The sequence below is a fragment of the Gallinula chloropus genome (genome assembly GCF_964237585.1).
Source record: "Gallinula chloropus genome assembly, chromosome: 18".
NCBI lineage: Eukaryota > Metazoa > Chordata > Aves > Gruiformes > Rallidae > Gallinula > Gallinula chloropus.
Genome location: NC_140103.1, coordinates 409,992 through 552,427, shown reverse-complemented (window position 1 = coordinate 552,427; position 142,436 = coordinate 409,992). Strand labels below are relative to the sequence as shown.

The 142,436-nt window shown below is 49.7% G+C and overlaps 1 protein-coding gene across 2 annotated transcripts; it reads left to right on the top strand.

The window, feature by feature from the left end:
• Positions 1–35,342: 35,342 nt before the first annotated feature.
• Positions 35,343–126,838, top strand: LMX1B (LIM homeobox transcription factor 1 beta; the record flags this gene model as incomplete). 2 transcript variants are annotated; one of them, XM_084272576.1, is made up of 8 exons in its annotated part: positions 35,343–35,481; positions 35,796–35,982; positions 119,840–120,072; positions 122,403–122,581; positions 123,559–123,636; positions 124,039–124,105; positions 124,912–125,052; positions 126,681–126,838. In XM_084272576.1, the coding sequence occupies 8 exons, from the start codon at positions 35,343–35,345 to the stop codon at positions 126,836–126,838; spliced, it is 1,182 nt and encodes a 393-aa protein (XP_084128702.1). The 2 variants fall into 2 exon arrangements, with proteins under 2 accessions (XP_084128702.1, XP_084128701.1); XM_084272575.1 differs by having other exon boundaries at positions 124,912–125,073.
• Positions 126,839–142,436: the final 15,598 nt, after the last annotated feature.

The window sequence follows — 142,436 nt, the reverse complement described above, 5'->3', positions numbered from 1 at the left end:
GCGGAGCGGCCGCGTTTGGCCGGGCCCGGCCGAGAGGTGCGAGAGCGGGCGGGGACACCGGCACCCCCGGCACAGCCGCAGCCAGCCGGGAGCCGGGCAGGGCAGGAGCAGTGCGGCGGCTGTCGCGATAGTTCCTGCGACGGGCCGTGCGCCGCGGCCGTGGGGAGAGCAGAGCCCCGGCGGTCGGCACCCCCGATCCTGCACGGTGTGCGCTCCGCAGCGCCTGCAGGAGCTGGAAGATGTTTTGGCTGCGTTAGTACTCGGAGGAGCTTGTCTGGCATCGGGAACACAGACTTACGTTGCCGATGCTCCTATGATGCAAACCATCTGACAGCAATTGCAGCACAAGTCAGGTTTTGTCACCTGCCCAGTTAATGCCTTTATCCATGTGCTGGGATCCCCATTTCAGGCAGTGAGGCACTCGGTACTTCTGTTCCCTTCTGGAACTGCTGCGAGCTGTGCCAGGGCAGGTGATGCTGTCAGGTGGAGGATGCAGGTGAGAGGTGTGATGTTACCAAGTTGTAGTGGTCAGGCCCTTAACGACAGCCCAAGCATTTGCTTCTAAAGCTGCCTGTACAATAGCAGTGCAAGTATGCTTCAAAATCAGAAGTTATAATTAGCACCAGGGACAGACGTTCAGTTTGAATCATTGCTTCCTTGTGCAGCTCTCCCTGCAGCTGGAGAGGGCAAACAAATGTCCTGGGGCAGCCTTTCCAAGCTGTCTGTCTTCTGTGCACAGGGCTGTGTGCATCCCTCCTTGCCAGCCACATCTGTCCTGCGAAGTTTAACTGTGGCCCATTGTAGTACCAAGTGTGAACTCTGAGTGGGTCAGAGATACAGATGAAAAAATAAAGCCTGTTGCAGGGTTGCCTGTTTTCTTGAGCTGTGGGGCAGCGTGGTCTAGAGCAGCTGTCAGCACCAGAGGGTCTGTCCTCACTAAATTCTGTTTGTGTTTGTTATCCCCCATAGCAAAGAGCATACGAGGTCACAACATTGTTATTTACTGCTGCCATTGTGCTGTTCTAATATTCAGTGTATTTACTGGCAGAGCTGAATGCACGTGCTGGAGGCTCCCAGCAGACAGCACCTCTCTGTACCCGCTGCCTGCCTGGGATCGGCTTTGCTGCTGGAGGAGGGGAGGGAATGGACGCGGTGCGAGGCTCGGAAGGCTCATGGGTGGATTTATGCCGTTTTCAAATGTTTATGAATGAAATTCAGTGCTGCACTTTGCTAGACGTTCTGCAGACAGTCATGTCCTCGTGTTAATCAATACTGCTGAGGTCAGACGTGCTGTCTGGTATGCTGGCCTGGCAGCGGGCCTGCTGCTCCCCATGCGCGGCTGCTCTGCTGCCTGTTGGCTTCCAGGAGGGAACGGGCGGGTTCTGCAGAGCAGGACACTGGCACACGGCATCCCAGGAGCACGGCATTCTCAACAGAGATGAGCAGTCAGGCAAGGCCACCTTAGGGAGCACTAATCTGCTGGAAGTTACCTGTTTCCTGAGGCCCTTGCTCGCTGGCAGCCAGGTGCCCCGCTCTCTGCAGCAAGAGGGGGCTTGGGGTGCTCTGATCACAGAGGCCACTGACAGCAAGGTGGGGCGGGGGGCGGGCAGTAGAGGGGCAGCAGGGGAGAAGCAGCAGCCCCAAGGAAAAGTGCAAGGTAGCTGAATGGGAGAGCCCCTGTGAAGTGAATGCAGGCAGTGGAACGATTTGAAGGTGTGACATGCAGCACATGCTGCCCCACGCTGCCAGGAGCACAGCACCAGGCACACGGGATCTGCTCTGGCTTTAGCCCAGCGAGCACCGAGATGTGCCCGCTGCTGGTGCAGCCCCATCGCAGGGGCTGTGCCAGGGCTCACCCTGGCAGGGAGTGGCAGGCGGGACTGGGGTTCTCCTGCTTGTGGCTGTTTATCTCAGCAGCAGATGTAAAGATAACTTGGAGAGTACTGCAGGAGCCCAAAGAGTCCTGTGGCAGCACTGTGTGAGGAAAAAGCACTGAATGACAATTAGAGCTGATTATCATTTTTAGCCTCTCTGCAAGAATTGCACATTGCAGGCTGCGAGCATCATTATGAGGGATTACCAGTAATCCTCCCCCTCTTTCATGGCTGCTTCCTCTGATGACTTTTGGCAGACATTTTTATGGAGGCACGCGAAGCCCATGTTTTCTCCGATACTCTAATAATTAATTAACATTCTCAGCAGGTTTGGATGTGAAATCTCTCTCTGCAGGAAGGGAAGTTGTGTCCAACAGGCACCTACAATATATCTGGATGAATTGGAGCAGGATGTTGAAACTGTAACATCTCGTGACCCTAATGCTTTCATCTCTGGTGGCAGTGAAAGAGTTAATGCATTAGTTAAAAAGATTTTTAGCATGGGCCTGAGCTGAGGCTGACAATCCATTATTCATAACTCCTCAGAAACCTGTAGCCTAATTCTTTTCTCTTTCTTTTGTGATTTACAGAATATTACAACAACTGTAAGCACTTTGCAGTTGGATTTTTATTGCATACTCCAAAGTGAAGAATTATGATTTGGGATTCACAATGAGCAAATGTGTTCTGGTGTTTGTACATCCTTTTCATCTTCTCTGCCCCCATCCATAGCTTGCCCTGGCTCGGAGCAGGGAGCTCCCGCTGTCTGTAGGAGCGAGCGCTGCCGAGGCAGCTTTGCTGCTGTGCTTGTGCGAGGTGAAACACCACAGGCCCCTCTGCCGCGGGAGCTGCTGCCCTCCGCCCGGAGCAAGCCAGCTGTGGGCATGGGTGAAAGCCCCCTGCACCCCAGCGCACAGGCAGGCGGGCTCATGGGACCCCTCTGTGCTGGGATGGAGGGCAGCGCTGCAGCGGGCCCAGCACGGGGCTGAGACAGCTGTATGTGGTTTTGCCTTGCTCTGGACCCCCAAACACTCAGCCCTGAGCAGCCATGGCCGTTGAGCGTGGCCATGACTTGAGGTGTTCACAGTGCAGGTCTCCTTGGTGCAGGCTGTTGGGAGGAGCGAGTCTGGGGACTGGTTGGAGAGCAGAAGGCTCCCTCTCCTGTGGCGGCCTGCGCTGGGGTGTGCTGCCAGCACCCTGCCCCGTGCCCCGTGCCCCTGTCTGACAGAGCTGCAGCTCGCTTCCGCTCCCGTCGGCTCCTTCAAGAAGACAATTGGTGAGAAAGTTCTGCAGTTGGGATTCGGGAGCACCTTCCTCCAAGGGGGTTGCAGGCACGTTTCGAGGGCTGCTATGGCAAACGTAGTTAAGGGGTGGTCCACCGTCCAGAAAGCATTTGTGTGCCTTTGCTGCAGCTCTCCTTGGCTCTGGAAGGACAACTGCAAGGAGATAATTTTTCATTATGGACAAGAGAATTATGAGGTACAAACGAGTGTGCACAAGAAGATTAATAAATTACTCGGGATTAGCTGCACTGATGGGCAGATCTGCTGCGTGCAGCATTAGCCTGGCGGGAAAGACAGGATCCTGCGCAGTGTTTGTCACAGATCAGAAACACTAACCCTTTGACAGATGCCACGTAGATCTTCATTTCCAAATTCACCCATCTGAGAAACATCTGTGTGCTTAGGCTGGCAAATCTCAAGGAATGCTCTGCCAAGCAGCTCGCTTCCGCTTTTATAGCTCCGTAATCCTCGCCTGGGACTCCTCCTCCTCCAAGGAGAGCAGACGTGTGTGCAGCTCTTCAGGAAAGCTGCGTAGGGCCCGGAGAAGTCTGCGAGGAAAAGATTCATGGCATGATCAAAAAGCACCCAGGCCTTTTACAGACAGAACTCAATAGGAGCTTTAAGTAGTTATAAATAACAGGAAGGAGGAGGGGAGCAGATTAAAGAGCTGAGTGCTGAGGGCTGTGCTGCGCTAGGCTCAGCACCGCCACGACGGTTGCTCTTGGCTCTTGCACAGCAAGATGGCCCCAGTGTCTCAGCAGGGTCACACAGAAGCATCATGCAGTGCAGGGGCCCGATGCACAGCCAGCCCTGTTCCTCACACTGGGTCAGAGACCTTCAGGGCTTGTCTGAGGCACGTCATGTTCAGGGACTGCGGGATTTTCCCTGCGAATCTGCCCCAAAGTGAGCTCCCTCACTGATCCCAGGTATGACACAACTGCTCTGTAAACAGCTCTTAGTAAGTGTCTGACCCCCGGATTGTTAGCCTGCAAAAGTAAACACTCACCTCAGCTGCTGAAACCCTCAGGAGCTCTTACGTGTGTCAAGTCCTGGTCCCAGCCCAGTTTGTGAGATCCCATCCCGCTGTCAGGACTACTGGAGCTCTGAGGCTCCGCTGTGGGATCACTACACCACCATCTGTACTGCTTGCAGACTTCATTTTGGGGAGAAATGTTCCTGCTGCTTTTGATGATAGTAGAGGGGAAGGTAAGGGAGGGGAGAAGATGGGAGCCAAGGAACAGCATGAGAAGGTTACCCCCGCTCGGTACCAGGTTCGGTCTGTTCTGGGTGTCCTTGAGGAAGGTCTGTGTGGCTGTAACACGGATGCTTCTCTCATTGGTTTTGTGTCGATGTGGTTCAGTTTTCTTCAGCAATGTTTATGCTACCAAGAGGTGAGGCTTGGACAGCCCTTCCTGCTGACAGGATGACCGTATGCTCCCAAAAATGTCTCGGGGCATTAAGTGTCTAACACCGCTGTGCTCTGAATCTGTTTCGATGTTGTGTCTTCCCTACGTGCTTTCCTTTTGCCATTAATCTGCATCAAGGAGCCTGCTTCAGCTTTATACAGCATCCCCTGCTTGCGACCCTCCCCGGCAGGCAGACCCCCCGGCTGCAGCCTGGCTCTGCCCTGCGCCGTGCCAGGCAGTGCTCTGGCCAGAGCAGCGTTGGTTCCTGCCAGCGAGCACGCGCCTCGACGGCGCTGGGAGCCGCCAGCCTGGCTCTGCACCCGGCTTCTGTCCCGGCTGGCTCTGCTGCCACCGCCCTGGCTGCGTGCGGAGCCCGCGCAGCGATGCAGGGGGTGAATTCTCTCTGGCTGTGCCCAGTCTTGCCAAGGAATGGGCTGACTTAATCACAGGCACGTTTTCCAAGCTGCCACTGGTTTTGGCACATAGCATGTTGTGTTTCCAAATTATCTTCTTGGACCCTAATTGCCAGTGATGCCAGCAGCACCACAGCCATGGTGCGAGGGTGCTGAGGCAGCTGCCAGACCAGGGGCATTTGCTGCCTCCCAAGAGCAAGGGCAGCTCCTGACATTCGCCTCTCCAGCAGCAGCGGTGCTTGGCCCTCAGAAGGGACCTTGCCCTGTACCTGACCAGATCCTCCGGCTGCGGCGCAGGCACGAGCCATAGGGGAGGGGTGTGAGTGAAGGCACAGGTATCGCTTGCCATGTGCTTCAGAGCTGGTCTGTGATCATTCCCCGTGTCCCAGTGTTTGGCCATCCCCTCCACGCCTGTGGCTGAAGTCCCCCTGCACTGGGCTCTTTCCCCACCCGTCCTGGGGTCACCGGCTCCTGTCCTCCTTACAAAACAAGGCCCGTTATCCCAGGGAATGTTGAACTTGAAGCAATTCTGGGAAGTCTCTGAATTTTCCACCCACAATCTGCAGTGGTCACTAGGGTTGGTTTTTTTATGCTTTTGTGTTTTGTTTTATTTTGAAAGAAACCTTTGGAGAAGTATTAATAGCCTAGGGGCTGCCCCAATTTTTTCCATTTGTGCAGGCAAAAGAATATTGATGGGGAGGGGCAGAGACACCCACAGCACCCTCGGGGCTAAAGATCTTTCATAGGAAATTGTTGTTTTCAGGCAGATGAAAGCAGATCCCTTTCATTTTTCCTAAGTGCACGCAAGGGGGAAAAAACCCCTGACTGTTCAGGTGTGCCTATAGTGTCCCCTTGGATCCAGGCTGTCTCGGTGGAGCTTGCTCTCAACTAGACTGCAACAGGGCATTAAGAATAGAGAATACAGAAGTATCCCCTGAAAACGGGCCCCAGCACGTTGGCAGCACAGCAGGGCTTTCTGCTGTCTTGACAGGGAGAGGATGTGGCAGTGGGGTCTCCTGGGGTCTGGCACCTCTGAGGGACAGCGAGCGCGTGGCTCCGCTTCACCCGGTGCTGCCATGCGAAGCCGGTGGCACCACGGCCCCTCGCCCACCCAGCCTTTGGCCAGGGCTGCTTCGTCACAGCACCAGGGAAACTCTCTGAATCCTCTGCCCACATCTGCACATCTACTGTATGCGCTTTTCCCCTCCTGCCAATGAGGAAGGCAGTCTGTTTTCTTGATATTTGAGGGCATGGTTTATAAACAACCATTAATGCGCCTTTTAACCTCTTTTTTCATTGTTTAAATTTCACATTTTTTGGATGCGAACTCCTCAAATCAGTTCAATATGGTCTGCAGGGCTTTGCTAGAGTCTGAGTTGAATTGCTTCCAAATGGGAACACTTACAGCACAGAAACAAGCGCATCAGTGATTTTAATTGACTCTCCACTGTGCATGGACTCTTAAATAATTGAAGTGTTTCCAGTACTTATAGATGCCTCGATTTGGCAATGATTTGGGTGTAGGCATGAAAAAAAGGCACAATATAGAAGTATTATACCTGGGCCTTCACTAGGGATTCACTCCGGGTTTAACTGGGATGCCTGTAAAGCGACGCAGAGCTTATGAAACTGGAAACCAGGTGAGCCCTTGGTGAACCTGTGCCAGTTCTGCTACAGTCTGGCTGGTTGTGAGGTTTTGGACAGAAACCAGGCAAAATTCACATATTTCACCTGATCCATCTTTTCAGTTTTAGGGTTTCTTTATAGCTCGTTACACAAAACCAAACCCAAGGGCTCTGGATTTCCCTGTTTAGGGGCCTTTTTGAATGAGGCAGGTTGGAAATGGGTTGTTTGAGGATTGGGCTGTTCCCAATGGGGCAGACCTCATGGTGGTCTGTGGCTTCCTGACAAAGGGGAGCTTTTCACCCTCCGTTCATCCCGTGACATTGACAGGTGTGGGATTGCCAAGGACTTGAAGGGCTGTGCTGGTGCATGTGGAGGGCAACAGCGTTCAGAGACCATTGTGTTCGTAGTCACCCAGACAGGAGAGGATGCCCAGTAGCAGGGGATGCTCTGTGCTTGCAGTAACACCACTTTGACTGTTCAGCCAAACCCCCCCATCTGACCATGTGCTGTAATGAACAAAGCTGTTGGCTTTAAGGCCATCATGTTACATTCAAGTAATGTTATGTAGAAATGTCATTTTTGTGATAGGGCTTTATTACTATAACATTTGTATTAAGAATTAATCTCTGATTTTAAAATAAGTAGGAACAAAATAATTTTTCCACTGCATTTTTACTTGGATTCTTCTTTCTGAATTCTTAGTAGGGCAAGTGAGGAAGAGGAAGTGGAAGGAGGATTCTGTCTTCTGTCTTTCTGCTTTTCCTAAAGAAAAACTGGGGAGAGGAGGAATATCTGTTTGCTCACTTTTTAGAATTAAAGAAATAGCAGCTACTCTTGCACCTGTCTTGTCTTTAAAAGCTGTTTCATTGGGGTGCAAGGCGAACTGCAGGAGTGAGCCTGGGTGCAAGCCAGAGGTGACTGCAGCGTTTTCAGTCATGCTAGCTGTTTATCTCACTTACAGCAATGTTTTGTTAGAATCCGGATGTTTCCTTTCAGTAACTTTAAGATAATGATAGAGTGTTTTCAGAACCCAAACAAATGAGTACCCAAAGATTCAACAACTACCTGGCAGGCAGAGCTAGGAGACTGAATGCACTGGACAAGACTGGAGTAAGGTATTCAGCTTTAGTAATAAGGGTAATTAAGCTTTTCTGCAGACAACCAAAGACAGGGCAAGCGCTGCCATCTGGGGAGGTTTTCAGTCCATCTGAGGCGCGGGTTTGCCTTAACACAAGCATTATTATATCCAGATCAATGTGGAAATCGGCAGCAGCGGCTGCTCAGCCTTTTCTGAGGATGAAACTCAGGAAAGTGTCGTGGCTGAGGGTTTTCCTTCTGCTGAAAGTTCCTGCGTCAGGTTTTACCATGAGAGATTTCACAGTCTGAGCTTCACTGCTCCTGTTTGAACCCCAACTGAAACCGGTTACAACATCCACATCCTCCTGAGACAGGGCGGTTTGCGGGGCTGTCTCCGGGCTGATGGGGGCTGCAGGGTGGTCCTGCATGACATCAAGGGCTGTGGAAAAGGTCTGTTTCCAGCTGCATGTACCGGTGCTGAGCAGAGCTGGGCAGCTGTGGTGAGGTGGGGACGGTGCCAGGCAGCGCTCAGCCTTGCTCAGCAGCCACGCAGCTCCCAGAGCGACTGCCCAAGCTGCGCCCTCCCAGGGCTGCAGTGCTCTGCTGGGTCCCGCAGGCTGCGGAACGCAACTCGCTGTTCTCTGCTTGTGTTGATTAGATATTCCTCTGACCTTTCCTATTTTCCCCCAAGAAGGCAGCTGTGGTTTAGTAGTGCAAATACTGTGCACACACTAAAGAAATGCCAAAACCATTCAAAACACACATATGATCCCGTGTTAGCTGAGGCTCCGTTCGAAATGCGCCGGGACGCTGCTCAGCGCAGTATCTGGACCTGCACAGGATCGTCTACAGTTCTGCTCCTGAATCCAACAGAGAATTCTTTGGTGTGCTGTTCCTTCATTTTAAAAGGCTGCTTTTATTTTACTGTATCTGTTCCTTTGACTTTAAAAGCCTCAGGTGTGACATCCAGAGTCCAGGCCAAATTCTGCCTGTCTCAACTATTTAATATAACTTTTTTTTTTAATAGGTTTCTAATATGAGTAAAATAAGCAAAGTTTGGTTTCTAAAGCATGTTTACGACACAAAACCCTGTAGTCCTCAATGCCATAGTAATTTCCTTCTCATCTGATGCCTCTCTCAATCTGGGTTTAGCATCCCACAACTAGACTCTATGTTCAGATTTCAGACGGATTCACCGATGTCATCAGAACCCAAATGACCAGGCAGCAGGGGGACTTGGCCCACTGTAACAGACTAAAATGATTCTTTCTTGGCTACAAAAGTGTCTGTAATATTGATAGCATGTAATATCCATTTCTAAAGTGTGTGTTGTCTGCATAACAGCATGCATACTGCCCTGCACGGAACAGTGGCATCCTGTAGATCCTTCCATCATCGCTTGCTAGAAAGGAGATGACAGTAGGCGTGTTTTACCACAGCAAAACATACACATATGTATATTTTCCAGACTAAAATCCAAAACACCACCTGCTCCTGCAGCAATTAGTTCATTAGATGTCATGGTGCACTGGCACAAGTCATTTGATCTCTGATGGTTTGGTTTGCGAACACAAGGAGTGTGCAGGTGGAGAGCTCATCCCCTGCCATGCAAACTCTGTGTGCAGGGGGGGGGTGGGAAGGAAAAAGAAAAAGGCTGGAATTTCAGTGAGTGCAGCCCTGCTGCCTGGGGCACAGCTCACAGGGCAATGGCCCAGGGAGCACAGAGCACAGAGCCTGGCTTTCGGGGCTCGAGCAGCAACCCCGTCCTCGTACCCACGCACTGGCTGCACATCCTCATCTGAGGCTCCATCATCAGGGCACCCAAGGCAGAAAAAAGGGGGTGGGGTGTTGCTCTTTTATTCCCTGTTGTTCCTGTGACTTTGTGCATTTCCCCTCTCCCAGCCCCAAGGTCAGACCCTAACGAGGTCTGGGCTGGCTGAAGGGCACGCTTCAGACAGGCTGGGGCAGCTCCAGTCAAACCAGTTAAAGGTGCAGGCTGCTCTGCAGTCTGGCAAGACAAGCTGTGGACAAAGCAAGCTGATCTTTCTCTCCAGCCTCAGAAGGGAATCACATTTGAAGGCTGAGAACATCCTGCAGCCACATGCGTGGCAGGAGGCTGTGTTTTTGCGAGCCTCACACCCCCGCTGGAGGGACCCCCGTGGTCCTGAGCTGTCCCAGGCAGGGTGGGAAGCAGCAGAGGGGCAGCCCAAAGCCTTTGTGGTCCTGGCTGCTGGTCACGCCCTGATCCCTGTTACTGCCTGTTGTACCAAGTAGCTTTTCTACAGCTTAATCGTCCCTGTCCTTCCTCTGTGCCCTGAGCTGCAACAACAGAGGAACAGTCTGAATCTGGCCAGGAATTAATGCATGCTAAAGCATCTCTGCTCTAGCTGTTGACATGCTTCCAACCTGGAATAATTAGGAAGTATCAAGCATCTTGGAAAGTAGTTGACTCCCATTAGATTTCCAGCCTGAGCTCTGAGCCAAAGGAATCAGATAAGACGTGGTGATGTTGGGGAATGCTCATACAAACCAGACTCGCCCCTCTTGCATGTTGTGCACATGAGCGCATCACAAGCACCGATCCTTCCACAGACATCTCAATAAGTGGCCTCTGATGTACCAAACAATTAAATTTTCTCCATCTCCCCGTTAAATCCTTCCTGTTCTCTCCTTCATGCTAGTTACCTCTCCTCCTGAGCTGTCTTGCTGACACTGGTAGGACTTCTGTGGCAATGAGTCCCCCGTGCATGCGTGGCAGGGCTGGCTGCGTGCGTGCCATCGTCTGCTCCGTGCCTCCGTGTCACAGCCCTGCTCTGCCTCTGCTGGCACACTCTGGATGAGGGACCAAGGTGTGGGGGTACGAGCTCTGACCCTGAGCCCCCAGGACAGCGTGCTGGGTGCTGTATCTGTGTGCTGCGCCAGCTGTGTGGCTATGGTGGTGTCAGGAGGCTGCTAAGCTGTCACTGAGGTCATTTGCCAGGCTCTGGGTACGCCGGTGGCTAGCGCACATCCCTGATGCTCGGCTGCAAGAAGCCCCTTGCCTGGTTCTTGTTGGGTGGTGGGAACCATCACCCAGCCTGGGTGTGAGGCTGGGTACTCTGAGCAGGGTGCCGGTGGGTTACGAGCTACGGCTGAAGACCCCGAGCTCGAGACAGTTCCCTCTTCCTTCCTTGTGGCTCCGCAGCCCAGGACAGAAGTGTGGGGGCAGGTTTGCCCCCTCCCCTCACCCCAGGCCAGCTGCAGCAAACCTGGAGGCAGCCCATTGTGCTCTCACACCTTTCAGGTCGTGACAAGAAAAACAAGTGTTTTGAGGTTTCTCTCTGTGTCACCCTTATATAGAACATTCATTTCGTGTAATTAATTGCCCCCACGCTGCAGATACCAAGAGGAAATAACTAGTTTTGGAGGTGCACTGTGCCTGGGAAGCACATGCTGTCCTCTGAGTGCCAGGCAGCAGCTTGATTTCCTGGATGCATTTTCAACCTGCTGCTTCTGACAGGTCTTGATGTTTCTCCAAGCCGTTTGCCCATCAGTTACAGAACCCACTTCAAGCCCAAAATAAGGTTAAATTTTTTCATTAACCACTTCCACCATCTTGCAATTTAAATTTTCCTCCTGACCTACAAAATAACCCTGCATGATGCACACAACGAAACTAATGGCTTTTGGGTGGCGTTGTTGAAAACTAGCTTATGAAAAGTGAGTTGAAGGAACCACACTGCAGGAAATCCTTTTCATACCCCCTGGAAAACCAAGGTGGAACACCTTTCTGGTTCAGCCTACAGGGCTGAATTCTTGGACCCATTATCACTCAATTTGCACGTGAAAAATGAGGACTGTCCTGTGATTTCTTGTGGCTGGTGTCACTGTGCAGCCCTTCTTGGGGTGTTTTGCGAGACGTGCCAGAGTCTTTGCACGCCCAGGTGTGTGGCACAAGCAAGGGCACTTGCCCACGTAAGGCAGAGCCATGAGAGAGACGACCCGCTGCCTTTCGCTTCGCTCCCGCTTATTCTTCCAAACCCAGAGAGCTTTGGTTTGTTCCAAGGAGAAATGGGATTTTCTTCCAGCTGGAGTGAAAGCACCTCTGTGCTTCTCTGGTTCCCCCCTCGGTGCCTGCGAACCCTTAGGCACAAGCTGGGCGAGTTCTCTGGAAGGTGCCGGCAGCGCACGCTGAACGGCACATGGCCATGCTGCTCCAGGTGTCTGCAAGGAGGTTTCGGGGGCTGCTGAAGCTGGGGGTGCTGGGACACAGACAGGCCCAGGAGCCCTCTCTGTGGGGGTGCAGGGAGCACAGGGTAGCTGGCTGGCTGGGCGTGCTGCTGGCGCCTGGGCAGGAGGTCGGATCTGGCTCCCCCGGCAGCAGGAGTGGGTGGCCATGTCAGCCCTGGCCTGGCATAACAGGGCTCTGTGGGATGGCCTCTGGAAGGCCTGGCTGTGCCAGGAACTGCAGCCGGAGGTTGCCCAGAGTGCACAGAGTCATACAGATCAGGTGTATTCTGGCTCTTTTATTTTATACCCTTTCAAGAAACTTTCACAGGAGGTTCCTTTCCTTTATTCATGTTTTTCATAGGGAAAATTTGACACAGGGAGAAGCAGAGATTTTATTTCTTCCAATCCAGAGAAGTTTTACTTGGACACTCTGGAGAGTGCGCTGCTCGTCCTGTAGTGCCTGCTTGAAGGGCACAGCGAAAGCTGCTGAGAACTCTGAGCAGCGGCCCTGAGCCTCACCCTGCCTCAGGCAGCCGGCCGATGCCCTCGTGTGCGTTGCCAGAAGCCCCCATGCTCTGCTGTGCAACCCACCAGCCCCGATGGGTGCCCGCACGTTGCTTTGGGAGTCGGGCAATGCCAGTGCTTGATTTCCCTGGCAAGTCTGTCCCGTGGGCTTGCAGAGGCAGTGCTGGGTAATGTGTGTCCTATGAATGTCCACTGCCCACGAGCGAGCCCTGTAATAGTTCTGTTTGTGCGGATACCAGCTGGATCCCTTCCCCCTGGATCAGCCCTCCACAAGCTCAGGGATGGACCCTGGCAGAGCCTCATGCTGCTAGAAGGGCCGTGGCAGCTGGGACGGAAAGAAACCAGTCATATAAGACAGGGGACACTCTGGAGCCCTGGGTTTGGTTGTATATTTAGAAGCTATTCTTAGTAACAGTGTAGGATACCGCTACCCATAGTTAGTTACAGCTTGAGGTTGTGTGGTGCTCTGCGGTGGTGTCTGTAGATCATTAGTGACATCCACTTCTGAATTAAATGCAGCATAAAATACAGATGAATAAGCCAGACATCAAGGTGACCATACGCAGTGCTCCATGAAGGAAAGCAGATAGGGAGGGAAAAGCCTGGAAGAAAAACAATCGTAGTGAAAGTGCGGACACCACCCAAAATAGAGACCTCAAGCAAATTGTCACAAGCAAAGAGAGCTCCCAGGGGCACAAGGGATTAATACAGGGTAATGTTTGATGGGGTTTTCCTTTTAAGCAACGTCTTTGAATCTCTGGAGGCTCCAGCGCCAGCCTTGAAGTGCATCTCAGGCTCCCCAGCCAGCCGTGCATGCTGCCCCACAGCGCAATGGAGCAGACTCTGACACCCCAGAACTGACCACAGGGTCTGGCACCTGGGACAGGCACAGCCAGTTTCTGTGCTGTGTCCCTACAGAAATCTGGTCAGGCTTGGCAGAGCATCCTGTGCTCAGATGAAGCCCGATGCCAGAGACACCCGGCAGATGCCCACAGCCACAGCCGAAAGCAGGGAGTTCCTGGCTTTTCACAGAAAGCCACCTCTCCTGACAGCCCGTCAGGCATCGTTAGCTACATCCTGGCCAGGGCTTGCTACAGGCCTCTGAGGTTTGTCACAGGGAGTAAGGAAAAGATAGTTCAAGAGTTAGGTAATGATGTGCACTGAGAATTGGAGACTGCAGAGATAAAAGGCAACTAGTAGCAAAGCAAAAAGACTGACACCACTTAAAAGGGCAGGAGAAGTAAAATGGCTAGACACATCATAGTCTTAATAGGAAACATATGAGAGATGTTGATCAGAGAATGCTGGCAAACAGATGAGGGCTCTGAAAAAAGAAAAAAAAAGGAGGAAACAGAAAACAAGATGGAAAGATAAAATTTCAAAGCAAGCCCTAAATGGGTAGCAGTTCCAGCTAATAGGAAGACCTGTAGTGATTTTGCCAAGTAGTACACAGAGAAGCTGATGATCATTAACATCCTGATAAATTTATTATCAGGCGATTCAGGCCTGTCAATTTCAATTCCTTCCCAGAAGCCGGAGGTGGCTTTGGACCGCGAGTGCTGCCGGAACTACCGATCCTCGTTGTTTACATTGCCACACGCTGCGGGTTCGGGCGTTAGCAGGGTGACAGGCATGACAGCAACCCCTGACAGAGTTGGGGCCCAAAGCCACAGCACTGTCCCCCGCCTTCTCCCAGCTTCTCCCCGGTCCTGCCCCTGGGATCACCCACCAGCCCACGGCACAGCGAGGAACAGAGCAAGGCCCCACTCTGCGCCAGGCTTCCCACCTGCTGTGGGGCCTGGGGAAGAGCTCTACTTAACGCCCACCCTGTGCAAACACCAGAGGAGGCAGAGGGGCTCCAGCGGTGCCATGAGTCAGGGTCCATCTTTGGGTCCCACACCACTGCTGGGGGACGCTGTCGGGGCTCGGGCAGGTCCCGCTGGGCACAGGCAGGTCTGTGTGCCCGCTGCAGCTGGCAGGGAGCTGCATTGCTCCAGGGAGGACGGCACCAAGCCCTGGAGAGATGAAACACTCAATTCCAGCAGCCCTGCCCTGCTCCCCCCACCGCCTGGAGAGCCACTCTCGCGCTTCCCCGTCGCTTCCTGAGGGATTCACGGGCTCTGAGGCCATGCTGAAGTTGTTCACAGGGTGGGGAGTTGCTGACTCCGAACACGCTGCCAGTGGGACACAGGAACAGCATGGAAATGTCAGTGAGAGCCGAAGAGCTGAGTGCAGCACAGGAGCCACGGCTGCTGCACTGTGTTCTGCACACAGGAGATGTCACAGCAAAAGCAGCATCCGGGGAGGATTCACTCATTTGCTTTATGGAGCTTGATCTACCTTGGGTTCTTTAAATTAATTATTCATGCCTCGCACCATGTTTTGTAGCGAGGCTCTGCCACATTCTTAAACTAAAAATACTCTTCTTACATTTTTAATCAGGCTCCGTTATGAATGGCAGATGCTTGAAACTGAAGTGAAAATCATCATCAGTTGTACTTACTGGCTAAATTCCTGCTACACTCAAAGCTTGAGAAAAATCAAACACATTTGACAGCTGGTAGAATGAAAGGAAAGGATAAATCTTACCCCGACAACACACACCATATTTACCATGAGCTGTTAGAGAAGCACCAGCGTTCCCCAGAATACCATCACTGCTGTAACCAGGACCTTAAATTACTGTGCAGTTACCAGGGGAGGAGGGGTTTGCTCTGCTGTGCTGGGGTGTGCTTGTGGTCCTTGTCTGCACGGTGCCACCCCATCCAGAGCTGCAGTACTGCTGTGCCTGCCACGGCGGTGGGACAGGCGGGGGCTGGTGTCCCTCAGGTGCTGGGCCCAGCAGGGCTGCGGAGGGGCTGGGCGCTCCCCATCCCGCCTGCCTGCTCTGCAGCGACGCTGGGGCCCCTGCACCAGGGGCATGGAGGTGTTGGGGACGTGGAGAGCCCCTGAGCTGCTCGTAGCTTCACGTTTTCAGCAAGCTCCTCTTGTTGTCTGTAGATAAATGCCTAATATACACGATGGCCTAGACCAGAGCTGTGCTGCTGCGCTCACACCAGCTCCCACACGTGCGAGACAGAAACCCACGACGCTTCCCGGTTGCGGAGTGCGGGCGGCAGCGACAGGAGGGCGAGGGCAGCCAGGGCCCTGCCTGAGACGGCTGCAGCCCAGCAGTGCTGCAGGACAGGGTACGCTGTGGTGCCCGGGGAGAGCAGCGCCCGACCCCTGCAGCCCCTCTGTAAACAAGGGGTGATCGATATCTCTTCAGTCAGGGCACTGAGATGATTTCCCAGTGATTTAAGTACAGAAAGATAAAGTTTCAGCTAACTTGTTAACCTGATGGGTGAGCACTAACTCCAGTGTCACATTTCACCCCCAAATAATTGGGGAATTATGATTTGCATTCATTCCCCCTTCACCTGCGGGTCAGGGGTCTGCTGCATGTCCTACAGCATTTGAACAGCTGTTTTGAGGTAATGGGAATGTGTCGCGTACTTCACAGTTGCTTGGGTAGGTTACATCACAGTGAGCAAGCCAGGCAGGACGACCCCAACGTGTTTCTTTCTTATCAGAACTGGTGATGTGACTCTGTAAAGCATTCGCTGACTTTCTGCTGATATGTATTTTACAGGCTTGTATCGCTTGAAGACTGTGTGTCTGTGCAGTGCATCCCTAGAGGGAACACTGGATAGAAAAAACATGTCTGAAGCAGAAGTGCAGAGAAATCCCCTTTTACTACTAGAGGTTTGCAGATTATTATTTGAGTCTGTTTCCACTTGATTTCATGGTATGCAGATTTATTAGGCTACAATTAAATATTGAGGTAACCGAATTGTGCAAACAAGTGATGTTTTCTGTTTATAACACAGTGCTCTCTATCTATAGCAAGCAGGATGATACAGTTTAGGGATTATATTTGACTTTCCACTGAATGTAATCAAAGCCAAATCCAGCATCTTTCACAAAATAGAATCTGTCTATCAAGGGCAGTAGAAGTGGCTAACCTTATCTAATTCAAAAAGGAACTACACTCAAAAGAAGCAACCCCGGCTTTTCAAAGCAGAAAATATTTTATTTACCCAAACATGAGCACTTCTCAGCTTCAGACAGGATTAGAAGGCATTGTGCCACTAATAACCTAGGGAAGTGTGTCATGAAAGGGCATTATCCAGGTTTCCAGCCTGTGAGAGGCACCGTGCCCTGATGGATACGTGTGCTGTGGTCAATGTGCGTTTGGAAGAAGTTACAGCAGGAATGGGCATTCACCTTTGATTTCCCGTCTGCATCGTTAATCACCCTGGCCCAGTATCCTCCCTGCACCCCTCCTGCATCTCCCACCCTGACCCCCTCCCACTGACCTGTGCGACACCCCAAGTCCTTTGCCATGAGCCATTCCCCACCTGCTCTCCAGCTGGAGCTGCAGTGAGATGGCTCTCGCAGCCGTGGTACCTCTGTCCTGCCCGCTGTTCAATGCCAGCTAGGAAAACATCTCACCCCTGCTCCTGAGGAGCCCTTTGCTGTGCAACAGCATCGTCAGCAAAGCGGGGAGGAGAGCTGGTCGAGCAGCATGGAGCTCTGGTGTTTAGGTGTAAGGGTTAGCAGCCGGTCTTTGTGTCCTGACCGTGACCAGCAGCACTGAGCCCAGCAGCATCCTTCTTCCCAGGCTCACTTTCCTCTGGCTTCGGCACTTTGCATCTTTCTCTTACGGATTCCTCTACCAAATTAACTTTGGTCCCCCCATTTCCTTCCCTCCTCACTCGTACAGTGCAGAGGGAGCAACACTTAGTCTGCACTCTCCAGCCTGCTCTGTCAGACCCCAGGCTGGGGGTCGGGGGGCTGTGGAGCTGTGACAGGCTGCGCTATTGACTGTTCACTTACAACCACCAGAAGTTATCCAAAAGCTGGCAGCTTTCTGAAGTAATTTTCCCACATCTTAGTCTTCCCTGTCCCTCCTGTAGCTTCCCCTCCAGACCCATGCAGCTCGAGGCTGCAGCTGGAAGAGGCAGAGGCGGCTCTTTTTGGGCAGCGTGCAGGAAAGCTGCTGCCCCAGTTGCTGCGTTGGCCGGGGACAGGATCCGCCCTGTGGGAGCACAAGAAACAGCCCGTGCTGGAAACGGGTTTTTGCCAGGTGAAGGGAGATCAGATTGGCCGAGGGAAGAGTTGTGTTTTCAAACTTCAAAGTGCATTTGCTGATTATGAAACCTCTTCCAGGCAGCCCCTGGAAGCCAGCGCAGAGCGTTTGCCTGTGCCTCTGCCTGCGGAGCGGTGCTGAGCCTGGGTCCGCGTGGGCTGGGAGGGCCTGGAGCAGCCGTGTCTCCCTGCCAGTCTCCCTTTGTTTGCAGAGTGGTGCTTTACGCAGAGCCATAGTGTAGACAATGTGTAAACTGTTGGGAAAGAAGAAAATGATTTTGGGTTGAGCGCTTTGTCTGAACTTTGTCCTTTTCTCAAGCAAAAGAAAATATTATCTCACCCTTTAAAGAGCCACACATAATAAGAGGCAAAATGTCAAGACCAATGTTGATATAAACCCCCAAGGAAAACAAACATCTATGTGGCTTCTCCAAAAGGTCTCACTTCCTCACCCCTCTCCCCTGGTTTAAACAGATTTAGTAACTGAGGAGGAAGGGGGGAGGGGGAGGTCCTCTGGTCGCTGATGAAGGTCCTCTGCATGGACCCAGCGTGCAGCATCCTTGGTGTAAGGGTCCAGCCCACGTGCAGGGCCTGGTGAGATGTGTGTTCAGGACGGTGAAACCTCCACCTCTCCTGAGAAGAGCTGGGTGCAGGAGAGGGGAGCGTGGAGCAGGACAACCCCACGGACCCATTTTACCACACAGGGCAACACAGACTGGCAGCAAAGTGTGTCCTGTGCAGCTGGGGAGGACCAGTGCTTCCCGGTGTGCACAGCTCATGCAGTGCTGCAAGGTGCCCTCAGAGGGCACGGAGGGTCTGCTGAGCCAGAGCAGACGGGCACACTGAAGCACCCAGACTCTTCCCTGCTTGGATCTGCTGGCTTTTCCAAGGAGTTACGTGGGGTTAGAGCTGCTGGCAGCTGGCACCGAGGAATAAAAATTTGCTTCTATATGGAGTCATCCCAATCTTGTATTATCTTTAGTGAGAGGTGTAGCGAAGCCTGGGGCAACTGGGAAGGTGAGCTGCATGTTCACAGAGCAAGCTGCCCTTCTGCTCCCACCATGTATCTCTGTTGGTTTCATCCTTCCCAGAGCTCTGCACTTCTCAGCCTCCTGATGCTAGGAAGGGTCCAGCTTTAAATGACTTTTGTTCCCTTGCTGGGGACAGGTTCAAGCTGTTCCAAAGCCATTCAGCACTTCGCCTGAAATATGAAATTCCCAATGACAGTGCCTTTACCAGAAAGCACAGACACAGTAATTCCCACCCACAGCAGCAATAACTGTCACATGGTGCCACACAAAGTACAGAAATTAATAATTAAAAGCCTTGGGCAGGCTTTGGAAGAGCTGTGTTATTATGTGCATCAGAAATAGGATAAATCACAAGCAATTCAGAAGTATATTCCCAGGTTCACTCATAACCATCATGGTATTTGGAGTCCCTTTGGGAGCAATAAACGACAGAGAGTCCATATTATAAAAATAAACATGAACTTAAGTGGCAAGGATTCATTTAAACCAAAAGGGAAAAGACTTTGCTACTAACACTATCAGTTTAACATAAGTAGAGCAAGTTTTACCTTGGAGTATGTGCCTGGTGCTAGGAGGAGGGCACGGCAGTGCAGGGAGGTGGTTGATGATGTCTGCTGCTCCATGAAGCCGATTCCCCAGTAACAGCTGTGGTTTTTCTAACCAAATTCCACTGTCAGGGTTCTGTCACTGGGGGCTCAGCGCTGCCTGTGAAGGTCCAGCTCCAGCAGCCCCTGGGCTCTGTGGGACTTCCAGCGCTGACTTTAAATGTGGGATTAGGTGAGAGCTGACAGTGTGACTTGTGGTACTGCAAGAGCAGGAGGCAAACTCGACCACCCTTTATTGATCTGAAGGGTTTTAAGTACCTGAGTGGATTTTAAGAGCTGGATTTTGAAGCTTTTTTCTGAATGAGGAGCTCAGCATTTTGCCCCAAAATGCTTGTTCAAGTTTAAATGACTACAGGCTTTTCCAATCACATCACTTCCTTCTTTTCCCTTGGTAAAACAAGCTTAGAGCATCCTGTGGTGCAGACTGAGGAGATTATGATAAACAACTGACACCAGTAGAGCAAACGTGAAGCGCTGTCACCCCTCTGCTGCGCTGGCAGGCGGGTGCAGCAGCATGTCTCCCTGCTCAGCAAAATGGAGAAGGGCTTCAGCACAGCCAAGAGCAGACAGAGTGCCAGCACTTGTGAAAGCAGAGCTGCATCTCAGCCCGCGAAAATCACCCAGAGGCTTGAGCTAACAAGCCTTTCCCTGGCAGAACCACTGCGTGACTGCAGCCCATCCCATTCAGTGGGAGCTCTGCCTGGGTGAGGGCTACCAGGTTTGGCCCCATACACATTCTTTGCTGTTTCTGCCCACAAACACTGCCTGTTCTCAGATCTTAACTGCATCTTGCCTCTGATGTTGGCTCCTCCTTACAGGCTCCATTTCAATTAGCTCCCTAAATAAATACGATTCTGATGTGTGGTCTCGCGGTGGGTTACTGAACTGGTTCCAAAATGCTCTTCACCAAGAAGCAGCTAACTTTCCTCTGGGTTATTGTACCCTGTAATTCACTTCACACTTCTGATGTAAAAACCCCGCGGGGTAAACAAACACAAGCCCTTGTCTTTCGCTTGATAGCAGGTTTTTTCTAATCTCTTGAAGAATTAACCTTAAGATTATTATTGGTGGAAGCAGTGTGCCTGTTGTGTGTGGCTCAGCTCTGCAGCTACATGCAATCTGCTGCAGCATCAGTAGATGGAGCTCAGGGAGAAAAGAAGGATTTGAGAGTTGGAGCGTTTCTCCCACGGTGCAGGTTTAGCTCTCGATTTGACCTAGTTAGGAAAAAACCTCTCCTTTAGTTCGGATGCTTTGGGAGGGATGTAGGGAACAGTTATGTGTAGCTTACGTGTAGCTCTGCCAGCGTGATACTCAGTGGAAACAGTGACTTTTGGAACAGCAAAGACCTGGAGGAGGTTTAACCTGAGGGACCAAGTGTGCAGGGGGTGGGAAAGAGGGTTGTACGGTTTTCCTGAGAAGTGAGAGATGAGGAGAGTAATCTGTGAGGGTGGCGAGGGGGTTTTGAACCATTCATCCCCCTTCAGTGAGCCCTGGGCAGTTACTCAGCTGGGCATCAGTCACCCTCAGCACTTCAGAGCATGCACTCCTGATGTGACAGGCCTGGGAGGCAGACTCAGACAGTGCAGTGTCAGTACCATCATCCGCTGTCCCACAGCCCCCCTGGGGAAGGCACCTTCTCAGCTGCCATAGAAGGGGGTACATGGAAGGCAAGATGCATCCTCTGCAGGGGGCTTGCTTGAGCTTGCTGTGGGGACCTCCAGTTTGAACTCGCTGAGGGCGATGGACTGTAGTGCAGCACTGTCCCTCCGCGGGCTGAGAACTCACCCCTGCTGCAGGAGGCACATGCATCTGAAAACTCCCAGTGCAGCTTCCATGGGTGAAGATGCTCACGTGCAAACTTACACCCCAAAGTCACCGCTCCTTTTTCTCACATTTTATGATGTCTGATAATCTTCTTCAGCCTCATGACATTGTCTTTGCCTGTCCCTTCTCGACAGCACTGTTTTAACGTGCTGACCACCTGAAAACATCAGGCTGGAGCCCAGGAGGAGCCCATGATACAGCAAGCAGAAAGGCTGAAGGGCAGGACTGAGCTCCAGGAATTGTCAGCCCTTTTCTTTTGCTTCTTTCTGCTACAGTGCAGCAGGAGCAGTCTGTGAGGAGAAGGGATTATAATTGCTAGAAAAACAGAGGAACTTTGCTTTCTGTGCAGAGTAAACTTACATCAGTACCTGTTACATCAAAATGAAAGGTCATATCCACACTGACAGTCAGCTACTTCATTAAGAAAGATGTTGGAGTGGGTAACGTTTGGCCCAAGGCAAAGTGTGTGGTTTTGCTTACACCAAAGCATCTCCATGCTTGTGAAACACAAACGTTACTTACCAGGAGAGATGGAAAACCTGTGGAGAACCCTCAAGCACTCACAAAAGCATCTGTTTTCAGTGCAGGGTAGTTACTAAATGAATTGATGCCCTTGTGCCAGGCAGGACTTGTCTGAGCCTGGGGAACAGGAGGGTGGCAGAAGAGGGCAGAGACCCCCAGCACCTACGTGCCTCCCAGCAACTACAGCAGTTTGTTTAAGGTACCAGTTTTGGAGCTGAAATAGCAAAGGACAAAGGAGATAGTGATGAACCCTACCTGTGATTCAAATAAACTATTTCTTTAACATCTTTAATTATTTTTAGCTCTTGCAGAACGCTGCTCCACGCAGATGCTGTTTATTGTGGAAGCTGCTGCATTCTAGTGGTCAGCAAACATATCCCTGCATGTCTGCAAGTTCTGAATGCCCAGTTCTTTCTGGTCATTCGCTTTGTTTTCAGCATCCACAGTTTAAAACTTCACCAGGAAAGCATATAAAGAACAGAAAAAGGAGGATAGCTGGGCAGTGTTCCAAGCTTCTTCTGCTCTTACTTGACTTGTCCCTCCCTGATACTGCCCTGGGTAGGAGAAGGCCAGCATCGCTCTGCAGGATGGAAGTCTGAGGGCAGAGGTGGGCAGGGGTCTTAATTCTAACACCATACCCTCTACACCGTCAGTGTATGGAATATATATGACCAGGGGTACCGACACGTCTGAAAGCGATGAACCAGGCTGTTTGAGGGGCTGTAGAGAGTGTGTGTTCTACACAGTCCAGTGAATTATGAAAGCAGCATTCAGGGGGATACCTCGGGCCCTTCGGTTGCAGGGCTCTGGGGGAGGAGGAGTACGGCAGAGGGAGGATGCTGTCCCTTCACAGATTCCCTGGGGAGGGCCGAGGCAGGCGGCTGGGGAGGGGTGGCTGTGTCCCACTCTCCTCCATGCCTCTTCTCTGCACACAGAGATCGGTGCAGAGATGGGAATGGATAAGTACGATCTTTTCATGCAAACAGGTAGAAATTCTGAAGATGCTCTGCTTCTCTAACAGTATTCAGAAGGCAAACACGCAGAGTTAGAATGGTGGTTTCAGAAAGCCCTCTAAAACTCCAGCCTTTTTCACAGCCTGTCACTGCAAAGAAGCCATGCCCACAGTGCTCAAATAGAAGTCAGTCAACAGACTGGCAAACTAACTGATGCTTTACAATTGTAATTATCCAAATGTTCTACACTTAGCATATAAATATTAAATCCTCATAAATAATGCTGTCAGGTCTATTTGGTTTCAACTGTATTCTATTGTTGTTAAATGAAACAAACACTGTATTTAAATTTATTCCCCTCACAGTTCCATTGTTCAGCTTTATTTTGATTTCTTTTAAAAGACAAAGAGGAAAGCACATCCATCCTATGCAGCAGGCTACAGCCAAAATAAATGCACATCAAATAAGCTTATTTAAACAGACATGCTCATAAAATGTTAACAAGACACCAAATAATTACAGGAAAAGGATAAAGTCCAACTCTGTATGGAGTCCAAAGGTTTGAGTTGTATTTAAGAGAGAGATCAAATAAAATATGCATCGACAGTATAACACCAAGTCTTCTATCATCAGTGATGCATCCATTTTTTCAAGGCCAATAAACTTTAATGTGCTAGTGGAGTTGTTTCCAAATCACATAAAATGCCCTGCCATAGCACATGTAGAATAGACTAAATTTGGGTTTGCTGTTCAAAATATTACCCCTTTACATTTGTTGGGGCTTTATTCCCACTTCCATTCTGACACAGGGGCTCAGTTGCTTACTGTCTTACAGTGCTTTATGTGTTAGTGTTTCCACTAAAGAGGAAAACACACCCTTCTTATTTGCAAACTAATTATCTTCATTTACCCAAACCAGTCAGGTTGTGCTGATCACTTTGGGTCCCACGCAGGATTTCTCAACAGACAGCTGATGGACATTTGCTCCCTTGATGTGAGCTGTGAGGGTCTCTGTCCCACGGGATGCCATGCCCAGTACAAGTTGAGAGAGGGCTGAGGTGTTGAGGAATGGGTTACTGCAGGATTTAGGCTGATTGCGCTGCCTTTCATCCCAGCATGAGCATCGCTGGTGAGCATCACTGGTGGTTCGCACTGCTGTTTTCTTGTGCATAGGGTACCCCAACCTCAGCTTGGTGGAAGCTTAAGGGCCAAAGAGCTTTTTTGCACTTAAGGTCTCTGAGGTCTAAATAAAAGGCTTATCCTATCCTTATTTCCATCTCAACTTAAGGAAAGGGTTAAAGCACTCTTCCCTTAGTAGTGTCCTTCAGGTCTCCCCTTGGGTGCTCAGCCAGATGTGGGTGCTGGATGGATCCCAGCAGAACAGCATGTGCTCTTACCTGGTGCAGAAGGGAGAGGGACTGGGCATCTCCCTGCTCCTGGGTGCTCAGGGACAGGAGGTGCCCGGGGCTGGACGGGGACAGAGTCCCTGCTAAAGCCAGGAGCGCTCTGGTGTGCGCAGGCAGAAGCTGCCCTGGGAATGCAGGTGTTAACGTTGGCCCTGCCTCCTCTCTCTCAGTCGGTACCGAATCTTCATGGGATGCTCGGTGGGGAGACGTTTGTCTTTTCCCTGGGTCCAGGCACATCCCAAACAAAGCTTCACCTCTGAGGGTAAGAAAGTTCTTCCTTCTCCTGGCTGCAAAGAAAAACTTACAAATGTGACCAGAAGGTGCCCTCTGCTTCCGCCTCCAGCAGTCAAAACAAAGGGCAGTTTAAGATCCCATCCTCTCAAACTACTCTGAGGATATTTTTAAAACTCAGTGGTAGATTTTGAACACTTGGGCTTAGCCATACTGAAATCAGCTGTCCTTCGTTCTTGTTGTTGTCGTAGTCGTTGTTGTTATTACTATTACTATTATTATTATTACTACTATCATTACTGTTATTTACATGAAGGACGGCAGTGTTCTTGTCTCCACCTGCTGGAGACCTCCAGGTCTCGGCTGTGTCATGCCAGAGAAATTCAGATGCCATTTTAATTCTCGTTCCAAATTATGGAATGGATTATTTGCATCTGTAAATTTTCTGGGTGTATTGGGGTTGTAGGATGGTGACCAGAATGTGTATGTTGGCGGATGCTCCTTTTTAAGTATCTCACTGTAGTGAAACCAAGGCTGAAATTCAGGCGCTTTTTTCCCTTAATATGCCTGTATGATTCCGTATCATTTTAGAATATATAAACAGGCTTTAAATTGTTTTCCCTGGGCACTGACAGGATTAGAATAGCGGTTTCAGAGGTGAAAGGCCTGTAATTAATACAGCATGCCAATCAAATCCCATCAGCGAAACACATTTCATTAATATTTGTTTTTTTACTGTTAAGCCACGTTATAAACATTTTGGCGGTTCACATCTGTCTCTCATAGAACAATTGTAATTGAAATTAAAATTCTATTTTTTCCAAGGTAATTATGTTTTAGGAGCATGGTGGACACATGATGTTTTCGGCTCTGTGTCTCAAGGGCTGAAAAACTCTCTTCAGCCACCATTAACAACCGGTTTCTGTGTCTTTCACCTGCCAAAAGGAAACGAATCGGTACCCTGAGAACTCCTTTCCACCCTTACAGCGTTTGGCCCTTCACACGCGCTGTCATCCGCCTCTTCCCAGCCGTTTCAGGGTTCAGATCCCGGCAGTTCCAGGCCGGGCTGTGCGCCGGCCTCTCCGCCCCCTCCAGAGCCCGGGGCTGTCCCAGCCGTGCTTGCGGGAGGCAGAGATGCCCCCTCCTCCCCAGCACCCTCCGTGCCCCGGGTGATGGAGCCGGCGTACCCGAGCCTAACGGCAGCGCTCCGGCGCGCAGTGCCTGCTCTGGCAGCGGGATGATAAATGCGGCGTTTCTCCATCTTCGGCGAGTTGAGCTTGAAAATTCAGAGTCTGGCGGGCTCCACAACTGTCTTTTCCCATTTTAACAGCGGCATCCTAATACGATATTAAGGCGTCTTGTTTTAATATCATATTTTATTAATTAACCATGCTTTTTCTCAGCGCTTTTGATTTTAACTCATTCTTCCCACACAGAGGCAGGGGAAAGAATCTCTAGCATAAAAGCGTCAAACAACATTTTAAAACCGGTGCATGATGATGGCTCGGGATCGACTGATCGAGGTGTCGTGCTCTCCTTGTGTTCTGCCGTGAAATTCCTCCATGTGATAAAGGGACCCGAACGTGTGTGACCCCTAATCCTATCACTTCACCAACTTTCACAGCTGAGGAAAACAGGACGTGAGAGCCCCTTTAACGTGCTGTATTGGCCTCATGAGTAATCTTATAACCTGTCATATAAAACCCCGGTATAACAACACATCAACATGCGCGGTCTTCCCGCACTTTTATGAGCAATGGGTTTATTCCTTGACACTAGTAAAAATTAAGACCCGGGCATTCGTGTGCTGTTGGTATTTAAGAATCAGAGCCTGGGTGTCTGTCCCAGTAGATCCTGGTTCAGCAGCCGGTGAGAGGCTGAGCCCGGTTCCGCGGTTCCCCGGGGCTGCGCGGCTCGGGAGCGGCGTCGGGCGAACCCGCAGAACCCGCGCAGGGAGCGAGCGGAGCGGGGCGCGGGGGGCAGGGCGGGGAGCCCGGCTCTCTCCGGCCTCGCCTGCCGCCTTTCTCGTTTCCCCCGGGCTCTGCTCGGGGCCGGGCTGGTCGCCGAGCGCGCCGCGTTCAGCGCGGGGGGTCCGGAGCGGGGGCTGCGGGGTGCGGTGCTGGCCGGTAGCTGCGGGGCTCTCCCCTAACAGCCCGGCCGCTCGAACCCGACTGCTGCCGCCAAAGCCAGGAATCGAAATGCATTTATCGATTCGATCGTACGACGGGCTCCCGGCGCTGTGCGGGTGCTCTGGGTTTGGGGTTTAGTTTTTTAATTTCGTTTTGTTTTGAAGTGGGACTTGGTGCCACGGGCTGACCGGGTACCGCACTCTGCGAGGGCGAGTGGCTGAACGCACCAGAACTTAGGCTGTGAAACTCAGTGTACGATCATCACCCGGGGGTGGGGATGGCACGCGGTGCCCCGGGCTTCCCGGTGACCCAGACTGCGGCCGAACGCACTCCCGGCTGCCGGGATCCCGCCGAGAGTCAGAGGTGGAAGTTCTCCACCCGGTTACCCGCTCTGTAGCCCTTTTCTCCCTGCCCGAAAGGGTGCTCCGAGCCTGCGGTAAATGTAACCGTTTCGGCACAGGGTGATGGGGTAACCCGGCTGTTCTCGGGGAACACCTTTCCCCTGTATTACGCGAATATTCAACTAGGGAACTGCCCAGGGAATCTCTACGGGAAGAGCAAAGCCGGGGCTGGGGCGGACCCGTTCCGTCTGCCCGTGACCCCCCGTTTTCCGCCTGCTGCCAGACACCCACAGGGGCAGAACCCGGCAGATGGAAAATGCTGCCGATCCCTCATGCTGACCAAAACGAAAACGCTCAAATAAGCAAAGGAAGCAGATCTGTAGCGCGGGCTAGAGTGTCGAATTGGCTCATCTGTCATTGTCTCAATGAGGCTAAGGGTGAAAGTGTTTATTGTTCGTGATAACCTTTGAGCCCCGGGATCAGAGGGTTTCTTTTAGGAAAACACCTTTAGAAGGGATTCCTCTCCAGTGCGATGCCACAGCTGAGTTTACGTATATTTATACTGCGAGGTAACTAGCACTTTTAAAGTTTGTGCTTATTGATAATGGGGGAAAACTCTCCGTGCTCTTCCGTGCCTGCCGGTGTCCCACACCGAGACCGGGCTGCAAGCGGAGCGGGCAGCTGCGGAGAACACGGCGGGGGCGAGCGGGCCCCGGTGCGCGGCGATCCGAGACCTCCCGGCCTCGCCTTGCCAGCACCCAGCGTGTCAGATAAAAACGCAGGCGTGCGAGAGAGAGAGAGAGAGAGAGAGAGGACAAGAAAACGCTGCCAGAAGAGCCTGCAGCCTCGTGTGCATCTTCAGAGTGATCAGTTGGCATCAGGTGAGAACATGTCATGCTGGAGAATTACATCACGCAACCACTCTGCATGACAAGCTGCCAGGCATGTGTGTCACGGAGCGGGGAAGCAGAAGCCTGTAAGCAAGATGGATCTCAAGCGGAGAGAGGCAGCAGCAGCTCCGCGGGGCCGGAGGCTGTCGGCCGAGCAGGGAGCGCCGGCTCCCCCCGCCCAGGCTCTCCTCCTCTCGGGTACTCGTAGCGTTTGTTGAGCGTTATTCCGCGCTCCGTGCGGCACGCACGCTTCAGCGTTTTGCTTCTTTCGCGTTTTACCGCGTGTGCTTAGAGTCTCAAAGCAAATATTTCCACCCCTGCATTCCTTAATGACAGTGCAATAATCACTAATACAAACCAGAACGGAGCTCTGCGCTCCGCTCTTCAAGGGAGCGCTCAGACCAGCGCTATTTATTTGCACGGCTTCTGATATTTCCCCATTTTACGTGACCGTTTTCTATTTGCAAAGGCAGTTCCAGAGAGCCACAGCAGAAAAGCCCAATCCGATAATGTAACACAATTACCTACCGACTGCGTTTTCTGCTGACTATTAGTGTCTTCATAGAAAGAGCGATACCGTCCTGCAGGCCAAGCCTCTCCTCTTTCTCTCCAAACTCTTTGTTTTTAATTTCTCCCTTCAAGAAGCACCGGGCAGAGAAGCCGCGCCGGCGGGGAGCGGGGCTCGGTCCGTCCGCACCCGCTTGCCTCGGTGGAGGCTCCCGGCCGAAGCCCGCCCGGGGGTAGAGTGGCGCTGCGCGGGCGCGCAAAGGGTGCGCCAGAGGACTGGTGTCTGCGCGGCCCCGGGGAAAGGCCGCGGCCCCACCGGGCCCACGCACCTGCACCGGCCCCACGCGGGGACGGCCCGGAAGGGCAGAAGCGGGCTCGGCGGGTCGGGCCCCGGCTGCCGCGGAGAGCTGGACGCGAAGCGGGCTCAGCTGCGAGAGGCGCGGAAGGGCCGCGGGCACGGGCGGGGCTCGGACCGCGGGATGCGCGGAGCCGCGAGCGGCCGCTGCGGCCGGTTTCGACGGGGCCCGGCGCCGCCTGCCCGCTTACCGCCGGCCCCGGCGCTGCGGGGGAGGAAGGAGAGCGGCTGGGAGCGGCCGCCGTCCGCGCTCCCGTCGGCACCGCGGAGGCAAGTGTTAGTCGTAGCCGAGAGGCTGCCCGGCCCCGGGAGGGAACGATTTCTCCTTGTCGGAATCTTCGGATTATTTTTTTCCCCCGGAAATCGAATTTTATTTAAATTTCTCGAATTAACGTGTAGAAATGATCTCTCGCGTCGGACGAGTAGAGGAGCGGCCAGCTCCCTCCTCTCCGACGGGAACCGGCACCTCGCGGCCTCCCCGGCTCCACTGTCCGCAGCCGCTCGGCACGGGCAGCCCGCCCGCACCGGGAGCCAGGGATGCTGCTCGGGGTGCGGCCGGACCCGCGCTCCCCGTCGGCTGCCCCCGCGGGGGGCGGGGATCCCGCCGGACAGCCTGGCGCGGCCGTCCGCACCGGCGGAGCGGGGTTCCGGCGAGGTGCCTGGCGCCGTTCCGCAGCACCGCCTTCCCGGCGGCAGCGCCCGCGCCGAGCGTTCGCCGTGCCCGTGGGGGCGAGGGCCTGGCCCGGCCCCCGGTCAGCGCTGGCCCGGTGCCCCTGCCCGGGCCGCCCCACGCACCTGCCAGTTCGCGGGAGGAAAAGCGGAAGGTCCGGGTTTGCCTGGTCCTTTCCCGTCCCTCCGACGCACCGCCCCGTTCGCGCCTGTGCGGGAGAGGCGGCTCTGCGGAGCGGGTCTCTGCGGGCAGCGCGCTCCGGAGGCGGGAGCAGCCGTCGGGACGGGCAGCGCCGGCAGCTCCCTTCACGGCTAGCCAGGGCTCCCGGCCTCCGCCCGCGGCCCCGGGGCACCTGCCGTGTCGCGGCGCGGGGCGAGGCCACCGGACCCGGGCACAGCCTCCACCGCGCCGGCTCAGCCCGCTCCCGGTGCGACCCCGCCAGCGCTGCGAAACCCAGGGGCCATGGCGGAGGCCTCGAGGGACCGGGCGGGTGGGCGGGTGGGGAGCGCCGCCGCCCCCCCCCTCCCGCTGCCGGCCGGCGGGGCCGGTGCGGCGGCCCCGCAGATGAAAGGCCGCGCTCGCAGGCGCGCCCCGCGCCGGCAGGTTCCCCTCCTCACCCCCCCGGGTGCACATGTCAGAGTTCACAGACCTGGCTGCTGCCTTTACAACACTGAGCTGTAAAAGAGCGGATATTAAACCCGTATAATGGATCCAACTCCAAGGAGAGGTTAAATTTCCCAGTGAAACGAAGGTATTTGCCCTGAACTGGGAAAGAACCCCCCCACCCTCCCCCCGGCTGGGAAACCCGCGGAGCCGTCAGAGCCTGGCGGTAAACTCTGCCCCCAGCGCTGCACCTGGCAGCGGCCGCCGCGGGGACACATGTGCGCGCCACGCCGCTGCCAGCCGCGGGCTCGGCCTGCCCGCCCGCCCCGTCGGGACCCTGACGGGTTCGTGGGGCAGGCGAGCCGGTCGGGAGCGAGAGCCGCTCCGGTTCGGTCCGTCCCGGACCGCGAAGCAGACACCCGACTCTGGCTTCCGCCGCCGCTGCCCCTGGGCCGCAGCCGGCTGCCCGAGGCGTGCTGGCGGGCCGAGCCAGGCTGTGCGCCGCGAAGCAGGAGGCCGGGGTCGGAGAGGGACGGAGGGGCGAGGGCCGCACCGGGCGGCCGGGCAGCGGGCGACGGGGCGGCCGGTACGCCCAAGCCAGCGAAGCCCCTCTCCGCGGGCGCGGCCCTTTGCGCGTCGTGTCCGGCGCCGGGCGAGCCGCTGGCCCGCGGCGAGAGGGAGGGCAGTGCGGAGCCGCCGATGGTGCCGCAGGAGGGACCGGGCGGCGGAGCGGCACCGCTCGGGGGCAGCGCGGCCCCGACGGGGCTCAGGTACCGAGACCCGTCCCGCGGCTCCCGCGGGCGGGTGAGGCCCTCCGGTTCCCGGGCCCGCACGGCCAGGCGCTCCGCCGGCGGAGGGGGACGCGGAGCCCAAGTCTGTCTGCCACGCTGCCCTCAAAAATCCACTTAGGAAAGATGAAGGCGCATGCAAATGCGTGGCGCCTCCTTGCTTGTGCCTTTAATCATGGTAAATTGACTCTAGTTCCTCCAGGCCCCCCGAAAATGCACACAGCGCGCACCGCACCGAGCAGAGCTGGAACTCCCAGCGCGCCGCGCATTCACACGCGCTCCCGCCGCCTTCCCCGGGGCTTTCTGGCGCTGCTCGGAGCGGCTCCGGCACTCCGTGTGATCCAGCTTTCTCAGCAATTTTCCTACCCAAAAGCTGCCGTGAAGGGAACAGCGCGCAGAGATAGCATCAGGCTGCCTGTATCAAAGAGACCCTGCTTAATTAAAACACCGGCTTGGTGCTCGCCGCCTTCCACGCGGCGCGGCCTCCGACCGCGGTCTGCCGGCCCGCTCCCCTCGGAACGGCGCGGGGGTTCCCCGGCTCCCCGGGCGAGATTCGGGCCCTTTGAAGGGCCGCGCCGGCACCGAACGCGGCGGGCCCGGAGCTCGGACCCCGCCGGCTCTAGCCCGCCCACCCACGGCCGCGCCCAGCCGACTGGCGCGTCCCGGTCACCCGCCCCGTGAGGCTGCCGGGCGAGCGGGGACGGCGAGCGGCCGGTGCGGCGGGCAGGCCGGTCCCCGGGGGGCGGCTGCGAGATGCGGGGAGGCTCCGCGTGGTTCACGGCGAGCGTTCGTTTGCGCCACTGAGCAACAGCCGATAATTTATTGTTATTGTTATTAGTAACTACACTTTGCAGCTCGCTTACATTTATCCTTCGGAGGGAGGGAAAGCGGTCTGAATCAGTCACCGCCGAGCGCACTCGGCGGCAGCTCTTCCCGGGAGGGCAGGGGGCTGCTATCGCCGAGGCTCCCGGTCCGGCGGGGCCGGGAGGTGTGACTGCCCCGCACGGCGGCCCGGCCCGGCCCGAAGGGCTGGCGCGGCAGCCGGGACGGCCCGGCGCGGGGGCCGTCGGCGGGAAGGCATTTGCACGGCGGGAGCCGGCGGCTCGGTGGGAGCCGCGGGCTGCAGAGCCGTTCTGGGCACCGCCTGGTGCACGGGGGGAACTCGGCGTGTCACCGGCAGCGAGGCCGCGCGAAGCCGCTCTTCTCCGTCCCGGCGGCTGCACCTGGGGCAATCTCGGCCCCCGTCCGCGGGGCAGCTGGGCCGGTGCCCCCGTGCTCCCCGAGCGCCGGCCGCCGCCGGTGGGTTCCCGGGCAGCTTTGCTTCGGCGTCCGTCGCCGGCGGGCGAGGAAGGCCGCGGTTCCGCGGGGCAGCGAGGCGGAGAGTCCAGCTGTGGGTGGAGAAAACGGGACAAAGTGAGCTGCAGCCCCCGTAGCTGCCCCGTGGGGCTCCCCCCGCTCCTCGCCGCCGCAGGCGGATCCGGGGCCCGGCCGCCGTGCACGGCAAGGCGGGAGGCCGGTCCGCCCCGTCCAGGGGCGGGCAGCGCCGCCGGCTCCCGATGGCGCAGCCCCGGGGTCGGACGTCTCTGCTCCTGCCCGCCCCGAGCCGCCCGGTCCCGCGGGCGCTGCTCGCCCCGGCTGACCCCGGCCCGCTCCCGGCCCGGCCCCGCCGCGCCCACGGGAGCCCCGGCCGTGCCGCCGCGCGCCGGCAGGGGGCAGGCTGCGCCCGAGGCCCCGCCGCACCGGGCCGCCGGATCGGGCCGAACCGGGACGGGCGCGCTGCGCGGTCACCGCCTCCCTCGGCCCCGGGGCACCCGCGCGCCCGCGGATCCGGCCGTGCAGCCCGGGGGCTGCTCGCACTGCACGGCTGGGCCGCACGCCCCGCACCGGCGCAGCGAACACCGCAGCATGCGGAGCACCCCGGCACCCCGCGGGGCGCGGGCACGGAGTCCAGGGCAGCACCCGCGGCACCACACGGGGACGCGCCCGTGCTCGGCGGGGCTGCCCGCATGCAGCAGCCGGGAATCCACACGCGTGGGAAGAGATGGGGCAGCCACGCACCCCGACCGCGGACGGCTTACGCAGAGAAAGCGGGGAGTTCCTCTCTCTATCCTCGCTGTCGGGCAGCCCGGGGCCCCTCGCCATCCCGAGCAGGCACACGCGCGAGCACTGGGCAAGGCAGTTTTGTCACGCACACGTCTGCGGACCCACGGGTCGGGGTGGGGGGGGAAGTTCTCGCCGCGCATCCTCAGCTGGGTCTCCGCAGCGCGCCCCGGAGCCCCGGGCAGGACCGACGGACGAGGGAAAGGGACCGGGGCAGCTCGTCCCGACGGGGCGGCACCGCCGCTGGAAGGGTTGGTGCGAGCGCACAGCCCGCTGCAGCGGCTCTGCCCTCCGTCATTTATTCCGGTGCTTCATTCTTCCCTGCCTTGTTTTGGAAACGCGGAATTGTGACTGGCTGCATCCCTTGTTCGACTCTCAAAATTAAAACAAAACACCTCAAAACAAAAAGATTTGTCTTGCAAATAAATAGAGAATTAGAACCAAGCCACGGGGAGGTGGGGTTGCGTTAGTCTTGGTTTGGTTTTATTTCTGTGATGGTTTTGCGCGTGGGTGTTTTAATTGTATTTTGTTTTTCGTTAAAAGCACTATATAAACCCAGCGTAACACCTCATCGAATTGTTCTCGGGGAAAGAGGCTGGGATAATAATTATCCGGTACAGTGTTCGTACACACACGGCAAGAAGCAACAAAGCTTGTGCGATATTTGTGAGTAAAAGCCCACGAACAAAGATTGAATTATTGCTGCGGGTGCGAGTTTGGGAGGGTTCCTGCTCCACTCGCAACTGTCCCGCCTCAGAGCGTTGCGGTTTGTTTACTTTATTTTATTTTATTTTATTTTATTTTATTTTATTTTATTTTATTTTATTTCTTTTTTCTTTCTTTGAAATTTACTTTTTAATGAGAAGTTACGAAAACTACCGCGGAAAGAGTGGCTCTAATTTTTCTCGCAATTGTAGAAGTTAATTGGACGGAAGCCCTGCTTGATGGAGAACACTGAATCCTTACGCAAAAGTAGGAAGGGAACATAAAACATTAATGTAAACGAGAAGCTTTTTCTCCATTGATTGAACTCTGAAATCTAAGCGGCTTTTATCTTGATCTCAGAATTAAATAATCATATATTATTTTTTCAGCATTAGCTACAAAGGTTTTCAGATTTGTACCGTCCAGAACAAAAAAACCCCAAATAAGCTCTACTACTGAAAACCCTTTCCAAAATATTTAACTAAAACATAATCACGAATTTCTTTCAGAGGTGTTTCTGTACGAAAACGGCATAAAAAGAAGGCTTTATCTTAAGACCCAGAAAAAGAAGCATTAAGTAATTCAAGTTAACACTTGTCCTGCTTATTAAATATCAATATTTTGGGAGCATTACAAAATAAACTCCTTTCCTTCGGCAAGGTCACGGCATATCACGGGTCACATTAAGGAACTCCGCACGGAATCCTTTCCGGATTTTTATTTCCTCGGGTTTAGATTTTAACGGTATCGGCAGAAAACCAAAATCGAAAGGAAAGCCCAAGACGCGGGTTTCGGGCGCTCCCCAGCACGGCGAGAGCGCTGCGCATCGCTTGCCTGCTCCGCTTCGCTCCGCGGGACGGAGTCAAACCGCGCAGCGTGCCCAAAGGCGGTCGTCCCCGCACACGCACCGGGCGCGCACACGCCCGCTCCGCGCTCTCGAACGGAGCCCGCCCGGTCAGAAGCCTCGGCACGCCCGCGGCCCTCGCCGTGAGCGCTACTCAGGGCGCGGGGCCGCCGCCGCCGCCCGGTCCCGGGCCGCCGCCGCGGGAGGGTCCCCCAGCCCTCGGGCCGCCGGTCAGCCCGGGCGGGAGGGCGCGGGGCCGCCACCCGCCAAGCGTCGCCGGCCGCCGGGCCCCGCCGCGACGGTGCGGAGCCGCCCGGCAGCGAAGGAAGGGCGGGCGCGGCGCGACCCCCCGCGCCCCGTCTCGCGTCCCCGCGGCTGAGTCCCGCGCCCCCGACGTCGTCGGCTGCCCTGAGGGCCGGTCCCGCCGCCACCTGCCCGCGGCCCGGCGGGGGACGCGCGCTGCTACCTACCCCGGGCAGGGCAGGGGCCGAGACCCGCCGTCGGGCCGGGAGCGGAGCAGCCGGGGCCCCGCTCTGCCGCGATCCTCGGCGGCCGCCGCTCGCTCTAACCGCCCGGCCCCCGGCCCGCAGGGGCGCGCCCCGCCGCCCGCGCTGCCCGCGCCCGCTCTGCCGCGCCGGCCGCCCCGAGGTGCGCGGAGCCCGCCCGCCCTGCGCCCCGGGCGTCGCCGCGCTTCGGGGGCCGCGGGGGCCCGGCGGGGCCGGGGCACTATTTGACGTCGAGGAGACGGATCACCGCGGCGCAGCGATACGGCGCGCACCAATGGAGTTCAAATGTCAGCAAGTTTGAGGAGGGGTGAGGCGCCGGGGGGTGTGTTCCTCCGCCGCGGCCCCTGCTCTAAACGGCGCGGCTCCTCGGGACGCCGCATGGCACATGGGCTGCGGAGCCCGGGGAAGCCCCGCCGCCCCGCCCGGCCCCGCCGCTCCGCCCGGCCCGGCCCCGGGAGGGCCCTCCGCGGAGGGCGTGGGGCTCCGGCGCTGCCGGCGAGCAGGTGACACCGCGGGCTGCCCTGCGCCGTGTGCGCGGCATGTGCGCGCCCGTGTAGCGCGGGCTGCCCCCATGGGCAGCGGCGCCGGCTCTTCCCTCTGCCCCCCGTCTCTGGAAGTCCGGGCAGGAAACGCTCCTCATGTCTCCCAGATAAAAATAAAAGCGACTCCCTCCTCCCGGCCGCAGAGTGTCCCCGAGCTCGGCCAGACGCGAGGCTGAGCCGGCCCCGCCGCCCGGCAGCGCCTCTCCCCCGCCGCCCCGGAGCGCCGGGCAGCGCCGCCGCCCGCCCTATGGATATCGCAACAGGTCCCGAGTCCTTGGAAAGGTGCTTTACGCGGGGCCAGTCGGACTGCTCAAAGATGCTGGACGGTATTAAAATGGAAGACCACCCTCTGCGCTCGGGTCCGGCCACGTTAGGAGTGCTGCTGGGTGAGTTGCTGCTCGCTTCTCGGCTGCGCCAAAAGCCGCCCCCGTGCTCCGCTCGGTGCCCGCGGCTGCGCCCCGGCGTGGCCCGGCCGGGCTGCGGCCGCCTCGCCCCGGGCGGCCGGCGGGCGCGGAACTTTCGCACCGACGTTCGCGGGGCGCGGGGCTCGGCGGCGGGCGTCGAGCCCGATGACTCTGAGCTGCGGGGCCGGCCGGGCCGAGTCGCCCGCGCCGCGGCCGGGAGAACGGGGCCGGGGTCGGGTCGGGTCGGGGGAGCGGGGCCGGGGCAGGCGCTTCACGCTGCTGTCTGCCGTTCGCAGGGTCGGACTGCCAGCACCAGGCCGTGTGCGAGGGCTGCCAGCGGCCCATCTCGGACCGGTTTCTGATGCGGGTGAACGAGTCCTCCTGGCACGAGGAGTGCCTGCAGTGCGCGGCGTGTCAGCAAGCCCTCACCACCAGCTGCTACTTCCGGGACCGAAAGCTCTACTGCAAGCAGGACTACCAACAGTAAGGGCGCGCCGCGGCCGGCGGGGCTCGGCGGGGCCCGGCGCGGTGCCGCCGCCGGCGGGGGAGCCCTGGCGGGACGGCCTGGCCCGGCCCGGCGGCGCGCCGCGGGCTCGGAGCGTGTTTCCGAGCGGGCCGCCGTCCGGACCCTGGCGCGGCGGTGAAACGCCCCGCCGGGGCCCGCAGCGGAGCGGGTGGTGGCCCCGGCGAGCGGGGACCCCGGCGCCGGGTGGCAGCGGGCGGGACCGGAGAAACTCGGAGCCGCGGCGCCGTCCCGAGCGGGGAGCCGCCCGCCGCGCTGCGCGGCGCTCGGACCCGCCGCGGACCGGGACGACCCCGCGGCGCCGATGGAGCGGGGCAGCGGCGGGGCGGCCCGTTTCGGTTCGGCCCGGCTCTTGCCCCGCTCGGCCCGGCGCGCTGCGCCTCTCGCCGCCCGGGCAGCGCCGGCGGCGCCGCGCTCCGAGCCGCTCCGCGCCGCGCCGGGAGCCCCGGGGAGCGCCGCGCCGCCTGTCCTGGGCGCTGACCCGCCCGCAGAGCGCGGCGGCAGCCGCGGGATGCTCTCGGCGGGGCCGGGCCGGGGCGGCCCGAGCGGGGCTCGGCGGGGCCGTCGATGCGCTCCGGTACCGGGCGCTGGGCCGCCGCCGTCCCGCCGGGCCGCCGTCGGGCTCGGAGGGGGCGCGGGCGGCCGCGGCGATGCCCGCGGGGCCCAGCCGCAGGGACTGGCGCCGGCCGTGCCTCCGCGGCCGGCCGCGGCAGGAGGAGCGCGGCGCTGGCTCCGTCCCTCCCGGGCCGGGCGCTGCCCGCGCTTTATCCCGCTTAGGCTTTATCCCCAAATGTCAGGCTTTGTCGGGAGGCGGCCCCCCGCCGCGCCGCGTCCCTGCGCGGAGACAGAGCCCCTGCCCCGCGCCGTGTTTGTCCTCCCCTGCAGAAGCCCACTTCATGCTTGTCACCGAAATTGAGGATCCTTTTTGTGCCGGGAGGGGGGCGAACACGGGCACTTCAATCACTGGGACATAATATGGCTCTGCTAGAAGTCTGGCAACAAACAAAGAACAACAACTATTGGTTTGCATCAACTTTTGTCAGGCATTCAGCAGGCTTCCAGAAAGGCCTGAAGTGGCTTAGTGGCAACAATGTGCATTTCATAGCTACAGCATGAAAATCCATCTCCATGGAAACTGGTAGTAAATGCTAACATGACATGCTGAGTATAAATATTGTTAGGGTTATAACTCTTGTATAAATGGCCCAGATAAATGTCCCCCTGTTTAGGAATTACAACAAAACGTGTTATTTCATACCACAGCCATCACCAGCACGCTACCAAAGAGTCTGCCACGGGCCCGGGCACTTCACATGAAAGTTGCACAGTGCTTCCCTCGCTGGGCCGCCACGATCCAGCTGTCCTGGGGGCCGGGGCTGCTGCTCGGCCTCTCCTTTCTCAGACCCCTCTGTGGGGAGCGTGTCCGCCGACTTTGTCTTTTACTTCTGCACAAAATAAAACGGCCCCTGGCAGCCACAGTTACCGGTCGGTGGAAGTTCTGCCTCTCCAGCTTGTCTCACCTTAGTTATTTTTTTTTTTGATCAGGGAATAATTTAGAACAGAATTTCTGCTACCCAAAAAAAGCATTATTTGGCGATGTAAATATTTACATTAATTACAAAGAAACATGCCCTCTAAGTCCCATCTTTGGATTCTGTAGAGCAAACGATCCCTCTTGGAGACTTAGGGAGGAAGATCTGGGACCTCGGCTTTGTAAAACCAGGGATCCTCTCCCGAGCCAGAATAGAAATGTCACCGCGTCACAACTTCCCGCAGTATCAAAGGTGCCCGATTGTATAGGGGGGAAATGGGGTAACCAGGCTGACGAGCAATAAAAAGATATCAACATGTTAGCCTTTGTTGAATCCCAGCACCTAGTGTGACATTACATGGTAACCTGCTGTGTGTGCCCCCAAGGACTGACAGCAGCAGCAGCTCCTGGGGAGGGGGGGAGGCACGCCGAGGCAAAATTTGTTTTCTCTGAAATTTTATTAGCTCCAAAGAGCAAAGATGTGAAACTACTCTGAGCTCGTTGCGTGCCTCCCTTCTGCTGCCGCTTACACTCTGAGAAATAGTCTTTTGTGGCAGCTGAAGGATGGAAATAGCTGTTTGTACACACAGGGTTCTGATGGCTGCGCGGGACTGGTGGTGGGTTTTATCGGTAACGGAGAGAGGGAGCAGGGAGCAAGTTGTGCAGGTCACCTCGGCGTGCCGGTACAGCCGCCATCCTGCTGTAACAATCCGGGACCTGAAATGCCTCTACGCTGCTTCTGAGCAGCGAGGTGGAACAGTATCAGGACAGAGGAGGGACAGTATCAGGAGAATCAGACGCTTTTCGTTATCCCCACTCCTAATTTCTCTGGGGAAAAAAAAAAAAAAAGAGAATAAAGATTACTTAAATATCTTAGTTACTGAAATTTGCTTTAAATAGATTTTTCTGTACATAGTAATGTAATTTAAAGGTCAGATTTCTCCAGAACTCCCAGGACTATAATCAAGTGCTGTGTGTATATCTTTGGAAAACTGGTGTCTCGTCTTTCTAATGAAAGCAAGCTTCTGATGGGTCAGATATCAGACCTTAAACCTTTCACTGGGTCAGGAATGATTGCTGCCCATCCTCGATGAGGGCATTTCACATTGGGGGAAGGGTGAAAACAGTTTTCTTTTTTCTTTCCCTTCTTTTTTTTTGTTGATAAAACTGTTGCCTGTTTGAAGCTACCCCAATGCTTGGAATGTTAGAATAAATCCTGGGGGAGATGGATTAGTGGTCCAAGCACAGTTTGAAGTAGTCAGAGGTGCCCTATAAGTGTAATTTATCACAAAAAACATCATCGGTACATCAGTGGGACCAGTGGGACAAGCTATGCATGTATTTCAGACCCTTTTTATTCAAGGGGCTTGACAGATTTTTTCATGAGTGTGTCCTGATCTTTTGCTGTAATGCAAACTGCTTAATTTTACTAAAATTTAAGATCCTGAGAGTCACAGGTACATCTGATTGCAAGGTTTTTCAAGGGGAGAAAAATAACCCACTAGTGCGGCGGCAGCAGGGAGACCCGCTCCGGCGAGCCCCAGTCGAGCAGGATCTCTGCTGTTAGCGAGGCTTTGCCAGGCTGCAGGATTGCTGCACGGGTGGACCCTCCACTTGCACTTTTTTTCTTTAGAAGATATTTTCTTCCTGACAAACTGAATCCTTCAGCATGCATATTTATCAAAAACAGGGGATTGCAGTGGTTATATTCTGGTTCTTTGTGTAGATGAATTTATTTATTTATTGTACCACTCAGTGCTTCCTGCTATAAAAGGTTGATAACTATAAATACTACATATAAATACTACATTTCCTCCCCATTTGTGCATTTTCTTTCTTCTTCTTTTTTTTTTTTTTTGAGATTGTGCTTTTCTGGTCTGTTTTTATCTCATTACCAACATTTCATAACGATTTGCCTTAGTTATTGGTGATGTTGAAAAAAGATCCTCTGTGTTTCAGGTTACATATTTCATATGTGAGAAATACGTCTGCTTTCTAGAGAGATCTGTGTTCCTGCTCTGGCTTTGAACATGAGGGCTGTTGAAGAGGTCATTTATTCACAGGATAGGATGGCAAACAGTCACGGGTGCTATTTCAGAATTTTTCTTTTATATATTCTAAGTTTTGAGTAGTAAGAGAAAGAGAAATATTTAGATTTTTCCTGGATTCCTCACAATCTGTCAGGCATTGTTTCAGCATCGTTACCGGATGCTGTTAAAAAAGACTTACTGTGTATTTCTGGTTTGTCTTTGTACTGTTCTGCATCTCTGTGTCCTTTCTGGTCTGTGGGCTTATTTTTTACGTGCAGTCAGCCCGGAGCAGAGTGTACCTCGCAGGAAGGAAAGAAAAGGCTGTGCAGCCCCGTTGCTGTGGGGGGACGTTGCCCTCTCCAGATTTTGGAAATGCTTTCACACGAGTGTGGCTCTGAGGCTGATGCTTCCCAGCTCAGCCGCGTTTTATATTTGAGATAAGACAAAAGCTTTCCCCCAGTAAATGTCGGTTATTTTGGTGAATGCTGTTTGTCTTCCAGAGGGAGCGAGCGCACGGCTGTGCCGAGCGCAGACTGTGGAATGTAGGCAGGAGCCGCGGTGCGGGAGGCGACTCGAGCTCCCAGATTCTGCTGCACACAGGACGGGTAACGACCCTGTGCTAACAGCAAGGTTTTGTTTGTTTTCAGTTCTACTTTTTAAAATTTCCCCTCCCTTGTTTTTAGCTGAGGAGCACCAGACGTGCCGTTACGCTCGTCGCTGCAGCCGTTTATCATGTGAACTCGGCAGAGTTGCGTGCAGCAGCGGTGTCTCCTCTGTGTCAGTTGCCTCTTGTGTCAGGCTGGCTCTGTCCCTGCACCCGTGTCCTTAGGAGATGGCAGGAAAACTGACTTGAACCTCGAGATGAGGAGTAGCCTGAGCACATGCCCAGGACATGGAGTAATGATTGAAGTTATGTCATCCACTAAAAATGCTTTTAGAAGTCACTGAAATACGCTGGCGTTTCTGCTGGAAGCCCGTCCAGCCCTGCGCTATCAGCCCCATCAGCCCCATTACAAAGTCTCCCTACGGTCCATCATCTGTAGCACCTCGAAACAATTCCAAAAGCAGGAGTGCTGAGGAAATGTAGCTGTTATTTCTGCCGATGACGTCAGCAGAGCCCCCTCAGGTCCCCCTGTGTCAGCAGGAGTCAGTCTGTGCCACGCAGGGGGCTGCTGGCAGATAGCGGTGCCGGCGTTGAGCAGGACAGGCCACCGGCCTGGAGCTGGTCTGGAGTCAGGCTGAGCAGATCGGAGCAGGGAGCTGCAGCGGAACGTGTTTCAGGAGTCTGGGGAGACATCTTTGGGTTTCTGTATTTGTGGTAACCTGACTGGGCAGAGTAATTTGCGATGGTGATAGGTAATCTGCACAACGCACCCACGGTACGAAATGATGGGGAGGATCTTTGGGGTGCAGGCAATATGTGATTAGATTAGTAAGAGGAAAATTTGTAATACTTAACTGCTGGCCTGAAAAAAATGACCGATAAATATGAGATGAACTGCAAAAATTTCTTCACTGAAACACACCACAGGCGGGAACACTGTATATTCCTTTGGAAATCCCATGTCTCAGTTTTTGGCCTGAACTTTTGAACTACTTCAAAGGCATACATCACACCTTTACAACCATCAATAATATATCATGATAAAATAGCTGGAGTGTAATGCCTCTTCTTAGACTAATTACGCTATTAGTGTATTTCAACTGTAAACCCCTCTTGCTGGGCTCCATTGTGGAGCGACCTACAAAGCATGGTGCATCTTAAGATATGCTCTGCTGTGCTGGGCTTGGAAGTTGGGTGCACATTCAGCATCAGGGAGAGGCGGCTCGGTGCAGCCAGGTAGCTGGGAGGAAACTTTGAGGAGAACAAGGAGCACGCTTCTCACGATGCAGCTGTGATTTTTATTGTTCATTCCAGACAAAATTCAAATTTGGGTTAAATCTGCTGCTTCTTGTTGTAACAGGAACTGATTCCATCTCATTTAATACCCCGTCCTGGAATGAGCAGCGCGGCAGGCAGAGCAAATGGTTAGAGGCGAGCTCGAGTTCCCCGCGTACTCGGTGTGCAAGTCAGTGGGAGGTTTTGGTGCACAGGGGAAGGGGCCGGGGCCCTCCCTGGGTGTGATGAAAGTCCCGCTGGAAGCCGCGGCCGTGGCTGCTCCGCACCGGGGAGCAAGGGCTGTGGGCGCACCGACACGCGTACGTCTCCCGCCCCGGCACATGCACACCGAGCAGCCCACGGCTGTCTGCTGCCGAGCTCCGAGAGCGATCTGGGGGACAGAGGGGGATTAGCAGAACAGTTCATTTTCGTTACTGCTGCCAGGCAGAGAGCAGGCGAGTGTGTCGTCTGCCTGTGGGTCTGCACAGCACTCCCAACACAACAGCAATACTGGTGATAACGGTAAAAAGGGTTTTCTGCTGCCTGGGCTGGCCTGGACCACGCCACAGGGGCACATAACATTCCAGATTCACAACAAGACCTCAAAGTCACACCCCAGCAAGGCCGAGGGGGGCCGGTGCGGTGTCCTCCAGCTCGGCTGTCCTAGGGCAAGCAGCGTGCGTGCAGGAGAGGCAGGGATGGGTGCTCCTCTTTGCCTGCAGTATTTTGCCCGCATGATGTGTCACGTTACTGCTGGAGTGAGGTGAGGAAGCAAGCAAGTAAATAAATAGAACTGCACAGTGATCTCCAGTAAAGTTAAACAAACCGGGTATTGCTCTTGGATGGCTTAGAGGGGTAGAAAGGGTTTTTTTGGCATGGGCTGGGGATGGCTGCGCTGCTCGGGAGGCAGAGATGGACTGGAAATGAACTGACAGCTTCTTGTTTGTTTCAAAATATAACAACTCCACATTTCTTCTGAAACAAAGAATAAGGACGGTGGTGAGCAACAATGTGACACAAACCTCGAGTGCTGCAGATGGGGATGGGTGCAGTTCAAAACAGGAATTTCCTTCCTTTTAGTGAACTGGTGTAAGTGCATCGAGCGGGCAGGGGATGCGTATGAAGCATACACCTTGCACACTGTGTTGCTGTGGTGTGCTGTGGCTTTATGAGTTAAAACTAACTTTCGTTTAATAAGAAAGTATTGGGGTTTTTTGGTTTTAGAAAGTGCAGGTGTTTTCTGAGTTAGAATATTTTTTACAACGTAACGGGGAGATAAGGTTATTTCACAGCAGTCGGACCTTTAACAGCACTGGTAGCAGTCAGGGAGGGAGACTCCATCTAGTAACTAAGTAAAAAAAAGTGAACAGCATCATATCTAATTCAAAGTAATAGTTGAAAGTAGAGCTAGACTTCTGGCTTTGGGAATAGAGACCACAAGGAGAAAAAAATGACTATACTTGTAAGGTAAAAATAAGCTGACTTTCGGTTTTAAATGCAATGCCCTTTGGTGTGTGTAACATCATGCTAAAATAGATCTCAATCTTGCACGCGTTGTTCAGGCAAATTATTCACTGTTTCTAGGTGCCTCTTTAAATTCAACACAAAATTGAGGCAGATCTTTGACTTTTTCTTTTTTTTTTTTTTGCTTTTTTACTCTCGAGTTCCTGGCCTTGCTTTGGCTAGACCGGTATTCCTCAAACTTAAGTGCTGCCTTACATCTGCTTTTGCCTTCTGGTATGTCTGCGATTGCTCGGAGCACATCTTGCCAGACTCGCCTGACAGTGAGGATGAAGGTGATGATGAAGGCGGCTGCAGTGCTGCCAGGGGGAGCTGGGTCCATGGGCGGGTGTGAGGAGTGGGTGAGCACTCACGTCCCCTCTTCTCAAAGCTGCCTCTCTGCACAGTGCTCTCTGATTGTTGCCAACTGCGTTACTGGTAACGAGTATTTTCCCCTTTGCATGACACGCAGATACGTGTGTTGCCAGTGCCCTTTGTTGGATGCTAAAGGCACCTTCTGAGCAGAAAGCACCGTGTGGCGTGTTACGCAGTTTTAATACGGATCATGTAGGAGCAGAATCCTCAAAGTGAAGCATCCTGCACGCAACACCGCGTGTCTGCTGTCGCGAGAAGGTAGAGCATCAGATCAATGTCACCAGTGGGACCGGGGCTGTTACACCCCTTCTGCCATGGGGTGTGGAGCAGCCCAGCTAAACCCACCCGCGCTCCGCATCCCAGCTGGTTTACTCACCTTTCACAAACTATTTGCCTGTGGGCGACTGAACAAGGAGACGTTTGCGAGGTTGTGTTACAGTAAGGGAATTGTTAATCTGATTAATTCCGGTTGGTTATTTTGTTGGTTTTGAAATTTTACAGTGATCTTCTTTATAGATACAGCAGAACTGCGACGGCCCAAGTTGGTTAAATGCCCTTAATATCAGCCTAAACAAGGAATAACATATTTCTTGGGAACTTTATAAGGGGTTATGCTCCGATGCTGCTGTAACAAGCCAGTACATTTATGGAGAACACTTGTCGTGGGGGTCATTTGCTTTGCTTCCAAAACACAGTATCTTTTTAACATGCACAGAATTTTCCTTTGCAAATGTTGACGTGAACCCGTGAAGATGCAGTTCCCATTGACTTCAGTGTGAGCCATCCTCTCATCAAAGGGTAGAATTTGGCTCCTGGTTTACTGCAATCAGTGCCTTATTTATAATCTACAAGAGTGCATGTGCACCCTCCCAGTAAGAGCTAATGGAATTCCTGTGCGCACGCTGGGGACCAAATCCTCCTCCCTGGCTGTTGGGAAGCTCATGCTGGTGTTCTTGCTCTCTGTGGAGCCCAAATCACCACTTGCTGCTGGCAAAAACAAAGCAAAGCAAAGAGAAAACTCCTCTCCATCAAACAGTATTTTTTTGCAGTTGTTACTTTTCTGAGAGGTTGTTGTTATGATAGGAAGCACGCAAATGGGAACTCACAGAATACATTATCAGCCGTGTTTTAAAGTGTTTCTAACTGCAGCCAGTGGTTACTCGTCCTCTCAATCGGACAGAATGAGCACTGGTGTGTTCCTCGGGTGCTGGTGAGAGGGCATGGCTGTTCCAGAGCATGGCTGTTCCAGAGCATGGCTGTTCCAGAGCGCGGCTGTTCCAGAGCGCGACTGTGGTTGACATGCCCGGGGACAGTGTATGCTGTCTGCAGCACTGGGCACCACTGCCAGCGGCAGCTGGGGTCACTGGGAGCTCTGTGGGACTGGGCCTGCGGTAGGATACCTGCCAAAACTCATTAGTGAGAAAGGTTACAGTTCTCGTTAACATCCACTCCACGGAACAGTTGTTTTCGACCTGTGGGATCCTATCCTTTGACATAATCAGCTTGTCTACAGCGAGCATTTTTCCATCCCCTGATAGAGCTGTTCCTGCAGCTCCCAATGGCCGCAGCGTCTCCAGTTTCTAATTTTAACTCTTATGGCACAACTGTGATCCTGTTTCGTGGAGGGGGTGGGGGGTGCTGAGGTTTCTTTTAACGATGCATGTGAAATGAGGCAAGTATTTCATTCTGTATTGTGCAAAGGGGTTTATTAGCAAAGCATAGTAAAGCACTGTAGGAAATCATGAAACTAAGACAAAAAATGCAAAACCAAAGGCTGAAATGGTCACAGGAGAGTCGAGGTCAGGGGACCTTGGGCACAGTGAGGTCAGGGGGACCTTGGGCGCAGTGAGGTCAGGGGACCTTGGGCGCAGTGAGGTCAGGGGGACTCTGGGCGCAGTGAGGTCCAGCTGTACATGACAGTCTGGTGGCCCCAGCACTATTGATGAAGCCCAGGACCATCTGTGGGTGTTTCTTTGTAGCTGGTGACTGGAGCTGAGCTGTCGCTGGCGTGGCAGCACTTCAGCCATGTGCTGCAGAGGGGCTGTGCCGCAGTTGTGTGGTGGGTCTTGGCCAGGAGCCGGCCAACCTGCCCAGTTCGTGAGCCTCGTCGTGAGCTTTCTGAATGGTGAGGAGCCCCAGGAGAGGTACCATGTGTTGGGGGAGCTGTAGGAAGGTGGGGAGCAGGGGATGCAAGGGCTGACCCAGCTCCTAGGGTCCCCCACAGCCACGCAGGCTGGCCCTGGGTGGGCATGCAGCCCTGCTTCTACCTCGGTTACTTCTTCTGCAGCCGGGCTCTGGGTTACCTGCTCTGTCCTGCCAGTCACGATATGTGTGGTGTGTGGTGGCTTGCAGCGTCATGCGAGGTTGGGTCTCTTACCTGGCAGCGAGTGTCTTGGAAGAGCTTGGTGGAGCTGCACGCTCAAGGTTTTGGGGATGGGGCTCTTCATAGGTGAAGCCCACCCCAAGCAGGAGTTGCAGGTTAACGCTGTGAGCTGTCTGTACTGTTGGGCCTTGGCATGAGCTTCGTCTGGTGACAAGAGAAGTTTCCTGTGTGGAGCGTGACCCTGAGGGTCAGCTCCTGCGCCCGCTGGAGTCGATGAGGGAAGTGTGGTGGGGCCCCATATGAGCGTCAGTACCGGCTAGAGATCCCTTTCTGTCACTAGCACTCTGACAGAGCCCAGTGTGTGCCCTGTGGGCAGCTCCCTGGTCCTCTGCACGCTTGGCCTCTGCTCCTCCCTGCACTGGGGAGATGCATGTGTGGTGTTCCCAGTGCTTCCAGTCACGTTCTGGCCATTGATAAGTTGGGTCCAGAGTGAGAAAAGGAGAGGGAAGAAAGGGAACGAAAGGAGCAGTGAGGAGGACCCACCTCTATGGAGGTCAGCGTGAAGCCACTCTGCGCCCGGTCCCAGCAAAAGGTTTGCACATCATATGCTGCCCTCTGCAAATCTTAAGAGAAAACAGTTTTCTGAAGTGATTATGTAGTGAGTTTATTACGTGTTAGGAGGGTTTTTACTTCACACGAACCATCACATATACTCAGCATCTCTACTTTGTTGTCGTGGGAGAATGTTGTGTTTCTGCAGCAGCTTGCTGTCGTGTCCTGTGCTGGAGGGTGTGGGGGCACACGTGGCCTTTGTGGGGTCCCCAAGCCCCTAGTTGGGTGTCCTGAGCTGGGGAAGCAGGGGTGCTCTGGGATGTGAGCTTGGTCCGTAGAGCCGTGCTGCCTCGGCCTCACTACCTGTGCCCAGGCCAGTTCCCCTGCGTGGTTTTGTGGGTGTGGAATAAATTAGCCTTGATGGCGCCTGCATTAATTTTATGTGGGAGAATCCCCAGAGATTCCAGGGCAATTACAGGGAAAGCAGCCTTGCCCAGCGCCACGTCCTCCCCATCCCGCCGCTGCTCCCCATGGAGGAGGTGGGAGGACTCGCCCAGGCAGCGCGGCACTCTGGCAGTGCCCGCTCCCTGCGCCTGCCTGCTCGTGGCAGAGGCCAGAGCAGGGTAGTCCATGGTCCCCGTGGGCAACAGCAATCCATGGCTGGTCCAGGGTGACCGGACTGAGCGTGGGGTGCTGGTGGAGCTCTCTGGGCTGATCTGTGGCTTTCAGAAAGGTTGGAAAACAAGCCCAAGGCAAGCAAGCTGTCTTGCTTCTATACATGTCCTATGAATATTGGGTGTCTGGCATAATTGAAGCCTGTTCCATTTGTGGCTTTTTTCTTACTTAAAAATTCAGCTTATATTTTGGCAGGGGTTTGTCTGAGCACATAGCGGATACATTCAATGACAAGAGCTATAACATTCAATTTGTTGGATGCCACAATTAAACCTCAGCTTTTTCACCCAGCCATCTGAAAGCCAATTGCGAGTTGTCACTCAAGCAGGAATACATACAAACAAGGGCAGTACACAGCCCCGGATCCCAACAACGTGATTTTCATCGCCTTACCAGTCTTTGGGGAGTCTTCAGCTTCCATCTGGAAGTACCTTCAACCCTTTCCAGCTACGGATCTTGAAATAGCTAGAACAGAGAGAAAACCAAAATTACATGGAGTTTATTGCCATTTCAGAAGGAAAAAAGTGTTTGAAAAAGTTTATTCAGGAAGCCAGGGGAAGTTAAGTGGGAGACATTTGCCATTTCATCAGTCTGTTGGTGATAGCCATTCATGTCATAAATGGCTTGTGTCATTTGATGCCAAAAATAACACAATTTTCCTCCCCAAAGGCCTATAGGGTTTTTTTTGCAATAAATGTTTATTTGTTAATAATATACTTTAAACAGCCCAGCCTTGACCTCAAGTCTCCAAAAGAATCCATCTTCTCTCTGAAAAATCCTCCAAAGTTTGTGTAATTTTTTCTGGGAAGGTGTAATTGATGGCGCAGTGAAGGGTGGTGTGTTTGCTTTAACTACTGCAGCTGCGTGGATTAACTGTTTATAAGGGCCTACTGTGCTTTGAATGGCTACTTTCTTAGATTTCAAGCTTTAGTTGACAGCACTTCCTAATGGTTTCTTGGATGTGCTTAAGTTTGATCAGTAAAAATAAATTCCTGCGCTCAGCTCAGCCATTGTTCTTCGCTGGCTGCTGTTGGAACACTTCTCATCGCTCCTTTGTAGGAGCTTCGTTGGCTCCCCGGCGCGGCGCAGCAGGCGGGGACGGCTGGGACAGCGTCTGCGTGGAGCTGAGCGGCGCTCCTCTTGCTCCACATCCCATGACTGGGATGCTCTGCCCAGCTCAGAGAGAGCGCAGGAGAAATCTGGGTGCTGAGCAAGTAGCTCGTGTGCAGATGCTGCTGGCAGGCTTTCCAGAGGGAGCAACTGGAGCTTCTAGAGCCTCAGCCGGCAGGTATGAAACACGGGCGATCAAATGCTTGGGAACGTCATAAAGGGCTTTGTAAATACGGGCAGAATAGAGACTGCTGTTTGGAGAGAAAACAGTACGTCAGGTAATTAAATTACAGTATGCTGCAGTGTTTGGAACTTGCCTTCCCAAAAGCTGGAGTTGGATTTCCATTGGCAGAGCGTTTGAGGAATGCAATCGGCAGCCAGTAACGTAACAATTGTCTTTTCACTAAATCACCAACTACCACTGATTTCACCGGTGTTAAATCACATTTTTCAGCTGCTTTTGTTCTGCGATCAGCCCCTCTGATCCATCGCTCTCGTGATTTTTCATGCATACTCATGCTAAAAAAGCAGAGCATTAAGACATTTATCAGATATTTTTTTGTTAGTCCTTAAATGAAAATGCAGATTTGAAGAACTCTAGAGGAGTTATTTTCTTTAAGAACATCTGAGTTATGGCAGAGAATTATACATTTAATTTCTCCAAGCATGTCAGCTTAAAACACTAGTTTGTTCTCAGTCAGACAGGCACTTGGATAAAAACAGTATGTGTGAAATGAAAGGAATTCATTTTCACTTTAAACATTTCACGTTTGTGGAACTGAATTCTTTGGATAATACCCACACTCAGGTACTTTGTGTAAAACTTATTTTAGTGGGAGTCTGTGGCACTTAGTGGCAATAGTCATTTACTAGAATATGTTTGTGGTTTATTAATTGTGACAATTACATGATGCTTTAAAAATACCTATTTTGAGAAGCGTTGCTTCTAGCTTGGGCTGTGATCCTGCATTAATAAGGCAGATAATTTTACTCTGTCTCTTCAGTAGCTCTTCACAAGGTAAAGTTGCAAGCACGGCTAGGTGACGAACTGGGGGCTTCAGGGTGACAAAATGTATGCCTTCCCAGAGCCATGTTCTGTGGCAGTCTGGCCCACAATAGCCTGAGCAGCTCTCCTCTTTGCAGGGGCCTGGCTCATCTTTGTGTCCGTTGTGATTTTTGCAGGACAGGCTCCTTGACCTTCAATTTAGCCTTTGTTGGATCAGTCCTGTTAGACCAAGATCCCATCCAAACTCTCTTTCCCAAACTGAAAGTACCTGGAAAACAGCTTTAAAACTTTGCCTGGCTTCTGCTACTCTGCTGCTCCTGGTGCTGCTGGGGAGCTCCAGCTGAACCAAAGGGTCCCGCTGCCGCTCTGTAGCCACGGACCCCCCAGGCCCCCGGCTGTGGGCAGAGTTGCCTGCGGCTGCCCGGGCGTGCGAGGAGGCTGCCCGTCCCACGGTAACAGCAGCCAGGGCAGCCCACCCTCGTTCCTGGCCTTGGTGTTTCCGAGTGCCAGACTGCAGACGTGCGTGTGGAGCAGCGCAGTGCACAGGCACGCACACGCAAGTGAGTGCCCGTGCCATGACGAACACGTGTGCCATGGTGGTGGGCGGCAGGCCCAGCATGTGGTGCCGCGCCGCCTGCAAGGATGGTGATGTGCCCTTCCTAGTATGTCTCCCAGCGGCGAGCGCTGCGGCCTCCTTTGGCTCGGGGCGGTGGCTGGGCCCTCTCGGGAGGTTGAGGGACCGTGGATGAGGACGTGAGTCCTGTGTTTGCCTGGGGGCTGTGCTTGCTGTGTCTAGGGCAGGTGCATGTGTGTGGGCTGCTCGCGCCACAGCTGCACAGCCATGCTGGGTGCCCAGGAACAGCAGCATCGCAGGCGCCACCTCTGCAGCAGGTTTTGGGGTCTTCCGATCAGTTGGAGTGTCCTGTCCTTCTCTTTCCCCAGGAGAGAGTATGGTGCAGGCCTTGTGTGTGCCCTCTCACGCCTTCCTCTTGGGCATGGCAGAGCTTCTGCACTGCCCAGGCTTCTCCGGTCACCCTGGCGTCTGTGACACGGGCTGGATGCTGACCTGCTCCTGTCCGAGCCCATGGCGTAGTGCAGCAGGTCCCAGGCACTGGGGCTCCAGGGTGTGGACACTGATGCTCCCAACTTGCCCCTCTGGGCTTGGGTGCAGTTTCTCCTGACTCATCCCCAGCGCTGTGTGGTGATTCATGCCATCAGCATCAGCTGCCCGTTTGTGAAACCGAAAAGAAACAGCCTGACATTGGCTGAAAGTGAAACAGTCACGTTATGGAGGCTGCTACAGTCCTGCTCTGTTGGGAAGGTGTTAGAAGTTTCCCTCTGCCTGCTGCGCAGAGGCTGAGCTTTACCATTTTCCAGTCTCTTTGTCAGCTTACGTTGGTATTAAAGCAACTGACATAACATTTAACTTTGTCCTCGTGTATGAGCACTCCTGCTAATTAATTCAGTAACTCTTTTGACCTTCAGTTTAAGAGATCACAATGATGCTGTTTCTACACAGGCACAACCGTCCTTCAGGATCCTCAGCTGCTCATTTGTTATGAGCAGGGCTGTAGCACGGCTCCCATCTTGGTGCTGTAATAGCCAACATTAACCAAGGCAAATGGACAAACGAACAAGCGAAAGAGGGGAAAAGAAAAGGAGCAATTAAATGTAACTTTTCATCATGAAAAGGATTTCAGTGGTTTATCTTCTAATAAGATTATGTCACGGACACAAGTACCTCGGAGCCGTGATTGACAGCCTCCTGTACTTTTATCAGGCAGTGTGACACTAAACCTCAGGGCCTTTTGTCCGATAGAGTGAGCTCACGGAAACTCGCTGTCCTAATCCCCTTATTCATGTCAGGCACAGAAAAGAAGTCCTGATCGGATGGCACCTTACAACGGTGTCACCTCCACCCCCTGGTCGCTGGAAGGACACGGGACGTCTCCTGCTTTGTTGGCTGGCTGTGCTTTGCTCTGCCGGAGCAGAGCGGCTGCCTGCGGCGGCATGGAGCCCCGCGCCCGACTGCTGGGAGCTGGGGCTCTGCAATGGGTGTCCCTGTCCCTCTCACGCTGCCCATGTGGCCGCTCCCCGCTCCCGCCCCGAGGAGGCTGCTGTGTACGTGCTGCTGAGAAATGCCTGCGGGTCCCTTTTCTGTTTGGATTTTCTTCTTATTTCTCCGAAGGAAGTAAGGCCTTCGAGGACACCTTTCCTTTCAGGGGGTGTATGTAAGGCCCTGTGGTGAAACGTATCACTCGGCCGCTTCATGCCTCCTGGCCAGCGGAAGGAGTGAGAGGACCTGACTCCCCTCTTCCCAGATCCGTGGGGGCCACACGAACTGCACAATGCTGCTGCTGCTCAGCGTAATTGTTATCTGGCGTCACGCTTCCCAAAGCTCAGGACAGAGTTCTGTCCTCTCCTCTAAGTGTGGTTGCCTTTAGAATTCGCTCCTAAGTGTCGCAGAAGTCAGCAATTCATCCCCATTGCCGGTATTATAAGTTTCATAGCTCCAGCCCTTTCTTAGTTGTAGGAATTCCTTTGTGCGTATCCCTGCGGTAACCTATTCCAGCCTGCGGTTCCCTGTGGTGCTTTATTTACTTGTCCAACTGTTTGGAAGTCTGTTAGTCTAAAGATCAGATGCTCTGAAACAAATCTTATTACTTTAACCAGCTCTGCAAATTCTTCTTTCTCCATTTTTATTGACTTCTCTTCAGCTAGAACTAATACACATGCAGCAGGTGGGCAAGTATGTCCCTCAAAGTTTAGCCTCTCAGATTTAACATGAGAAACTATAAATCTTTTTGTTTTCCTTGGAAAATGTGGGAAACCACAGGTATTTGAAGAGTTGCCTCCTTGGTGGATTTGTGAAGTTTATACTGGTTGCTGTAACTTTTGAAACAGAAGTCTGGGAAATTTTAAGAGAACGCTGCATTCTGGGGGATAGGCTAATTGGGGTGTTTTTTTCTTAGATTAAGTATTTTTTTCAAGATGTAATCAAAAGCAAGGGAATGGGAACGTTACAAGATTTTCTTTCCTTGCATCCAGCCTGGCACTGCTGGCAGATACACTGAGTGAAACTCCCTTCCACTAATCTGCTACAAGCCGGTTCTGTCGGCACTACTCACCAGTCCTAGTTTGAGGAGGCGTGTCCAGCTTCTCTGTATTTTTCATCTCCATGCACAGTTTTAAAGCAATTTTAGATATTAAAAGTCATTGCTAATTAAATGTTTTAAGAAGTTATCTTTCAGGAATTCCCCTTTCTCCTCCCGGTCCCCCCACCCAGTCTCCAGCGACCTCGTGCTCCCCAGGGTGAGCACATGGCTCGTCGTGGGGAGACGCCTCCATCTCTCGTGGCACTTTTCTCCAGCAGATATCAAAGTCCTTTGCAGAGCAAGCTGCCCAGGGTTCCTGCAGGCTGGGGCCTGTCCCGGGCACGCTCGTCCCCGGGACACACTGACTCTTCCCATGTCTTCTGAGGACCAGGCTGGCCCAGGCGTTGGGCTGGGAGAGTTCCCATGTCTGGGTGTGCAGAGCACTTGGCTGCTGCTTTGCCTGCCTTTGTTTCTCACCTCATGCACGAGCAGCTGCCGCTGTGCGGCGCGAAGCAGGGAACAGGCCCACGGCCTCATGTTAGGAGCAGCAGCGGGTGCAGGACCGGGCAAGGCAGCGGCTGCCCTTAGCAGAGTGTGTTTGCTTGAGGCACCCGGCTCTGCTCCTGTCTCCGTTACCAGGTGTCGGGTTGGCAGGACAGGGGTGGGGGCAGTGAGCTGAAAGCCGTGCTGAATGCCCAGCTGGTTGGGGAGGCTGGTGACGGAGCCCCGTGCAGCGCCGCTGAAGCTGGAGGTCGGTTGGCTAGCAAGTGAATCGTGGCAGAGAGTGTGGTGTCAGGGCGGGCTCAGGGACCAGGCTCAGTAAAGCCCTGAGTGCCCATCAGAACATCCGACTTGCAAAGAAAACGTCCCCGACAGGCGCAGGCAGGAGTGCTGTAACCCACTGAAGTGTTAAATGCAGACCACAGCGGTGCGGTGCGAGGCTGCTTGCCTTACAGAAAAGGTGACTTCAGAAAGCAGGCTGGGATCCCACTGAGCTCAGGGGCTCACGTTTCAGGGCTCCTCACTGCTCCCACTGCTGCCCACGAGGGCAGCCCACGGCTCTGTCAGCCGTGGTCCATGTGCAGGGAACACTGCAGCAGCAGGGGCAGGTCTGTCTGGATGGACACGGGCAATGCAGCAATGCACCCGCAGGGTGCCCTGAAGCTCTACATGTCAGCTCCTGGCTCCACAGGACACGTCCTGCCCTTCTCTGGGCAAGAGGGTCAGTACAAGGGGGAGCAGCCATCCCCCCACAGCGAGTGCGGGGTGGTGTTTCTCTCTCTGCAGCACTTGATGCCAAAGCTTTCTCATTGAAAGAAAAATAACTTCTGTTTGGACCAAAAAAAAAAAAAAGAAAAAAAAAAAAAGCCTTTGGGGATTGAATTTCAGAGGCTCCCTGCCTTCCCCAAGCCCCCTTGGAGGGCTGAAATGATTTGTGTGCGGGGGCCTGTGACCCAGGGAGGCATCGAACAGCAGAGAAGGGAAACATTTGGAGTTCAGAGGGACACTGGGCCTTGATGACCAGTGTAAGACAATGCAGATGTTTCCGATCATGAGGTCTATGACGAGGATGAGAAAATGCCCCCAGTAGCCTATGGGCCGGGCTTGTCTCCACAGCCCTTTCTCCTTTTCCTTGGTGTAGTGATGCCTCATCTCACAGGATTATGTTTTTAGGATTTACCATGGTGGAATCTTGTGCTTGTGGCAGTAGGTCACTCTGACGAGCAGAGTGGGACTCAAACTCCTCGCGGGGACATGCGTCCGTGGCGGCAGCTGGTGCCGTGACTGGCAGTGACAGGGCTGGGCTGTGTGTGCCACCAGCCCTGGCAGTGGCTTATGGAGGAGGGTTGTCTGAGGAGCAGCAGAGCCAGAGGAGCAGTGGGTTTTGGACAAGAGTCTAACAATAACTGCATGTCCCATTGCCTTGTCTGATATAAATAGAGGTTTGCTGGAAGGAGGGCAGATTCTGGGACAAGGGAAGAAGAATACTGGTGGAGGGGAGAAGGAGTTCAGGAGCCTTGTTCAGCAGTAGCTGCCCATGACACCAGGCGCTCACCACAGCTGCTCTCTGCCTGGTGTCTGCCTGTCCGTCTCAGCGTCCCTGCGCTCAGGAGGAGTGAGAGAAACCGCAGGGCAGCAGGGAAGCCCCATCCTGCATGGCTGCTGGAGCAGGGTGAGCAGCGGCGCTGGGCGTGCGCTCGCCTCAGCAGCTCCGCAGCAGCCAGTGCTGCACGGAGAGACCCCAAATTACATGTGGTCAGGGAGGAGAGAGGAGGCAGGTTGTAAAACACTGCTTAGAAAAGACACGCTGTCTGCTGGCTTGGGGGAGTGCAGAGGCCGTGAGGGGTCTTCCCAGCATCTGGCTGGTTGGGGGGGAGGCATCCCAGGTCTGCAGCAGCATTGACCGAAGCTGCGTCCTGCCACCCTCAGCATGAGGCCCGCATGTCCAGCCCTGTGCAGCCCCTCACTGTGGCTCAGGCCATGGCTGCAGAGCCAGGCGAGTGCTGGGGAGAGGCAGCAGTGCGGGTTTGCATCGCGGCACCTCTGCGAGGGGGGCTCGGCTGGAGCGGTTCCCGTGGACGCTGCCAAGCTGGAGCCTGGCAGAGGAGCGCGAATTTCCCAACTGTGACAAATGCCTGCCGGAAAAAACGTGTCTGTACTTACCAGTGGTGCGTTCAATTAGCCTCTGCCTTGGAAGAGCTGTCTGGTCCCTCTGACAGCCGCATCTTCGTGGGAAGAGGCTAGAAAGCGTTTTGTTCTGAAGCAATGTGGGACCCCGTGTGTCCGGTGCCCCACTCTGAGCCCAGTTTTGACCTCCAACACTAACTGACCCGGGAGCTCTCCTGGCTGAAGATGCTCCACAGCTTCTCACAAGCTTTGTGTCTGGTGGTAAGTTTCTGTTTTCTTAGTGGGAACAGCTAAAGAAATGAGAACCAGAGCAGGGTCCCCAGAGAGCCTCTGTCACCAGTGGTTACAAGTAAGAAACCGCTTCCCTGATAAGCTGTGATTTTGAGGAGAGTGGCTGCACCTTGGCTGGTTTCTCGCCAGCGAGACGATACAGCTTTGCCCTTTGATTCTGGCATTCACTGGGGCTTACAATGCAGACCGAGCCTGTGTTGTCATTATGTTTAAGGGCATGGCTGAAGTTCTGTAAGCATATGCTGGAACATACACTTAAAATATTAAAGAAAAATTTTCAATAGCAATCGTGTTTAGAAACAAATGATCTTGGTTTTCCATTTCTGGGCTGCTCTGTATGAAGCCAAATGATTGCTGCTCCAGGGATGCTGCCTTTCTGCAGCACTGAGTTTGGGGTTTCAGACACGAGAGAAGCAAACTGCCTACTTCAAAATGGTGCTGAGCTAGCAACAATGCTTCTGAGTCCACAACAGCTTCACAAAGTACCATCTCTGGTAATCAGCTGATTTTTTTAGGTCATATGTAAATTACGAACACATCTGCTTTCCATATGTCCCACATACACAGCTTACATATGTTTTTGGATGTATTATCTTAATCATATTTATTGGCCAAAGCAAAAAAATTGAAGTTTAAAATATTTTTGGATTCATAATATTATAAAACCAACAACTATAAAGCAAATGAGTCATGTACTACACTCCAGTTATAGTGTACAATTACAACGTGTATTTAAGGGCTATATTTCTTAGCTGGAGCAAAAATCTTCAGGCAACAATGCTATCTCTCCTGTATTTTCGTCTAACAGAGATCTAAAGAAAAATTAATTACACTTCTTTGACTGATTGTTATTCTGCTGAAGTATGGTTCTAATCCTTATTAACATTCTCTAAAGTCATGCATGAAATATGACTTTTGCACCACACTCTGTGGCATATGTTTTCTCTTTCCAGCGTATTTTTCAAACTATCTTCAACCCTCACTGCTGTTCATTATTTTAAGATAGGTTTAAAGTTTGCCACAGTCTCAAAACTGATCCAGTACAGAGCGTTGCAAGGGAAAAAAATGACACATCATTCTGCTCATGAACACAAATTGCTTCTGATTATTTAGCTTTGAATGTTCTCCTCATACTGTTTTTATTAAAAGCTCCAGTATATTTACTCTTGATAGTGTCTTCAATTAAGTTGAAAAGAGTCCCTTTTCTATAGCAGTATGTAAAGAAAATAGTTGTTACAACCGCAAAATTACCGAAAAAACCTGGTTCTAGTAAAGTACTACTTCAGTTCAACAACCACAGCACGAAGTTTGCTGTTTTCTTGTAAACTTTCCAACCATTAGATAAACAGTGTCTGTATCTTCCCATCCAGAGCAGCACCCTCTCTTTGTTTCAGGGCAGCGGATCCCTGCAGCACTGCAGAGCGTAGTCCAGAGCGGGTGCCCGTGCGGAGACCCGGCCGCTGGTTCGGAGCTGCTCCGGGTCCCTGCTCCAGGGGCCGTTCTGGTGTCAGTGTTGCGGCGTAGGCAGAGCACTCTGTGCCTCTTCATTTGCCTCCTCATGAGCGCAGTTAATTTAGGCTGTGACAAGGGGAAGGAAAGTTGTTACAAGTGGGATCCTGTGACTTCAGCACACATTGCACACAGCCAGGAATGTTTTCCTTTTCCTTTTATAAAGGAACGATACAGGGAAGCGGTCTAACTTTAGCAGTTTCTGGAGCTTCTACTCCCTTGGCTTCACAATAACTGAATTTTTCTTTTGAAAACATTGTCTTTTAGTGCTGTGATGTCACAGCCTCATATTGTACAAAGGCGTAACTGGACTAAACATGTCAGGAACATGTCAGTAACTTTCCATAAATTATTCAGGCTCTTTGGGAAAACCCCTAATTATGTGTTAACTCATTTTCTACTTCAGAGAAGTTTTGTCTTGAACTTCAGAGTCCAATTGCTGGGGAGCTGCTTTTTTTTTGGGGGGGGGGGGGGAGGGGGGTGTTACTATATTTCTGCTTAAAATTCTTTGCACATGAGCTCTGGATGGGATGGCTGAAATCAAAGCATGTACCGGGGCAAGGGAATCGGCTTTAAATGCCCTTAGAAAAAGCCCTGGCAGTGCAGGATGTGAATGTGTGTGGAGCCGCGCTCCTTCCTCGGTGGAGAGCAACTGCCGTGCATCCCTGAGTGAGCACTTCACACGCTCGGGGCTATAAAGCTGCTTGTGCTTTGAAGGCAATGGGGTATGGGGTAAGGGCTGTTTGAAACATGTCACTTTGAACTGTGTTGGAGGGTCCCAGGGAGCTGGCCACCTCCGTTCGCCCTTGTTCCCTCAGAGGTCTGGTTCCAGTCTGCGAGCCCTGGAGCCAGCCCTGGGGTCTGGTCCGGTGGCCCCACTGTGAGATGTCAGGCTGATAAGTGAAAGTAGAGACTTTCGAGGGAAGATCAAGAGTTTGCTGCTCAAACTGCATCTCTTGCTATGTGCAGCAGCTCAATATGGTAACAAAAGGGGTTTTCCTGCCTGCAGAGACAGATGCTGCCTTTTCAAAATGTTCCTTTACATTTGAACCCTCAGCATATGCAGTAATAAAGGCCATCCTGGAACTTCAGTGGATTGCATCATGAGGAAATTCAGAGGGGAAGGAGCTTTAGGTGGATCCGCAGAATCTTTTATGAACTAATACCCCTTAGTATGAGGTACTAAAAAACGGGATGATCAAGTAGGGGTCAGTCAGGCTCAGGATCAGTGCCGTCTTGTGTTGTAGCTATGCTGGCATTCCCCTGACCGGATCGGGGACTGGGGCTGGGATGCTGCTGCAACACCCGAGCTGTGGTGGTGGGGGGCAGGAGGGGAGACAAGACAATCTTGATCCTACATGCCCTGCCTAAAGAGCAATGCCACCTTCAGCCAGTTACTGTGCCAAGGGGTGGGAATAATGAATCTTCCCCTCGGAGCGTGTCCTGTGTTACTGAGACTCAGGCAGATGGGAGCGTACCTCTTTGTCCTGCTGCTGCAGTTTTCTCTCTCCCCCTCCTCTCCGTCCGTGTTCTTCCAGACAAGTCAAAGACCTGAGCTTAAGAAAGCCAGTGATGGGAGGCAGGGTCATTGTCCTGGTTCCCTCCTGGAGGGACATTAGGGCAGCACTCACCATGTTCTGAACAGGGACAGGTGCGAAACATTTCATTCGGCTCTTTACTTCAGAATCATCATTAAATCTCAGACCACTTTGGGTGGCTAGGGCCCTCAGAGCCCCCAGTGCCCCCTGCCACAGGCAGGGACACCCCGCCCAGCCCAGGACTCCCAAAGCCCCATACAACCTAGCCTTGAGCCCTGCCAGGGATCCCGGGGCAGCCCCAGCTTCTCTGGGCACCCTGTGCCAGGGCCTCCCCCTCCCCAGGAAGGGTTTCTGCCTCCCAGCCCCTCTCCAGCTGCCCTCCCACTCCTTAAATCTGTTGTTTTCAATATGCTGTGCATGGCCTTTCTGCAGTGGGCTGGCAAGTCAGCTTTACTTGTGAAAAACAAAACAAATAATAAACTCTGGTTTATTCTTCAGAAATGAACCTCACAGTGTGCATTTAGTGATGCCATGGCGGCTGGGAACGTGAGTTGTCCAAGGCACTCCGAGGATGCAGCGTACTGGGACTTAGTTGATAACAAACAGTGCAAATGCTGGAGTTGGGATAGGGAAATGTGCGAAAGAAGATGCAGGGTAACTCTGGGTAAGGAAGACGGGCTGCGAAGAGGGCTGTTGGTTCTGCTTGCCCATAGTGAATAAAAAGAGGATCCTTCGACCTGCACAAAGTGTGTCATCAACAGATCTGCTCCTTGGGTTTAGTGATTTGCTCTGTGTCGATTTTGAATGGAGAGGCAGTAAGTTTCTGTTTGTTTTAGTACTGACAGTAGGGAGCAGTACTAAGCTGGCTGCCAGCTTGAGTCACATGGGCTGGAATGAATTCATGCTTAAAAACGCAAGAATTTTTAAAAGAAAATATTTTGTGCCTGGTATTTGAATTCAGCTTGTGTTATGCTGGGATTTGCAGAGGTTAGAGTCATCATTGCACGTTTTTGCAGCCAAATCTTTTGTCTCTCAGCAGTGTAAATCTCCAGCAGTGTCACTGAAGCAGGGAAAGCCAAAGTGAAGTTTACGCAACCTTACATAGCTCAGACCTTCCAGAAAAGGGCTGTCAGATGAGTGTGAACTGTGGAGCCCCCAGTAAAGACACTGTTATTAAGTATAAATACAGAGTAGCTTTTAATAGCTATAATTAATGTGTGCGGTTGTTCTAAATGAATAGCAACTGGTTTTGTGTTCCCATTTTGAAGGCAGGGGATTTACTTGATTCACGTGAAGAACTGTAACAGCGTGAGCGGGGTGAGGGTCAGATGAGGGCAGGTGCTCCGGCAGCGGTGAGGCTCAGTGCTGCGGGGGGGCTGGTGTGACAGGGCATGTGGGGGGTGCTGCCCCCATGACCTCTCCAGCCTTGGGGGATTTGCAGCTCGGGGGGTTTCACTTCCAGGGCAGGGGAGTGGCTCTTCAGAAGCTCCGGCCTGTACTGTTTCAGTATTTAAATATTTACTCTGAAGGTTGCATCCATATCCTTTTTCCATCTCGTTCTTGTGAAGAACTGGAACGCAGGCAGTAGCCAGGTACGTGTGTTGCTGACATAAATAAACTGAGCTGACGTCCCTTGGTGTAATTTCGCTGCTCTAGCACCAGGCTGAGGGGCTGGGGTGGTTTCAGGAGGTGAGCGGTCACCAGCCCCGGGGCAGACCACGTCCCTGGTCCCTCCTCTGCAGAGACCTTGGTCACAGCTTGTTCCAGGGCGGCAGGGAGGTGGAGGCAAGGAGCCTTGTCACCCTCCCCGCTGCATTTGGAGAGCCCCATGGAGCCATGGTTTGGGTGGATGGTTTGGGTGGATGGTTTGGGTGGATGGTTTGGGTGGATGGTTTGGCCCAGTTCATTGCCAGGTTGACGGTGTGAGGTGGGGTCTCAGAGGAGCGTGCTCTGTGGCGTACGCGTGCGAGGCGAGGGGCTGCCTCCCCCAAAGCATGGCCCTGCTGCCCGCCGGGTCCCGGGGTGCTGTGTGGGTGCTGCCCGTCCTGCGCAGAGGCTCTGGCTTGCACCCAGCTGACTGCGCTCCAGTATGAGGTGCTCCTCCGCCTGCGGCCCGCGGGCTCGACGCGGTAGGCATGCCGAGAGCGCCGCGCACGCTGACAAGATCAGGTTTCGCACAAAATGCAGCCGCAGCCAAAACATTCTCTTCAAGCACTGCCAGAGGAGGAGCGGGTTGTGCTTCCCCCTCCCCATCCCACAGTAGCCTGCGGTGCTCACCGGAGCACCCTGGAAGCGGAGGCAGCCTGGGGGGGCTGGTACCCACCGCCTCGGCTGCGCAAGTGCCTCTGCTGCCTGGTTGCACAGCCCACGCTGGACACTCAGCCAGAGCGTCTGTGAGGGTCTGCAGGAGGTGGGCCCTGCCCCAGACACCTCCCAGCTCACAGGGTGGTGAGAGGTGTGAACCCCCTCAAGGTGGGGGGGGGGCGGGGTGGCAGTTAACTGACATCTCCCACTTCTTTAACCCATGAACTTGCAGCCCACAACCTCACTTTTGCCAGTGAAGGACTCTCCATAGCACCGTACAGTTGGGTCCTGACTACTTTTTGCACGGCTGTAGGATAACAGATGTCAATGTGTGTCCCACAAAGGAGGCAGCGATGCCCTGTGCAGCTCTGGCACCTGCCATGACGTCTTCACACTCCACCAGCAGAGTTGCTCTGCATGTTTTATTCTGGGCATCTCTGCTGTCTGTGGCAACTGAGAGCACAGAGAGAGCACAAGCAGCCCGTGTCCACTCTTCGCTGCTAAGCTCTGCGGTGGAACTGTCGATGCCTTGGACAAAGGCACCGTTGCCTTGGCAGGGGACGCGTTAATTTGCAGCACAGTGTGAGATGGCATGTGCACCCCCCGCACTGGGGAGGGGATGCCCACAGTGGAGAAAGAGCAGTGGCAGAGTGGGAAGATGGGGCTGTGAGGAGGTGATGAGGCAGGCTGGCCTCGAGCAAACTGGAGTGCATGTCCACTTGCACCGACACTTGCACTGGGTCTGCTCCCACGCCTGGGGTGACGGGATGCTGCTGCTGCGGCCTTGGTCCCAGGGCAGACAACCGGGGTTGCACGTATGAGCTTGCCAGGCTGATCCCGGCACGATACAGAGCACGAAGGCATTCCTGAGGCTTCCTCGGGACAGGCTGAGTGTCAACCAGCCTCTGTCAGCATTTCCCAAGCTGTTTTACCCCCTGCCCCACTTCCAGGTGAACTTGACTCTTACGCCCCCACATTTCTCAGCCTGGGCACAGTGCCGTGCTGACAGGGCTCTTCCAGCTCCAGGAGCTAATCCAAAGCCCCCAAGCATTCCTGCATCCTGTCAAGAGGGAGTACCCACGGAAAGCATTGAGTACCCACAAGCAGAGGTATGGCCGCTCTGTGTCCTGTTCTGATGAGGTTCTCGGGTGACCAACTGCATGTTCAGAAGAAGCAAGGCTGGGGAGAGGTGTGGGACAAGAAGGGGAGGGTTGGGTTGGTCTGCTTTTCTACAGGAGATCACGGTGCAGTTTCCCTGAGAGAATTCGTTCTTCTTCCCTCTCTCCTGTTCGCTGACATCACCACTGTCTTACACATGACATGACCTGGCTACTGACTGTGAACCAGCCACCCATGAATACTGGGTTCCTCTGGAAACAAAAAGTTTTAAACTGGGTTTTTTTTTATGGTGGCATTTGTATTCCATGTACAGAGGCAACTAATGGCTGTGTGCACCATGTACAGACAGTGTTGGAGGTGGAGCAGGGACTTCAGGCAAGGAACCCAGCTGCATATCATTGCTGCATTTTGGGAGTCATCCTGAAGAGAGATCTGAGCCCTTTCACCACTCTGCCCTGAGCTCCCGTTCCCCAGGGCACAGCTGAGGCCCGTAGCTCCCCATCACAAGCTTCACGTGCTGCCCAGCTCCCCACAAGCTTGAAAACCTCCACCTGTTTCCTAGTTGCTGTGCTGGGCTGTGGGGCTAGTGTGGCTGCCGGCACGAGGTGGGGAGCTGGTCTTGGGGCAGGTGAGCACTTGTGACTGCAAGAGTGCAGAGGAGTTATTTTTGTGAGCAAGCTGCAAGTGTTTGGGAGCTGTTGGGCTGCTGTGGTGGTGAGGTGGACTGTCTGTGTGGACAGCAGCAGGCATGGAGTGTCCTCACTGTGGCACAGGCAAAGGATGCAAGCAGGAGCAGCAAAGGAGAGCCCTGGGAAGGAGCTGAGCTTGGGGCTGGTGTGTCCTGAAGCCTCCCTGGAGAAAGGAGTCTGTGGCATTTTACTGCTGCAGTGGAGAAGGTACTTGTGAATTTCTTGGTGAATCCCTTAGTCTCTGGTGGTCTGTAAATAAGCATAAAATGCGTGTTAGTTTTGGCTCAGGTTTCTATTCTCAGATGAATGAATTTGAATGAACTTGTCTTATCTGTGGAATCTCTCTTGGAACTGGTGTTTGCAGAGAAGATGAATGTGCTGCTGCCTGCCTGCTTGTCCTGACTTAATCTGTGATGCACTGAGCAGTGTCCTGGGGGGATGTGGAGAGCTGGAAGAGAGCTTTGGATGTTGGGGCTGCCAGGACCTGGTGCTGTGACCTGCATCAGCTTCTCCATCAGTGATGAGGCTGTGGACTGCATGATAGCAGTAGAGTGTCATGGTCACAATGTTTTCCAGCGTGCTTTTTGTAGTGCTGTGTTATGCATTGGTATCCTGTTACTGCAGCATCTCCAGATGAAGTTAAGTACTGGAAAAAAAATCATTCCCCGTTCCTGTGTTGGGCAGGCCAATATATCTGTCGCATATAACACGTAGCAGTAGGGATGTCTGCCTTTAGATGATGATGTTTTTCAGGTTGGCGTTAGCAAACCATCTTCAGCTTGACTGAACTCTCCTTCTGATTCCCCACACATGGCTTCTGCTTCCAAGAGCTTGTGAGAATCCTAAGTGAGAGCATGCTGTATGCTGTGTCAGTAAGTTACACTTACAAAAGTGTAAGCTATGAGGATACTATTGAAACGGTCTTATAATGGGGCCCTTAATGTATAGATTCAAACTTTCTTAGTATCAGTGCCTTTAAGAGGATGCAACACAGTCTCAAAATTTCATTGTTCTGAAAACAAAGTTTTTTACTAGAGAGTTGCTTAAGCGTCCTTTAGACTAAGGATTCATTCAAGGTGGAAATAAAATGAACTGAAAATGACTGAGGGGTGAGCAATGAGCAGTCCCCATAGGCCAAATCTCAGTAGGAGAAAACACTTAAAGTTTCTTTAGTGCTGGCAGGTTCAAAAGTCAGAGCTGGTTTCAATTAGCCTGGGAGAGTCTCAGTGATAAACAATTCCTGTGGTCTTGAAGCAAAGGGGCTAGCTGCATGCAGCCATTCGAACTACTTGAGCTGGCCCTATTCCCTCTGCTCTGGGAGTAACTGTCTCTTTGAATGAAGTATTTGTCATCGTTTGTATATGAATTCTTCTGAGTTTCTGAGAGCAAGGAAAATACAAAGTTTTCTGGTTAAAGCATTTTTGGTCTGAAAATCCCCTGGGGTATCAGCTTAAAATATGCATGACGTTCGTGCGATTTATTTTCTTTAAGGGGCTGGAAAATGTGAGTGTGTGCAGATGTGTTTGTGCACACACGTGTGTGTGGCTGGGTGAGCCCCAGCTCTGCCTGAGCGATGAGCCCGTGGGAGCGCCCGCTTCGCAGGTGGGCAGTGCAGACCCACAGGTGGAGGGGGGGCCGCTGCTGCCGGTGCTGTCCTGGACGGGCTGCCTTCATGGCCATACTGTGGCTGGTATGGAGCTTTGTTTGCCTGTATTATTTCGAGAGGGGACGGGAATTTCAGGTCATTCCAGCTGTGCGTGTGGCAGAGGAGCCCATTCAGCACTCCTGGAGCTCCTCCGCGCTTGGTGGTTGCGCGCCCTGACAAAGCCCACTGCTACAGCTCTTCTGGCAGGCGTGCGGGAGCGTTGCCGTGCTGGGATGTGTTGTCCCACTGGTGCTCACAGTTTGTAAACTGTTGAGACACTACATCTATGTCTTGTACGTGTTGTGCAGGGGTAAAGTGAGGAGTTGCAATTTGAAATAATCAGAAAGATGGTATCCTCGGTGTGTGGCCTTACCTAGGCAGGTAGTGATGGCTCATTCATCTGGCTCAGAACTCGTGCCAGGCACTGTCTCTGGGCCTGCGAGGTCTGCGGGGGCTGGATGTGCCTTTTGCACTTGCACTTTATTTTCAGGTGACCTAACAGCCCTCTTAAAACTAACATCAATCAACAATATTTGTGCTCTCAAATAAAATAAGCTCCAAATACTGACTGTCTTCATAACTCTCAGAAAACACAGGGCAGAATATATCTTTCCATACCCTCCATTAGAGCGCTTCCATTTCAAGAGGGTTAAATACCCAACTCCAGCAAAGAGCACAAACATCCTGCAGGCTCCTGCTGGATTTTTTAGCATGGTTTGGAGATGGCTGTTCTGCTTGTAGACTGAATTAATGCTACTTCATGATGCTGGATTCCTCTGTTCAGACTTACGTGCCATTAAAGATTTATGGTAACATGTGTAGGGATGGGTTGGAGGATTATGTATAGTAATTGCAGACCACCATATGCTCCTACTCCGTATAACTCATTTCTAGCCACATGGCCAAGACATAAGCTTGCCTTTTCCACCCGAGGAGATGCCAGTGTTTCCCATGTTATGGCCAGTGCAGCAGGACCTATTCAAATGAATCTTGGTGAAAGAAAGAAATTTTTGACAAATATGATTTCTGTGCAACCAAACAAACTGTGCAGGGTAGTTCAATAAGCCCCTTAAATCACGTACAGTACAAATCCTTTAGAACAGGAGGATCTATTTTTATCATGAGAGTTTCCATAGCAAAAGCTGATTTAACTCCTTAGGGTGAAGTTCACGCCAGTGCATGTCTCTGTGGAAGATCAAACTCCCTTTAACACATGGATGAGGACCTGCGAAGATCTTGTGTTCGAGTGGAGAGCAGATGTCCGTACACAAACATCCAGGCATGCGCTTCTTTGTGATACGGTTCCTTTACAGCAGCCATGAAACTTCAGAAAAGTGCTGAGCAAACGCTATGGTAGCTCAGCTGCGAGGAAGAGTGTTTCCACTGTGCTTTTCAGAGCAGAAGGCCTGGCATGAGAGAACCTAAACCTTTACTGTGGGGGGAATGACACAAATTCTGCAGTTTGGCACAGTCTCTGAACTACGTGAGGTTGTCGCAGAAGGAAAACATTTAAAGGGGTGGGAAGGTTCTTGCTTCACAGGCCTGCTGGCGAGGTGAGCAGTGCTGTCTGAGATGGGTGGGGGCTGCAGGCAGCCCCCCCTGGGAGCAGTAGGCAACCCATGGAGAGCAGTGGGCCACTGGTGCCCTTCCTGGGTGACGGGACAGGCTGTTTGCCTGGGGCTGAGCCTGGCACGTTGCAGTGGGTTGGACTGGCTGAACATTCTCCCAAACAGCCCCTTCTTGCTGAGAAGGATGTGTCCAGGGCCAAGGTTCTCAGCACTGCTCTGGGCCAGGTGAGCCCAGCCTTGTGCAGAGCAGCGTCCTTGTACTTGCTGCTCCACAGACATTTGCATTTCAAGAAGGCGTCATGCAGCCGAGGACAGGTCTGTCTCCATGGCAATGAAGGTGATGTCACGGGTGCAGCATCACGCTTGCACTGCTGCTGCAGCAGAAGGGCTGGAAGCAAACGAGCTCATCGGGGTTAACTGAGAAGAGTCCTTGCAGTAAGAGCTGCAAACAAGTTTGTTGTAGGACTTCTGTGCCATCCCCAGTGGATGTGCTGACCTGGGACTAGCATTACCTGAGTCGTGTTGCCAAATCCATCAGAGCAGGGCTGTATGCAGGGGAGTGGTGGGGTTATTTCACTGGTGGGTGTGATTTATGGGGTGCAAACTGAGGCAGTTAGGTTCATGTGGATGTTAATCAGTCAGGATTTTTTCTCCTTTGATCCATCATGATTTTCTGCAACATTATGGCTGGTGGTGAGCGTGTTTGGGCTGGACGCTGTGAGAGAGCTGTGGGACCTGCTACCCCTGGTCTGGCGCAGGTGGCAGTGGGGTGATGCAGCCTCATGGCCTGGGCCTGGGTCTGTGCTGGGCTGGGGTGGGGGGGGGTGGGCACTGGTCGGCCAGGCTGAGCAGCCCCTCTTGCCAGTGGCAACTGTGTGGCAGGAGCTGTGTCCAGCCCTGAGGAGCTCCGGACCCAGCTCCTCCCAACAGAGCTGGAAGAGACCTCTGTGGTTATTCCAGGGCAGGATTTTTCATGCTGCGATTTTCCTACAAGCTGCAGCAGCCAAACAGATTCTTTGAGGCACAATTTCTCTTTATTTTTTCCTTTTTAAGTAAGCTCCTTGGTGACGGCTGCCCAGGGCAGCGCAATGCATGTGAAGGTGAGCTGCAGCACTGCTGTGGCCTGTGAGCTACTCCCAAGATACTCTGTAAAAGAATCTGACCTGAAAGTCTTTGGTGTCAGGTGTTGTATTCTCTCCTTCACACATTTAACTCACATGCTGCTGATTCACACTAGAAATAGACACTTATTTTAAAAACCCATGAAAATATTAAGAGCTGGGTACCTTTGTAAACAAATTCAGGTCAGAGTTTGTTATTGGATAAATACTACAGCAATGCTGTGGTGGAAGGTAACACTCATTCTTGTGTCTCCCACTGAAGTAGGGTTTCGTTTCAAACTTCTTCCATGCTGAAGTTCTACTGCAGGTTATCTGTGGTCTGAAGAAATTCTTTGGGGAGTTCTGCCACAAAGCACTTGAATGCAAACTGTTTATAAAAGGGGCTGCTGACTTCCATGGTCTGTAATCAAGCAGGATTTCCACTGAGTTCCACATAGGTTATATTCATTTTTAAACACACAGAATTAATTCCAACTTCAAAAATTTGACTTGTCATGTGAGATAGGAATTCAAAGCAATATGCAAGCTCTGCTGTTAAAATGGCTCGGGGTGTCAGTGTTGAGTTGTTGAGAGTGTATAAATCATATGTATGTGTGATTCTCGGGCTAGTACCTGGGGATTTGCTTGATATGATTATACGCACTGCTCAGCTCACTTAGTTCATTTCACGTCTGCCTCAGGAGCGACCTCAGGAGGCGTTTACATTGATTATTTCCCTCACAACAGCCAACACAGTTCAAATAAAGCAGACTATGCATAATTAAAGGCATCATTGCTTTCTCACTCAAAATAGTAATGGGGCAGTGGATCTAATTTCCTACTTAACACAGAAAGGCTGTGCTTATTAACTATTCCTATGATTATTGTTTACTAAACTCATTTTAATAATGGTCTTTTTTTTTTTTTTTCCCCCTTCTGGAAGACCCAAGCTGTTCTGCACATACTGTCAGAGCACAAGGCAGGCAGCTGGTCTTGAGAGGGGTTGTGTGCAGCATTGCCAGAGCTGGGACACCTCGTAGGAATCGGGCAGGCGCTGAGCTGGGGACCTGCACTGCAGGCCAGTACCGGTGCTGTGCTGCCGGTAGAGATGGCTGCACTGCAAGAGTCGAAAGAAGCGTGTAGGGAGTGGGGAGAGGTTCCTGTGAGGGAACACCTGGGGCAGCCCGTCTGCACCCCATAGGAAGTCAGGAAATATTGCCCTGGCACAGCCCAGCTTTGTGCCTGATGTGAGTGGTGCCCTGTTACTCTTCTCCTCTGGAGCTCTGGCCTGCAAGGCCGTGGGCATGGCGGCTGCAGGGGAGCACCTGGGGTGTGCGGCACTGTCAGCACGCCCGGCGCGGTTGCACTTCGCTCGCTCATATGGTGGACAGCTGTGGTTTCCTGACAGTGCGGTGGTTCATGTAAGAGACGCCCACTTCCAAAGCCAGCCTTGTATCTGTTCTTCCTGTGGGAGAAGTTTTGAGCACTGCCCCTAGACTCTGGCTTGCATGCTTCAGAGGGCTGTTGTGTTCTTATTTCATTAGCATAATAAAATCTGCACCTCCCAGTTCATTCCCCTGAGAACTGGAGAAAAAAAAAAGGCAGCTCGTACAGCGACACCACTTGTGCCACTGAAAGAGAAAGTTGGCTGATGAGTGGTTGAGGGATGGTGCTGATGGCACGGAGAAGCAGCTGATCGGCCTGATGGCAGGCGTAAGTGTCAGCTGTGAGCCTTGATCCAGGCGCCGTGCCCTTGCAGTAGGAAACGATTACACCACAGAGGGTTCCTGCTTGGGCAAGACTTGCACGTGGTGTCAGGCCCTAAATTATCAGCTCTCCAGAAATAAATTTAGAAAGTTAAGATGTTTTGTAAACTGTTTGTCTCATCGTTGGGTGGAATTGTGAAGCCCATGGATCCTTTGTTAAGCTGAAGTGCAGGGAAGCGTGGGGTAAATCTTCTGTGAGTTTACACAGAGGTGGCAGGCAGTGAGCTGAGCTTCAGATCCTCTAGTGAGAAAAACGTTTGTTTGGCTTTGTCTCATCTTCAGCTCTTCCCGGTCCCTTCTGGTGCTGTGTCCTGGGGTAGGTACTCTGTGGCTGGTCTGGTTTGTGTTGGCAGCACTTGTCTCAGTGGGGACACAAATAATGGAGAACTTCAGGGTCACTTGTACATGCTCAAAATTTTTTCACTTGTTCAGCTTCTGGGTGAAAGACAGATGTTTACTCACACAGTGTCTTGCTTCTGGTGAGTAGGGGAGCCTATATCCTGTAATCCTTGAGAAAAATCCATCAAACCCCATTACTCTCTGTGGATGAACACTGGCAACTTTCCTGGTCCATGCATCTCTACTGGAGTTAATCATGTTTCCCATAGATCGAGGGTGCTGCTGGATGCTCGTTACACTCCTGTTTTTAGCGTGCTCCTACCACCCTGGCCTGCTGAAGTCCGTGCCAGAGCTGAGGCACCACATCCCTCTGGGCTGTCAAGGGCTGGGGAACTCCATCAGACTCGCCAGCTGGGTGCTGTCTCCTGCCTTTGCTGTGATGAAGACTCTGCCAGCCGTCCCTCTGATCCCTTGGGACACTTCAGAGTGCCAGGAGAGCCACCATGGCTGACGTTGCCCTGCCCTGGTGCAGGGCTGGGGCCCCTGCTGCAGGCACCCCAGTGCCCAGATGTGTGGCAGTGTCTGTCCATGAGGCTTTGGGGTCGTTCTGTCTGGAGCAGAGTCCTCAGGTGTTCTCCTGGCTCTGGCACAGTTTGCCAGCCTGACTCTGGCTGCGCAAGTACAGAGCTGGGATCAGGTATGAGCTGCTCTGAGTATAAATGAAATCAGTGCTTTGTATAAATGGGACAAAAATTAAAAGCCCTGCATTGATTAGCCTCGTGTTTTTCTGAACTCGAGCAAACCCAGTTAGAACAAGAGCTAGTGATTGTAAGGAATAACTGAGCAAACTTCTGTGAAACACATCCCAAACTCTGTTTGCTCCACAGGCTGTTAAATATCTGACAAACTTCTGGTTAACTTTAGCAAAGACCAACGACAAGTGGGTTATTGCCATTGTAAATTGCATCTAACAGTTTAATAGTTGTAATACCTGGTATGTTCTTTCTAATCATATGTGTCTGGAGTGTTGCAGAACAGAGAAAGCATCTGGAACTGTAGCAGCTGAAGTAGAAAGTTGTTGTTCTGTTTACAATATAACCCTCTGCTCATAATAATGTTCTGTAAGTGAGTGGTAAGTGTGTGTCTAGTGTGTGTAGGCTGTATATTTAGTGTGTGAAAAAGGTATGCATTTGTGTGGGATAGGGTAGGTTCTGGTGGATTTTTCTAAGATTGGAAATGAGGAAACACACAGAGTAAGCAAACACACATTGTTTGTACTGCCAAGGGTCTGTCAGCTGGCAGGGAGGCTGTGGTGCTGAAGACAGGAGCTGTCTGGCAGGGCCGGGTTGGGTCACATCTGCGTGGGACTTGCTGGGTCCAGGCTGAGCAGCCTGTGCTGTTTCCACTCCACAGAGCGGCTCCAGAAGCGTGAGCTGTGCCAGGCTGCAGCTGTGTGCCTGTTCAGACTCTTCATGGTTTGTGTGTGAGTGTATCGGTGTGCATAGCTGAGGGGAAGGAGTTGTAGAGAGGGCTGTATCATTCATGAATTTCATATAGGGACTTCCAAAGGCTACTTTTCTGCGCAGGAAACATTACCTGTAACTGGTGGGTAATGGGAGGTGGTAAGTGGGGCTTCAGAGCTCTGTGGCTCTGCTGTTTGTGCAAGTTCAGTTTTGGAATGTGTGCAAAAGATTTTGCTTGTCCTCTGGTAAGAGCAAAAGTCTCAGGCTTCTCCACGCAGCCTGAGCTAGCTGTGCTGGACCTGCAGGACATGTCAGACAAGGCACTGAGAGCAGAAAGCAGCCGCTGAAATGAGCTATCAGTGAAATAAAATAAAATTTATTAAATATCTGCAGTGTATTCTGCCTTAGATGTGGTCTTAGTTCAGCCATCCAGAGCGCAGCACACAGCTTTCCTGTAGGAGGTGGCACCTGGCAGTTGAGCAGCACGTGTTGATGATCTGTGGGGACATGTGTCATCCTGAGGCGCCGAAGGGTCTCTGCATGTCCCCACCTCAGGGCATGGCTCTTGCTGGACTTCTCAGCTTCCCTCTCTGGGATGGTGAGAGGAGGACTTGCTGCATACCCTTCCCTTGCTAAACCCTTGGTTAGTTCTGCATCCTTCTCCTACCTGCCCTGTACGTGGGGAACACTAGTACAGTCCTGTCAGGAAAAAGTCAGAGCTGGGATATTGTCTTAATCCCCCTGAAACTCGAGCAGTGGCTTCCTCTAGCTGTCCTGTAAACGAGATATTTGGGGAGTAAACATGGCAACGGGTGTTTTGGTGAAAACTGGAAACATTGGAGGATTTATCCAAGTGAGTTGCCTCCTGTGGCCCAGCTTCACCCCAGCCAGCTGCTTGTGTTCAGCCTAGCCAGGTTTCTTCCTCTTCCTCCAAAAGGGAGTGGGCAGAAGCATCTTTGATTGCAAATGAATGTTTCAGAAGTGTAGAGGGCAGGGGAGAAGAGCCCCCATGTCCCTTCTCTCTCCGTGGATAGATGGGGTGGAGTCTGAGAGTCCCAGTTCCAGACTGGGATGACATTTTCTCCATCATTATACATGAGCCACTTGATAATTAGGCCCCAGCAAAAGGCCTGGGGAGGTGGTGATACGAGCGCTCCTACCTGCCCTTCAGACTGCGTGCAGTCAGTTCAGCTTGCCTCCCGTGCCTGGAGGTACAGGGTCTGTGTCTGTCGCCCTTGTGCCCCTCTGCAGGGATGGGGCTGTGTTTGGTGACACTGGCAGGGTCCACGCAGGAGACACAACTCTCCTGGGCTGCAGACCACTGGTAGTGCATTGGGTCAGGGGGATTGTCTGCAGCATTCTCAGGCTGCTATTCTCACCCCTACCCCAAGAGGTGGACAGACCTTTCCAACATGGGCTGTGGCAGCCCTGCACACCTGCTTTGCTGTTCTCTAGCTGCAGGCTGGCTGTGGCTCGCTCCCCTCTCTGATACACAGCATTTCTCCCAGCGCAGTGGAAGTGGTACCTTATTTTACTGATCATCAGATGTGGCTTGGGATCCCCTCACAGCGTTCGCACAGCCGAGGTGCAGAGATACCTCATCTGACTCTTTAAAAGCATATTTATTGCACAAAATTTAAGATGTGTTCTGTCACTAATCCTTGTGCTGCCTCTCACTGTACAGAATCCAGTAGCGTGTGTCATTTGTCTAAAATTTTGGGACAAACAGTATCAGCTGTGTGTAACCTCAGGGAACTGCTCATACAGAGTAAGATGTAGTTACTGAGTCTGTGATCTGCTCAGTCCTGAAATTATTTCTGGGATCAAACAAGTGGAATTGACTCATAATAATAAGGGTCCCAGTAGGCCTAAATAGAAATTGGTTTTCACAGATTCTTGATTTGTGTTGGTGTTAAATACAATCACTGACATGTCATTTGTGTCTGCAGATGTTGACACAATACTGGTGAAGACCTGAAATGTGGGTAGCCTGCTGCTCTGTCTGCAGCCACGCTGCTTTGTGCTCTCCTAGTTCTCCAGCTCACAAAAGGAAAAATAACTGAGATTTGTCTTGTCTTGGGCTGACAGTATAGCCAAGTGATTGCCAGTCCAATTTGGCAGTTTTTAATCATTTTATCTCTGTTCTCTTCTCTCTGGGGAGACAGTCAGTGTTTAGCAGTCTGCTCAGAAAGACCTTGGGGCTAGTTTCAGCGGCAGTGGCTCAGAGCTCCGATTATTAGCTCTGCTCTTAGGAGCACACTGCGATCTTTCCCAAGGGAGTGGTGTGAAAAATTAACACAGGCTTAGAGCAGCAGTGCAGCAGCAAGCTATGTAACTGTAATTACTCCATTGATATTCCTCACACAATAACACTGTCATCAGTCATTTACATAAACTTTTTCTCCATGAAGAGGGAATGGCTGCTTATAACCCTATTGGGTGCTTCCAGAGCATGCATTATACATTTTATTTGTTCTAATTCAGACTCAAGGCCTGTAGGAACAGAGAGGGGAAACGTGCAGTCATCTTGTGGTGGTTTTTCTGTTGCAGCAGTAAGTGTGCCACTCTGCATGCACAGGCGTGCAAGCAGGCTAAAATGTATCTTGACAGGATACTGATGCCTGCTTCCAGGATTTGGATTGTACAATGTAATTTTAAGAAATACGCCAGTATATTTGAAATATTTTAGACAGTTTGGTACCCAGCTCTGTCCCAAGTCTGTCTCTTGCCCTTTCTCTCCAGCCAGGTCCACAAGCAGCAGGTGTTGTCCTGCTCGCACAACTCCTCACACACACTGGCTTTTCTTAGATTTCTTTCTCTTCCACAAGCACACAATGTGGGTCTGTGGCCTCTGCCTGCATCAGGCTCTCCTGTAGCTCCACTTATCTTGCCTGAATGAGTGTCTGCATAAGCTGTTGGCACACTCTTACTGGCAGCAGGTAATCCAAGAGAGTATCAAGAAATAGGTGGTCAGTAAAACTCATAATTAGTACCATCCTGGTTCCTTCCAGGGACACACATTACCTTCTGGTCCTGCCTATGGTGTAAAAGCCAGAGCTACATAAAGAAAAGTGCCCTTCCTGGGTTAGGGCTGTGCAGAGCTGAGCCCCCCAGTGCTGGGCCCGCAGGCACTGCCTGGCCTTGGGTCCCTGCTGTTTGGGTGAAGAGCATCCTCTGCAGCTCTTTGAGTACCAGTGGTTATTGGAGCATTGGCTGGCTTGGAACAGCTCGACCCTCTCCTTTCTTAGGGTGTGTAGGGTCACACACTCAGGAGGAGGGAGAGGGAGGAGGTAATTAGTGCTCAGCTCCTTAAAGAGCGCCTCGTTAGGGATGAGATGTCCCTATCCTCACAGGAGGAAGAAGTGCTAAACTTTTGTAGATATTACACTTCCTCTAATTAAAGTCTTTGGAGCCATATATTCCTGGGGCCAAGGCTAATAATGTATTCAGAAGAATAATAACCCTGTCTGGGCTGCAGCGTGTTTATTGATGGCGCCGGTACCTGACGGCACTGACCGGGCCCTGCCGCCGCTCGGTGCCGCACAGGCCTGCAGGGCACGGCATCCCATATTGCTGTCACAGTAAAAACCCTGAGCACTGCAGCAGGACACATCTAGTGGGAAAAAAGGCGCATGATAGTCAAATTTCAGTTGCTGAATATTTAATGAAGCCTGCAGTGTTTATTTGGTTAGCCTGTCGATTTTTATCGTTCTGTCAATAGCTTCTCATATGTGGCATGGTGATGATCTTTAGCAGCCTGTCCCCTGGGACCCAAAGCGCTAAATGCAATTATGGATTTTATACTGCAATGTGTTTGATATTTCCACTGATCTAATTTGCAGTCTGGTAGTTTATTGTTTGGCATTTTAATGGCGTTCAAATGCTATGGAAAATTTGATTTCTCTTTATAATTCACCCTAACATCATTAATACCGGTAGCCGAATGGCATGGATTTTAGAGGGCTAAATATATAGGAAAATAATTTTTTAATATGGACCAAAACAATCAGAGTTTTAACTAAAAGGAGAACCATGTTCTATTTTTTTTTTTCATACTTCCTTTTGTCACTTTTCATTAAACATTAAGATTACTTTGAGGAAATGGTAAAACAAATGCTCAACCTTGCCAAACGAAATACAAATGCAATATGTCTTCTGTTGGAGGCTTCACTGTAACGCTCAAAGGTCCTCAGGAGTGTTTTGAGGGAGACACAGAATGAGAACCATCTATTCAGAAGTCTTACCAGGCTGTTTATCTCTTCTGTTTGAGACCACTTTTGTTTGGTAATTAATCCTCTGTGTATTTTTCCCCCCCTGATGTAGCTGGCAGAAGCCCTGAGCCAACGACTTCATCAGATGCATCTATTTCACAAAAAAAATCCACCCCAAAACAAAACCCTAAGCCTAAAGCCACCACTGACAAAGAAAACAAAGCCTGAGCCACAGTTTGGTGGAAGTTCTTGGGTTTTGGGTTGGGGCTCTTAGCACAAAGAGGGGCACACGGAGCTGCGTGGGGCTAGGTGGCTTGGGGGAGTTAATCGTGGTGTTATTTTACACATCTACAACACTTTTATTGTGCAGTAACTCATGAGTTATGGGTCCTCTGCAATTGCAAAATAAATCCTTTAATTAACCACCTAGTCAGAAACAATTTAACCTCCTCAGTGTATCTCATAAACTACATTAGCCCCAGATTTATTTAGTAGAATAGTGTTGTGCAAGCATGATCTATTTACATTAAGAAGTATATGCCCTTTGTTATGTCAAGTATACTGGGACAAGGAAACACAAATCTATTTTATGTGTTTTCATCCCTGGTTTTTAATGATTTGACTGTTTCCCAAATAGAAGCAAATGCATTTTTCCACCGATTTGTTATGGGAAGGCAGGGAGGATGGTAACTACTTGACATGTACAGGTAGCTTCAAGTTTCATTACTGCTTGGTCAGGACTATTTCACAGACAGTGGTGTTAGAGAAACCTTAACTTCCTTGGGTGTCCATTGACTATGTAGTGGCATGTTGACAAGCAATGATTTTCTTTCTCAAAGGCTGAAGAGTTTGTTTCTGTCTTTCAGCAGAGGTGTGCACACGAGGCTAGTCAGTGTAATAAATCTTACAGACTGCCAGAAATAGAACATGCTTTGTGGTTTATGAGTTTAAGATCATTAAATAGGTTCAAGAGAGTTCCTCTTTTAATGTAACCAAGTAGAAAAGCCGGCAAAAATAAGTTAGAAAGGAGGCTGATCGAGCTGCAAAAAGCAGCAGTGAATGGATACATAGCAATCAGCTTTGTGTCTCACAAAACACTTCACCAGTCCTGTTGGACTGATGGACCGGTTGGCTTTTGGGTGAGATTTGTATTGACCCCCAGGTTCTTGGTGCATTTCAGTGGCGCGGTGGGCTGGATGCTCCTGCTGCTTGCACTGTCCCTGGCCACAGCAGCAAACATCTTTCTGAAAAAATAAAAGGGTTTTCTCTCTGTTTGTCCCATACCTGTGCACAACACTGTTGAGTCACAGCAGAGGTGGTATGGAGGTCACCTGGCATGGGGGATCCTCACAGATCCTGCCAGAAAACTGGGGATGGGATCCCAGGCAGGCCTTACTCTCAGAGCATCTTGCCCCTCAGCCAGGCTAAAGCTGGTGGGTATGAGAGCAGGTCCAGACCCTCAGCGGGGTACAGGGAGTCAGGGCTGCAATGCCCCATGATCAGTGCCTGGGGCTCAGCAGCAGGCTCATGTTCTTCTTAGTTACTGATGTGTCTGAGCCAGTGCAGCCATCCCTCTGTGCCCCAAAGTGAGCTGTCCTCCTCCAGGACCTGCTCACCCGACCCTTGGGTGAGACAGGCCAGCCTGGGCTGGGACAGGGGCATGGGTGGCAGCACAGCGGCTGGCCACAGTCCTATGGAGTGAAAAGGGAGGTGGGTGAAGAGCACTCAGGCTGTGCGGTGCTCGCTGGTGCCGGCCGAACCTTGCACAACTGTGTTACCTCCAGCAAATGTGTCAGAAAACCCACTGCCTTCTTCTGGCCTGCAATGTTTTCAGTTGATGTTTTTGTTTGTAGGAACGAAAAGCTAACAGGCTGTCACACAACTGTTGAGAAACCTAGTTAGCAGGAATTAAAAAAACCCCCAAAAGCCACCAAGTTGAGGCGGCAGGCTAATGACATAAGGCCTGGCCCTCCAAGTGATCTGTTAGCAGATGATGGATGGATGTGCACCGCGCTCGCAGCGCCACCAGCCTTGCTCCATTCTTGAATATCTGTCAAGATGTTAAGTGGACGACTGCAATCAGCAGTGAAATAAGACCTGTGTAATCTGATGTTCCACTTAGAAAAGAAAACAAAATTCTTACCACCGAATATGAGACTACACCAGCCAACACACAAAGGCCTTTCAAGCAGGCTAGGTATCTGATAAAATCTTTACACCTCATTATCATTTGTAATTTAGAGATAGGGGTACAGCTGTATCTACAAACAGGGCATGATGACATTTCCAGGGTTTTTTAATCTGTGGTTCTTCCCAGCAAAGAGCTCTTAATTCATACATGTACTTTTACATTCCTTCTAGTGTGTTCCTTTATTCCAAATTTACCGCACTGGGAAGGGTAGTTTGCCTGTTAAAAATGTCTCTTCAGCAAGAACTGATGTAGGTTAGCAAAAAAGGCAGGAAGCTTGGGTTTAGTTAATTCCATTTTGTTAAACTGTTTGCTAGAAGGTGACCAGAAATGGAGAGTTTGCTGTCTTTAGGTGCGAAAAAGTCCTACCTTTTAGAGAGAATCTGAGATGAAAAGCAACTGTGGATGTTAGGTGAAGTGCAGTATTGAGTAAATATGTAGGATAGGCTGGCCCAGAAACACCAAGCTCTGTTGCTGTTTAATCTGAGTCTTCCTGGTTGCTTTCACCCACATAGTTTGGATTGCAGAGGATATTAGCAGATGCAATTGAATGCCCAGTACCTACCTGTGAGAAGGCAGTCAGCTGTGTAAGCACCTTGATGTCCTCAGCGTTACAGTGGAGGTTTGCAGGATGGGTGTTGGGACGGAGACCCTGCACCTGGAGGATTAGCTCAGCACTTCAGCAGAACACACACTGAAGTAGAACTGTCCCTACAGTTTAGTCCTGACCAGAACGTACCCTTGGTGACTTGATGGTGCCCAGCCCACACTGTGTTTGGACTTGGAGATGCCGCAGAGGCGAAGCCCTCCGCACCTGCGGGATGTGTCCCTGGGCGCTGTGTACTGCTGCACCCTGGCTGTGTGGCCCCACCGGGAGCAGCCACACTGTATCTCTGTGTGTGAGTTCCTTTCCAGAGGAGGATGAGGGTGTGGAGAAGGATGCTTTATTTCCCGTTCTTATCCCTGCAGGCAGCTGGGATGCAGTCAAGGCACTCACTGTCCCCACCATGGAGGCACAGCTGCTGTGAGCAGTGTTCTCCTTTGTGCCTCAGCATCGTGCTGGGTACCCTGCCTAGTGCCGTACGCCCATCAGCAGTTGGCTAATACAGTGCCATGGCTGCTCCCTCTTCTTCACTGCCCTGCTGTATGGATGTTACTCTGGTTCTCTGGGATGCACAATTTCAATCTTTAAATGGATTAGGAGTAGGTCTGGGGAAAGCTGTCAGTCACTGAAGTCCTGCCCTGCTCTCTTGCCAGCCTCCCCTCAGCTGTGCTGCTGGGCAGAAGCTCTGACCTTCTCCCACAAACATTGCTCTGTGTGAGCACTGCGAGGAGGAGGAGGCACGGCTAAGGGAGGAGGTAGTGAATGGCTGGCACAAGGTCAGTGAGGAGTCTTGGAAATCGATCCAGACTTCCAGGTCACTCCTGTTTCATGGCTCCCCACTGATGGTAGGAGTGGCATCAGAACATGTTGCCTACAAAATCAGAGAATCCCTTTATGCCAAGGGCATCTGAGCGTGGGTGTCAAGGCAGGGTAGGGTCCTGGAGACCCCGGGGGTGTCCTCACATTTGTGAGGTGGCTGCCCACACAGCAACAGCTGTGACCACCGAGTGCCCAGCCAAGAGGTGCTTCTTTGTCTTGCTGTAGATCCAGAGGGTCATGTCCTGCATGTTCTGGGCAGGTCCCCTGTCACTGAAGTCTGTCTGCATTCAACTACCATGGAGGGTGCAGCATGGATCCCTCAGCAGCATGTGAGGGTGCTGAGCACCATAGCTGGGCTTTATTTAGGGGACTTGTTTTGAAAAACTTCATGTACTTTGATCTATGAAATTTAATATAATAGTTGAGAAATATTCTAGTGCCAAAATACAACCATAATTTCTAATAATATTCATAAAACTTTAAGTGAGACAGAACTCCCTGTAATAGATGAGACCTCTCCTTTTTTCACACTGCCTTTGCAGCATTTTGTTCCTTTACTCTCCCAGTGTGAGCTGGCTGTGATTTTTAGGATTATAGTAGTAAATAAAAGAGATTGCAGAACGTTTTATGGAATTCTTACCTGACAAAGACACTGATTCCAGCCTGAATCAAACACTGGAAATCAAGCAGCAATAAAAACAAGTTTCTGTTACTGTTAGATAGGTTATCTGATTCTAAAAGGCAAGGTCTGGAGGAGCAAAGGTGGCAAGGTCTGGAAGTGGCCACGCAGCCTTCCTCGTCTCTCTTGAAGCTGCAGGTACTCCCCAGTTCCTCTCCTTGCCCTGTGTGAAGAGGCTCAGCCGGTGCACATGTTGGCATGACCCTTGGTGATACAGCGGTTATCAGCACCTGACGTGTTGCTCATGCTGCGTTGTGTCACTTACTGCTCTTCAGTGCTGTGACTGAGGCTGCCCAGTTTGTTTCTCGAGAGCCAAGGTTGCTGTTTATGGCTGATATATTATCTAGACCTTTTGTAACATTTTCTTTTTCTTTGCATCCTAACTTTTTTTCCTGAAAATTAGCGTCCCCATCCACAGAGACCTGTTGCATAGCTCCCCTCGCTGTGGGCATGCCAGTAGCTTGCTGTTTTCCTTGTGTAACTGGAAGGGACAAGCAGAGAGATAAATTTCACTGAAAACAGTGATTGAAAAACATGTTTTGCATTTCTTGTGTAAGAAAAGCATTCTTGACCCCACAGTTGTTACCTCTGGACAATTTCACTGAGAAAAAGAATAGGAAGGAAGGCCATTTAAAGAGAAATGGGAAGAAGGAAGGGAAAGGATGGAGGGTTGGAGCAAGAAGGGAGTTCACACTGTGTAGGCTTCAGTAGTGATTAACAAAGGTGTGGGCACTTGGGCACTGCTGCAGTGGCTCACTGTGGAGCTGAAGCAGGACTCCTGATGGGTTGCAGTCATGGGAAGGAGGATCCGTCTTGTTGCACTAGAAAGCTTACAGTGGGTTGCTCCTGTTCTGTTACTAGTCTGTCTACCTCGCGTCATGTTTTGAGACTCAAACACTTCAGCTTCCTGGGCTGAAAATAGTCCGTATGCCATTTCAGGCAATGCAGTACAATGTACCATGAAACTGCTTAATGCTGTAGAAAATCGCTAATGTAACAAAACAGAGCCCCTTGCAAAATCAGCTAACACTTCATTACGCCTTCCTGGGTCCCTCTTGACCCCGTTCACAAGAGCATCATTTCCCACAGAACAGTTGCAGCTGGGGTGCTGTGTGGATGCTGCGGCTGGCTCTGACCCTCCCTGTGTTTATCCTGTGCTCTTGCAGGGCAGGAGGGCTTCTCTGAGTCACTCAGCAAACCTGTGCCCTCCAGCACAGCGCTCTCTGGTTGTGGTGGCTGGGGTAACCCAGAGGAGGAAGGCTGAGGGATCTTCGCCGATCCTTTTGTTCCCTTTCCTGCCCTTCTGCAGGGCTGCCGCTGCCGGGGGAGGAATGCAGGGAGCCTGAGAGGGTCCTCAACAGATGCTGCTCGGCTGTTCAGTGGGTGCTAAGGGAGTTACCTGAGCAACAGTGGTAAGAGGGGACTCTGCAGCTGAAGCAGTCATACACCTCTTCCTCTGGCAGATGATGTAGTTCTATGTTAGGCTGGCAAAAGCATCATCCTTTGGGCTCCCAGTCGGCAAGTGGTGAGGTGCATGTTAGCAGAAAGAAAGGCAGTTTCTATCCCTCCTCCTGTTATTTGTATGACAGCAGTTCCTGAGGGCCCTGCCTAGATCACGGTTGGGTGCTGTCCCGATGAGAGAGGTTCAGGCATGGCCCCTGGAACAGCTGATGACTCTGACTCTCTCTACTTCTAATAAAATGCAGACAAAAATAGTTTCCCAATGTAGCACTAAGAAAGAATATAATAGTATGCACATCACACATCACATAGCTCATCAGGCTATAAAAATAAGGTTAATGGAGATTACTGAGTAAAGGAACTATGTATGTAAGTGCAGGGAATGCACAGGGGGAGACACAGTCAGTATGTGCATAAATATGTTCTAGGCAAAAAATACAGGAGTCCTGTAGGAAAAGACAATTACAGAACTTCATACTGGGGTTTTTTTGGAGAGTAAAAGTTTGAGACATATCAGCCTTCCTTAGGAGGACAGGAAGGTTACAGCAGCAGAACAAACTGCTATGGCAATTCCGCATGTACTTTTATCTGTCTGATATACTACCTAAACAGGAATACCGGCATGATCATGGATAACCTAGAGAAACAGAGGTGAGGGAGAGGAGGTAAGATGCATGGCTGCAGTTCCCATTATTGCTTTAGCTACAGAAGGAGCATGAAAATACTCAAACCCAGCGTGGCACGGTGTGTGTTTCTAGAGTAAGGGGCTCCATGTCATTGAAAGTCAGGCAACATAAAAGGTGCTTGGGCCTTTCTGAAAGGAGGGGGGAGCCTGTGGTTGTGTTGATAGACTTAAGCCCCTTCCAGCCTCTCTGCAGCTGGGTAAATCTCCCTAGGATTGGGCTGGCTAACAGAAATATTGGCATTCCTCAGTGCTGGGTGAGTGAGTACAACTGATTCATTTCTTTGCTCTGCAGAGTAATTCTAAGCAGCTTCTTTTTAACTGAAAGGATCAAAGTCCCCAAATGAGAATGTGGTGAACTTGATACTTCTCCACAACCCCAATAGGCATGGACAATATACATTCTGTAACCAAAACCTTTTGGGGTTTGTGTAATACAATACCCTCTCTGTAACCCCCACCCTTTTCTCCATCCTCGTGACCCTGCTGCAGCTAAGGGACCGGACAGTAGAAAAACATGTCAAGCATGAAAAGCAGCAACTTGAGGGCAAACATGACCCCTCCACTGCTAGTTACTGAACTTCTGAAAGTACGTCAAGCGAGCAGAATCAGCTAAAAAGGGAGGCCAGGGACACCTCATGTTGTGCGAGATGGGAGGTTAGGTCTTTGCTCTTTAGTTCTAAAGTGTTTTGTTTTAATCATGGGGAGAGCTGCTGGCTTGGCACTGTGTGAAATAGATTTAGAAATCCTGAGGAAGGAGGAATTTCTCAAAACAGTAAGGAAAACAACAGTCAGCAACAGGGAAGAGCTGGCCAGCATTTTTACAACAGGAAATGTGGAGGATACTGAAAAGAGAAAATTAATGACACTGGGAGTATGATCCTGTTAGCTGTTATTATTGACACCTCATCATTTCCAGATTGAAATGCCAGCTAAGGCCATGTTTCACTTGACACTGACTTAGGTCATCTTTGCCTGGCCCAGGGAAAAAGGAATGTCAAGCAAGAGATCCGAAGTCTGTAGCAGAAAGGGAGCACGTCACGAGAAGCTCCGCTGTGCTGGAATGGGATCGGCAGCCACAACATGGCTGCTGCAAAAACTCTTTATGTTGATTGCACCAAATATTTTGCTGCATTTTATTTTCTGAGGTGGAATAAATGTTCCATTTTGAGCAGTGGAAAATGCTAGCTATACCTATTTTAAACACAAGTGTAATGCTTTATAGCCCATGGAGGGATAATTACAAAGTACAAAATCACAGATTTTATAGCAGATTTTCCCAAGAGTGCAGTTAGGAAAACAGTATGTGTCATGTAGCCAATTTAGATAATGATTCTGATAAAGATAAACTGAATTGTTTATAATAAGTAATTGGGTCTACAAAGGCCCAAATGACACAGACGAGTACAGAAGCGAAGAGGCACAGGAACTGCAGCCTTGGATCACGTGCATTAGCTGCTGCTTCCCAACTGCAATGCCTCTGCCCAGATTGTGTTTGGCATGGATCTGATGCTGGGGCTGATCCCTGTCATGCAGTTCACTTTCCCAGGAATAGTAAAGATTAAAAACAGGTCACAAGTTTTCTGCTGCTGTAACTCCAAGGTGGTGGCTTGTGTGAGGGTCTGTGCTGGGAGGAACTGTGTGCAGGGGAGGCAAAACGGCTGATTCCCACTTAGCTGGTGAACAGGGAGAGCCGGGAAGGAAAAGCCCCAGAGTGGTCCTGGCTCTTCAGGAAGCCCTGGGTCTTGTTCAGAGCAAACCGTGAAGAATACTGACCTGGTAAATACACAGCAGCACTTTTCCACAGGCAGATTACTTGTTGAGTAGATTATCTCTCTTGAGATAAAACAAAATCCTTCAGACTCAGTGGAGTGTCTTGCCTAGCCTATTAGTAGATGACAAGGCACAGTTTGGGCCCAGTAAGCTTCTATCAATCACAAGGTGAAGTAAAGCCCTAATTATCATTTAATTGCTGCCTTCAGCTTGAGCTGCCCTTCTTCACAGCTTTCTGCATCCATTTGAGATTAGGTTGCACTGAAATGAGGATGGCAAAGGGCCTGGCAAAGGTGTGAAATTCCCCCGGTAACCGAGTTAATGGCAGCGCTCCTGCTGCTGGGGGGGTTCTGTTCTCAGTGGAGACAGAATGAGTGAGGGCAAGGGGACATAATGGGGAATTGGCAGCGATAGCTCTCAGCCCTTTGCTCACAGACAGAATGACAGAGAACGTGCTGGTTTGGCCAAACTGCAGGGGAACAAAGGAAATACCCCCCAAAGACATTTGGGTTTATGCTAATGCTGTGGAATTGTGTTGTGAACTGTTTTGTTGGGGAAGAAAAAGCAGTGCTATGTCTGTGGGCCTGTGTGGTGAGTGGGAGCGCTGGTAACTGGTCTTTCTTTTCTGTGTTACTCTTTTGGGGCATTTTGAGATTAACACAGATTTTGGGGGGGGAGGGGGAGTGTTGGGTTGGTTTAGGTTTTAAGTAAGGGTTGTTGATGTGTTTCCAAGCACTCTGCATGGCAGATGTGTTTGAGGTGAACTGCAGAAGCAGAGTGGTGTTTCTCATGATGAACTCTAGTGCTGGCACCAACATGCGGCATGAGACACTGGGCTATGCTATGTAACTCTGCAACATCAAATCCAGTTTGAAAGGTAATTACAGGCCATTAGTGCCTGACACATGAAGTTTAATAACAGAGTAAATATTGTGGTGATCTTTGGAAATGCATAAATAAATAGATAAATACACAAAATAGAGTTGCCTGGCTTTAAAAATGAGCTCTTAAAACTGGTATTGCCTGAGAAACAGGCACAGTTAGAGCTGGTCACTTTAACCTCTTTAGATGAAAGGTGTAGTAAAATGATGAATTCATAGACCTAGTCTGCCTGGCAAGCGAATTGTACTTTTCCTCAGCAGGCATTGCACAGCATGTGTTTGCGGCGCCCTGTACCAAGGTAAGGGGTGCACACAGAATGCCTGGCAGTACAGGGTCAGCCCTCTTGTGGAGGTTGGGTTCCAGGAGTTAAATATTGGGAGGTTTTATCAGTATTTCCAGAAAATAAGTATTAATACCTCAACGGGTTTCTAAAGCATACCTCTTCATTTAAAATAAAAACCCTAGTGTTCCCAACAGCATAGTTGGAATTCCTCTGTCTTGGCACTTCTTCATTTTAATTCCTCTGAAACCCTTCACAGTGACGCTGCTCAGTGCCTTTTACACACACTCATGTATCCGCTTAATGTCAGGGAGTGCGGAGTCCTGCTTGTCCCTGCCTGAAGACCCCCCAGCTCTTGCCTCTTCCAAGCCTGTCCTCTGTGGTCACACAGCAGTAGTGGGTAGAGGCAGGTACACTGAAGCAGCCCCGTAGGCTCTGGACAGCCTGTGGTGGGAAAGAGCAGCACATCTCCTGATGTGACCCTTCGCTCCTGTGATCACTTCAGCAGGTCAGATGCTCCTCTTAGTCTGACATTAGGCCACAAAATCTGAGGATCGTGTGTCGGGTAGATGAATGTACAGTGCAGGGTGCCTCTGGGCATAGGGTTTAGAGCACCTGGAGGCGAAATCTGCTTCCCTGCAGCAGCTCGGAGGCTAAAACTGCTGGTCTTTACAGCACCAGTAAGCACTGTTTAACACATTAAGACAGGAGGACGCAGACTTGCTTAGAAATTTTTCTTTAGAAACAAAATAAACCTGGTGCTGGAAACAGAGCTGAAAGGATGTCTGAATGCTCTTTTTTGGGGGGAGGGTACTCATCTAGCCATACTCAAAGTAACTGTAAAAGGCAAAGGATGGAACTGAAGCATCCGTTATCTGCCAGTCACTCCACTACAAGGGTGTTTTTTGTTTTTTCTTTAACCTAGTTAAAGAAAAACCTAAAGTTTAACCTATCAGTGTTTGTTACAGCTATCCTGCTGTATTTCTCAGATGCTTGAGAAAGTTTCCATGCTGGGATTTTGTATAGATGGATTTAAGCCAATAATAGTTTCTGCAGCTTAGTTATAAATCATGTAAAATTAAGGTTCCTAACAGGAGAGCTGCCATTGCCTTATTCCTAGTGCTGCAACAGTCTGTTAAGCCTTTCCTTTAGTTCAGGAATTATAGTAAGCAGCACCTCAGCTGCTGCTGCTGTACAATGTGTGCTTATAAAATCTAATTATGTTTTTCCATCACATTTTCTACTGTAGGAGCTAAAGTGCATGACAGCAGGATCAGGAAGAGCACAAGAGCAGGGCAAGCATGTAATGAAGTGAGGACAACATGGGATGATGTCTCCCCTTCAGTAAATGTGGCCCAGGGACCTGCTGGTCCAGATGCCTAACCAATACACATAAAAAGTGTGTGCTTCTCTTTCTGTACTCGGCAAACCAGGGTGCTCCAATATAAAGAAGTACTGTTCCTTTCAGTAGCATGCTAAGCAAGAAGTAGTGTCATCTTAGCAATGTTAAGCATCAGCAGGACACTGGATGGCTCCAGTTTATTCAGTCCTGTGCTCCCTCTGCAGTCATAAGGGGGTTTAAGTGTCTTGTTGCATTGAGTTTGACTGCAGAAAGTTGGTTTGTGGCTTGACAGAAAATCCTTGGAAAGGGTGGTGATCTGAATGCCGTGCACTGAGCACTGAAGAGACTCTCAAATTATGATCACAGTAAGAAACAAGAGTTATGTAGTGACTCTGGCAGGTGAAAATGCCAGAAATCTGGTGATTATTTCATTTTTAATAGATCACATAAAACTGTTTGTTCCTGGGAAAGCAAGTATCAGTCAGCAATTTTTCGACTGGTGCAGGCAGTCTGTGTGGGTTATGCTGGGAGCTTGTGTCCTCTGAGCTGTGTGCCCACAGTGTCACCACACAAAGCAGGAATTTGGATCACCCCACTATGCTTTAAGGCCTCCAAGTACATCTCTGTTCTGCTGTAATGAATCAGAAGTATATTACCTCAGCTTTCTGGTCTTGTAGCCTCTGATCCCTGCAAGCTTTGAAAGCTGATGGCTTATTACCCCAATGTGTTCACTGCAGGGACAGCGCAACCCCTGTCGTGTGTTTGAGTTGCAATTTGTGTTTAGCCCTTTTATCTCTCCCACCTTGCCTCAGAGGTGGGGAGGTATGGCTGTTGTGCTCAAAATCCTTCTCTGGGAATCACTTCATCCACACAGCAAAAGGCCCTTGGAGAAGTGAGAGAGCCTTGACCAAGCAGAGGTGTGCCTTCCCTGGTATGCACAGCAGAAGCCGTGAGTCCCAGCAAGGTGTCCAGAGCTGCCCTTAACGTATGTGGGTTCTGCTGCTGCCTGCCTAGTGCAGGCGTGTCCTCCAAGCAGGACGAAGCAGCCGCCTGCCCAGCGTAGGGCTGCAGCCAGGGTGTTCGCTACCCGGCTGGCTTGGCTCACGTGGGAGCCCCTTCCCTCCGGAGCAGGCGACGCTGGTACGCCAGCTCAGGGTAAGGTGCTAGGCTGGGCTGAGCACTCAGTGGGGGGTTTCCTGATGCCTTTTTACGTTCTGGAAATTTCTTTCTGCCCTGGCTTTACTGGCTCTCCCCGTGTAGGTTTTGTTGCCACACGTGCCCTCGTCTGCGTGCCGGGTGGGTGGACAGGAAGGATCCTTGTCTGTAGGGCTTGATGCTCTCTCATCTTCAGCGAGAGCTTCCTGTGGATGGGGCAGATACACAAACTGTTAGTAAGGGGTTAGCATTTTGTCCTCCTCAGACTAAACTATTTTGCTGGACTTCAGAGTCATGTAAGTTTTGGGTAGACAGACTGGATCAATATTTTAGGGATACATGGGAAAATTTTATGTCTATTTAGGACTTCAGTTAAAGAGATTTATTCTAGCTTTAGCTACAGCACCCAATAACTTCTATATTGTATTTTTTAATGAATGTGAACCATGTGGCATAGGTCCTCATTACTCATACAGAAGATATTTGTCTTCCAAATGCCCATTTTATTAAAATAACTAATGCTCCTTGAAAGATTTTGGATTTTTAAAATAATTGTAAAGGGAAAGTAACAGATGATGTGAAAGAAGGTCATTCTGCATGCTGGAGCAGTGGTGTTGTGGCACTCAGTGTAGTGGCCATCACGCCTCCAGCAGTCTGGTCCCTGTGCGGGTTAACAGCAGCACAGGTACGAACCTTGCGGAGACGGGTTTGCATCTTGTTGGGTGTTTGGGTCTAGTGAAAGAAACCCAACAGCAAACATCACTAGAGAAGTGACTGATTTTTGGGGTAGGTTTTGTACTTGTATTTTCACATTACTTTGCTGGTTCTGGTAGGGAAAATGGCACTTAAGAGCAAAAATATGATTAGAAATGTAGCTTTTGTTTGTTTTGCAGCTACTATGATGTAGAACTGAAAAACATTTTCTATCTATCCATCGAACCCTTGTGCTATTTTTTCCACTCCAGCTCCTTCAATTTTTAAAAATAATTGTGTATTTCTTAAGAATTCTGATGAAAAATCTCTGTGAGTTAAGAAAATTTTTCATTTCGTCAAGAAAGTAATTTCTTTCACTCGGAGCCTGATTTGCTTACAAAACCAACAATTTTTCATAGTTTTCCTAAATAATAAAATAAATAGACCATAGTGGCGAATAGGGAGTTTACATTCCCAATGGAAAGAATACATCTGTGGAGATGAGTTTCATTAAGCTGTTAACTCAAACAGGGACTCTTAAAATTGATTCCATCTTTAGCCAGTGTAGTCAGTGCTCTCCTGAAGACTGTATTTATGAAGCATTCTGTATTTAAGATAAGCAAAAAACATAAAAGGAGGCCTCCTCACCCTCTTATGCTGTCTCTGGGTCAACATCTCAACCTCTTGATTAGATTTGGAACCTACTAATTAGATATAATTCATTACCTGCAAAAATGAGATCAGAAATCAAGAGCTGCTTTTCAGGATAAGGCGATCTTTCCCTTCATCCATCATGGCTATAAGTAACCAATTTAAAGTCAGACAAATGCATAACCAGCATTATTACCTTGTCATAACTAGTTAGGGAGAAAGACCTGGAATAAGCTGGCATTATAAATGGTTTTTATCACATTATTTTGCAGTTATTTGTCAGCCACTTTGCTTAAGATAAATGTAGAACAATAATCGGATTCTGAAACTGAGCCATGGACAGGATTTTGTTAATTGCAAAACTGCTTCTGCAGACAGAGCCCTGTACTGGGGCTCAGTTTATAAATGTCCTTAGGGAGGAATTGCAGAGAGTATCTCCATGTTTAGACCTGAAGGTCTAATAGGCCAAAAAAGGGGGAAGCGTTGACCCCTTCCGAAACCTTGAGGAGTCTCTCCGCTGTCAGTGGCACCGTTGGTCTCGGTAGGACCAGGGAGGAGGTTGCCAACTCTTGGCTGTTCTTCAGGCATACTGACCCTAATGCAATATATCCATAATCCAGGGAGAGGAGCTTTGCAAGAGTTTAGAAGAGATGCTTCCGCTGTGGGAGGCATCTCAGAAGTACAGACAGCTTCCTAAGGTTGGATTTTTGGTCATCATCCATGTTGTCTTTCCATGAGGTGAGACAGGGCTGGAGAGCGGGAGCTTGCATTAAGGACTAGTGTTGCCCCTTGTGAGGGGAAAAAGTCCTCACACGTTTTTTCTTCTGATAATGAAAATCCTCTGGTTTGTATTCAACTGAAGTGTAAAAGGGACAACAGTTCCTACAGTCTGTTTGTGGAGCAGGACACCTGTTCTGGTGGCTAAGGATGCATTGGTGCAGCACTGAAATGCATACAGAAGTCACAAAGTCTGGATTTGATTAACTGCAAATCCAGGTTTTTCTTACAGTGCTCCCCCCCACCCCCTCAGGTGGGTAAGGACAATAGCTTGATTTTGATCTGGGCTGCAGCACAAGTAAGATTTCAGTTGAAGATGTACCAGCATCAGAGTGCCACATAGGTACAGCTTATTACAGCAAAAATATTTAAGGAATATTTACTGTTAGAGGTTCCTTTTGGCTTTCATAAAGCCGTGTCCAATTGGAAGCATTAATAGAATTGCAACATAAAGGAAAACATAGCAGGGACAGGGACACTTGCAAGTGACAAGCCTTCAGAACTTGAATTTTCCTTCCATCATGTCACAGCCTAAGCTGTCACTAGGCAAGGTAGAGCTTATTTTCTTTTTTTATTTTAGATTTCAGTGAAAAATCCGTGCCTCCTGTCAGCCCATGGGTGTCATCGCACTAGTTACACCATAGACTCTGCTAGAGAGGTGACTATCACCATGCACTTCCAGCCTGCCGCAGCCTTTAGGAGCACAACAAAAGCTGTGGCGATTCTAACCTGCTGCCGCTTCACGCAGCCCTGGTTCTGCTGCTGCCGTAGTGCTGCTCAGCCAGCGCTTGTGTTTCCAAATAAATACCTTCTGAAAGGCAGAGCAGTGGTTCCACCTGATTTTTGCATTCCAGGTTCACTTTAATCAAGTGGCAGGCTGCTTTAGACACGTTTTCCTTTTGATTTTTCTCCCCTGGTTGTGCTGTTTAGGTGGCTGTAGCATGGGAAGACTTGACAAACTGTTAGCATTAATGTACTGAACATAATGAACACCAACCATACGGCACATGGTGCTTGTCTGCTTATTGGTGAATTTAACTCACTTTAATTGCAGTGTTACATTCGTGATGGAGATGTAGCCCTCAGAGGGATCATTTGAGGGACGAATAATGTATTTGTGTAAAATTAAAAAAAAACAACCCACAAAACAAACCCAAACCCCTAGCAGATAGTACTACGAGCTATAGTAAATTATAGTTTAATAATTGTTATCTTGATAGTACTTGGCTTAAGGTTAAAAAAGAGGCACTTCTGGAAAATAGGATAAAAGCTTGCCTGGAGCACAGCCATTGGGGACTGTCTTTTGCAAGCTACACTGGTGGCGAGACATTCACTAGAGCACCTGGGAATAAATTGAGTCTGCTGGGAGGAGAAAGTATCTACCCTCGGGGCACGTCAATGGAAATAGAAGGTGACAATGAGCCCAAGGCCTGCTTGGCCATATCACATGGGTCTCCTGATTCTATTGAAGGTATTGCGCAGCAACCTGCCCTCTGAGCAAATCTGACACCTGGGAGGTTTTCTGTGCAAGTGGGAGGTGTAGGACCTTTACCCTTTAGCACAGAGCTGGTGCCGTAGGCGGTGGGACGCTGGTGGTGTTAGAACCTCCTTATGTCTGTCATTTGTACCCTGAACATTGAATATCTTCCTCATTATTCATCCTACCACACTAGAAACAGCTGGTCTTCAAGGGAAATTACCTAATGAATCAACAATAAGGCTATTGTGTAGGCGTGACATTTCTGATAATAAATTATTGCTTTCAGGAGGTTGACCACACTTGTCAGGGTTTTGTGAGTTACAAATTCAGCTGCCTTGTCTTAGCTGTTTTACATAACTGACAGTGTAAAACCTTGGCATTTGACTGTAAGTTATTCCTTCAACTTCTAGATCTGTATCGTGAACTTTATTTCTTTTTTCATTTGTTCAGAATAATCTTTGGGCATTTCCAACCCATACTTTGAAATTACATTAATTTGTTTTGAATTTATTATCTTTATTGTGTCATATCTATCTTAGAATTAAATATGAATTTAAATATTTTAAACTAAAAATGTAAACAGGCTGTAAATGTGCTATGTTCTTTATTTCACTTAGATTAATGATGCATTTGCATATTTCTTCTATGCTTACACTTGAAGGAGTAGTTTTTCAGAAACCCATGGCATGGAGAAAGATCTAAATACTCCCCTCCTGGCCTTCCAAAAATATCTGAATGTAACTAATTAGTTTAAAAGTGCTTGGCCAACATGAAATATGCTTCAAGGATTATTATTTTAAAGTGTGCTTCTTTTTTTCCACATGCAAGTGTTATTTGCCTTTTACTTTGTGTATACAAGCATGTGACTGGTTAGTGATTAAAAACAACAGTCTCTGCTCCCTCTTAGCTGAATGCAAATGATACTGAAATTCAGTCAGTATCTGCAACAAATTGTATGCTTTATCTCTCTGGAATTCTGTGGAACCAGTTCTTTAGCTTTTAATACTGTAAGTCTTTTCATAAGTAGCCAACAAGTAGAAGAGGACAGCACTTTCGTTTTCTGCCAGATTTCTTGGGGGCAAAATGCACACTTGCAAATGTGAATGAAGAGGGGTAAGGTAAGTCAAGCTGGAAAGGAAGTCGGTATTCTTATGCAAGTAGTTGTGGAAGTTAAAAATGAGATCTAAGGCAAGGAATACATGTTCTAGCAAGTATACTGGGTTTCAAGCACTCACAGTGACTATTGTTACACATTTCTTTTCACAAGAAGTTGATATCTAATGTCTGAACATTGCAGCTGCTTCTACCTCGTAGAGAATATGGCCTTGATCTAATGCAGTCGGGCGTTGTCAGGTGTCATGGAAGGCTCGCTCTCACTCAAGCACCAGTAGATTTTTATTTAAGAAAAAAACCAGAAAAATTCAGATTTTCAACAGGAAGAAAGTCCCCAAACCCCTAAAGTTTGGTTAGCGTCTTCTGCTGCTCCTGTCTGAGAAGGAACAACCAGCTTTGCTCAGTGTTACCAGGGCTCTCTGAACTGGCTTTGTGTCCAACGTGGTGCCAGGATCCCTCTGTCCAGGTCTCTCTAGGAGGTCCAGTTTAAGTGGAGAAAAACTAGTAACTAACTAAAACATGTGCCCTCAACACACCCCCCCAAGCCCCCTCAAACCAGAAAGTCTTCAAGGAACCTGTCAAGTAAAATGTCCTCCAGAAGAATAGCACAACGTCTTGGCCAGGCTTCAAAGCCTGGAGGCAGGATGCTCTGAAACACTAGTGTAGCAGAGTGCTGCCTTGGTCCTCTGCTGACCTCCAGCCCTGGACGGGTTTCTGAAGTCTGCCTTTTCAAGTCTGCTATCAATTTTGTTTCCTCAGTGTTGCACCCCAGGTGAAGTGCTCCCAGGTGCCCTGAGCACTCATTCCTCACTGGCCATAGGGGCAGCTATTGGTAGTAGTGTCAGCAGTCATGCCCTGCCAGTGGAGGAATCCAGCCTGGTGGAAGTTCATCTGCTTTGCCTTGCCTTTAGTGCCGCTGTGTCTTCCGCCATGCATGGTGGCTCTGTGCCCTGCCATCTGGGGAAGAAGGCCATGCACCCTGGTGCTGATGGCTGCTGCCATCCTGCACAGACCTCAGTCATGCTGAGAGGATGTTTTTACTGGGAAAATGGTCTCTTTGTTCTGTTTTTATAGTCCACAGCAGAGCACTGGTCTCCTTGGCACAGTGCCCCTGGCTGGAATGGGGTGGCTGGCAGGAGACACAGCACCTTTCTCCTGGGCCCTGGCCAGATGTCAGCCATTGCCCCCTGCCCACATCTTGCTGCTGCATGGCAGCACTGGCTGTTCTGTCTCCAGCCCTTGCCAGAGAGGGGCTCCGAGTGCCCTGCAGCTGGCTGCCCTGCTGGCCACTCTGCTGGGGAAGCAGCATCCTGACAAGCCTCGGCTGGAGCCAGCAGCAGACCTTGCTTGGCCATGGCCTCCGTAGGCCAGCTCTTTGCATGGAGGGTCATGGTTGGCACAGGTCTGTGGCCTGGGGATCGGTCTTGTCCCCAGTGGCAGCAGATGCAAGCAGGGTCCCCAGGCATAAACGCCACAGTGGGTCCTGCTGGGCTGTTTGGTACATGAAGGCTGAGTGGTACAGAGAAAGTGGTGAGATACTGTGACCTTTAAGCATAGTATCTTGGCATTAGTTAATTAATTGTGTATTTTAAGTGTGCTGCTGGTGATGAGCTAGTGGTGGGATAGCTGGCTAATGGTGGACATGTTCTATTTATAAAACAACACCCTTAACCTGTTGTCCTGCTGTTGCTGTCCTCAGAGAGGGCCACTCTTGCCACCCCTTGCCTTGCAGCCCTGCCCTTCTCTGCAGCAGGACTCCTCTCCTAGCCCTCCTGGGACACTTCAGCCTCTCGAGGCCCGGGGTGGGCATGTGGAGATATCCCGAGGGGCTGCGGCAGCCACAGCACAGCACTGAGCTGTTGGGACTTGAGCCTGGTCACCACTGGTACTGAGGGCAGCTCTCAGGAGCTCTCTGATGGCTCTGTGGGTTTGGTTGAAGATCAATGCAAACTCAGCAGTGCCCAGTGATTCATGTCCGTGCAGTCCAGTTACTGTGCAAAGATGAGGTGTCTGAAAACAGAAGTGGACAGAGAATTTGAAAACTGCCCGTGCAGTTCTGGGGTGGGACCACATTAGCCAAGAAAATTTAGCTGGTTGTTAATGATAATCAAGGCCCTCTGCAACCTCGCAATTTTTCTCCAAATTACTGTAACTTTTGGGGGTTCGATACTGAAAGCAAGTGCCTGCTGTGCTGTTTCCTCTCTCAGATAATGGAAATGCAGACTAATCAAGCAAAGGTGTCCTAATGGTGTCACGTTGTCATTTAACTTTCCCCACCAGTGCTCTGATAAAGACGTGCTGTATTCAGCAGCATACAGACATAACAGCAGTTTCTGTCTCCAAAATCTGGCTTTACAGTGTAAGGCCTGTTGAGTTTCCATGGCAATAGCCACAAATTCCTCCCCAGCTCTTCAAAGTGAAAGACATATTTGTTTTGCTCGCGCAACTTTGTAGCACAAAAGCTCTCTCTCTTTTTTCCCGTAACACCTGCTAATCTGCACTTGGGTCCTTTGAAGCCTCCTGCTGATCAGAAATTCAAATACATTTTTGCATGCTAATCTTAGTGGTAATCTAGAGCTTGTGTCTTTCATGTTCTGTCTGTGAAAACAGTTTTCATTATAAATCACCAAAAATGTAGGCCCTGGTCGCTCTCCATGGGAGGATGAGCCGATAGGGAAATCATGCTGTCGACAGCTTGGATGTCGATTCGCTCAAGGTGCAGCACAGCTTGGACGGAGCTATCAGATCAGGGCTTTTTAACCATCCCTTCGCTCTTTGTGAAAAGGAGGAGAAAGGAGGGAGGGGGGGGAAGGGCTTTCCTTGTGTCCTGGTGAACGTGGCTGCCTGGCTGTGTGGAAGGGCAGAGTGTGGTGCTTGCAGCCTGGCATCTCCAGCTCTCATCTTGCGTATCCTCTTTGTGTCAGCTCAACAAAGGAATGAGTGTGGCTGCAAAGCCAGATAGGTGTTTGCTGCAAAGCTTTTCTGGTCACCTGATGAATAATCATGCGGCCGCAGTGCTAAATTTGCAGCCTGTGCTACCCGTGGAGCCGAGGCTGCTGCACTCGTAGTGCCATTGTCCTGGGTGGGTGCTGCACCAGACGTGGGTGCAGTTCAGGTACAGTTCAGGGTCCCTGCTGCCCATCAGGTGCTGGCATATGACATCCTGCTGCCTATGCTGACCTTCCACATCCCCTCCCCAACCCCCCCTTCCTTCCCCACAGTCCCTTGCCTCAACCTTGGAGTGTGTGTAGGGAACCTACCTGGCTGGGGCAGGAGGTCCCAGAACTGCCAGGATCCTGACACTGCCGGTGCCATGGGGTGGTTTGCTGGGCAGAGAGGCTGTGAAGGTCTGGCACTCTGTTGGCCTGTAGCTGGGGATGTAGCTGTAGCATTTCACTTTGCCTACATGGATTCAAATGATTTATGTTTCGGGGTACTGCTGTGTGTGTGTCTACAACCTATCAGTGTCTGCCAGAGCACACTGAAACCCCATGTCCCACCTATGTTCTAGCCCCAAACCTGGTCTCAGTTCACATGCCGGTGGTACCATGTCCCGTGAGTGCCTGTGCTCACAGTCCAGCATCATCTGCGGATGTGTGCAGTCTGTGCTCTGTTACTGTGGCGCTCCTCTGTGCTTCACAGTTTTAAACCAGAAAGGTTTGAAGTTTCCCTGGAGCTTGGACTTAGGTAAACTTCTATGGCATGGTTATTTTAAATGAGGTGGTCCTCACAGAGCAGTACCTGGTTTAAAACTAGCAGGTTTCCCCCACTATTTAAAAAAGAAACCTTTATGGTTAATTTCTTGCCTAGTCATTCAGTGAATGTATGCAAGTTTCCCCTTGGAGGATATAAGCAGTTTACCTGCTTCACAGGACACATTACAGGTTTGGTCCTTGCTGAGCACTGTGTTCAGCCCAGCCACCTCTCTCCTGATGCCTGAGCCTGCTGGAGCTGGCAGAGCTGGATCAGATGCTGGGAGCACAGTGCACAGTGCCCAGGGAGCTCTCTCTGTGAGCTAAGCCATGCAGCTCTTCCTCTGTCCTCTGAACTGTACAAAATCTTAACTTCCAGAAAAATACTTAATAAAGCTTATTGTGCACTTGAGGCAAGAATGTATACTTGCAGTTTCATAAAGGATCACTAGCAAATGTATTTGAAAGATGTTTTTCTGTTCATTGTCTGCTGTATCTTGCTGCTCTTCAGATTCTCTTCTATTCAAATTGTCTTCCTTTCTTCAGGAAGAAGAGTCTGAGTGCTCAAGGAGGGCTACGGTTTCTGCAAGCAGATAATATAGCCACGTAATATAAACATGGCAATAATTTCCTTTAGGTCCTGTGATCCATCAGGCATGTTGAGAGCAGTTGGTAAAGGTTTGGGGAAGTTCCCAGTGCTACACAGCAGTGACAGATAAAATGCCTTGCTCAGCTCAGGACCCATACCCCTGATGCTGGAGAGGTCCATCCTGTGTCTTTCCTGGCAGGATAAACCTCTGCCTTTGAAGTCTCATACCCACAGCTTGCAGAGCTGACAATACATCAACATCAGTAATTTACCAAAAGCAGTGGGATGGGGTGGGGGGGAGTAGAGAAAGAAAGCTGCAGCATAAATCTCAATCTGGCTTTATTCTTTAACTTTGGGTTACATGTCTTTAAAGGAAAAATGCTGACAACATGCTTGCTCACAAAAACCTTTTGAGCCCATGCCAAGAGTGCTCAAAACTGGTGAAAAGTCAGAGCCGGCATCTGAGAGCGGCTCTGGGTTTCCCTCTGTTTCCTCACTTGCTTTTGATTTCCCAGTAGTTGGGGAGATGTTCAGTATGCCTGCTGGCTTTTGCTTTGAGATGTGGGTCCAAGTGTGCCTTTGTCTTTTGAAGGGGCGGTCACTGGTGTCTGACTGGTGAGGACCCGCTGGAGCTGGTGTGTTTGCTCTCTCTGTATCTGTTGCTCTTCAGTCTGGCGGGTGGGACTTTAAAACATTATTATTTGGACTGAAATAGTGCAGCCAGGCAACAAGGGGCCTTCTGCCTCCGGGAAGGGCTTTTCCCCTCTGCAGAGAGCAGCTTCATGAATGGTAACATCTGCAGACCGACGTGCCTGCGGAGCTCCCTGTCACCTCGCAGCACGGTCCAGGTTCATGCCATAGTAACTGGTGCAACCAAAGCAACGGCCGCCTCACCTTAAACATCCTGGTGCGCGGCAGGAGGCGCTTGGTCTCTGTGTGCTCTCACCTAGCGATGGGATGTTGCTGCAGTAGTACTGTTGGGCTGTTTTGTGATCAAGACGTGAGGCCCTGGTGGCTGGTTCTTGGGTCATCCTCAAGATTTCAAGCCTGATAAATCACAGGGAATCATTTTTTTGTTGAGGATTGTGCCTGCCCCTACATGTTTTTCTTGCCTCTCGCAATCTTAGTGCCCTCTCTAATGCACTTATTGTTGACCACCTGTGTCTGTAAGCAGGTACTCATAATTTTGGTAGAGGTCCTCCTGCAAGGACATGTAGTCTGATAACAATGTGTACTGCAGCAGCTTCCCACCTGAGTGCTTGCCCTGAGGAGCAGTGTCTGAAGGGTAGGTGGAGGGGCCACTTTGGCTCCCTCCCAGGCCCCAGAAAGTACACTGGTATCTCTGTTTGCACATGGTGACTGAAGCATATCTTACTCTACAACATATGAACAGCACCTTATTGACCTTGACAAACCTTTCCTAATAGCGACTGCCCCCCCCCCCCCCCCCCCCGCCCCGAAATGCAGAGAGCTCAGAGCCTTGAAATATTGAGGAGCTTGAGATGTGAGTCCCAGGGAATCTCCTGCCAGAATCGTCTCCCTCTCAAGCCAGGGGGGCCTGATGGCAAACGTCCCATGTTCTCAGGGATGCTCGTGTCCTGCTGCATTCCTCGCTTTCTCCCACATTGATTGCCCTTCCAGCTACCTTACTTGTATCTGGAAGATGTGGTGTGCTCTTAGCCCCCATTAAAGCTGGGGTCTCACATCCAAATCTTAATTATCTTTTGAAATTAAAACATCATGCAAAAAAGGTATTATATTCCTGACATTTTTTTATTACAAAAGGTGCATCCCTTTGGAATGACTGCATCCCCACAGCTCTGGCAGTGATAACAACATGCCTTTTGTTGCTCCTTGTGCTGTGTTGTGCACTAGAATTATAGCTGCACTCTCAAGAGAATGCAGTAAAAGTTCTGAAACCTCAGAGGCTTTTGTGATCTTCTCACTTGCTATTTATAGCTGATTAAGGCCAAATCATGTGATATAATGATAGCTTCCCCCATGCTATATTGATCCCAGTGGGAATGAAGGGCATTCAGCACCTCAGATGTTCAGACCCTTCACATCCGTGCCTCGCTGCTCGTTACAGAATACGAGCAGTAAGACTGAGGGCTCCCTAGATTTTCGTATTCAGACTCATTTCGAGCTCCGGCTCAGACTGGAGATTTGCTGAGTAAATAGTCTCAACAATAATCTCAGCCTGATTCCAACTAATTAAATCCTGTACAAACATCCCTCTCTGGGCCAATATAGCGAAAGACAACGAAAACACAGAAAACCAGACATAGCTTTCCTCCAGATTTTGCTCGGCCCTTTAATCCTGTATCTTTTGAAAGATAGTAACGTCCATAAGATGAGGGGTCAGCCTTCCTGCCCTCAGCATCAAGCAGTGGAATTTTTCAATAATGAACAGCTGGGTCACCAGCGACACAAAAGCTGCTGTAATATCCTGTAGGCTTACGGGGCACAACAGAAATCCCAAAGCAAATCATGATGTACACAGAAAGGGACCGTCCTTTTCTATTAAGGAGGCCACTTCAAACCAGTCTCGACACCACCTTTTCTCCAGCTTTTCGGAGGCGAGATTATCCTCTGCGTGTATTTAATCACACATTGGGGGGTGGCTTTGATTGCCTTTTTAGAGTCAGAGAAGTTAAAGAACATAGTTTGAAGGCTTGTATTATCAGTGCTCCGCCCGCTCTCAGCCAAGATGTGTTTACAAACAACCCCCCAGATCAGGGGGAACAGGAACACTGTGCTGGCCTAAGGCTGGGTTCTGCACCAGCATGACAGAGAAGATTGTATTAACCCAGACTCCAAGTGTGCATGGTGAGAGCTTGTGGGAGGGGGAAGTGGGGGGTGTTGCATTTGTGTTTTAATTTTTATGAAACCCCATGGAATTCATGGCTTTTGCCAGAGAAAGAAAAGTTACCTTGTAGGGTTTCTCCTAAGTACCCAGTAAAGCAAAAAGTAAACCAGGGTAACATGACCAAAAAAAAAATACTATAAAAACTTTTAAATGTATCACAAATCTCAGTCTGAGATGTATGTGAGATATGTTAGAGATTCCTGATTAAAAGCAGTTTGTGTCAAGGAAGTTACCACTTGCAACATGTAGAACATCTGACAGTGATTAAATGGAGCTAGCTATTAGATTTTCCTAAAAAAACAATAGTTAAACATATCTCCACAAGTATGAAACACTTTATGTACTGTATCTGGTACACCTCATTTAAATTGACTTAGATGGAACAGACACACTAAGTCTAACTAGTAGGTTATTAAGAATATAAACCTGGTGCCCAAGAATTTACAATCAGTTATATGGGAGGTATCCTGACTTTCCTCCTTTTCCCAGGGCTTTCATTTACTAAGCATATGCTGTAAAGATGTCACGTTTACAGCAAGGGACATGTTTAGGATGTTTCTTACAAACAGTTTTAAGTTACATACCTGTAGCAAATGCATCGTGTTATGCTGTAGTGTGCTGTGTAGAATGTCTGCCATGGACTCAGGAAAATGTGCACTAAAGGGGGAACGTGTGTGTTGGGAAGAATGTGTTCATAATTTATTTTTTCAATTTGCTTATTAGAGCTTGTGAATTTTTGATAGAAAAATGGCATAAAATCGTTTTCTGTGGGGTGAGAAGCTTTTCAGCTCAGTTAAACCACTCAGAGGCTTGAGAAATGTGGTTTAAATTAAGCATATCATACTTCTAATTCTGGTGGGTAACAAAAAGAAGAGCTTGGAGATTCATCCAGCCTTTAGTCCTTGGTAGTTGCAAATAAACTGTGCACTGTAAGTACCAATAACTGCAAGAGTTCCTCAGAAATACCTTCTCGTTCCTTGGCTCCAGCAGTGCGTTTGGGTGGTTACAGGGCTGTACGCTGAGGTGCTCTAACTTGTGTTTGTACGTTGCAGGGAGGAACAGGCAAGGTGAAGACTTTTGAGCTCAGCATTTCAGTCTGCCTTTAATTATGAATTTCCCTGCTATTTTGTGACGTGAATGGTCAGAACTGCTAAAGGGAACTGGTGCAGAGCTGCAAGCCCAGTTGGAATCACTGTTTCAGAGTGTGGAAATCACGCAGTGTTCATGCCTCTTTTCTGTATGTCACGTACATATAAAGGTTTCTAAGAATAATTGAGTTTGTATCAGTGGCTGAAAGAGTTCTGCTTTCTAGGCTGGCTTTTCAAGCCCTAACCTATCTATCTGTACAGGGTCAGGGCTTCTCCAGAATAGAAGAATGCTGAGGGTCAGTGTTTAGTAGGTGGGAAACCATGTGAGCAGCCCTTTGGGGGCTGAGAGCTAATTTATGGTACAGTCCAAACTTCTCTAATTTGCATAATGCTATATCTAATACAATATTCATGGGTAGCTTATCTCACTTTCAGTTAATTTAAGACAGACAAATTGAATTGTAAAATATTGCTTCAAAAATATGAGAGAAATTGAAGACAATGTCTTGAGAGCAGGAGATGTATTTTGCTACTTTTTACTTAGTTATCTTTTTCAGATGTATGGAATTGTTTGCTGAGTTACTGCTTCCTTATGCACAAAACTGTCCAGAGTTTGGTGTTTCTGATGGCAATCACAAACTCACTGGAATTCCGAGGTTTGATGTGGGTCAGGCAGAGGATGGACTTTGAGGTTGTGGCAGTGTGCTTTGTGGAGTGGCAGTAACATTCACACTGTGAGAAGTGGCAGCTTTAACAGCAGTTTCCTTGCAGTTGGATTCAGTTGAGATGATTAGAGCTTGAAGCTTTCCCAGGAGGTCGCTTTCAACCAAGAGATCAGTACTGCAGTTAGGTGGTGGCTTTGGCTGACGTGTTCTGTGAAGTGTCAAGTGTGTGTGGGAGCAAAAGGATCCACGGGGCTGGTGGCACTTGTGGGCTTGGGGTGTTCAGCTCCAGCTGCCCTCACACTACTCTGTTTCTGCCATCTGGCAGCTGATGGCCAAAGTCAGCTTATGTAACAGGCAAGAAGGATCCAGGGACTGTAGTCCTGCTCTCTGTGTAACTGTCAGTGGGGCACAACGCAGGGAAGCCAAAGGGGAAGGATGCCACTTCCCCAGCCCTCCCTCAGCTCTGGGCGCTGCTCTAAGGCACAAAGGCAGCAGTCCTGCTTCCTTGGCCGTGGCTCTCCCATGCTTGCTGCTGGGTTGGATCAGGACTGTTAGCCACTAGAAGTGATCCTGGTTTGCTGGCTTAGCACTGTGCAGCACAGGAAAGCCGATGGTTGCCATCACAAATAGCTTGGAGTGCACATGGAAGAGCTCGGGTAGGAGTGTGCAGTGCACAAGGGGCAAACACTGCAGTAGCATCACAGTGCCTGAGGAGCACAGTGCCTCCACAGCTGGAGAGAGTGAGAAGGAATGATGTGGTGATATGGGGTTAAATATTCCTTCTGAATAAACAGCAGAAACTTCAAAAGTGACTCACGCCTTTATTGTGATGTCTGCCTGCGGCATGGCAAGGTGATCCTCAAATAAAGGGCAGTCAAGATATGTCTTCCATGAGCAATCAGTGACAGAGGTGCAGGACTAGGACCATCCCTGCTCGCTAACAGCAGAGGTGCAGAGCAGCTTCCCTGCTGAGCCCTGCAGCATGGCCCGAGGTCTGCAGGGTGCTGTGGACCCAGCAGCTCTGTCTGGTACAGTTACCATCACAGGACTCGGGAAGGAGAGTGGTCCAGTTTAAGTGTGTGTGCAGTACACATAAATGCCTTGAAGTTTATAGCTCTGTGCTGTCTGCAAAAGAGCACGATTAAACGTACTGTGCATGTGCATCTTTGAAACTGACATTAATAACATAATATTGGGCAGAATACAAAGGTCTGTCTCTTGTTTCTCCTCCTGAACTGACCAAATTTTCACTTCCCTGTTTATTCTCTTAATACTCCTAGGCTGAGTCCCTGCCCCTTCCTAATGTGGGAGTGTAAGTCACTGCTGTATAGGTGCTGGCTCTCTTTCCATGCAGCCTGACTTTAATGCCCTTGCCATTATTGCCCTTGGCAGAGTACCCTGAAGGGTCCAGATGTGATTGCAGCTCCAGTGGCTTGACATCTCCCTTAGACAGGTGTCCCAAGGAGTCTGAAAGAGTGGCTGATGGGGTTTGTTGTTAGCATTTTCATGCCAAATTATTTTGTTTATATCAGTTTACTCGTATGAAAGCTATGGATTTCATTAAAGCTGATAAATTAGTCAGTGGTAAAATTTAGTAATTTGCATGAGCAGATATAGGTTTTTGTAGTGTACAAAACAAGGTCTTCCTGGCCAAAAGAATTTGCACCTTTTCAAAAAATGCAAAGGCTTTCTTGGAAATGCCTGTGTTTTGCTGTGAAATATCCTGGGGATGAGGAGCTGGAAGGAGGTTCCCTCAACGTCTTCAGGTGTTCAAAGCGGGAAGCTATGCCATCAGCAGCTGCTCTGGCTTCAAGCAAAGTAAATGCTTAGGGATCTTAGGCTAAATTGTTAGCCTTTAAATCTCATCTTTAAATCACTTGTGCTCAAGCAGATAATCTCCACGTTGCCATAACCGCTTTCTTGCACAGCCCCACCTCTGTCCCGCACAAGGTGACAGCTGTCCCAGGTCCCTGTCTCAGCCTCACTGCTCTCTGTGCAGAGGTGCCTCTCATCCCAGTCACCCCCACTGGAAATTTCTAAGCCTTTGTCTGAGTTTTATCTCCCTGCCCTGCTGAGCACGGAGGGTGCACAGACCAGAGCAGATGTACTATCTCTCCACCCCTCGGAGCCATGAAAGGTGCTGCCCTCCAGAATTGGGGACAACTGGTGTCTGGACGCCAAGCTCTCAAGTGGAAGAGCAAGCAGGGACCAAGGCAGCCGGCTCCAAGCCAGCCCCGACCTCTCTGTTCCCTTGCTGCTGGCAAGTTGCATTTATTTCTTGGTAAGGAGTTGGACTTGTTGAAGGTTTGGATCTCTCTCACCTGCTGCATGGAACATGCCTGGAAGCTGTTCTTCAAAGCCCCTCCAGACCCCCAGGAAATGTGACTGTCCCCAGGTTGTGGGGAAACAGCTTTTGCCGCTGCCAGCCCTCATTGGGCAGTTGGTGGAGCAGGAGAGAAGCGAAGCTGCATGAGGACTTCTGGGGCTTCGCAGGCGCTGTCCGGAAGGGACCAAAGGCATGTGCATGAAGAAATCGGGTCTGTGTCCATTTCTGAGTGCATGGGTTAGTGTGGACAAGGCTGTGCAGGTGTTTTTGTGAACCAGATGAGCACAGGAGGAGCAGCACGGTGAGAAGTCTGTGGCATTGCTGTCCAGTTCCTGATCTTGGTCTTTTTCCTGGTACCTGAACTCTTAAGACCATTAGGATCCAAACACTGTTCTTGTCATGTTATGCTGTTATCTGGGTTTGGTAACTCCTGAGTGTGTTATGGGAAAGCCTCTTGCCAGGGTCAGCAGCATTGGCTCTAGACTGACATTTTGACCTGTTGAGAGTCCAATTTTCAGAAAAAAAAAAAATCCATTTGTAGCTTTATATTGTATACTTTTCCTATTGAGCAACCAGTAAGTCCAGCTTCATTATGAGACAAAGGATGGTGTGAGCTTTCAACAAGCAATGGCTGGATGTTCTTTATCTAAAAAAAACCGTGTTACACTTTGCCAGTGTCAAACACACTCCCACCAAGGAGACATTAAACAAAAGCACTGGCTTGGGGGGCGGGGAGGCTGGAGCTGCCAGCCGCGATCAGATGACAGATATTTTTGTTAGGAAATAATACCTTTCCCTGATTTCCTGAGAGGTTGAATATAAAGCATAAAACAAGGGACAGTGATGAAATCCAGAAGAATTACCTCTGTGTATTCTGCTGGAAGTGAGTAAACAAGTACGTATATGCTGCCCAGGTACAACAGGCACTGTTTGGACAGCTGCATTGCCCGCTGAAAGGTGCTGCTCGATAGTGGCTTGGTGGTAATAACGCTAGTTTCATATAAGGTTCATATAAAATTGTACATCTCTATAGAGATAGCTGTGTTAATAAACCCTGCGCAGTGGAGAAGTTGGATTTTCTGATGCATACCAACTACTAATGTAAAACACGCTCCAGTGAGAATTCCTTGGAAAACTGCATTTACTGCTGCAATAATAGTAAAAGGTCACCTTGGATCACGTTTGCAAAAGGTCAGACGCTGGTGGAGATAACAGCCTGTGCACACAGAGCAAAAGTTGGTAGTTCATTTTAGTTCCATCTGCAGCCGCAGCTGAAAACCAGTTGGGATTAGACTTGGAAAAAGGTTTCTTCCATTTGGCTGATTCTGTGGTGGGAGAGGGGTTATTCATGAAGTAAGGAATGTCTCTGGGCCTGGTAAAAACTGTCAAAAATGGCAGAAGTAGTTTTAAATGCACCCCTGTGCTGAGCTCCTCTTGTGTTTCTGTGTTCTTGAGATGCACCGGGATGAATGCATGTCTTCAAAATGGTTGTGGAAGCACAGCGTCATGGAATAGCTTGTTTAATGTGACATAGCACAAGGTATGTAATGTGAAATGTATGTATGCACACTTTCCAGCGTGACATCTGTGGTATAAATCTCGTAGGCACAGGGAATTGTTATCCGCAGTTTGCTGGAAGCTCAGTGTGAGATGGTTGGAGTTTGTTACTCGCTGCAGTGGGTTTGCTGCGCTCTGCAGTCAGCTCTGTGGGAATTTGAGGAACACCCCCCTCCCGAGGTGCTGCTCTCTTCTCCAGCCCCCACAGACCCACCAATACCTGGCAAACCTCAAGCCCGAGGTTAGAGAAGCGTGTCCTGGATACTGCCTCTCCAGCTGTGCTCTGCCAGATGTGCTGAGAACATTGCAAGCTTACTCTGTGTTGCTGCCTTTTGCTTTAAAGAAAATCTATGCCTGGAGAGGTCACTATAATTGATACGTTCCCTGGGGGGATGAGCACTTTGCACACAGAAGTTGTGCCTCTGTCAGCCTTAGCAGAGGTGATGAACAGAGGGGTTGTGGGACCAAGGACCCCACCTAAGAAACTCAAAGACCTCTGTGCTATCTTGCCGCCCAGCCCCTCTGGTTCTTACCTGGATTATATGTGACATACACTGGGGGGTAGTTGAGGGGAAGTTGATTCAGTTGTGACAGATTTATGTTGTTCTTAATGATTATTATTTGTGAATGATAACTATTTGTGACGGGGCACAGCGCGGCATGGACAGTAAAGCCTGTGACACTTGTTTCTGCACAGAGGGTAAATGAAGGTCTTCCCCTAATGAATCTGTATTCTATGCAAAAAAGCATCTTCTTTCTCCAAATTATCTGGTATCAGTTGAGACACAAGAAATGCCATTTTATTTTGAAATGTTAAGATGCATGTCACAGGCTCCTGAATGCTTGTTGAAAGAAGGCAGCATATCTTCATGGATAGAGTCTGCCTTTAAATCTGATCATATTCTCTGTCAGCCCCTAATTCCATCAGTGTGACCCTCACAGTACAAGGTGTACTGTAAAGTAGGAGCTGACAGGAGCTACTGCAGCTGCCTCGGACCTGACAGGGTTTCACTGAGCACACAAGAGCATTCGGCACCATTTATTGCGAGTCTCTGAAGATGGCAGAGTGATCTGTGTTCTTGGAATGAATGGTCTTTTCATGTTGTTGATTTCATTTCTGGGGATGGATGCAGCCCTCCCAAAAGCCCGGGATTAATAGTCCTGGCTGGCTGCGAGCGGGGCCCAGCCAGCCCTTCGCACTCTGACACTTGAGTCAGACACTGAAAATAAAGTATGGGAGCTGGAAAGTGGTTCCCAAATATTTGTCAGAGAACTACCAGTGCAGCTTGGTGCTGTTCCTATTTCTAGGCTGCCAGCAATATCTAGTAAATTCTCCCAGAGAATTGCTGCTGTCTAGGCTGACGCGGCCCAGCAGTGCTGGCTCTGAACCCCTTGTGCTGCCTGAGATTTACCTTCGCCTGTGGGCAGCTTTGTGTTGCTAAGCAAAAAGGGGTAGCTGTGTTTCCGGCATGTTTGGGGCACTGCTGCTAGGCAGGCACTTCAAATAAACCTCAGGGCTGAAATGCCGACCAGGGCTGCTACCTCTGGCATCCAGCTAATGGTTTTGTACAGAATGCACCAGAGGCTCCATGGAGGCACAGCCAGACAGTCTGCTAACGAGTGGGACCGGGCTCAGAGCACCGGCGAGATGTAAGCCAGCCAGGCTCTGGGGCCCAGACGCTGCCACAGTGAGTCAGGGGACAGAGCTGACCCCAGAGCTGCAGCCCTGCCCAGGGGCTCGTCTGGCACCGGACGCACAAGGTGGCATCTGCTGTGAGCAGCAGCTCCAGCCGCGCTGCTGCCATCCTCATCTCCACCCTCCAACCCTGGCACGGCTCGTCCTGGCTCTGCCCTGCTGCTGTGAGTCGTGAGCCCAGCCGGGCCTGGGCAGCAGTGGGTGGCATCAAGGCCTGTGTGCTCTGGTGGCTTCCCGTGCCCAGGCTGTGGGGATGCTGCCCTACTCTTGTCCACGCCAAGGCCACAGTGTGTGGGTCTGAATCTGCCCCCAGCATGGTCACTGCTGCAGAGTTCGTGTCCCACCTTCCTGTCGGAAGCGATGGCGGGTGTTGATGGAGATAGGTTTCACCATCTCAACTCTACAAGGTGTCTAGATGGAATATTGATGGATTTGGGCCTCAGAGTGATTAATTAGCATGCAGGAGTCCTCAAAAGGGTTAACATGGGATCTTTTTAATTGTCAAAAGAGTTTCAGGCTATTAGTGTTGGCATATTCTTCAATAATCTGTTTTATTTTTACCTGCTGGGAGCTTAATTAAAAAACAAAGAGGCTCAATTTAAAGCCCATTACTATGCTAATTTTGTAAGAACTGGGCGGTGATTAAGAAGCTTTAAAAAGAGGAGTTTAGTTTGCTCTAGGGAATGGGTTGGAGGCAGGTTTTATTTCGTTTCATTAGCTAGCTACAATTATTTATAAACTAAATGGAAATGATATTAAAGAGTAATGAAAAAACCAGCATCTATGTATTATTGAACAGCAGAACTTTTTTTAATTTAGCATTGAAGTGTGCAGAGCCTTTATTACTGCAACTTGCAGTTAACGCAGCTAAATGCAGTTGTTAAATATAAGAGGCTTTTTAAATATGCCCATAAATACAGAGCTGTCTGGTTTGCTTTTCCTATAGATCACTAGAGTAAGTTTATAAAGATATCAATGTGACAATAAAGATGAACTACTGTCTCTTTAAAAAAAGGTTTTATGAGCTTTTGTGCAGGAAAATTTCTTAACAGAATAAATTGTGAAAACTTACTCTTTTTATGCTACATATATAATGTTCTATAATCTAACAGCACCGCAAACTTTCTGCTGTCTTTTGCCTGTTATGCAAGCCCAAAGTAATACATGCAATTCCAGGGGTGTGCGGGGTGCCTGGGAGGGTCAGCTGCATCCAAGAGACATTCAGAAGCTGAACCCAGGCGCGTCCTGGCACAGCAGAGGCTGGAGATGGTGCTGTGGCTGCCGCCTGTGGAAGGGTGGGGAGGGCAGCCTGGAGGGCTGGCTCTTGATTTGGTTGCAGTGGGTACAGAGGTTGCGAGGTTGGCAAGAGCCCAGGAGAGGGTTCCCAACCTGGCCAGCAATTTTGAGCCAAATCCCTGGAAGAAGGATATCTGTTGTGGTGTCTGTGGACATGGGAAGGGAGGTACACCCTGTGCCTGCTGGAGGAGTTGGTAAAACTGGCGTGTATCTGCCCAGCCATGGGAAGAAGGGGAGATGCTGTGTCCGAGCCACTTCTCTGGGGGCAGCAGGGCCTTCTACAGAAACAACGCTTCCCTATAAAATCTGTAGCTAGTCCCACTTGTGCCTGGTCGATGTAGTAGCTAAGTTAACTTAGCATTTGAATTCACACTGAAACAGTTGCTCTGGTCTTCTGAAGGAGCATGAACTCTGCTGCCCAGGGATCTGCACTGCTGTTCAATGCTGAACCCTTTGCATTGCTGCTCCTTTTGGAGAAAGTTCCTTTTGCCGGGGATGGGGAGTGGGAAGAGGCCTGGACCAACTGTCAGACATTGGCGTCCATCGGGTAGCGGCCTGATAAGGAGGGAAACTGGCAGGAGGGCCCGTGCCCTATGGCAGCACCCTCATGGGCTGCCTCATGGCAGCTGGTGTTTGACATCTCTGAGGGTCCGTGTCAGTCTGGCTGCAGCACGACGCTCTTGGCATGGGTGGCCAAGCTTCTGCAGAGTGTCTTTGCTCCCGTGATGAGGGAATGGCTACTTCCGTGCTTCTGGTGTTTAGAAGGTCCATTCTCTCCAGCATGCCACGGAGCGGGTGCTGCTGCAGTTCTTCAGTGCAGTGTTCCTTGCTGGGATGGGATGTGCTGCTCGTACTGGGGGCCTTGCTGAGTTGAAAGGAAGGTTAAGCTTGAAATGTGACACAGGTTTACCGATAGTTTCAGCACTGGACTGGGGACAGAGTGGCAGAGAACTGCCTCTTTCTACTTAAATGTTGTGAAAAGGTCCTTCAGGAGTGTAAGAGGGACTTTTCCATGAAGAGGGCCTCGGGTCAGCCTCAGTAGTTAATTCCACTACAGTGGATGACCCAGCTGATTCCTAGACAGCAGCTCAGGGTGTGTGATGCTCAGCTCAGGCTGCCCTGAAGCCAGCAGTGGGGCTGCGGGTGCTGCATCCCCTTCATTATGGGGAATCAAAGATGGCAAAAAAAGATGTGTAAGAAACCCACACCATTTGTGTATTTCTTTGCTTGAGACCTAACCTGACTGATGGCAGCAGTAAGTGGACTAGCCCTAGGAAACAGAAGAGAGCTGGCACTTTAAGAGTGGACTGTATGACAAAAATGGGACTATTTTGCTTTCTCCTTCAGACTATGAACCTCTTCCAAGTCCATATCCAAGAACGACTGTTTTCCAGGCACAATCTGTGAATTGCCTAAGACTTAAATATGTGCTGCAGCCAGTAAAGGGATTCTTGATGATAGAAGGAAGTTAGGAAAAGGGACACTATGGGAATTAAAATAGCTTAGAGTGCCCTGCACATCTGTGACTCAGAAATTTGTAGAAAACAGCAGGACTTCTGCTGTCAGAGCCTTCTGAGTAGATCCTCAGTTGGTCAGAGGAGCAGGATCCCAGCGCCGTTCAGGCTCTGTCAAATCACAGTTCACTGTGTTGCTTCCACAGTCACGTTGGGGAGAAAAGCCAAATGTAGACCCCAAATGTACAGTTCCTGTGGGCAGGCTCAGAGCCCAGCCACTGAGCTGCCTCTCGAGATAAAGGTCATACAGTGGAATAGTTTACAATCCTCTTTTGGTTCTAAAGGCAGAGGGGCTGTCCGGGATCCCTGAGGTCTTAAATGTCCCTTGGCCTTCTTTTGACCCTGCATACACCTTGCATTCTTCCTTTAATGATTGACACTCAGTGGGTATGCGCCTTGGGGCACACTGAGATTGTAGCTGCTGCTTCATCAAAGCAACTGTTTACAGCTGGTTTGAGTTGGATGCCAATAAACAGTATTCTTTTTGTCTCAAAATAAAGAGCAGCTTAAGTCCCTAATGATAAGGATTTTGTGCTTTGTAGAGGAAAAATTCAGCTAGGTTGGGACAGCCAGCCGCTCAGCTTAGCGAGTCAGACTACTTTATACTTCCAGCTAAAACGCTTTTATCTCCTCAAGTGAGTGGGCTATAGATTCTTATCACTGTGGCAGAAGTGATGAGGGTAACATCTTTAGTTGGAAATCATTGGCAACATGTGGAGAAAGCTTAAGATGTTGTCACACTTTAACTTGGTCCTAATCTGTTCAAAGGCAGTTCATACTTTTTAACTGCGCCAGCAGGTAGTGAGAGGGAGTCAAAGACCGTCAGGGTGAAATAGCTCGTGCTTTTCTTTGGAGAGTTTATGACTTTCATAAAGTGGGTACAAAGAAACTGCAGCAGTAACTGTTATTGTATAGATGAAGAGCTTATGTTCACCCAACCATATTTCATTAACTTGTACACTCCAGCTTCTACATTTCCTGCCCGCTTGGTTCAGCCCTAGAAGTAAATTTTAAATATTTTAATGCCTGTAGTCACAGAAATGAGAACAAGAGACACGTGCAGATCAGCCGTGCCCGTTATGTGACCATCTGATGTGTCCATTGGGCCAGGTACCTCGTACACGCGTGTGTGGTGTCACAGCATCTCCCGTCAAGCTGGTTTGTGAACTGTGGCACGTGGTGATGTGGGACCCAAAAACGGAGTCACTTCCCCTCCAGCAGCAAATCGAGGCACTGCTAACAACACCTGAATGTCAAAGCTGGGCATTCTGAGAGAGAATAGGAGAAAATAGATTTAGGACTGAGCTCTCAATGGAGCTGCGCGTTTCTGTGTAGTCTTACCTGTGAATGAGGACCCAAACCCATTCCTGCTAGAGTCAAAAGAGTTCTGTGTTTCACTTGAAGCAAACACTGATGCAGCTTCTCTTCCTTCATTTATCTTTAGCAGATGATCTTACGAGTTACTGGTGAGCAAACGTCATTCTATTTTAGCAAATATTTGGTGTGGGGGGAAGCGCTTTGTCAGCTGTGTAGGCAGGACAGTACAGTCAGAGCAGGATTTTTTTTTTTCAGCCAGATATTCAACAAAGCACCTAATTTTTTGAAACGTTTACAGATCCCTCAGGAATACCACGGGATATCTTGTGTGCAGATTTTCTCTCCTAAAGAAAGGAGTACCGTACTGTGACAATGTGGGGATTCAGTGCACTTCTAACAGGCATCTCTTTTCTTTCTGCACACAAGTGTGCATGCACATGTGCATGTATAGTATATAAACATACACATAACTAAAAGTTAAGTAGTATTTTCCAGCTTTGACCTACTTAAAACTTTTTCATTTAATTAAAAATACTGAAAAAGTTAATAAAATGTTTAGGCAAACCTTTCAGTCCTGTGAGCTTAAGGGAATAATCCTCTTTGCATGCCTAATAATGTTGTTGGTGTCTAATGGGATTTCATTTTCACACATGTGGAAATGTCCTGTGTGATACATGTTTAGCTGCTGGAATAACTTCAACCTGTGCCAGTGGTCCAGGCACAAGGAGGCTCTGGCCATGCTACAGAGCCTTGCCTCTTGAGTCTTTTTGTACGAGTTTAGAGAGTCTGCTTACCAAAGCCTGAATGCAAACACAGATGCTGATAGCTAAGTCTTTAGGACTCTATCAACCATATTTGGCCTTACAGGAGCCAGGAGAGTTTGGTATTTCCATGTTAATCTCAAAATTCTGTTTAGAGAGCAACTATAGCAATCACCCATACTAGAATAACGAAGCTAGTCTGCTCATTAATGTAAAAAACCTGAATCAGATGTTTGGAGTCTTCAAAGAAGCCTGTATTGAGCACTACTTATTTTACATTGTAATATTAATAATCGTAATTGACATGGTTTTAATAAGAGTGCCTCCACTTTACAAGGTTTAATTGCCATTCCCAGGCGTTGCAGGACGCACCTTCAGCCGCCTGACTGTGTTTTGGTTTGGGGGGTTCAGTGCTCCTTTTTTCCCTTGTCCTTTATAGAGTCTCTCCCAGAGCTCTGTGTCTCTGATTAGACTCTTCTGTCTTATGAGAAGAACAGAGTTTGTGAAAGGAGGACAGTAAAAAGAAACTATGTGAGATGATTGGGGGGAAAATTTCCATCTGTGAAAGGTCAGGCTAATAGAGCATGATTTAGAGCAGAATGTAGTGGGGACTTTTGTAAGACAAACAGCAACTTTTCATGCTCAGATGGGGATTCTTGGGTTAAATTGCTATCTTTGAGTTCTGAACTTGGAAAGGTATTAAAGTGGAATTAAACCTTTACACAATCTGGCTCTTGTGTCATTCAGGATTTTTTTGGGTTCTGTTTAATTGTACATCACAGCGGGGTTCTGAGTGACTGGTGCTCTAAAGAAATGAGGGGTAGGGTTAAGTCTGCAGCCCACTGCTCTCTGCTAATCCTTCTTGTTCCTTGAAGGAGGATTTACTTTTGCTGCCAGCTTGTGAAAGACTTTCCTCCTACCGAAGAGATTGTTGTGGCTTTCCTGGGGAGGTGTGGTTGCTATAGCAGGGAGTCACGCCTGGGTATTCTCTCAAACCCTACTGAGAATGGGCCAAAAAAGAGCCGAAGAAGAGTAAAACTGGGGATTAAAAAATGGAACAATGGGAGACAGGAAGATAGGAGTGGGAACAAATGGGAATTACAGCACCAAAAATAATGCAAAGTGACAAAAAGAGGAAATAGAAAAATAATAGCTGACAGTTAGACTGAAAAGGGAAACACTACAAAAGAACAATTTATTTTCAACAGGCAGAGAAAATAAAAGGGCTTCTGGGAAATAAGACAAGGCCTGTGCTGAGGGTTGGGGTTGGGTCTTTGGGTTGTTGGTTGTGGGGGGTTTTTTATTACTGTATTGCAAACATGTATGCAGCAAGTATACAAAACTTTCTCCATACCCACTTCTCACTTCCATCTTTGCCGCAATGTTTATTCAAAACAAAATCTTCCTGGGTTTTAAACTGTATGTTTACTTGCTGTTAAATGATATTTCTAATTGTGTCTGTTCATGGGGACTAATCATAGGGTAATTCTGGGCTTTTCATATAAAATATTGATGTGCAGATCAATTGCAGAAGAAAAGATCCAATTCTGCTCTCGAATGCTTCCCAAGGAAATAACTGCCTCCAGGAGAATGCCAGCGGGTACTTGGTTTTGCTGCTGCTTGACGGAGACAAATTCTTCAGCTCTTACCATGGCAATGCCCCTGACACGGGACCCGGGCCCTGCCCGGGCACCGCGCAGCTGGGACTGTGCCTCTCTCCTCGCCAGCCGCCACTGTGTCGGGGTGCTGCTGTATTACAGACAGCTTACCTTTAGGATTTTTAGCTGCTGTATTTTGCTCCTAAACCCTAAATTTTGCTCTATGAATCAAGTGCAGGATAATTTTGCAAACACCCAAACGCGTTTACCCCAGTGAAAGGAGCAGGATTTTCACTGGGTTCAAGGCTCATCACATCACACGTAAAATTTAAGCCGATGCCGTCCCATATCCAGCAGCGAATCTCTCTGAATGCCTTTCCTGCACCCTACTGCTTTATATATAGGAGAGGCAGAGAGAAGTAACAGATGAAACATTTTGTTTATGAAGTGTCTATGTTTTGTTTTATTTCACATGTTTTTGCAATATAGATAACAGATTACACCGCAGAGCTTTCATTGCCTTATGCTATAAAGATACTATAAAGCCTTTCTGGGTATTAATAATAGATTGTGTTGATGAGTTTGGAGAAGCTGGCAATAGACCCCCTACTGCAAAGACATTAACACCACAGGACTAAGGTATCTTTCCCTTGCAAATCAGTTGCTAAATTGGCTGTGCTGATGGGTTTGGGCACAAGCTCTTGTTCCCGTCAGTTCGGCAGGCACAGGAAGTTATTTTGTTTTATACTGGCAAATAATGTTTCTTCCTCTTAATGGTCTTAGTTGAGAGGAAAGGCCCTGTGTAAATTCTTTCCCTAAGTCATTCTCGCCAGCCAAGAAATAACTTAGAAATTACATTTGAATTGCTTTGACACGCGATTATTTTTTTCTGTAAAAGTGAAGGCCGGGGCAGTGAATCACCAGCAGTACAATTTCCCTGCTTATAGGGCCTTTAGGGTGAATTTTCATATAAAAATTATATTAGAAGAATTTCCCTGTGTTGTTGGCGATGTAAATTCAAAGGCAACTGTAAATTCAGTATGCCACTTAGCGAACAAGAAGGATAAGGCATCTCATCAGAGCAGCGAGTACCCGGCGCTGGAGACAGGCACGGGGCTCCTCGCACCGAGCTGCGCCCGCTCCAGACAGTGAGGTTGTACAGATGGGAAACAGGGATAGATTCAGTTTGATGTGTGTGAGTAACTGAAGAAGAAAAATAAAAAAAAGCCCATTGGCTTTCAGTAATGGCCTAGTTTAGCAGAGTTGCATCAGAAGGATGACCTCCCCATCACGTACCGTGCTTTTGTAGCGCTGCGGTGTAAGGTGAAGCCATACAGCAAGCACAACAGCAGAGGCCTGTTTTGCCTGTTTAAAACTCACAGATGAAAATAATGCTATTTCCCAAATGTTTGCACTGCCTAAAAATATAATTCTAACAAAATAATCATATTTTGTTAATCCATTAGGCTGCTTAATTGCAGCCCTGGCTTTATCAATTCAATTGGCGCCCTTAACTTTTATAACAGTTTCTATTCTGCAGAACAGATTAGGAGAAAATTGCAGCCATAATCTGTACAGTGCAATTGCCGTGCTATAAAGAGGAATGGGAGTAGCTGAGAAGAGCAATTGGATTCCCAAAGGTGGAGCACAGTAGAGCAATATCAGGGACTTTGTAAATGAAAAATTGTTTTAATTCCCTTCTAACAGCAATAATTCGATTCTTCATAAATTTTTCCATCAAAATGTTGTAAGGAAAAATTCTATAAAGTAGAACTGTGTGGCAGTGATGGAGGACAGCTGAACAAAGTGGTCAATTAGGGGATGAAAATTAAGCAAAGAGAAGAATTTATTCTGTCACATTCTGCTTGAAGCGAGAAACTCCTCTGCACTTTACATTTTATGTTTTACTTTATTGTTAAGGAAGATGTAACTTTTTTGGTCATTCTGGCCCCACTCGAGCAAGGAGCATTAGTGTGGCAGCTTTGAATTCTGTCTTTATGCATCTTCATTAACCTGTTCCTTGCATCTCTTCCATTTGTCACAGCATCGTGGTTCCGACTCGGGAGCCGCTAGTGCACTGAGCTTCAGAGGGGTCAGTCCGTGCCCACAGGAGGGATCTTGAGTTGCCTTAGCTGCAGGAGCTGGGGTCAGGTACCAGGTGATGGGGGAGTTCTGCGCCTGGTGGCTTGAGGACATCTCGAGAGGGTGACGAGCAGTTACTGGTCCCTTCCCCTGCCAAACACCTGCGCCATCGGAGCAGGCAGCAGCCGAGACATTTCTCAGCCTGTGGGGAGGCTTCTGGGAGCAGATGCCCTGCACGAAGGGCTCTGACCCACTGGCGTGGCTGGGGGGTGCTGCGGGGTCCCGAGCGCTGCTCGACAGAGGCATCAGCTCACTGCCCACAGATCAGTTTTGCTTTGTTGAAGCCACGTAATGAGAGATTAACACGGGGCATGGGGCTTTTTGGCAGCTGCCATTTCTCTTGCAGTAGAGGCTGCTGGTGGTGGTGGTCTGGCCAGGACTGCCCTGTGGCACAGAGGTACATGCAACACTGCCATCCTTGCCAATAGCTGGAAGCCAAGCCTGAAAATGAGCCAAATCCCGCTCATTTGAGGCAAATAGGACTTTTCCTTCTTATTCTAAGGGGAAGGAAATCAAATGTAGGGAAATGTTTTTGTGGCTGTGGTTGAGACAAGCCATGGCCTGCGTATGGCCATCTGACGACACTGCCCAGGGCCTGTGCTTGCTGGATGGAGCAGTTAGGTGAGTTGTGGCTCTGACAGTGCCTGCGCTCAAACTCCCACCAGCTCCACTTACCGTGGGCTATCACGTGGGCTCTATCGATATTTTATCCATTGCCTTTGCATGGCAGTGCAGCCCTTCTCATGAAGATGCAGATAAAATGTTCATGGGAAGGGAAAGTGTCTCGGCAGCACCTCTGCATCCACCCCTGCTCCAAACACAAGCTCTCATCAGTACTTGGTGTTCTCAACACAGCACCTCTGGATAGAGGGTTAATAGGTATTGTCTTCAGAACTCCCTGAAGAAGAAAAAGGTTTCTTTAGTTTAGTTTCTAAATATTATGGGGTTTTTTTTCCAGAAACTTTTAATTTTTGCGCATGTTTTATTACTACTTGGTGAAAGGGAATTAGCTTTGTTTTACTGAAGTTTCAGCTATGAAATTGGCTTTAATAAACTATGTAATTATTTTTTCTGCAGGGAAAATATTTAAAGTGGATTGTTTCTTTTTTTAGGATTTATTTTTTTCAAATCATGAAATTATAATAGTTCTGTTTTGCTTTAGTGCATTTGAGATGTTTTGAATGTTTAGAATTCAGTGTAACCAGGCAACAGTTTTTCTTTTTTATAAGCACCCATGAGCTGTAAGGCACTGCAAAAATGTTCAAGTCCTATGCTGGAAAAAAACACAAACACAGCCCTGCGTAGTATTGTCCCCACTCTGTGTCTTCTGAAGAAGACAGATGTATCAACATTTCTTCCAAAGAACAAATAACAGATGTCATTCATTAGTAATTTAATTTCTTCTCTTAATAAAACTCAGTTGTGTGAAAAGCATAATATATATTACTTCAGCTCTAACATGTTCCGTGTGGCACGAGTGCCATGCGAACTCCCAGCTGGCTCTGTAGGCACCATAGGGATGTCCTGCACAGGCTGCTGTCAGAGGAAGTGTTGGAGCTGGAGCCTGTACCTACAGTGTTTACCAAAGCTCCTGACCACCATCCTTGCGTATTTATTAAATAAAGAAAAGCCAGGTATCCACTGTGGTTCCTCGCAACACAGAAAGGAAAATGATTTAACGTCTCTGATGGGCAGACAGCAACATCTGTCCTCTTGCATATATCAAACATGGCTTAATAACTTCCTATTTACTGCTTCACGGCAGAGGTCCAGTAAATAAACAACCTGACTGAATTAGTCTATTTTTATACCGCTGTCCTGTATAACAAACCCCTTGAACCACACTTAATATGAACAGCAAATTTAGCACTGCACATAGAGATCTCTCAGCACAGATTAAATTAGTTATAATAAAACAATTAAAATCTATTTGCCCACAGACAGGAGGAAATGAAGGACCGGGGTGAGCAATAGCAAGGTAAAGGGTGGGCTGTCAGGACATCAGCAGAGTAAACAGCAGAACCGTGATTCTCAGGAGCATAGCAGGGTCAAACTTACTGCGAGATAACTACACGAGAGATAATAAATCAGGAGTGTGTATTAAACACCAGATGGTTGTGCCCATGCAGGAAGGCACAATGGATCATGTAACTCTGGTTCTTTCTACGAATTACTGATTCAGCCAGACTTCACAGGGATATCCTAGCAAATAAAATCTTTATGGCCTCTTCCGCTGGTGAACATTCTCATCTACTGTGTAAAGAGAGGACCACATGTCCCAGCGTTGTCATTGCCCCAATATATATGCAAAATTAATTTTTTAGTTCACCCAGTTTTAGCTGGTGAAGATTTTTTTTTACTATCTAGTACTGTAAAGTTGCTTCACAGCGATTATTACAGATCCACAGATGGACAGACAGGCCATTGTTCCAAGCTTTAGCTTGTCTGAATCCCCCAAGTGTTTCAGGCATAGAGGCAAACACACTTAAAAACTCCTAAACCTATTGAGTTGTCTTTCAAAATTGTCCAGGCAACAGAATTTATTTATAAAACTCTTGCAATCGTTGATTCAAAACAAGGTTTCCTTGTTCTGCTTTTCTCCTTTGTCCTCTTTGAACAATTTTCTGTGGAATGTTTTCGTTGTGCTTAGGAGTCAGAGATTTCCTGGGGCTTCTAATAATGGCATTTGATTTCCACTCTCCACATACTTTAACAAGTCCAAGGATTTTGAGGTTTGACATTAACTTAAGAGAGCTGGAGGTAATCAGCTATGGGGGTAAAAAGTCAGAGTTATGCAAATTATTCACAAAATGTGTAGAAAGCAATAGAAATACTTCTTTAAATGTAGTTGGTGTGGGACAGAGTATCTGCATGCTCCCCTTCAAATTTATGGCTTTGATTGAAACCTGCAAAGGGGTGATCTGTAAAGTATTCCTGCTATCCTACACTTCTCAACAGGTTTATTACCATTCGTTTATAAAATGAACAGTCTAATGAGCAGTGTTTCAGATCACAGATAGCAAAGTCTGGTCATTTGTCAAGATTAGTTTCCTGTTGTGAGATTGCCTTGTGCAAAAGAAGGACATAACTGTGGGTTACTCTCTGGAAGCTGAAAAAGCACCTATAAGCATGTTACAAGGTGGAGTTAATGAAGATTTTATAATCTCAGAATCAAATCCCACACAGTGCAGTGCATGTGTGTGTGTGCTTGTGTGAGCGTGTGTGAGAACACAGAGAGCGCCTGAGTACAGAGTATGGAATTTTCTTACGTTGATGAGGGACGAGCTAAAGATTCAGAGTCCATGTGGTGGTGTCAGGCCAATTTAATGTTAATTTGAATGAGTTAATACTGCATTGACAGCGATGTAATTTGTTACAACTAAAAGGCTGCCTTTGGAAACGCGGCTGTGACACCGCTGTCTCACTGGCAATAGTCCACTGCCAATAAGTAGCACAGAGTATCTGCTGGTTACATGTTAGACATCTTTTATTTTGAAGGAAGTCAAGAAACAAGCCCCAGCAGGAAAGCAGAGTGGCAGAGAAGGGGCTGCTCAGCGACCACCACGCTGCGCACGCAGCCTGGGGAAGAACCCCCGTGACTCGTGTGTCCCGGTTAGCAGAAGCTTGACTCATCCTGGGGAAACCTCAGTGCCCAGGACACCGGTCACTCGTTTCTGTTAACAGCGTGAGCGCAGCACTGGGGTTTGTCAGCAGTGTGACAGCAGCATTGCCAAGGTGGACGTGTCTTACGGGTAGGCTCATGGTCATGGCCCGAGTTCCTCAGCCTGGCAACACTGATGTGAGATGCATCGAACCTGGGGCCTGGAGACTGCAGGAAGGGCAGCAGCAGCCACTCTTCCCAGTCGGCTGTTGCATCTGTAGCTGTCAGAGCTGGTACCCAGCAGTTCTGCCCCGGCACTCCTGGTAGCCCTCAAATGGGCTTTACCAAAGCACGTACAGGGGAACTGTCACAGTGGTACAGATGAGCTGATGCCAGTGAGGGGAGCCGGATGCCTTCACACCGGTTTTACTAAACTTCAGAGTCTTTAAGCGTGCTCCACCATAACAACAGTCTTCAGACGAAAGATATAAGCTTAATTAAACTGAGTGAAATTAGGTTTAAGCAGTTAAATAGAAACAACTTTTAAGTGCTTAAAATCTGTTTGCTCTTTTTGCCTTTTGTGTTTTAATCCTTTCAGATATGTTATTGTGTACAGATAAACATGTTTCCTGCTTAGGAATCTGCTGTCTAAAGCATTGCCAGATTTTGGTGACATTTGCTAGTGGGAACATCACCATGTTTCTCTCTTTCTGTTAAAGTTTGCACCTCACAGAAGGAAAACCCTGCAGCAGACAGTGTGAAATAAGGTGGTCTGTTTGCTAGTGTTCCCTGTGCACCCCGTGAGGCATCAGTTTCCCTTTAATAGGTCTGGTTCGTTGTCCCCCCTTGCCTGGCACGTACACTGCACCTCTCAGCTGTGGTCTGCAAAGGCCCGTGCCGAGCCGGCGAGGCCAGTAGTGCCCATTGCATCTCTTAGAGCAGAAATGCAGGTGGGGAAACCCAGAGCTCCTGGGCACTCAGCCCTCCTTGGACGCTGTATGCAAATGTCTGCACGTTTCCTCCCCCCCACCCTGCCCAGTCCTGGCTCCATCATCCTGGAGGAGCTTCGACTGCCATTTTGCTGTCCTGCTCAGCTCTCACAAAATGGAGGCTTGGAGGAGTCAGTGGCTGCCACAGCCTGTGCCTTCTCAAATCGAAGATAATTGCCTTTTATAAGGGGCATAATTTTGAGGATGAAAAAAAATGAAATGGGTGTACCCCATCCTAAAAGGTGGGCTCTCCATGTTTGCTGTGAACAGGGGGTGCAGTTGTGTTAATTTGGTTGTCAAAATGTAAATTTTAGTGCACCTTGCACTTTGATATATTGCTGCAAGAGACACTGAATTTCAAATCACCAAGCCCACTGTGTGATGCAGGGATGTAACTTAGCTATTCGTCTTTATTTGAAGCAGCCCTCTTCTAAGAGCTCGCTCAGGGAGATTCCCTGTTGCCATTAGAAAAGCAAAATAAAATTAATCTAAATGATTCTAACTTTATCTTAGAAATTAATGATGGATGAAAGAGGGGGTTTATAAAGGTTTAATAAGAACTAGTCTGGAATACAGTGTATATTCCAGAGCCTGTGATTACAGTGTTAATTTAGCAGATTGTATCACTGCCTATCTCTGCCAAGGGATGTTTCACACCATTTAAAATGCACAGAACTCCCTTCGGAGACAGGTTGTTCTGGAATAACTCAACATCCAAAGAAAAGCCCTGTTATTTCACTCCTCTCTTTATCAATTGCATGTGTGAGATTGTGTGTGTGTGTCATCTTCTCAGTAATCGCACCCAGTCTTCATGGTTGTTTCTGTGTTCATTTATCAGCCACCTCTGAGACAGACAATACCAAAAATGGAAAGTAAGAAAATCTATTCAGAATAGGGTTTAAGTGCTGAAACAAGGAGCCTGTGTAAAGCAAAGCGTGAACTGGCCCTTCCTCTAAAAGGTGAATTAAAATAAATTGTGTTTTGAGCAAGGTATCCAGACTCTGAGCTCCTTTTCGTTTCTCTTTCTGAAGAGGAATAAAACAGTGAGATAAGGACAAATCTTGGTGGTTTTTATCTAGCAAAGGTGATTTGGGAATCTCTAGACCAAAGGGATTGAGATTTGAATAAATTGCATGCCTGTGATGTTTCCAAGACTAGGGATGCAATTCTCTCAGTGTGCCAAAGCGTGAGCCAGGCTGATCTGTAGTTAAATTAAGGAATTTGCTGTATTTAAATTCATGCATGGCATGGCCTGACATTCTCTCTGACTCGAGTGCCTCTCTCTCTTACAGGCTGTTTGCTGCTAAGTGCAGTGGCTGCATGGAAAAGATTGCCCCGACAGAGTTTGTGATGAGAGCCCTGGAGTGTGTTTACCATTTAAGCTGCTTCTGCTGCTGCGTCTGTGAGCGACAGCTGAGGAAAGGGGACGAGTTTGTTCTCAAGGAAGGGCAATTGCTCTGCAAAAGTGACTATGAAAAAGAGAAAGACTTGTTGAGCTCGGTCAGCCCAGACGACTCAGACTCAGGTGAGCTTTTCCCACAGCTGCTCCAACTGGAAAAGCCGCAGTGGTTTGCAGAGCCTCTTATAGCAGAGCATATCCATTTACACATCCCTTTACACATCCCTTTATCCATATGCACACGCCGCCCCTGCAAGTCAGCAGCTAAAAACATCCCCCCTTGCAGTCTGTTCTCCCCCATCCCCTTCTTGCGCTTCTGCTTAGTGAAGGACAAAACCTTTCTGTCTCTGTCAGTGTTTCGATAAGCTGTGAATCAGCCTGGCTTGCATGATGTGCAGCCTCACTCAGAGGCCGCTGGTTTCCAGGGGCATTCTTCCACCCATTGAACACGTTTTTCAAGGGAGCTTCTGCACACACACTCCTGGTACTGAGCTAGGAGAATGGGCACGGTGGTGATGCAGCTTTCAAGATTATGCTCTCTGCCAGTCACAAACGGTAGAGACGGTAAGGAAAACTGGAAGGACAAGGTGGCAGTACTGAGGAGAACCTGCAGGAAACTGAGGTGCGTTAGTGCAGCAGCAATCAGGTGAGCGGCTCAGACCAGAGCAGCTGCCTGGCGATGATGTCAGCGTGTCCACCCCCACAAGGTAGGCAAGGAGGCCTGCACAAAAAGAAAAATAACAAGGAGTTACTTGAATGAGGAGTTCAGGGGAGTCTCTGGATGCTTCCAGGCCAGGGACTAAGTGGACACCGGCTTTCGGGCACGTCCAGGAGGGATGGGATGCCTCCTCCTTCCTGTGCCATATGCACCTGGGGACTGGGGCCGTCCTGCTGCCATTGTGCCCAGGCTGATCCTGGCTGGAGACAGTGAATATGCAGATTGCTGCCAGTCATCAACTTGTGCACTTGTTTCCCAAGAACACATCTCAGAAAATCGACAATTACCATTCCATTGAGTGTACAGATGACATGGTTTATGGGAAAATCCAGTTTAGCTAGGAGTGGTAATTATCTTTAATCTGAGAGCCATATTCTTCACATTGCTGAAATTTATATTTTCATGTCAGGAATGCTGCAAGACAAAGGTCGCTGCTGACTCAGCAGGACGTGTGAGACTGGGACCTTTCTTGGAGCAGCGTGTTGCTTACCGTGATACTGTATGTGCAGGACCTGAGCGCTCTGCTCTGTAAATCTCACGTCACTGGGTTGGGGCTCTTTCTGAATTTGCTTGAGGAATGTGAGTTCCCTTCTTGCCCTTCAGCGGGTGTCGTTCCCATCACCAGCTTCAGCATCCCGCTGTCCCATCTGTCTTTGTCCAGACAAACCCCTGTGGAAGAGCTGGGGGGGGGAGGGGGGAGGCTGTCCCCATGCCACAGTGATGGGCACAGGGATCCTTCTCCCTGCCCTCCTTGCTCACCACCCGGGCAGGGGTGGCTGCTGTTTGCCAGCCACCTGCCTTGGGATCTGCTTTGAGCACCATCGGCTCTCTGTCTGGACCAGATTCTGTATCTTGTCGGCAGCAGTATGGTGCCACAGTGGCACAAAACAACATTGGTTTCAATTTCATTTCCCTTTGGCACAAGGGGTAGTTTCTTACTCCTAGAGATGCCTTTTTCCCCCTCATTATTCTCTCTTAGCCAAACCCAAACCTGAAAAACAAGTTGACAAATTAAATGGGATGTTTTGTCTCCCGTTGTCTAATCCATTGAAAACACGGATCTCCCAGATGCCTGTGTGAGAGCAAATGATTTCACAGAGCCCTGGCTGAGTATGTGTCCTTCTCCAATCAAATATTTATCCACCGGACACAAAAGTAACTCTCCAATGAGCAATATTAATCCTCACAAACCTTTCCTTAGAAATGGCAGGCTGGAAAGTTAATAATGTCATGGTTATTAAAATGACTGAACTTCTCTTTAATCATTAGGCAAAAGATGCTTATTAAAGTAAAAGGTGATTAGATTGCTAGGTGCATAATAATCAGACCCTAAAATGAATTAAAGTCTAATTTGTTAATTCCCCAAACGCAATCTTTGAGTATATAAAAACTGCAGTGTGTTTCTTCATCTTGAAGTCCCTATAATGGTGTATTAATGTTTTCTGGAAGAAAAATCAGTAGTCTGGTCAAATAGAATGTGTTGAGTTAAAAAGTTGTATTTCGCAACAAAATTTGTAATTACTCTTCAACCTCTGTCAATGCGATTGAGAGTTCCGAGTACAATATTCTGTGGTATCACCTGATTGTACAAATGTTTAGAATTTAATTCTAGAAAATACAATTAATCTGTCTCATTTGCAGAAGCACAAATATATTTGGCAGCTTAAGAGCAGTTCTCGAACACCCTGTTATCTCCAAGGAACAAGTACAATTTTATATCCTGTTTATTTTTCACCAGTTAAAAGCGATGATGAAGATGGAGACGTTAAGCCCACCAAAGGACAGGTAACCCAAGGCAAAGGAAGTGATGATGGGAAAGACCCAAGAAGACCCAAACGACCGAGAACAATACTTACTACACAGCAGAGACGAGCATTCAAAGCATCCTTTGAGGTGTCTTCCAAGCCTTGTAGGAAGGTAGGTGCTTGCATTAGGGACCTGAAGTCAGCTCAGATGCCAGGCCATGGGGGTGGTGGAGTCAGGACACAGCTCCAGATAGCCCTCTGTCCCTGAGACAGCAGCAGGTGTCTTGGAGTGAACTAAAGAGACCAGGCCAGCTATAGTGACACTCATTCAAATGCTGTTTCAGCTAGGAGCCATCAGCAGCTTAGGACCAGCTCATTGTTATTAATGGATATTTAGCCATGTGGGGAGCAGCTCCGTGACCAATTCCTGCTGGATGACAATGTTTGGTTCTTAAACTCCATGAAGTTCTAAGAACCTGTCAGAGCCAAGGCCAATGAGTGGCTTTTGCCCTTCTCCCTCCCACTGCAGAGGGAGTCACTGCCTGGTGGGATGGGTGCTCAGCTTGGGTCCCACTGCTTGTCCTTCCAGTCTCGTGTTTTTAATGAAACTTGGCCCTGCTGTAGATCTAGGGCAAAGGACAAGGTACTGCTTTACTGACGAAGCTGGTGAAAGTCAAGTCTTTGCCAAAAGCCACCCAGGTAGCTATTTCCCCCTGAGCCTGGCTGCAGAGTGTCGGAGGTGCTGCATCCTGGACGCTGCCACTCTCCTGCTGACACAGGAGGCATGGCTTTTGGGGCGGTGCATTCTGCCTTTTTGCCATTCTAAAGTATGAAGTTTTACCTCAACAATATAGAAAATGTTCCTAGCCAGATGTGTATCTTCTGGCACTGAGCTGTTTTGTGGGTAAAATAAAAAGCATCAAATGACTTTGTGTCATTTTGCTCAGCTCAGACTGTTTGCTCAGCACTTATGAAACTGGTAGCGACATGAAGGGCAGAACTTGAACAAACTATGCAAAAGTAGGAGGAATTTTTAAAAGCAATTCTGTACATGCAGTTTTTATTGTAAGTATGTGTATATTCCTCCTAATGTAGCTGATTATTTTTTTAAATATTAAAAATTACATCATTAAATGTTTCCTCCTGTAGGTCAGAGAAACACTAGCAGCTGAAACAGGACTCAGTGTTCGAGTTGTCCAGGTCTGGTTTCAAAACCAAAGAGCAAAGGTAGGTTGTTTGTCAAGTTCTCAAAAGCAAAACACAAATTGTCCTCCGACTCAGCCTCTCTCTAGACATTGTACATACCACAGGGATCCCAGGGACAGAGCTGTGCCTGTTTTGCATGCGCTGCTGTCTACAGCCATACAAGAAAGGCAGCTTTCAAACACGGATCGTAAATTTGTGTGCTCAAAGCAACCTGAGGTTGAGAGTCAATTTTGTATGCAAATACAAGCTGTAAACAGAAATGTTTAAGCTTAGAAGTAAAACTGAACCCACAGTGGTGTGTGTGTGAATGTGAATGTGAATGGTCTGTACTGATCGATTCCATGTTTGCAGAGCATTCTGTAAGGAAATGAAATTGTTGCATTCAGAGCCATGAGATTGTTCTGTTCTTCCTCTTTTATTCAGATGAAAAAACTGGCACGAAGGCATCAGCAGCAGCAAGAGCAGCAAAACTCACAGCGACTAGGGCAAGGTAGGGGACTTGTGATGGAGGCAGAGCACGTGGAGAAGCATCTGCAAGGGCACTGAAGTGCCATTCCCACATGACATCTTAAGTATAGCCACACAGGGCGGGCAGAAGTCTGTGGATCCCATGTGTCCTCATCAGTGGAAGCACACAGGAGCTGTGTGCCCACCCCAGTTATCCTGCAGTTCTCCCATCGGGCTGGGGCCTGGAGGTTCCTACACAGAAGCTGTTGCCTCCTTCTTAGAAGAAACGTGCAGTGCAGACTTTCTCTGGAGGAGGTATCCAGGAGGCTCGTTCCAGGCAGATCCTCCAGTCTGTTTGCTTCTGAGGAAGGGGGACCATGCTGAGCTGGGCATTGTAGGCTGCTTGCACTGCCGCAGCCGAGCACGAGGAGCAGCACTGGACCCCAGGGCAGGAGCTATACCAGCCTTGCCCCACAGCTTCCCGGACACTTTTGAGGTTCTCCCACTCCCAAGGCCTTGCAGCCTCGAATCCTCCTCTTCACGCAGAGCCAGAAAAACTGGTACCAAGAGCAGTTAGAGAATAAAAGGGCTATGTCACGCACAGGATAGGCATTGGGAATATATGGTCCAGCACCCTGAAGCTCCAGAAATTATAGAGGCAGAAATTACAAGTCTTTCAGCTTACCGCTCAGGGCTGTACCCTCAGTGAAAGTGTGGATGGCTCCTCTGAAGGGCAGGACACACCTAGCTGCACTCACTGCTTGCTCAGGTTCAGCACTGCCACTGATGCTGCTGTCTGCTGCCTCTCTGTTCCTAAGCAGTGACTGTGCCCTTCTCTTTGCTTTACAGAAGTCATGTCCAACCGGATGGAAGGGATGATGACATCTTACACACCACTTGCACCACCACAGCAGCAGATTGTAGCAATGGATCAAAGCAGTTATGGCACAGACCCATTTCAGCAGGGTCTTACCCCTCCACAAATGCCAGGCGACCACATGAACCCCTATGGTAAGGCATGCCTCATTCTGCCGCCTCAGAAGTAGCCAGGTCCATGTGCTGGTTCACACACCACCCACTTGGTACAGTCACTTGCCTTGAAATTTTTTTTCTGGGATTTGTACCAGGGAATTTATAGCAGTCAGCTTTGTGTGTGTATTTTAATGTACATGTAAGGGGGTGGAAGAGAGCTTATCCCAGGCTCTGGACACCATTTAGAACTATTTGATGGTGTAACTCGGATAAATGATAAACCAAGCCATGTCACCTCTCCAGCTCCACTTGTTTTAAACCACTATCCAAGACATTGAAAAATGAACTGTACCAAATTTTAGCTACCTCACAAGTTCTTCCTTTTCCTTAGAAGCTTGGGGAAAAAAAGTGCCTTGAAAAGTGGTCTAATAAAGAGAAGTAAGCTCTTCATTCCAGAATGAATAAGCACCCCCTTAAGATCCCTCAGACTGAATTTGTGGATTTGCTAAGGAACAGTTCTTGAGCTACTAAGAGATGTGTCACCACAGGACATTTCTCTTGTGTAATTTTATTCTCTGCCCAAAATCAAGATAATGGTTTGCTTTTACAATCTCCTGACCACACACCATCAAGTCTATAGGTACACTAAATGCATCACAAGCATTAAATGCCTAATGAATTGACTCTGGACAATTGCAGTGTGGCATTTAAATAAAAATTAAGAGAATTTCTCAGACTCTGAGTATTGGCCTTGCTGTAGCCCACGAGGGCCTGTTATGTCAGACTCATTTCTGCTGACCAGGAGCACTTAATTGCAGAGGTCCCCATGCGTGGTATGCACAGAAATCTGTTTTGGGTCTCTGTTATTACTTCTCCTACTGAGACAAGTCCATGGCACACATCAGGCAATTTGGTAAGTCCTGTAAGGAGCTGAGGACACCTGAAGTGCAGATGAGCATTAGTCGGCCTGAGGTTTTGTTGCTAACGATTTGCTTGGCGTTCTAAGCAAAACGCCTTGAGAGGCAGGTTCTGTGCTCCAAAACCAGTGCAGGAACAGCACAAAGCCGTCTCAAATGAGGGCATAAAGAAACAGAGCTGGACTAGCACTTCTGTAGTGCTCCCAGGACTTGAGCTAGAGCTCTTTCTCGTACTTTAAGAGTTGAAGTAAGATGAAACCTTAGTTGCTAAGGGAAATGGCCAGAGAAGCTGGGTCCCTTGGGTTCCACTGCATTTGTCTTTTACCTTGCATGTAAATGAAGATCATTACTGGCTATGGTTCTCAGCCCACTTTTCTCTGGGTGTCTGGTCCCAGCTTCCTCCATGATCCCAGTGCCCGCAGAATGCCGGGTGCCAGCTCAGGGAGCGCTGGGGCTCTGCTCCTCCCTGGCACCATTTCCTTACGTCGTAAGCCGAGACTCCCCTTTGTGCTGCTGGCTGAAATATGAGCTAAATCCTGTCAGATTCGAGTGGCACTGCTGCCAGTTGAACTCTGCAAACTGGTTGCTAGCCTTCCTTTCTGTAGTTCAGACCCTTAACGTGTAAAAACCCAGAAAGGAGCACTCCCTTTGCTGCAGCCTATGAGCACCCGTGTGTACTGTGTCCTCTGGCTGCACAGAACCAGCTTAACGTCTACGTTTCATTTGCAGGAAACGACTCCATTTTTCATGATATCGACAGTGATACCTCTTTAACTAGCTTGAGCGACTGTTTTCTTGCCTCTTCCGAAGTTAACTCCATGCAGGCTAGAGTAGGAAACCCCATTGACAGGCTGTACTCTATGCAGAGCTCCTATTTCGCCTCATGAAAATAAAAGAAAACAAACAGCCGGCGTGTATTTAGCCAGTGACTTTTTCCAGTGCAGACTCTACAGCCATATGTTGCCCAGCTCTTCCTTCACAGTGACTCCTGCTGCCTCTGGACTGCAAAGAGCATTTTTAGGAAGACTGTATCTGTGTGCATATATGTGTATGTATGTATACCCGTACTAATACCTACCTACCTACATACATACATATATAAACAAAACGCATCCTCCAGTCCCATACCCTTGATTCCCAGCTCGCACCAGACCACGAGACAAGCACGGAATGAACGGAAGACCCTGCTCTTCAGCAGCCTTTGGTTTGGTTTGGGCTTGTTGTTGCAAAGGAAATGGATTTTGCGGAAAGCTAGACCTTTTCCTCCTTTCTCTCTCCTTTCTTTTGGATGTTTAAACTTTTTGTTGTTTTTTTTTTTTTAAAGCCAGTGATACTGACATCAGTCAACCATACAACAAATAAATCAAAGAAACTGGAGATCCCTCCCTTTTCTTACTGCATGAGTCATACTATGTTGTGGATAAATTGCCATTTGAACTGTAAGAAGTTAATGTAAATGTGACGTTCAGCATTTGTTTCCTTTCTACACTTTTTCTACATGGCCTAGGTCTGCTCATTAGTTTATAGCCCTTATGCATATGATACCGAGGAAACTGGTTAGTGGTAATAGTTGTGGAGAAAGCCAGTGATTTCATAATAAGAAAGGTCTGTGACCCTGGAGAGGAGATGCCTGTTAGGGACAGAGGCATTTAGGTTAGTATTGATCTTAAATAATTGAAGGTGCTTACAAGACAGAGTTTTATTTAATTTCTTTGAAGCGTGAGAATAAACCCCATTCACGTTTGTTTGTAAGTATTACAGCGTCGGATTTCAACTCCAGACCATGACTGGCAAACATGCCTTGTTCATTCAGTTCTGTTTATTTGTTTTGCATGAGGCATAAATGTGCTACGCTCCATTGTCCATCTGGAATAATTAAGCGCTCCTTTAGTTAATTAACTCACCTCAGCAAGAATCTATGATAGACAGTTCTGGTCTGACCATCAGAAGTCCTGAAATGTGCATCAACTGGGGCAGAAATGGTACGAAAGAGATCACAGTGGGAGGTTTAGATCCGTGTAGCTTGAGTCTAAGCCAGGTCCTGTAGGACTCCTGGTGTACAAGGAATACTCCCACGAGCCTCTTACAGCCCGTGTGAGAGGAGCAGGTATGCAACTAGAAGGGAATGTCCCGGCCAAAGTCCGAAGGTCTCAGATGCTGAAGTGTGAGCATATGTCAGATAGGTTTTTGTAGGGCATAAAATATCATAAGTAATAATAGTATAGTTATAAATATTGCCTGGTGATAATTATAATGTGGAGAGGCAGACAAGTACGGTCATGGCTCTTAGTGGAGAAAACTTCATGGGGAAAATTTGCCAGGGTAATATCAGTAATTACAGGGTGTGTCCAAAATAGAGCTCATAGGGAAAGATTGGCAGGATAGGCACTTTCTTAAATAAATACCTTTAATATATTGACCATAACAGCCGAAATCACATCTTAAGCATTGGTTAATCCGGCTGCGCCAGGCTGAGGACTGGAACCAGGCAGGCACTGGAGGGTCTCTCAGGGCTCCACACCAGTGCAGGACTCTGGGACTCCCATCATAGGCGCACACCAGAGCCAGGGGACAGAGCACCCCTGAGCACCGGGGACACCACCCCGGCAGAGCAGGGTCCTGCTGGGAGACCGCGAGCAGCTGCTCACCCCTTCCCTGACGAAGAGAGGCCCTGGAGGGGTGCGTGTTGAGGATCAGATGAGGATCCCGGGCAACAAATACCATCCTACTCCTCCCCAGCATGTTAATGTGGACCATGCGTGAGGAAGCAGAGTTTTATCTGCAAGCTCGGTGGGTGCATTTTCACTCTGGGGGGGCGAGTAAGGGGGGAGCAGACTCCGTGTGCAGAGCAGGAGAGCAGAGCGCAGAGCCAAGGCGCGCCCTCCCCGCTGCCGTGCGGTGTCAGACGCAGCCCCTCGCTCTGTCTCTGTGAGGAGCCGGGTGCCGCGCCCCTCGCTGCAGGGTCCCAGCTACCCCCGCAGCGGCAGGTGGCCAGGCCAGGGCCATGGGTCCCCCGTTCGCTTTCGCTAGAGACCCTTCTCTCGCTTCCCTACAGGGATGTGGATTCTCAGTTGAAGCTTGTGAGCCCCTGGAAGAATTTTATTTTCTTACACAGCCCCCTTCAATTATTTTTCCCTTTCCTTATATATCAAAACAAATAACAATTTCCTTTCTGCATGATAGCAAACATCTATATAGAACTCAGGTGATCCTCACTGCTTGCAGGGCAGAAGGCAAGCAGGTGTCGTGTGGCACATTATATGAATGTCTGCAGTCTCAACGGATTCATCAAGTTTCCTCTCCACCCTCTGCTGCGCTACTTTAGAGTCATAGAAAAGCATCTTCACCATCTCAAACTTACCAGGTTTGTAGCCTCTACACATAGGCACAACCTTGCTTCATCCCTCATTTCTGGCAGGCTCAAAATGGCATTTTTAGTGTTTACAGGGACTCGTATGAGAACTATAATGTGACCTGCAGTTTGGGGAACTGCCTTGTCCCAACTCTACCTCTGCTTCTGGGCTGGATGTTGAAAAAACAATCCATTTCCAAGGAGAGAATCAGATATCCCATTTTATACCTGAAGTAAGCATAATCTTTTGCCAACCTTTTGGATGACTGTTTGCCACCCTTTTTCTCTCTTCCTTTCTCGTTCTTTTCATTGCTTGTACATACCATCTCCCCTTCCCTTGGTGTGTTGTATGATGATGCCTTAGCTGTTTGTTTCCCCATATTCCACCATCTCTGGTGCCACGTACACAACACAGTCAAGCCCTCTGGCATGTGTAATGCTTCCCATGCCACTGTGGGTTGCTGCTGGTCAAGGGAAGGAATGCATAGCCAATGATTTCCAGCGGACCCGTTATATCTGGCAAAGGCCAAAGTTCATTAAAGCAAAATAAATGTCACCTTTTTTTTTTTTTTTTTGTTTTGTGGAATGAATTATCCTACTGGAGTGTGATCATTGTGGTTTTAACCTGGGACCTGCAGTAAAAGATTATATAGCAACCTCTGACCTTTTTGATTTCTGCTTTACTCTTCTATTGTCAAGGGAAATGTCACCGATCAGGTGAAAGTAAAATGTTTAATGGGCCATATCACAGTAATATCTTACACCGAGTCAAATTGATAAACTCTTGCCAAAAATTCTTAGCATCTGGCACTTCCACGGAAACCACAAACAATGATTGCACATATGGGAGCTTGAAGGCTAGAGGTCACAACAGCAGTTTATTACATGCACCTTACAGTGATCATTTTCCCTAGGAAATTAACCCCTCGAACAGAAGTGCCTCGAGTGAGCTCCTCGTGGTGTTTCAATCATGTTGTTTTGGCTAAGCACGGAGTATGTGTTAAGCTAAAGTGATGACAAGATGCAATTAAGTAAAAGATGATTGATTAGGGTTCAGTGTTTGCTCAATAATGTTTAAAAAGGATGACTGTGGGATCAGATTGAGCATGCTCTGTACGGGCTTCCTCGGAGGTCTGTGCTGTCCTGTGGCACACAGAGACCCCCCTGGCATTCAGGAGTTGTTACCGAGAGCGTGGCCCTCGATCCCGCTGCTGGCGTTGCCATCGCATGGCTGAAGGGTTGAGGGGATGGTTCCTGCCATGGATGGCTTGTCCTCAGCCCCCATTGACCACAGCACTATGGATTAAACCCTGTCTGGTAACCAGCTAGGCGCTGGGGTAATTGTGTTCTACAGTCATGACACAGAGGACAATTACGTTGCTTGTAAGCAAAGTGTGGTGTAAGTTAAGGCTGAAGCACTATCCTAGGCATTTTGATCTCCTTTTCGTCTCTAAATCTGTCATCAAAACCATCCAGATCACCTGGCTCAGTTGCTGCTAACCGTGCCTGAGACGTGGATTGCGTTGGTCTCACGACGGGTGCTGAGTGGCTTTTCCAGACCCGCCCTGCACAAGTGGATGAGTATTACCAGGCCCTGTGAGGGGTCACTGCCGCTCTTGTCAGCAGCAACTCAGCCACTCTGCTGGGCTGTCATTGCATGGCGAAGGGCCTTCATGCCAGCAAACCTTCCAGGGATGATGTGAACCCACTTACCTCTTCCTACTGTGCTCAGGACTCCCTTCCATTCTCCTTAAGGATCAGAAGTATGTCCCAAGCCACCACCCCAGTACCCTGGGTACCTGGCTCTGCGATGCTGCTAGGAATGCTGCAGGCTGGGGTTTGTGAGAGCACCTCTTTGAACCGCATCTAGTAGTTCTCTTTGTCCCCAAAAGTCAGAGAAATCAACAGCAGAATCCAGGAGGAAGGGCAGGGCTTTTACAGGGCCAGAGCTCGGTCCCAGCAGTGACAGGGACTGAAATGACTGAAACTCATCAAAGCCATGGGAGCTGGAGCCACAGTACCCAAAGTCTCAAGTGCTCAGGGCAGTGCTATAAGCCACCCCATGCCCAAGCACCGCAGGCATTGCTCCCTGCACATGCGGGGCATCTCCAGCCCACCCTCCTTGCCCCGCTGGCATGGGACAGCCGGCAGCAGCACGGCCGGGGCTTTGGGGGCCCGCTCTCTCCAGTTGGGAGGGTAGCTGGGCACTTGCTTAGCTCTTGGTGGGCACCTGAGGTCAGTTGGCTCTAGTGGGATTTAAGCACAGTCTTGCTCAGTTGAGGCCTGTCTGGATAAATAGACCCCCCGTCTGCTCTCCCGAGGACGCAGCCTGGGTCCCTGTGGTTCTGCACACCCTGTTCCTGCTCAGCAGTGGCTGTGAAGGGACTGCCAGATACTTTGCATTGGGAACTCTGTTTTTAAGTGAACACCCTATTTTTTAGCTGTGTATGGCTGTATTACTTGTATATTTATATATTCTGTATTTATGTTATCGAAATGTAGTATTTTGTAGCTGTCTGTTCCAATTTGTTTAACTTGTAAAAAAATATGACTATGCTCTTAACCAGCTGCCTCTCGCCATAGATTCTCTGCTCTTTTCCCTCTGTGTTGGTAACAAACCACCATGATGTATGTAGATCGGATTGTTTGGTTGTTTTTTTTTTATTTAATTACTTGTCATTGTTAAATTATTTATTAGTGTTTTTAAATTTCATTTCACTGCATTTTTTTCCTGCCACCATTGCCTGGCAGCCCAAGATAGATGAGTTTCTCATACCGTGTGCTCCTAACCATGTGCACGTGTGCACACACACACACAAGCACCCCCCCACCCCAAAAACAGAAAAAGAAAAAAAAAAAGAGAGAGAGATTACACTTCAGTATATTTGTAAATAAAAGCAACCTGTAAACACAGCAGGGCTTTTTCAGTGTGCAGTTCTTTCTTTGCCTTTGCAGACCCACGAGCATGTTGTCTATGCTGGGGCTGGTGCTGCTGTGCTTTCGGGCAGGAAGACCAGGACTGGAGCTGAGCGCTGCATCCATGGTCTCAGTGCCAGAGGGAAGCAAAGCAGAGCAATGCAGGTGTGGAAAGCAAACCAGCTCCAGAGCTAGGCAGCCAGATAAGCTGGGCCAAGGTTTTAAACCACGTTATCTCTGCTTTAAGTGACAGAGTAGTGTCTGTGTGGTTATTATTTTATTATCTTAACCAATGCCATTTATCCTCAACTGAAATGCCAGTGGCACTGCTGACTTGGAGAGCAGCACAACAAGAGGTGCAGCACAGCAGGGCCATGAGGAAAGCCTGGCTGTCCATCCTGGTGCTGCCCAGTGCTCCTGGCTGCTCTCCAGGCCGGCTGCACTGGGGACAGGCAGCCAAGGCAAACAGCCTGCCTTGGCAGAGGAACTGTGCTGCTCTGCTGGTCCCAGCCACGGAGGATTCATGCTGGAAAACAGCGCTAGTATCCTCAGCGTTTGGGCTCAAAAGTCCTCTTTGCTGCTAGTACGCATGGAAACCAAAGCTGGCATTACAGCCCTGCCCAAGGACCACATCCCTGCGGGTCCCCAAGCATCCTGCGTTGTTGCCAGTCTGTGTGGTCGGGGGCTCACTAGGCTGGATGGCAGGAATGCAGCCACCAGCCCAAGAGTCATTTCTCTAGGGCAACAAGGCATGTGTATTTGCATGTCTCAGAAATTGCCCTCTCTTCATGTTCTGCTGCACAAGCTCCTGCTGCAGATTCACTTGGTATTTCCAGCAACTGAGCCACAGCAGATCTGTCTGGAGCGAGGAGCTGGGCCCTACGCCACAGCCAGGCCAGGCGTAGGCAGGACAGGCTGGGCACTCGCTGGGCACTGTCTGCAGAGCACAGACTGGCACACCTGGCAGCGGGGGCCCTGGCACAGCCCTTGGGGGTCTGCTCTGCTGAGCCCCCCCGCCAGCGCTGCCCTGCACAAGCGGTGATTTTAGAGACCTAACAGGATCTTTTCCTGGGGCAAAACACATGCAAAGGGAGCTTCATGCTGAGATAGACCAATGTGTGTAAGTATGACCAGTGGATTATAACATATTCATCCAGTCGTGGCAAATTTGAGACCTATATAAAGTGACAGATACATGCTGGTGTCTCTTGGGCCATCTAAACATGACCCATGTAAACATGAACTTCAGCTGAGGTGTGATCTGGTTACATCTGATTACTCCTTGCCATTCCCCAGGCCCAGAGATGCTGCATTTCTTCTCCGTGCCTCAGGCATAAAGTCACAATTTCTATTTTTTATGAAAGATCAAAACATATGGTTTTATTGGCTATCACCAAAAGGCACAGCCCCATTTCCGCCCCAGCTGGTCACACCATCGCTGCATGTCCTTTGCAGCCCTTGTGCAGCAGGGTGGGTTCATCTGGCTTGGTCCAGGAAGGACCGAAAAGACAGCGGTTTCCACAGAGCAGCTGCACGATCTGACGAGCTATAAACATGGTGTTACAAGCTCAGCGAGAGAAAGGAAAGGCACTGAGGAACTGGGGCTGGGACAAAGGACCCCCAGGTGCCCTTTCCCACCAAGAGCCCCAGTTTCATCTGTGTTGCACCCCAGGTGAAGGATGTCAGAGAGCTGCCTGGTCTTTCCCACTGCAGGTCGCACACCCTGCATGCAGTACCACACAGAGCACAGTACATCAATAGGCTCAACGACACCATAAAAATTGTCCACAAGTGTTTAAAACTTCTTTTCCATTCTTAGCTTCTAAGGACGCACAGATAAATGTTGAGCATGACCCCCTCTGCTAAAACTCCCTCTAAGGTAAGGGAGGATGCACAGCCCTGGCTTCAACCTGGAGGCCTGATCAATAAAGCATCTTTGTTTCCAGTCGGCACCTTCTTTCCCTTTTGCTGTCCAGCTCCAAATTACATCATCCTGTCCCCCTCATGCTTATTATTGGTGGAGTGTCACTAAGGAAAAATGAATTGCCATTAGCAATTGGTTTCAGCTAAGTCAGAGTTAGCTACTCAAATATTCATGCTCTGCGTGCATCTAATATTTATGAAGGAAGAATTACTGAGTTGCCCATAGCCATTTCTGAATCTCCCAAAAAAGATAGGTGGAAGAGATCAGCAAAAGGGGGGGGTGGAGAAAAAAGATGATTAATACATTTGGGGCTTGGTGTTCTGCATTGTTTGTGCTGTGTTTCTCTTTGGTGTCAGTGAGACAGAATGAAGACTGATTTATATGCCACAGCTGTAGCAAACAAAAGAAGCAGCGGTCGGGGAAATGGCTAGAGGTAAAAATGCCAGTGCAAAGGGCTAAAGGCCTGCACCTGGGTACTGCTTCCCATGCAGCCTACCCCTCCTCGAAGCACCTTGTAAAATCAGATTATCTGCTGGACACCGGAGTTCAAACAGCCCTTCAAAAGATTTGTCTTAATAATTGCTGCCTTATCTTAAGTTCTGGTTTTTTTTTTATCAGCCAAACTGCTGCTGGGAGGCAGATCCTGAGGATAAGGTGCTGTCACTCTTAATTATTATTACCTCCTTTATAACGAAAACACATTTGTTCATCCTTCTGTGCACTTGGAAGTAGTGCAATTAATGAATATATGGTGTTTTGTCAATATTTTCAATAGTATAAAAGAAACATCATGAGTACCATAAAATGATTGTACATTAAATGTTATTAAATAAATAGTATCCTTGCTTCTCATTTATTCATACTCAAATATAAACCAATTAGTAGGAATGAAACACTTTTTTACATTCTCAGAAAACCATTCTTCCCTGAAAACCAAATTTTGCAGCTAGGATGCAGTGGGGCTATTTTCCATCATAGAAGGAATGTGGTAATTAACACTAGACCCAGCAGGTACCTTTGGAAATGACTGAGATGCTAGAGAATGCTATTTCTGTGTTTACTTGTGATGGGAAAACAAAACCATTCCCTTTGAAAACCCACTAATGAATTTGGCTTGTAGTATTTATCAAAGCAACAACCACCATTTGCATTCTCAAACTTTTTCTCATCCTTTGAGAACTAAATCCGCATTGCTCAGAAGCAGTGAAAGCACACTGTCGGCTTTTGCCTGTGGAAGACCTTAAATTCAGAAATTGCCTGCATGTAACTATGTCCCTGGCCCACAGGTCCTCAGTGGGGTCTGGAAGTTCCCACCAGTGGTGGCTGGGGTCGGACTCGCTTGTCATCACCAGCTGGTCTGTGCTCTGTGCAGAGCCTCGGGTTTTGGCTTCCGCAGATCACAGCCTCCTTGAGTATCACACAGGGAGGAAGACATCATATTAGACACGACCAGCACTGTGCCCCAAAGAAAACAATACCGAGCAAAGCATTATGTAAAACACCATGAATTAGAGCAGTGCACATTTTACTGGCTCTCGATGGAGTATTTGCTCTTCTCTACCCTCTGGATTTACATCAACTGATAATCTTTTGACCTTTGGTTAATAAGAGCGCATCACATCCTCTCTTCTTTAGCCAAAAAGAGGAAATGGCATGATATTTTTGCATGCCTTTGGGATGGTGTGTCCACAAGGAACTATGCAGAGGACTAACACAACATCTGCTCACTTAGAAATCTTCCTGCTTGTGCCAGTTAGTCACTGATGAACTGGTAAGCAAGTATGAGAGCCATTCCCAGCAGCAGCAGCTTGTGAGGGTTTGCTTAGACCCCGCACGGTTGGATGATGTCCGAAGGAAAAAGGATTTTGGAAGACAGGCAGATACAAGCAATGCTTTTATGACAAGTATGAGATAGCTGACACCATGTGTAAGAGGCTGGAGCTGTAAGCAGAGCCTGGAGCCTGGCTGTGGTGCTCAAACCACTCGTGGTCTGTCAGCAACACACAGATTTTTCTCATTGTCTCAGGCTTGTGTGTCCTTCCCCTTCCAAAAAAAATCATTCCGTATGCTGTGATATTTTACTTCCAAAAAGGTTTATTCAGAATTCAAGTGGTTTTATCAGAGTTCAGCCATTTTGCCATACACATTACTGTAGAAAAGGGAAAGTGCTGAAGTATTTCTTACCGTTTTTCTACCTGAAGTACTATTTCCTGCGTAGAGAAATCAAACTCCTTTTGGAGAAGGCAGGCTATGGCAGCCTCAGCACAGCTCTTCACAAACATGCCTTAGCTCTTCCGCTGCTTCAGATCAGTGTGGAAGACTGTTTTTCAGAACAGTGAAGAGACAGAATGCGGTTGAGAAGCTGGGCAGTGGTGGTGGCAGAAAGACACAGAGTCATAAGGACGACAGAGATCTGAAGGTACTTTCTTCACACAGTGAGGATGCTTCTTAGTCCTCACAGACAGGATGGAGAGAGAGTGGCCTCAGGGACTGCCGTTTGCTTTGGGCAACAGCCAAGGAGCCGCACATGGGGCCTGTTCGCTGCAGCAGTTCTTTCAGGCTCCAGCAGAGACCCATCAGTAGTGGCAGCTATGGAGAAGAGCAAAGTGGAGGACAGCCCGGGCATCTGCCATCTGAGGGCAGCACAAGGACAGAGCTTGCAGCTCTTGCAGGCCCAGGCTTCTGCCTCCTCCCCTCAGGCAGAAGGGCCCAAGTGCAAGAAACTCCATGGGAGGTGGGATGAGGACAGGGCGGCAGAGGAGCTGACCCTGCGTCACGTTGCCGTCTGCCCCTGTGTGAGGCATTTTGGGGAGTGCCGTGGGAAGACCCCCACTCTGCTCCAGGCAGCTGCTGCCCCTTCTAGCCATGGAGGCATTGACATGGCCCTGGGCATGAGCCCTGCTTACCGGGGGTGCTGTTCTCCACTACAGTGAGAGAGCGCGGGCTGCTGCACTGGCGCGCTGGGCGCAGCCGTCACAGCATTCACACCTTGCTTCGGAAGGTGTTTCGCAAGGCAGCAGTGTGTCTTATTACAATGAGGAACATGGGATATGAAAGTTTTTTCCTTCTAACACCCATTCCATAACTGCCATGCCCTCTCCCCCGAGGAAGCCTGTCTGTAAGCGTTGTGTAATGGCGATTAGCTGCACACCCACAGACAGACAAGACATGCTGCTCTCACCACCACACCTCCCTCGTTACCAACATGACTTAATCAGGCTTGCTTAATTTGTTCCTTTGTTGCACTGGCCACGGGGTAAGCTGGTGCCTTGCAGAAGGCAGTGAGGAGTGCCCAGTGGTCTGTCCCAGCTGGGACAACCCCTCACACTCTGTTGGCAGAGTGACCTTGATAAGGAGACATGGATAAGCCTTGGCAGAAGCGCTCCCAGTGAACCACCCGCCTTCCCTTGATCTTTCTTTGTTCCTTAGCACTGTGTGAAAACCTTTTGCTTTAGGACTGAGGGCAGGAACTGGGTAATCGCACTCTCAGTTGCAAGAGTCTTCCATTCAGGACACAGCAATGGGAACCTGCCGCTTACTGAAGTGGACAAAATGTGACTAAAAATACAAATTAATCACAAAGACCTGGCTAACTTCATCCCCTTCGTTACTGTAAGGAGGGAGAAGCCCCACTACCTGTGCACTAGGTGGGAAGCAAGGAAGGCGTTTGTGAAGGCAGACTGCTAATGGGCCGGCAGCGCCTGGGGTGTGCCAGGGATGCAGCTCTGCAGCCTGCATCTGAAACCCTGTGCCCAAACCAGGCTGCTTCTGCCCTGTTCTCCTGCTGATGGAGGCAGAAAGCTGGAACCAGTCCCCAGTTGTAGTTCATCTCCCTGTCTAACCTCCAGTGCAGGTCAAGGAATGAGTCTCACCAGCTGGACATCACAAACCCTTCTTCCTTCAGTTTGCAACTATTCTTCTGGGAACACAGAGAAACATAGCCCATGTCTGTGTCCCAGTTCACACCAGGCATTTTCCTATGTGATGAGTCATCGTAATGACATGTCCCATTCTTAAAAACATTCCTTTCTCACCAATACATTAGTTTGCAGAATGCTTAGGAAATTAAAATGCTAGGCAAGTGTGAAATCTGATCATTTTTGAGAAGGGCTGGAGCAGCAGTGACCGCCTGTATGCTGCCGGTATGCTCTGCTGCTGCAGGCTGTCAGGGAGAGACCACATCTGCAGCTGCCAACAGCCAGACACAGGGTAATTTCCAGTTGCAGCAATGACGCAATCTGCAACTTGGCATAAAGAGCACTGGCTGCCTTGAGTTCCCGGTGAGTCTGCATTTGAACTGCAGTTCTGTGAGAGGGATGCATTTTAATGGCATTTGTAGCAGAAACTGCCTGTTGCTTCACTTTCTGGATCTCTGAAATGTTTGTGAGGCCTTTCAAGCACGGAAGATTCCTGTAAGACAACTAGAACATGCATGAAAAAGAACAGCCTTTTGAAATCTAATCTTCTCCAGTTTAAAATAGAGGTAGTGCTAGGCTGTTGACAGTAGGTCTCTGAAGACTTTCAATACACTTTTTATTCCGTGGCTCTGGCACCACATAGGAAATTAATTCAGCGACAATATTTTCATTAGATTATAACCCAAGTTCTCAATCTTAGGCACATTTGTATGCTTGTAATACATTCTAATTACTTGTAAAGAATAAGTCTGTGTGCTGGTTGGTTTATTGAATATATTAAATGAATGAATAAATAAATTTGTCTCCATGCTGGGAATGCCACTCGACGTCAAAACTTGCCGCAGAAGGAGCCAGAAATGCACTCATCTGTGGGTTTGGTAAACGATACGATTTGTATTGTAGGTGGACTCTGCTGTCTCTCACAAGAGCGACGACTGAGAACAGTATTTTCTTTCCTAAATGCCGGAAAACAACGCTGTACCTAAATAACAGAAATCACCTGTGTAAAAAGCCTTTTCTTTTTCTCTCTTTTTTTTCTTTTTCTTTTTTTTTTTTTAAATGAGTGCTCATTATGTATTTTGTCAGGAGTATCAGTCTTTCTGTCTGAGATCAGCACCTCTCATGGTTTATCTAGAATGGAGCTTTCAGAACATTTACCCACTCTTCTACTTTCCTGTATTTCTAAGTTAGGCAGAGTAGGAAGGACACAGCAAATAGATGAATTAAATGCTGATGCTGATGGAAAAAGGTGTCAGGTTTTAGTATTGTGCAGTTCCTGCCCATATTATGTGTTTTTCTGTTTATCTTGTCTCATTGCAGCAAAAAAATAGTATGTCTAACTTGGCAGAAAGTTATCAGAAGTGAGATTTTTTTTTTCATAAAAAGATGGGAAATTCAGTATTTTTTAAGAGAGCAGTTGAATTTTTGTGTTAAAAGGGAAAAGTTGCTCTGTTCCTTCAAATGCACAACTATAAGAGGCACCTTACCCCCTTCTTCATTGGTTTGTTCAGTAACTTGTTGCTGACTGAGTTTTCCTTTCATGGAATGATTTTCTTCTTTGGCCCATAAGGAGTGCAGGTCTTAGCACGCAAGGAAGCCAACCTGGTATTCTGGCACCAGCACCGTTCCCTGGAGCAGTAGCTCTGAGAACGCTTTGGTTTACAGGGAATGCTCCTTGTTTTTCAGAACCATTGCATCCCCTCCAAGCACCAAATTTTCTGATCAAGTGCCTTCCAAACCCAGAGTGCTGCTGGCTCAGCATCCATTTCTGACAGTGGGATCCCGTGGCATCAGGGGCGACGTCTTCAAAAGTGCTTACTGAGAACATGGAAAAGCACAGGAGGGATTTGACACAGGAAAGGTCATCCCTGTTGCACTCAAAAAGAAAATGTAAGCGAGATTCAAGAGGTAAAAGAAAATACCCTTCTGGTGCTGGAAAGCTGCTTTGTCAGGCAAGGGGCAAAGAAAGAACGAACATTTCTCTTCCAGCCTGTTGAAATACGAATGGAAGAAGGTGATGTGTTTTTTTTGTGTTTCAGGCTGCAATGCTTTGTTAGAGAACTGTTCACCCATGTGAAAATGCATAACCCTGTCAACCTGCCAAGTGAAACTTCTGGTGATCGGCTGTGTAAGTGCTGGTAGCACAGGATAAAGCTGCCTTTGGCTACTTTCAATTACACACCCAATTCTTTTAAGACTTCTGAATATTTGGGAAAGGAGAATATGCAGAACTTGTTTGTTTACATCAGATTGTGCTGTGTTTTCAGGTTTCTCAACTGCTTTTGGAGCATGTGAGCACAGCCCTAGCCCTTCCCCTTCCACATACCTGGCAACTTTGTCAATACAGCAAACGAATCCTCTCCAGGAGAAAGGAGCCTTGTCAGGCTGATGTTGTGCAGAGTTTCATCATTTCGATGAAGTGGGAACTGGAGCAGAGACAGGCATTAAACAGCAAATGCTTCGCAAAGCAAAGTGTCAGGTACTGGTGCTGCAGTGATGATTCAGGCAGCCGCAGGGGCCAGTTCTGATGTCTGCTGGGCTGGGCTGGAGCAAGGTGCCGTAACCATGGGCAGAGCTCAGCCTTTCATCTCTGGTACTGCTGGAAGCGTGGCCAAGCACTGCTGGGCTTGGGTGCTGGGCAGAGCAGATGAGAAGTGACCTCGGTTTGTCTCTGCCTCCGCTGAGACACAACAGCCGTCCCAGGGTTTGCGAGGTTCCTGGATCTCTGCTGGGCAGCAGGTCTACTGCTGGGCTTGACAGCAGCCTACGTACCCTGCAAGCATCACTAGGGAGTTTTGGCAGGAAGCTCTAAACATCTCACCTTCTGCAAAGCTGAGGCACTTTTTCATGGGTCTGGGTGCTTTCAGGACGGCCTGCCTGTGCAAGTAGCTTTTTTCCACGGGTGATTGTGAGTGAGGTCTTTTGGATGAGGAACTCGCTGAAGTTGACAGCTTAGTTCCTTTGAAATTTTGTACAGCGCTCTGTTCTGCACCAGGGTGGTGCTGAGCCTGCCCTAATTAGCCCAAATTACCATACCTACAAAAAGCATGAATTCATTCTCATGGTACCTTGCTTATCTCTACATAGAGCTACTGAAAAGACATGCCCCTGAGGGCATCGCAGTCAATTTCTGGACCTTAATTCACATGTTCAAACTATTATTCAAACTTGCACACCAAACCCATTAACGCTTTTGGCAATTCTCAGCTTCCATTAAAGAATGCTGTACCTTCTACCTTTTCATCTGCTCGAAACACACAGGGGCAGCCTGCAGAGCCAGGCCATCAGCATGTCCTGATTCTGCCCAGGCCAGAGCTCACCTCCCCAAGCAGCCAGCACAGGTGAGCCGAGTCAGCCTGGGCTGTTTTCCACAGCACCTGACATCACTTCCGCATAAAAGCAGCTGGCTGGGGAAGGGCAGGGGCTTGGTGCCTTCAGGCCAGTCTGAGTGTGGCTGGGGTGTCTGGTTGGTCCTTGCCATTGGGCAGCACTCTGTAATTGTCAGGTTGGTAAAATACTCTGTGTTAGCACTGGGTGTGAGTGTAACTGGCCATTACTGTTCTACATTCACAGTGACTTTTGTCAGTAAACTGTCCTTATCCCGACCTAAGGAGGCTCTGTCTGTCTGTCTTGTGGGAGTGAGCGAGTGGTGTGTGGTGCTCAGCCACTGTCTGGGGCTGAGCCACCACAGCCCTTTTTGGCTTTCATTTATTTGGTGTTGAGTCTGTTTTGCCCATTACTAATTGTAGAGTGATCCCTCTGTCCTTATCTTGAATCTTAAGCCTCTTGATATATGTTTTCTAGCCAGGGCCAAACCACCACACAGAGCCACCTCCAGACAGCCAGGACCAAGCAGGTCAAGACTCTGACGCCCTGTGACAAACCCTCCCAGATTCACTGGTCCTTGCTTTTGCCAGATATTGCTTTTCCCTACTTTATTCTACTTACCCGCTCCAAAAGGAGCTATCCCATGGGGGTAAGGAAGACTGTGCGGCTCCTGCTAGTTCTACTTATGAAGAAATACCTCGATTAGCTGTCAGGAGCTTATGGAAGCTGGAGCTGGTATCTGCAAGTCTGGAATATTTGTGCTCCTGTACCAAAAGCAACAATAACACCACAGAAAGAAAAATAAAACAACAAAAAAACCTCCACAGACTAAGTAGCTGAAAATGAACAGGTTTAATCAAAGCAATAGAATAATATTGAATCAATCATCATTATTTCACTTTGCCAAACTTTACCTTATGATGGTAGAGGAAAATGGATTTATTTTTCATTCTAGTGAAAAATCTGACAGACTCGAATGAAAAGCTAACTTCCCAAAGGTTGAGAAAAGAAGTCTTAAGTGGTTAGTTATGAAACAAATGCATATATAA